Source organism: Salmo salar, chromosome ssa12, assembly GCF_905237065.1.
Source record: "Salmo salar chromosome ssa12, Ssal_v3.1, whole genome shotgun sequence".
NCBI classification, from domain to species: domain Eukaryota; kingdom Metazoa; phylum Chordata; class Actinopteri; order Salmoniformes; family Salmonidae; genus Salmo; species Salmo salar.
Window position 1 is genome coordinate 97422059 of NC_059453.1, and position 142541 is coordinate 97564599.

The window sequence follows — 142541 nt, forward strand, 5'->3', positions numbered from 1 at the left end:
CGTGCACCGGGGCCAGATCTTCCTGGAAGTCATCGAACGAAGTCTCCTGGACATTCGGTTTCCGTTTTATAAAATGTTCACATTTTGGTAATTTTTCTGCTGTCCCAGAAAATACCACCAGAGGGCGAATGGAATCATATTGCAAATGTACAAAACATCATCAATCACGATGTGGCCTTTTTCCTAAACGGAAAAGACTTCGAAGACGAAACTTGGTGAGCATAGGTTTGGCATAATGGGCAGTTGGCCCCGAACAAGATGGAGTCGAGGCCTCAACGCTTTTTTAGTTAAGGACATTTTTCGGGGATTAAAGGTCAGAAACGAAAATAGAGCTATAATTTGACCACTTCATGTCAAAGTACATGAACCTCTGGTGTCAGGAAAAAAAGAACCAGACATTTATCTACCGTAATTTAACCTGTTAGGGCTAGGCGGCAGGATTTACAAGGCCGGATAAAAAACGTACCCGATTTAATCTGGTTATTACTACTGCCCAGAAGCTAGAATATGCATATAATTATTGGCTTTGGATAGAAAACACCCTAAAGTTTCTAAAACTGTTTGAATGGTGTCTGTGAGTATAACAGAACTCATATGGCAGTTAAAAACCTGAGAAGATTCCAAACAGGAAGTACCCTCTCTGACCATTTCTTGGGCTTCTTGGCTCTGTTTATTAAACATGTAGGATCTTTGCTGTAACGTGACACTTCCTACGGCTCCCATAGGCTCTCAGAACCCGGGAAAAAGCTGAATGATGTAATTCCAGCCCCAGGCTGAAACACATTAGCGCCTTTGGTAAGTGCTCTATCAGAGGACCATCAGACTGAGGCTCGTGCACGAGGGGATCCCATGTTTTTATTTTCTCTCGCTTTGAACGTAAACACGCTTTCCCGGTCGGAATATTATCGCTTTTTTACGAGAAAAATGGCATAAAAATTGATTTTAAACAGCGGTTGACATGCTTCAAAGAACCGTAATGGAATATTTAGAATTTCTTTGTCACGTAATGCGTCGTGCGCGTCACCCTTCTTTACACTTCGGATAGTGTCTTGAACGCACGAACAAAACAGAGGATATTTGAACATAACTATGGATTATTTTGAACCAAACCAACATTTGTTATTGAAGTAGAAGTCCTGGGAGTGCATTCTGACGAAGAACAGCAAAGGTAATAACATTTTTGTTATAGTAAATCTGACTTTGGTCAGGGCTAAACTTGGTGGGTGTCTAAATAGCTAGCCCTGTGATGCAGGGCTATCTACTTAGAATATTGCAAAATGTGCTTTCACCGAAGAGCTATTTTAAAATCGGACATAGCGAGTGCATAGAGGAGTTCTGTATCTATAATTCTTAAAATAATTGTTATGTTTTTTGTGAATGTTTATCGTGAGTAATTTAGTAAATTCACCGGAAGTTTGCGGGGGTATGCTAGTTCTGAACGTCACATGCTAATGTAAAAAGCTGTTTTTTGATATAAATATGAACTTGATTGAACAAAACATGCATGTATTGTATAACATAATGTCCTAGGTGTGTCATCTGATGAAGATCATCAAAGGTTAGTGCATTTAGCTGTGGTTTGGGTTTATGTGACATTATATGCTAGCTTGAAAAATGGGTGTCTGATTATTTCTGGCTGGGTACTCTGCTGACATAATCTAATGTTTTGCTTTCGTTGTAAAGCCTTTTTGAAATCAGACAGTGTGGTTAGATTAACGAGAGTCTTGTCTTTAAAATGGTGTAAAATAGTCATATGTTTGAGAAATTGAAGTAATAGCATGTCTAAGGTATTTGAATAACGCGCCACAGGATTCCACTGGCTGTTACGTAGGTGGGACGATTTTGTCCCACTGGCCCTAGAGAAGCTCTAACTGGAGGTAATTAGAGGAAAATGCCAACCAGCCGTGGAGGCTAAATAAAAGGAGCATGGTGGCACATAGCGGGAGAGAATGGGGAGAGACCGACAGCAAGCCACAGCAGAGAAGAAGGACCGAGCCAAACCTCAGTGAATGTCTTTGTTACGTTTATTTTCTGGCTTAGTAAAGTTGTTTTTGCAGACTAAAGCATCCCGGTATCTGTGTCAATCTCTGTATTCTCAACCCAAGACCCCACGGTTTACCACAGGGCTTATAAATACGGTTGTCTCATCACTAGGGCCTATATAGACTGTTGTCCCCTCATTAGGGCAGGTAGTCTAGTGGTTAGAGCATTGGGCCAGGTACAGGAAGGTTGCGAGATCGAATCCCCGAGCTGACAAGGTAAAAATATTTTGTTCTGCCCCTGAACAAGGCAGTAAACTCTCTGTTCCTAGGCTATCATTGGAAATAACAATTTGTTCTTAACTGACTTGCATAGTTAAATAAAGATTTTTTTTTAAAAAGTCCCTAATGAGGAGACAACAGTCTATATGTATATATATATAAACTTTGTGTTTGATATGTATATTTTATTGCTCCTTTTTGGTTTATTGTTCTTAACCTTTCTTGATAATTGTTGCCTTGAGGTGTCTGTCAGAGAAGTAGGCAGCTCTATTGTCCCTGCCTGTGTCCCAAATGCTACCCTGTTCCATATGTAGTGCACTACTTTTGACCAGAGCCTTTGCCTTTAAAGTAGTGCACTATATAAGGAATAGGGTGCCATTTGGGACAAAGTCCCTGTGTTACGAAACAGGGCTGATGGTAGAGCTGGTTACCGTCCCTGGCTAGCAGAATTACTCATCATTTACTGTCATTTAGCTCACGTTGTTTTAGTGTGCAGCTTAGTCATTACTTCAGAAAGCAGAAAAATAACAATTAGAAGCTAGCAGAAGACTTTGACAAAGCTCTTTCAGTCTCTTGTTCTGGCCCTTTAATGATAGGAATTCATTAGTGAGATACACACAAATTCCATGCTTAATTATGCGACGTGAAATTGTATGTTTTGTTCATGGAATAAATTACCCTGCTTAGCAGGCGATTTTAAAGAACAAATGTTTGGTGGTTCTTTTTACTTTGTGTTTGTTTGTGTGTCTGTTGTGCGTGCGTGGTTGGCACTTAGCTGACATTGTGAACAGACAGGCATGTATCAACTGGAATTTCCAGGTGAACAAAAGTAGAGCCGTTGTAAATTATCAATTCAAAATCAAGCCGGTTTATTTACAAGTTTCAGCAGGGAGACTGTTTTCTATTTGACCGTTTAGAGTGGTTGTTTACAAGGTTTCCACTGAACATGTGACCTGATTTTAGTAGAAACACGTGACTTTAAAACAATAACAACACAGCAGCCTGAAACTCTCCTGATTTGGGTTTCATTCATCCATCAATTCATCAGATTTTTATGGTAAAACAACTGGACAGCCCACTCACTCATTAACACCTGACATTTCCATGGAGTCCTGGGATCCATATAAACTATAATAAACGTCATCCACAATATACAGGTATACCATATACTGTAAGATAAGTGAGTCATTAAAGGGTCATAGGAGAAGATCAACAACTTCTTCCACTGAACTGTGACTATTATCTAGAAGAGAAACTGCTTCCATTGAACTGATTCTGTACATAAACACTACAATAACCAGGCACGTACACAGAGAGGTGTCACACCCTGACCACAGAGAGCCTTTTTATTCTCTATGTTGGTTAGGTCTGGCTGTGACTAGGGTGGGTGATCTAGTGTGTTTATTTCTATGTTGGCCTGGTATGGTTTCCAATCAGAGGCAGCTGTTTATCGTTGTCTCTGATTGGGGATCATATTTAGGCAGCCATTTCCAAACTGTGTTTTGTGGGATCCTGTTTATGTGTAGTTACCTGTGATCACTCTGTAGCGTCACGTGCCGTGTATACTTTATTTGAGAGTTTCACTTAAAAAAATATGTGGGACTCTCCACACAACCGTGACAAGAGGGTTCTTCAATTCCACAGAGAGGGTTCTACAAGTCCACAGAGAGGGTTCTACAATTCCACAGAGAGGGTTCTACAATTCCACAGAGAGGGTTCTACAAGTCCACAGAGAGGGTTCTACAAGTCCACAGAGAGGATTCTACAAGTCCACAGAGAGGGTTCTAATAGTCCACAGAGAGGATTCTACAAGTCCACAGATAGGGTTCTACAAGTCCACAGAGAGGGTTCTACAAGTCCACAGAAAGGGTTCTACAAATGCTCCCCCCTCTCTAGTGAAAATTCCCCTACAAAGATTGATCCATCATAAACTGGACGTACACTGAGTGAACTAAATATTAGGAACACCTTTAGTACACTCAGTGTATGTGCCCATTGAAGACATAAACTCCTGCTCTGTAAATGTCAATAAACGACCCTGGCAATTCTCCTGAAGTGACCTACTATGCTATAGAAGTGTTTACCTCATTCCATGGAACTTTCCTGCCTCACCTGAGAGTAGAGGAGGTGAGAGACCGCCCTTTATGGGAAAATAACTGAATTTTGTTTCCTCCCCCAATGCTTAAAATAAGAGCACACACTCTTCTCTCTCACACACAAAGTTTTGTCGTTGGAAAGTTGGTCGCTGTGCTGAAAATCTTCCAGAACCTGTAAGTAAAATATTGCCTCTCATTGATAATGATAAAAGTGAAAAGGTTTTTTTATATTTGATAACTATGGATGTTATAAATGTGTGTGATATTTTTAAAGATATTTTAATCTTAATGTCTTTTCAGAAAAACATGAAATACTGTTGATTTAAGATATGTAATTACATTATATATGTTTACATAGTGCCAGTGATGAAGTCACTGAGTCTAATTTAATTTATTTTAACATCTTAATGTCTTTTGCAGATTCCTGACCTACGCTCCAAAGCACAGATCTAGGATCAGCTCATCCTCATCAAATCTAAACCATAACCTGAATAAACCACAAGGGGAACACTGACCTCAGACCAGCGTTTAAACCCCACGTCTTCCTGCCCAGACACTGACTCTCTGTCTAGAGTTCCTCTGTGCTCCATCCATCCAGCCATCCATCCATCCATCCAGCCATCCATCCATCCATCCATCCATCCATCCATCCATCCATCCATCCATCCACACCCCAGCCATCCAGCCATGGGTCTGATGATCGAGGACATGGAGTGCTGCGTCTGCCTCCAGCCCTACTCTCGTAGGGAGAAGATCCCTCGGATGCTCCACTGTAAGCACACATTCTGTGGGCTGTGCTTGCAGGCGATGTCCAGGCACCAGAGCGGCCTACTGACAGTATGCTGCCCCCTGTGCCGTTGGATCACCTGCACCGAGCCCAGCCTCACCCTGCCGGGGTCGCTGTGGGTTAACACTGAGATCTGGGACCAGATACCAGACACACAACAGGAAGAGGAGGAGGAGGAAGAGGAAGGACAGTGGAAGGAAGCTAACAGACAGACACAGACCACTACACCGTACACATGGTGAGTACCCCAGGCAAAGGTGGATGGATTGATAGACTGATTTAGAAACCTGGAGAAATCTTCCTCTGCTCTCTGCTCTTCCTCTCATTTTGTTCTGTCTCTTTTGCTATCACTCTGATATCACTCTCTGCTATCACTCTCTGCTATCACTCTCTGCTATCACTCTCTGATATCACTCTCTGCTATCACTCTGTGCTATCACTCTCTGATATCACTCTCTGCTATCACTCTCTGCTTTTTCTCTCTCTCTCTCTCTGTTTCTCTCGTATCTCTCCCTTTCTCTCTCTTTGCTCTCTCCCTTTCTGTATCACTACATCTATTGGTCTTGATTTCTCTCTTCATCAGTTGTATTATTGTACTGTGATGGTTTTACTTTAGGTGACAGTTTCTTTACTTTGATCGTATTATGATTGTATTATGCAGCTTGTACAGCTTCCTTTTTAGGTTCAGAAGTCTGTTCAATTACTAAACTGTAATTCTCTCTCTCTCTCTCTCTCTCTCTCTCTCTCTCTCTCTCTCTCTCTCTCTCTGCCTACTCTGTTTCTTTCCCCCTACTCTCCTGTCCTCCAGGTCTCCATCAAGGCATTGTGGCTTGAGGCTCAAACTACAGAATTTCCTGAGGAGGATGAAGCACAATGTACTATAAACCGAGAAGACGAAGAGCAGAGAAGAAGAAGACCGGATCATCCCATTTCAGAGTAGGAGATACTCATTGAGTAATGAAGCTAATTCACTAAACAGGACCGACCGGGGATTTTCCATAATGACGCAAGATTGAACCAATTACTCATGTGCTTTGGGTTTGATTGACTTTGGGTATGTGTAATGTTCTCAGTCAACTTACCTGGTAAAATAAGGGTTAAATAATATTAATAATAATGAAGGATGGATAGGGGGAGGAAATATAAAAGAAGATATTAAATGGATTGAGGATGAAAGAAAGATAAAGGAAGTTATGAATAGATGGACGGACGGACGGACGGATGGATGGGTGAAGGTTAGAGACTGTGTGCTGTGTACAATACAATATACTGTGAACATTGTTTATAATAGATGTTTAATCGTTTGATAAAAGGTGTATTACTGCGTGAAGGGAAGTGGATGTTTAGTATTTATTATTACATCATTTTATAACAGCTTTAATATTGCAGATTGATTGTTGCTTTTATCAATGTAATTGTCTGCATCATTTCCAATCCCCCATATAAGGGAAGGTGGATTTGTTTATCCTCATTTTACATGTTTTATTTATCTGTTCTGTTTGAAGAGCATGTTTATTTTATACTGGAATTATATTTATTGGTAAATAAATACATCTACTTTAAAATAACCCTGTCTTAGAGTTGTGAAATTGCTTATTATTATCACTACATTAGGAAAGTAACTGTCCGATATCCAACTATTTATGGACCCCAAATAGAGTTGGGGGTGTTAATTCACTACACATTCTACACTACTATTTCCTAAAACACAAAACAACCCAAAACATTCCACTGTCCTTGGTCTTGGTGTGTGCTGTACATGACTGAATTCACTCTCTGTTGTAATCATGTTTCAGAGAACCTTGTATGCATTCTTGCATATGAGATTCCCTAAAAGCACGTCGCTTTGATAAAGCTATAACCAAAATGTACTTTTCGTAGCAGGTTAGGATAATTTACACAGCAGGTTAGGATAGTTAAAATAGCAGCTTAGGAGAATGAGGTTAAGGTTAGGAAAAGGCTTAGGGTTAGGGTCCAGCTAGTGCAGTATATGATACTACTATTGACCAGGGTCCAGCTAGTGCAGTAAATAGTATACTACTTTTGACCAGGGCCTGGCTAGTACAGTATATAGTACAATCGTGGCCAAAAGTTTTGAGAATGACACAAATATTAATTTTCACAAATTCTGCTGCCTCAATTTGTATGAAGGCAATTTGCATATGCTCCAGAATGTTATGAAGAGTGATCAGATGAATTGCAAAGTCCCTCTTTGCCATGCAAATGAACTGAATCCCCCCAAAAACATTTCCACTGCATTTCAGCCCTGCCACAAAAGGACCAGCTGACGACATGTCAGTGATATTCTCGTTAACACAGGTGTGAGTATTGACGAGGACAATGCTGGAGATTGGTCTGTCATGCTGATTGAGTTTGAATAACAGACTGGAAGCTTCAAAAGGAGGGTTGTGCTTGGAATCATTTTTCTTCCTCTGTCAATCATGGTTACCTGCAAGGAAACACATGTCGTCATCATTGCTTTGCACAAAAAGGGCTTCACAGGCAAGGAAATTGCTGCCAGTAAGATTGCACCTAAATCAACCATTTATTGGATCATCAAGAACTTCAAGGAGAGCGGTTCAATTGTTGTGAAGAAGGCTTCAGGGCGCCCAAGAAAGTCCAGCAAGCGCCAGGACCGTCTCCTAAAGTTGATTCAGCTGTGGGATCGGGGCACCTCCAGTACAGCGCTTGCTCAGGAATGGCAGCAGGCAGGTGTGAGTGAATCTGCACGCACAGTGAGGTGAAGACTTTTGGAGGATGGCCTGGTGTCAAGAAGGGCAGCAAAGAAGCCACTTCTCTCCAGGAAAAACATCAGGGACAGACAGATATTCTGCAAAATGTACAGGGATTGGACTGCTGAGGACTGGAGTAAAGTCATTTTCTCTGATGAATCTCCTTTCCGATTGTTTGGGGCATCTGGAAAAAAGCTTGTCCGGAGAAGACAAGGTGAGCACTACCATCAGTCCTGTGTCATGCTAACAGTAAAGCATCCTGAGACCATTCATGTGTGGGGTAGCTGCTCAGCCAAGGGAGTGGGCTCACTCACAATTTTGTCTAACAACACAACCATGAATAAAGAATGGTACTGTCGTGTCTTTGGCATCAATAAAAGTGAAGACATATTTATCAAATTGTCACATACGTCGTAAGGGACAGACCAAGGCGCAGCGGGTATAGTGCTCATCTTCTTTCTTTATTTTGATTAAAGTGAACACTTAAACAAAAATACTAACAAACGACAAAACGACAGTTGCGGAAGGTACTACTGTCACGTCCTGACCAGCAGAGGGAGCAATTGTATTAGTTTTGGTCAGGACGTGGCAGAGATTTTGTGTGACGTGTTGATTGTTGGACTCCCAATTGAAGGCAGGTGTGTTGAGTTGCCTTTGGGTCCTATATAGTAGTGTGTGTTTTCCTTTGGGGTTGTGGGTAGTTGTTTTTGCACTGCGTTTTGTGTGCCTGCAAAACTGTTGCTGTCGTGTTTATTGTTTTTTTCCTGTGGATGCTTTACTTGAGTTTATTAAAAATATGAGTATCCACATTCCCGCTGCGCTTTTGTCCATTCCTGACGACAAACCTTACAACTACGACTATATGAAAAACAAAAACACAGGAATAACAGGCAGCCTAAGTATGGCTTCCAATCAGAGACAACGAAAGACACCTGCCTCTGATTGGAAGCCATACTTGGCCACACATAGAAAAAGAAACATAGAAATAGAAAACTAGAACCAAAATCCCCTAGAACCAAAAAACCCCAAAACACACAAAACAAACACCCCTTGCCACGCCCTGACCATACTATAATTACAAATGACCCCTTTACTGGTCAGGACGTGACACAAATAACTCTGTAATTATTATTACGCGATTAAACTGATTAATCGTGTAACTGTAATTAACTAGGAGGTCGGGGCACCAAGGAAAATATTCAGATTACAAAGTTATAATTGCATTTACCATTTATTAACTAATTGCTAATTATAGCTAATAAAATCAATTAAAATTAATAAAAGGCTAAGAATATATTCAGTGACTTAGTGTTAAGTTCTGTTCTGATACCAGATTCGATTGACACAACCTAACAACTAACTAAATAATTCACAGAAATGCATAACAAACAGATATGGTTACAAGGAAATGATAGGAGAATGTGCCCTAGTGGGCTAAACCGGCATGGCGGCTTGTTAGACAAAGAAAGGGGGTTGAGCTTGAATGAAAGAGCGGGAAGACTGAGGAACACAGAAAGCAGCTATGCCATCGTAAATACATTATCTTATGCATTCTAAATTACCGCCCATTTGGAAAAGGAAAATGCAATAAATATTTACTCTGAGCTGCACTTCGGTAGGTTGGTCGTAGATGCTGGCCGTGTTGGCCAACAGAGATCTTCCTGTCCTCGGAAGAATGTCACTGGTGGTAAAATGGATACGTTGTAGTATCTTCGTTGTGTGTCAGACTGGATCCGTCGTCCGTCCTTTCCTAGGCCACGTCTACAGTGGCCGCTGCTAACTCAACGGCTAGGAAGTATCACTTCTATAGTGAATAAGAGTTCAAAGTTCATACCATTCGCAACTGCAACTCGCTGTTGGCAGGGCTCCCTGCCTGTGCCATTAAACCCCTACAACTCATCCAGAACGCCGCAGCCCGTCTGGTGTTCAACCTTCCCAAGTTCTCTCACGTCACCCTGCTCCTCCGCACACTCCACTGGCTTCCAGTTGAAGCTCGCATCTGCTACAAGACCATGGTGCTTGCCTACGGAGCTGTGAGGGGAACGGCACCTCCGTACCTTCAGGCTCTGATCAGTCCCTACACCCAAAGAAGGGCACTGCGTTCATCCACCTCTGGCCTGCTCGCCTCCCTACCTCTGCGGAAGCACAGTTCCCGCTCAGCCCAGTCAAAACTCTTCGCTGCTCTGGCACCCCAATGGTGGAACAAGCTCCCTCACGACGCCAGGACAGCGGAGTCAATCACCACCTTCCGGAGACACCTGAAACCCCACCTCTTTAAGGAATACCTGGGATAGGATTAAGTAATCCTTCTAACCCACCCCCACACCCTCCCCCTCAAAAAGATATAGATGTACTATTGTAAAGTGGTTGTTCCACTGGATATCATAAGGTGAATGCACCAATTTGTAAGTCGCTCTGGATAAGAGCGTCTGCTAAATGACGTAAATGTAATGTAAATGCAACCAAAGCTCACGCTGAGGTTGGCTTAGTTCTGTACTTGACATGTGAGTCCTTGTAACGCAGAGGCTGCAGACCTCACGTACCCGGAACAGGCTGGTTACATTGTGTCATTGTCTTATATAGTGGCGAGGGGAGGAGGGTGTGTTTCATCGTTTATAACCCCTGTCTCTTCACAGGGGCGGGCCACTGATTGGACAGGGCTCTTTCCTTATGAAAACCCAATTCCCTCATTTGGAAGCTAAAATTACATTTAATCTCCTAACAAACAGTTTCAATATCAAACATCTAAATTGCACAACAATTCCATGTGAATCTGATAACTAGAATGTCTAGACTTTCCCAGGTACAGTTTATGTTGTCCTGTCATCAGTCATAATGTCTCAGATGACAACCAAACTGACATCCATACTCATTAAGAACCTGGGATATTTCCAACTGGTACTATTACCGAAATATGGTTCCTTTCCCCCCACTTGTTTGATGTTCCCAGACTCTCTATATTTAACAAAGGCTATTCAAAAGTCCTTCAGTAGGGTCAGAGAGAGAGGGGAAGGGAGAAAGGTATTTATGGGGGGTCATAAACCTTACCCACAGGCCAACATCATGACACCATTGTCTCCTCTTTAGGGTATATATACTTTTGTCTCCTCAATAGGGTCAATATAGACCATTGTCTACTCATTAGGGTCTATATAGACTGTTATCTCCTCATTAGGGTCTATATAGACCATTGCTTCCTCATTAGGGTCAATATAGACTGTTGTCTCCTCATTAGGGTCTATATAGACTGTTGTCTCCTCATTAGAGTCAATATAGACCATTGCTTCCTCATTAGGGTCTATACAGACTGTTGTCTCCTAACGAGGGTCTCTGTAGACTGGTGTCTCCTCTTTATGGCCTATATAGACTGTTGTCTCCTCATTAGGGTCTATATAGACTATTGTCTCCTCATTAGGGTCTTTATAGACTGTTGTATCCTCACTAGGGCCAATATAGACTGTTGTCTCCTCATTAGGGTCTATATAGACTGTTGTCCGCTCATTAGGGTCTATATAGACTGTTGTCTCCTCATTATGGTCTATATAGACTGTTGTCTCCTCATTAGGGTATATAGACTGTTGTCTCCTCATTAGGGCCTATATAGACTGTTGTCTCCTCATTAGGGTCTATATAGACTGTTGTCTCCTCATTAGAGTCAATATAGACCATTGCTTCCTCATTAGGGTCTATATAGACTGTTGTCTCCTCATTAGGGTCTATATAGACTGTTGTCTCCTCATTAGGGTCTATATAGACTGTTGTCTCCTCATTAGGGTCTATATAGACTGTAGTCTCCTCATTAGGGTCTATATAGACTGTTGTTTTTTCATCTTTATTTAACTTGACAAGTCAGTTAAGAACAAATTGTTATTTACAATGACGGCCTAGGAATAGTGGGTGCACAAAACATTAAGAACACCTGCTCTTTCCATGACAGACTGACCAGGTGAATCCAGGTGAAGGCTATGATCCCTTATTGATGTCACTTGTTAAAACCACTTCAATCTGTGTTGATGAAGGGGAGGAGACAGGTTAAAGAAGGATTTTTAAGCCTTGAGACAATTGAGACATGGATTGTATTCGTGTTCCATTCAGAGGCTGAATGGGCAAGACAACAGATTTAAGTGCCTTTGAATGGGATATGGTAGTAGGTGCCAGGCACACGGGTTTGGGTCAAGAACTGCAATGCTGCAGGATTTTTCACGCTCAACAGTTTCCCGTGTGTATCAAGAATGGTCCACCACCAGCCAAAGGACATCCAGCAAACTTGACAAAACCTTGGGAAGCATTGGCGTGAACATGGGCAAGGATCCTTGTGGTACGCTTTCGACACCTTGTAGAGTCCATGCCCTGACGGATTGAGGCTGTTCTGAGTGCAGAAGTGGGGGCAACTTAATATCAAGAAGGTGTTCCTAATGTGTGGTTCACTCAGCGTACGTCTAGTTTATGATGGATCAATCTTGTTTGTTGGGGAATTTTCATTGGAGAGGGGGAAACATTGGTAGGACCCTTTCTGTGGACTTGTAGAATCCTATCTGTGGACTTGTAGAACCCTCTCTGTGGACTTGTAGACTCCTATCCGTGGACATGTAGAACCCTCTCTGTGGACTTGTAGAATCCTATCTGTGGACTTGTAGAACCCTCTCTGTGGACTTGTAGAACCCTATCTGTGGACTTGTAGATTCCTATCTGTGGACCCGTAGAACCCTATTTGTGGACTTGTAGAATCCTATCTGTGGACTTGTAGAGCCCTATCTGTGGATTTGTAGAACCCTATCTGTGGACTTGTAGAACCATATCTGTGGACTTGTAGAGTCCTATCTGTGGACCTGTAGAACCCTATTTGTGAACTTGTAGAACCCAATCTGTGAACTTGTAGAGCCCTATCTGTGGATTTGTAGAACCCTATCAGTGGACTTGTTGAATCCTATCTGTACACGTGCCCTGTTATTGTAGTGGTTATGGACAGAATCAGTTTAATGGAAGCGTTATCTCTTCTAGATAAGAGACAGTGGCACAGTTCAAGTACTTTACACCACTGTTGTTGACAAATTACAACATGACATAGCAGTGCAGATTATTGTTAGATTTGATAAATGTGCTCTTCCCTTAACGCTTTAAACCATTTCACGTCACGGGCCATAGACCAGTGACCCGCGGTTTAGCATAATCCAATACACCCATTGGTGCACGAGCTCTTCCTATATTTACCTTACAGTAAATTCTGAGTTTAGCAGCTGATTATGCCAGAGAGGAAGAGGCGAAAGGAGAGGATTTACTCAACCCAAAACCTTTTTTGTACGGAGGTCTATGAGAGAGTGTCGAATCATTTGAGGCTTATTTGATCGAATAGCTGTTTCATAATGTTTAGGCTGTTACAAATGTGCTGACCAAAGTGCATGCACATGGCATTCCGGCAACTTTGAGTAAAACGATTTAGTTGTGCCTGTTGTTCACACGCTATCTGCCCTCTCATTGGCTAGAATGGTTTGACAACATCATTGGTCCGACTGGTTCCTTGTGAGAGTGGTTACACGAATAACTTGTCAATATAATTGATAATATTTTCCTATGCGGAGTAACCAGAAAACGCTAAAATACGGGTTTTCAGGGATACAGCAAAAACTTCTAACTACATCTCATTGTTCTATCAGTGTTATCAACCTAACGTCCGTTACCTCTGAAAAACGGAAGTAGGAACTCCGCTCATACTTTCTTTCATATTTGTATTTTTAGTAATAGTAACATGCAAAACATAAACATAACAGCCAGAGGGATTCCACAAAGAAATGAGAAAAATAATTAAATAAATAAAACTAATCCACATTAAATCAATTCAAATACAGACATGTTGCGAATACATTTTGTTGACATTTTGTTTTGTATACGTTTTAATGACTCTAAAAAGTTTTCCAAATCAGATAAAAAAAATAAGAAAAGGGGCTTTTAGTTCATACATTTTGATTTGTGTATGAAAAATGTTCCTAATAAAATGAAGAGATTTATGACATACTCACGTTCAATTGTGGAATCAGTGTAGTAAAATAATATGTCAAACTTCAATGGTTGTATGCAATTTGAGGCCAAGATATAGTTTTACATCAGTCCAGAACACTTCACTATATAAACAATGACAGAATAAGTGTTCAATAGATTCAGTTTCTAGTTCACAAGAACTGCATTCACTGGTAACATCAGGTAAATATTTACAAATCAAGCTATTACACGGATAGAATCTATGGATAATCTTAAAGGAGATCTCCTTTACTTTATTGGTCACCATACATTTGTGTGGAGTGAGCCAAGAACGGCGCCAGTTTACATCAAACGATGAAGCCCAACAAAATATCGCAGAGTGAATAGACTTCCTGTAGAAAATATCCCTTAATAAACGATTGTTGAATTTCATATCTAGTAGACCTATGCCATTCACCTGGATATCGCTTACAATCGGAGATATTCCAAAATATGCATTATTCTGAAGTAAAGTTTTTATCCCACTAGGTATAGCTTTAATAACAGTGTCATATTCTTTGCTTGAAACCTCAAAGTTGTATCTTTCCATAAATTCTCTCCGCGTAAATAGATTCCAACTAATATTAACTAATTGGCTGACAAGGACAATGTTTTTCGAGAACCATTTGTTCCATGACAGAGTTTGATACAGTCATTGCCACCATTATACAGAGTTCTAGTAGCATCAATAACAAAAACGACCAAGTTTCAAATGCATAAGACGATCGAAGAGGGTCGTTACACTAGAGAGAGACTGGCTCCTCTCCTCTCCAGACAATCAAAGATAACATTGTGACTTACTGTATCAAATGCTTTCTGAAAATCCCAAAATAGGATAACAGGGAAGTCATCCAATAGATCACGATACTCAACCAAGTCTAACACCAGCCTCAGATTATTAGATATATGGCGCCCTTTCATAAACTCTGATTGACATTCATCAATCAGCTCATTCAAGCAAGACTTTAATCTTTGCAAAAAGGTTAAGGCTATAATTTTGTAGTCGTTATTTAGGAGTGTGATTGGACGCCAATTATCAATATTTAAGAGATCCTTGTGTGGTTTAGGTATAAGAGTAATAACCCCTCGCTTCAGAGAGGCAGGTAGTTCTCCCTTCTTTAGAGCATCCTTGAAGGTTTCAAGTAAACTACATACTTTTTTGTGGGGGCATTTTAGCTAACCCTAGCCAAATCCTTAACTATTTTCCTAACCGTAACCTAATTATCATATCTGAGGTAAAAACAGATTCATGTGGATATTCGATGGATATTCGCGCATTTTAACCTCAATAGCTTTCAAACCACTTGAGCCACAGACTCCAAATAAGTGTCATGATATTGGAAAAATTGCGCACAACATTGCACAAGTCTTATTTTCATGATTTGGACATTATAATTTGCTTTCGTACATGACGGGAACATTTTGGCATTTGCTGTATGATTGATGAGAAACTCCATATTGCAAATGTACGGTCCCTTACTAGACGTCCGCGAATGTTTCTAAAATTCACGGACAGCGGCGGGCCGTGCACCGGGGCCAGATCTTCCTGGAAGTCATCGAACGAAGTCTCCTGGACATTCGGTTTCCGTTTTATAAAATGTTCACATTTTGGTAATTTTTCTGCTGTCCCAGAAAATACCACCAGAGGGCGAATGGAATCATATTGCAAATGTACAAAACATCATCAATCACGATGTGGCCTTTTTCCTAAACGGAAAAGACTTCGAAGACGAAACTTGGTGAGCATAGGTTTGGCATAATGGGCAGTTGGCCCCGAACAAGATGGAGTCGAGGCCTCAACGCTTTTTTAGTTAAGGACATTTTTCGGGGATTAAAGGTCAGAAACGAAAATAGAGCTATAATTTGACCACTTCATGTCAAAGTACATGAACCTCTGGTGTCAGGAAAAAAAGAACCAGACATTTATCTACCGTAATTTAACCTGTTAGGGCTAGGCGGCAGGATTTACAAGGCCGGATAAAAAACGTACCCGATTTAATCTGGTTATTACTACTGCCCAGAAGCTAGAATATGCATATAATTATTGGCTTTGGATAGAAAACACCCTAAAGTTTCTAAAACTGTTTGAATGGTGTCTGTGAGTATAACAGAACTCATATGGCAGTTAAAAACCTGAGAAGATTCCAAACAGGAAGTACCCTCTCTGACCATTTCTTGGGCTTCTTGGCTCTGTTTATTAAACATGTAGGATCTTTGCTGTAACGTGACACTTCCTACGGCTCCCATAGGCTCTCAGAACCCGGGAAAAAGCTGAATGATGTAATTCCAGCCCCAGGCTGAAACACATTAGCGCCTTTGGTAAGTGCTCTATCAGAGGACCATCAGACTGAGGCTCGTGCACGAGGGGATCCCATGTTTTTATTTTCTCTCGCTTTGAACGTAAACACGCTTTCCCGGTCGGAATATTATCGCTTTTTACGAGAAAAATGGCATAAAAATTGATTTTAAACAGCGGTTGACATGCTTCAAAGAACCGTAATGGAATATTTAGAATTTCTTTGTCACGTAATGCGTCGTGCGCGTCACCCTTCTTTACACTTCGGATAGTGTCTTGAACGCATCGAACAAAACAGAGGATATTTGAACATAACTATGGATTATTTTGAACCAAACCAACATTTGTTATTGAAGTAGAAGTCCTGGGAGTGCATTCTGACGAAGAACAGCAAAGGTAATAACATTTTTGTTATAGTAAATCTGACTTTGGTCAGGGCTAAACTTGGTGGGTGTCTAAATAGCTAGCCCTGTGATGCAGGGCTATCTACTTAGAATATTGCAAAATGTGCTTTCACCGAAGAGCTATTTTAAAATCGGACATAGCGAGTGCATAGAGGAGTTCTGTATCTATAATTCTTAAAATAATTGTTATGTTTTTTGTGAATGTTTATCGTGAGTAATTTAGTAAATTCACCGGAAGTTTGCGGGGGGTATGCTAGTTCTGAACGTCACATGCTAATGTAAAAAGCTGTTTTTTGATATAAATATGAACTTGATTGAACAAAACATGCATGTATTGTATAACATAATGTCCTAGGTGTGTCATCTGATGAAGATCATCAAAGGTTAGTGCATTTAGCTGTGGTTTGGGTTTATGTGACATTATATGCTAGCTTGAAAAATGGGTGTCTGATTATTTCTGGCTGGGTACTCTGCTGACATAATCTAATGTTTTGCTTTCGTTGTAAAGCCTTTTTGAAATCAGACAGTGTGGTTAGATTAACGAGAGTCTTGTCTTTAAAATGGTGTAAAATAGTCATATGTTTGAGAAATTGAAGTAATAGCATGTCTAAGGTATTTGAATAACGCGCCACAGGATTCCACTGGCTGTTACGTAGGTGGGACGATTTTGTCCCACTGGCCCTAGAGAAGCTCTAACTGGAGGTAATTAGAGGAAAATGCCAACCAGCCGTGGAGGCTAAATAAAAGGAGCATGGTGGCACATAGCGGGAGAGAATGGGGAGAGACCGACAGCAAGCCACAGCAGAGAAGAAGGACCGAGCCAAACCTCAGTGAATGTCTTTGTTACGTTTATTTTCTGGCTTAGTAAAGTTGTTTTTGCAGACTAAAGCATCCCGGTATCTGTGTCAATCTCTGTATTCTCAACCCAAGACCCCACGGTTTACCACAGGGCTTATAAATACGGTTGTCTCATCACTAGGGCCTATATAGACTGTTGTCCCCTCATTAGGGCAGGTAGTCTAGTGGTTAGAGCATTGGGCCAGGTACAGGAAGGTTGCGAGATCGAATCCCCGAGCTGACAAGGTAAAAATATTTTGTTCTGCCCCTGAACAAGGCAGTAAACTCTCTGTTCCTAGGCTATCATTGGAAATAACAATTTGTTCTTAACTGACTTGCATAGTTAAATAAAGATTTTTTTTTTAAAAGTCCCTAATGAGGAGACAACAGTCTATATGTATATATATATAAACTTTGTGTTTGATATGTATATTTTATTGCTCCTTTTTGGTTTATTGTTCTTAACCTTTCTTGATAATTGTTGCCTTGAGGTGTCTGTCAGAGAAGTAGGCAGCTCTATTGTCCCTGGCTGTGTCCCAAATGCTACCCTGTTCCATATGTAGTGCACTACTTTTGACCAGAGCCTTTGCCTTTAAAGTAGTGCACTATATAAGGAATAGGGTGCCATTTGGGACAAAGTCCCTGTGTTACCAAACAGGGCTGATGGTAGAGCTGGTTACCGTCCCTGGCTAGCAGAATTACTCATCATTTACTGTCATTTAGCTCACGTTGTTTTAGTGTGCAGCTTAGTCATTACTTCAGAAAGCAGAAAAATAACAATTAGAAGCTAGCAGAAGACTTTGACAAAGCTCTTTCAGTCTCTTGTTCTGGCCCTTTAATGATAGGAATTCATTAGTGAGATACACACAAATTCCATGCTTAATTATGCGACGTGAAATTGTATGTTTTGTTCATGGAATAAATTACCCTGCTTAGCAGGCGATTTTAAAGAACAAATGTTTGGTGGTTCTTTTTACTTTGTGTTTGTTTGTGTGTCTGTTGTGCGTGCGTGGTTGGCACTTAGCTGACATTGTGAACAGACAGGCATGTATCAACTGGAATTTCCAGGTGAACAAAAGTAGAGCCGTTGTAAATTATCAATTCAAAATCAAGCCGGTTTATTTACAAGTTTCAGCAGGGAGACTGTTTTCTATTTGACCGTTTAGAGTGGTTGTTTACAAGGTTTCCACTGAACATGTGACCTGATTTTAGTAGAAACACGTGACTTTAAAACAATAACAACACAGCAGCCTGAAACTCTCCTGAATTGGGTTTCATTCATCCATCAATTCATCAGATTTTTATGGTAAAACAACTGGACAGCCCACTCACTCATTAACACCTGACATTTCCATGGAGTCCTGGGATCCATATAAACTATAATAAACGTCATCCACAATATACAGGTATACCATATACTGTAAGATAAGTGAGTCATTAAAGGGTCATAGGAGAAGATCAACAACTTCTTCCACTGAACTGTGACTATTATCTAGAAGAGAAACTGCTTCCATTGAACTGATTCTGTACATAAACACTACAATAACCAGGCACGTACACAGAGAGGTGTCACACCCTGACCACAGAGAGCCTTTTTATTCTCTATGTTGGTTAGGTCTGGCTGTGACTAGGGTGGGTGATCTAGTGTGTTTATTTCTATGTTGGCCTGGTATGGTTTCCAATCAGAGGCAGCTGTTTATCGTTGTCTCTGATTGGGGATCATATTTAGGCAGCCATTTCCAAACTGTGTTTTGTGGGATCCTGTTTATGTGTAGTTACCTGTGATCACTCTGTAGCGTCACGTGCCGTGTATACTTTATTTGAGAGTTTCACTTAAAAAAATATGTGGGACTCTCCACACAACCGTGACAAGAGGGTTCTTCAATTCCACAGAGAGGGTTCTACAAGTCCGCAGAGAGGGTTCTACAATTCCACAGAGAGGGTTCTACAATTCCACAGAGAGGGTTCTACAAGTCCACAGAGAGGGTTCTACAAGTCCACAGAGAGGATTCTACAAGTCCACAGAGAGGGTTCTAATAGTCCACAGAGAGGATTCTACAAGTCCACAGATAGGGTTCTACAAGTCCACAGAGAGGGTTCTACAAGTCCACAGAAAGGGTTCTACAAATGCTCCCCCCTCTCTAGTGAAAATTCCCCTACAAAGATTGATCCATCATAAACTGGACGTACACTGAGTGAACTAAATATTAGGAACACCTTTAGTACACTCAGTGTATGTGCCCATTGAAGACATAAACTCCTGCTCTGTAAATGTCAATAAACGACCCTGGCAATTCTCCTGAAGTGACCTACTATGCTATAGAAGTGTTTACCTCATTCCATGGAACTTTCCTGCCTCACCTGAGAGTAGAGGAGGTGAGAGACCGCCCTTTATGGGAAAATAACTGAATTTTGTTTCCTCCCCCAATGCTTAAAATAAGAGCACACACTCTTCTCTCTCACACACAAAGTTTTGTCGTTGGAAAGTTGGTCGCTGTGCTGAAAATCTTCCAGAACCTGTAAGTAAAATATTGCCTCTCATTGATAATGATAAAAGTGAAAAGGTTTTTTTATATTTGATAACTATGGATGTTATAAATGTGTGTGATATTTTTAAAGATATTTTAATCTTAATGTCTTTTCAGAAAAACATGAAATACTGTTGATTTAAGATATGTAATTACATTATATATGTTTACATAGTGCCAGTGATGAAGTCACTGAGTCTAATTTAATTTATTTTAACATCTTAATGTCTTTTGCAGATTCCTGACCTACGCTCCAAAGCACAGATCTAGGATCAGCTCATCCTCATCAAATCTAAACCATAACCTGAATAAACCACAAGGGGAACACTGACCTCAGACCAGCGTTTAAACCCCACGTCTTCCTGCCCAGACACTGACTCTCTGTCTAGAGTTCCTCTGTGCTCCATCCATCCAGCCATCCATCCATCCATCCAGCCATCCATCAATCCATCCATCCATCCATCCATCCACACCCCAGCCATCCAGCCATGGGTCTGATGATCGAGGACATGGAGTGCTGCGTCTGCCTCCAGCCCTACTCTCGTAGGGAGAAGATCCCTCGGATGCTCCACTGTAAGCACACATTCTGTGGGCTGTGCTTGCAGGCGATGTCCAGGCACCAGAGCGGCCTACTGACAGTATGCTGCCCCCTGTGCCGTTGGATCACCTGCACCGAGCCCAGCCTCACCCTGCCGGGGTCGCTGTGGGTTAACACTGAGATCTGGGACCAGATACCAGACACACAACAGGAAGAGGAGGAGGAGGAAGAGGAGGAAGAGTGGAAGGAAGCTAACAGACAGACACAGACAACTACACAGTACACATGGTGAGTACCCCAGGCAAAGGTGGATGGATTGATAGACTGATTTAGAAACCTGGAGAAATCTTCCTCTGCTCTCTGCTCTTCCTCTCATTTTGTTCTGTCTCTTTTGCTATCACTCTGATATCACTCTCTGCTATCACTCTCTGCTATCACTCTCTGCTATCACTCTCTGATATCACTCTCTGCTATCACTCTGTGCTATCACTCTCTGATATCACTCTCTGCTATCACTCTCTGCTTTTTCTCTCTCTCTCTCTCTGTTTCTCTCGTATCTCTCCCTTTCTCTCTCTTTGCTCTCTCCCTTTCTGTATCACTACATCTATTGGTCTTGATTTCTCTCTTCATCAGTTGTATTATTGTACTGTGATGGTTTTACTTTAGGTGACAGTTTCTTTACTTTGATCGTATTATGATTGTATTATGCAGCTTGTACAGCTTCCTTTTTAGGTTCAGAAGTCTGTTCAATTACTAAACTGTAATTTCTCTCTCTCTCTCTCTCTCTCTCTCTCTCTCTCTCTCTCTCTCTCTCTCTCTCTGCCTACTCTGTTTCTTTCCCCCTACTCTCCTGTCCTCCAGGTCTCCATCAAGGCATTGTGGCTTGAGGCTCAAACTACAGAATTTCCTGAGGAGGATGAAGCACAATGTACTATAAACCGAGAAGACGAAGAGCAGAGAAGAAGAAGACCGGATCATCCCATTTCAGAGTAGGAGATACTCATTGAGTAATGAAGCTAATTCACTAAACAGGACCGACCGGGGATTTTCCATAATGACGCAAGATTGAACCAATTACTCATGTGCTTTGGGTTTGATTGACTTTGGGTATGTGTAATGTTCTCAGTCAACTTACCTGGTAAAATAAGGGTTAAATAATATTAATAATAATGAAGGATGGATAGGGGGAGGAAATATAAAAGAAGATATTAAATGGATTGAGGATGAAAGAAAGATAAAGGAAGTTATGAATAGATGGACGGACGGACGGACGGATGGATGGGTGAAGGTTAGAGACTGTGTGCTGTGTACAATACAATATACTGTGAACATTGTTTATAATAGATGTTTAATCGTTTGATAAAAGGTGTATTACTGCGTGAAGGGAAGTGGATGTTTAGTATTTATTATTACATCATTTTATAACAGCTTTAATATTGCAGATTGATTGTTGCTTTTATCAATGTAATTGTCTGCATCATTTCCAATCCCCCATATAAGGGAAGGTGGATTTGTTTATCCTCATTTTACATGTTTTATTTATCTGTTCTGTTTGAAGAGCATGTTTATTTTATACTGGAATTATATTTATTGGTAAATAAATACATCTACTTTAAAATAACCCTGTCTTAGAGTTGTGAAATTGCTTATTATTATCACTACATTAGGAAAGTAATTGTCCGATATCCAACTATTTATGGACCCCAAATAGAGTTGGGGGTGTTAATTCACTACACATTCTACACTACTATTTCCTAAAACACAAAACAACCCAAAACATTCCACTGTCCTTGGTCTTGGTGTGTGCTGTACATGACTGAATTCACTCTCTGTTGTAATCATGTTTCAGAGAACCTTGTATGCATTCTTGCATATGAGATTCCCTAAAAGCACGTCGCTTTGATAAAGCTATAACCAAAATGTACTTTTCGTAGCAGGTTAGGATAATTTACACAGCAGGTTAGGATAGTTAAAATAGCAGCTTAGGAGAATGAGGTTAAGGTTAGGAAAAGGCTTAGGGTTAGGGTCCAGCTAGTGCAGTATATGATACTACTATTGACCAGGGTCCAGCTAGTGCAGTAAATAGTATACTACTTTTGACCAGGGCCTGGCTAGTACAGTATATAGTACAATCGTGGCCAAAAGTTTTGAGAATGACACAAATATTAATTTTCACAAATTCTGCTGCCTCAATTTGTATGAAGGCAATTTGCATATGCTCCAGAATGTTATGAAGAGTGATCAGATGAATTGCAAAGTCCCTCTTTGCCATGCAAATGAACTGAATCCCCCCAAAAACATTTCCACTGCATTTCAGCCCCTGCCACAAAAGGACCAGCTGACGACATGTCAGTGATATTCTCGTTAACACAGGTGTGAGTATTGACGAGGACAATGCTGGAGATTGGTCTGTCATGCTGATTGAGTTTGAATAACAGACTGGAAGCTTCAAAAGGAGGGTTGTGCTTGGAATCATTTTTCTTCCTCTGTCAATCATGGTTACCTGCAAGGAAACACATGTCGTCATCATTGCTTTGCACAAAAAGGGCTTCACAGGCAAGGAAATTGCTGCCAGTAAGATTGCACCTAAATCAACCATTTATTGGATCATCAAGAACTTCAAGGAGAGCGGTTCAATTGTTGTGAAGAAGGCTTCAGGGCGCCCAAGAAAGTCCAGCAAGCGCCAGGACCGTCTCCTAAAGTTGATTCAGCTGTGGGATCGGGGCACCTCCAGTACAGCGCTTGCTCAGGAATGGCAGCAGGCAGGTGTGAGTGAATCTGCACGCACAGTGAGGTGAAGACTTTTGGAGGATGGCCTGGTGTCAAGAAGGGCAGCAAAGAAGCCACTTCTCTCCAGGAAAAACATCAGGGACAGACAGATATTCTGCAAAATGTACAGGGATTGGACTGCTGAGGACTGGAGTAAAGTCATTTTCTCTGATGAATCTCCTTTCCGATTGTTTGGGGCATCTGGAAAAAAGCTTGTCCGGAGAAGACAAGGTGAGCACTACCATCAGTCCTGTGTCATGCTAACAGTAAAGCATCCTGAGACCATTCATGTGTGGGGTAGCTGCTCAGCCAAGGGAGTGGGCTCACTCACAATTTTGTCTAACAACACAACCATGAATAAAGAATGGTACTGTCGTGTCTTTGGCATCAATAAAAGTGAAGACATATTTATCAAATTGTCACATACGTCGTAAGGGACAGACCAAGGCGCAGCGGGTATAGTGCTCATCTTCTTTCTTTATTTTGATTAAAGTGAACACTTAAACAAAAATACTAACAAACGACAAAACGACAGTTGCGGAAGGTACTACTGTCACGTCCTGACCAGCAGAGGGAGCAATTGTATTAGTTTTGGTCAGGACGTGGCAGAGATTTTGTGTGACGTGTTGATTGTTGGACTCCCAATTGAAGGCAGGTGTGTTGAGTTGCCTTTGGGTCCTATATAGTAGTGTGTGTTTTCCTTTGGGGTTGTGGGTAGTTGTTTTTGCACTGCGTTTTGTGTGCCTGCAAAACTGTTGCTGTCGTGTTTATTGTTTTTTTTCCTGTGGATGCTTTACTTGAGTTTATTAAAAATATGAGTATCCACATTCCCGCTGCGCTTTTGTCCATTCCTGACGACAAACCTTACAACTACGACTATATGAAAAACAAAAACACAGGAATAACAGGCAGCCTAAGTATGGCTTCCAATCAGAGACAACGAAAGACACCTGCCTCTGATTGGAAGCCATACTTGGCCACACATAGAAAAAGAAACATAGAAATAGAAAACTAGAACCAAAATCCCCTAGAACCAAAAAACCCCAAAACACACAAAACAAACACCCCTTGCCACGCCCTGACCATACTATAATTACAAATGACCCCTTTACTGGTCAGGACGTGACACAAATAACTCTGTAATTATTATTACGCGATTAAACTGATTAATCGTGTAACTGTAATTAACTAGGAGGTCGGGGCACCAAGGAAAATATTCAGATTACAAAGTTATAATTGCATTTACCATTTATTAACTAATTGCTAATTATAGCTAATAAAATCAATTAAAATTAATAAAAGGCTAAGAATATATTCAGTGACTTAGTGTTAAGTTCTGTTCTGATACCAGATTCGATTGACACAACCTAACAACTAACTAAATAATTCACAGAAATGCATAACAAACAGATATGGTTACAAGGAAATGATAGGAGAATGTGCCCTAGTGGGCTAAACCGGCATGGCGGCTTGTTAGACAAAGAAAGGGGGGTTGAGCTTGAATGAAAGAGCGGGAAGACTGAGGAACACAGAAAGCAGCTATGCCATCGTAAATACATTATCTTATGCATTCTAAATTACCGCCCATTTGGAAAAGGAAAATGCAATAAATATTTACTCTGAGCTGCACTTCGGTAGGTTGGTCGTAGATGCTGGCCGTGTTGGCCAACAGAGATCTTCCTGTCCTCGGAAGAATGTCACTGGTGGTAAAATGGATACGTTGTAGTATCTTCGTTGTGTGTCAGACTGGATCCGTCGTCCGTCCTTTCCTAGGCCACGTCTACAGTGGCCGCTGCTAACTCAACGGCTAGGAAGTATCACTTCTATAGTGAATAAGAGTTCAAAGTTCATACCATTCGCAACTGCAACTCGCTGTTGGCAGGGCTCCCTGCCTGTGCCATTAAACCCCTACAACTCATCCAGAACGCCGCAGCCCGTCTGGTGTTCAACCTTCCCAAGTTCTCTCACGTCACCCTGCTCCTCCGCACACTCCACTGGCTTCCAGTTGAAGCTCGCATCTGCTACAAGACCATGGTGCTTGCCTACGGAGCTGTGAGGGGAACGGCACCTCCGTACCTTCAGGCTCTGATCAGTCCCTACACCCAAAGAAGGGCACTGCGTTCATCCACCTCTGGCCTGCTCGCCTCCCTACCTCTGCGGAAGCACAGTTCCCGCTCAGCCCAGTCAAAACTCTTCGCTGCTCTGGCACCCCAATGGTGGAACAAGCTCCCTCACGACGCCAGGACAGCGGAGTCAATCACCACCTTCCGGAGACACCTGAAACCCCACCTCTTTAAGGAATACCTGGGATAGGATTAAGTAATCCTTCTAACCCACCCCCCACACCCTCCCCCTCAAAAAGATATAGATGTACTATTGTAAAGTGGTTGTTCCACTGGATATCATAAGGTGAATGCACCAATTTGTAAGTCGCTCTGGATAAGAGCGTCTGCTAAATGACGTAAATGTAATGTAAATGCAACCAAAGCTCACGCTGAGGTTGGCTTAGTTCTGTACTTGACATGTGAGTCCTTGTAACGCAGAGGCTGCAGACCTCACGTACCCGGAACAGGCTGGTTACATTGTGTCATTGTCTTATATAGTGGCGAGGGGAGGAGGGTGTGTTTCATCGTTTATAACCCCTGTCTCTTCACAGGGGCGGGCCACTGATTGGACAGGGCTCTTTCCTTATGAAAACCCAATTCCCTCATTTGGAAGCTAAAATTACATTTAATCTCCTAACAAACAGTTTCAATATCAAACATCTAAATTGCACAACAATTCCATGTGAATCTGATAACTAGAATGTCTAGACTTTCCCAGGTACAGTTTATGTTGTCCTGTCATCAGTCATAATGTCTCAGATGACAACCAAACTGACATCCATACTCATTAAGAACCTGGGATATTTCCAACTGGTACTATTACCGAAATATGGTTCCTTTCCCCCCACTTGTTTGATGTTCCCAGACTCTCTATATTTAACAAAGGCTATTCAAAAGTCCTTCAGTAGGGTCAGAGAGAGAGGGAAGGGAGAAAGGTATTTATGGGGGGGTCATAAACCTTACCCACAGGCCAACATCATGACACCATTGTCTCCTCTTTAGGGTATATATACTTTTGTCTCCTCAATAGGGTCAATATAGACCATTGTCTACTCATTAGGGTCTATATAGACTGTTATCTCCTCATTAGGGTCTATATAGACCATTGCTTCCTCATTAGGGTCAATATAGACTGTTGTCTCCTCATTAGGGTCTATATAGACTGTTGTCTCCTCATTAGAGTCAATATAGACCATTGCTTCCTCATTAGGGTCTATACAGACTGTTGTCTCCTAACGAGGGTCTCTGTAGACTGGTGTCTCCTCTTTATGGCCTATATAGACTGTTGTCTCCTCATTAGGGTCTATATAGACTATTGTCTCCTCATTAGGGTCTTTATAGACTGTTGTATCCTCACTAGGGCCAATATAGACTGTTGTCTCCTCATTAGGGTCTATATAGACTGTTGTCCGCTCATTAGGGTCTATATAGACTGTTGTCTCCTCATTATGGTCTATATAGACTGTTGTCTCCTCATTAGGGTATATAGACTGTTGTCTCCTCATTAGGGCCTATATAGACTGTTGTCTCCTCATTAGGGTCTATATAGACTGTTGTCTCCTCATTAGAGTCAATATAGACCATTGCTTCCTCATTAGGGTCTATATAGACTGTTGTCTCCTCATTAGGGTCTATATAGACTGTTGTCTCCTCATTAGGGTCTATATAGACTGTTGTCTCCTCATTAGGGTCTATATAGACTGTAGTCTCCTCATTAGGGTCTATATAGACTGTTGTTTTTTCATCTTTATTTAACTTGACAAGTCAGTTAAGAACAAATTGTTATTTACAATGACGGCCTAGGAATAGTGGGTGCACAAAACATTAAGAACACCTGCTCTTTCCATGACAGACTGACCAGGTGAATCCAGGTGAAGGCTATGATCCCTTATTGATGTCACTTGTTAAAACCACTTCAATCTGTGTTGATGAAGGGGAGGAGACAGGTTAAAGAAGGATTTTTAAGCCTTGAGACAATTGAGACATGGATTGTATTCGTGTTCCATTCAGAGGCTGAATGGGCAAGACAACAGATTTAAGTGCCTTTGAATGGGATATGGTAGTAGGTGCCAGGCACACGGGTTTGGGTCAAGAACTGCAATGCTGCAGGATTTTTCACGCTCAACAGTTTCCCGTGTGTATCAAGAATGGTCCACCACCAGCCAAAGGACATCCAGCAAACTTGACAAAACCTTGGGAAGCATTGGCGTGAACATGGGCAAGGATCCTTGTGGTACGCTTCGACACCTTGTAGAGTCCATGCCCTGACGGATTGAGGCTGTTCTGAGTGCAGAAGTGGGGGCAACTTAATATCAAGAAGGTGTTCCTAATGTGTGGTTCACTCAGCGTACGTCTAGTTTATGATGGATCAATCTTGTTTGTTGGGGGAATTTTCATTGGAGAGGGGGAAACATTGGTAGGACCCTTTCTGTGGACTTGTAGAATCCTATCTGTGGACTTGTAGAACCCTCTCTGTGGACTTGTAGACTCCTATCCGTGGACATGTAGAACCCTCTCTGTGGACTTGTAGAATCCTATCTGTGGACTTGTAGAACCCTCTCTGTGGACTTGTAGAACCCTATCTGTGGACTTGTAGATTCCTATCTGTGGACCCGTAGAACCCTATTTGTGGACTTGTAGAATCCTATCTGTGGACTTGTAGAGCCCTATCTGTGGATTTGTAGAACCCTATCTGTGGCCTTGTAGAACCATATCTGTGGACTTGTAGAGTCCTATCTGTGGACCTGTAGAACCCTATTTGTGAACTTGTAGAACCCAATCTGTGAACTTGTAGAGCCCTATCTGTGGATTTGTAGAACCCTATCAGTGGACTTGTTGAATCCTATCTGTACACGTGCCCTGTTATTGTAGTGGTTATGGACAGAATCAGTTTAATGGAAGCGTTATCTCTTCTAGATAAGAGACAGTGGCACAGTTCAAGTACTTTACACCACTGTTGTTGACAAATTACAACATGACATAGCAGTGCAGATTATTGTTAGATTTGATAAATGTGCTCTTCCCTTAACGCTTTAAACCATTTCACGTCACGGGCCATAGACCAGTGACCCGCGGTTTAGCATAATCCAATACACCCATTGGTGCACGAGCTCTTCCTATATTTACCTTACAGTAAATTCTGAGTTTAGCAGCTGATTATGCCAGAGAGGAAGAGGCGAAGGGAGAGGATTTACTCAACCCAAAACCTTTTTTGTACGGAGGCCTATGAGAGAGTGTCGAATCATTTGAGGCTTATTTGATCGAATAGCTGTTTCATAATGTTTAGGCTGTTACAAATGTGCTGACCAAAGTGCATGCACATGGCATTCCGGCAACTTTGAGTAAAACGATTTAGTTGTGCCTGTTGTTCACACGCTATCTGCCCTCTCATTGGCTAGAATGGTTTGACAACATCATTGGTCCGACTGGTTCCTTGTGAGAGTGGTTACACGAATAACTTGTCAATATAATTGATAATATTTTCCTATGCGGAGTAACCAGAAAACGCTAAAATACGGGTTTTCAGGGATACAGCAAAAACTTCTAACTACATCTCATTGTTCTATCAGTGTTATCAACCTAACGTCCGTTACCTCTGAAAAACGGAAGTAGGAACTCCGCTCATACTTTCTTTCATATTTGTATTTTTAGTAATAGTAACATGCAAAACATAAACATAACAGCCAGAGGGATTCCACAAAGAAATGAGAAAAATAATTAAATAAATAAAACTAATCCACATTAAATCAATTCAAATACAGACATGTTGCGAATACATTTTGTTGACATTTTGTTTTGTATACGTTTTAATGACTCTAAAAAAGTTTTCCAAATCAGATAAAAAAAATAAGAAAAGGGGCTTTTAGTTCATACATTTTGATTTGTGTATGAAAAATGTTCCTAATAAAATGAAGAGATTTATGACATACTCACGTTCAATTGTGGAATCAGTGTAGTAAAATAATATGTCAAACTTCAATGGTTGTATGCAATTTGAGGCCAAGATATAGTTTTACATCAGTCCAGAACACTTCACTATATAAACAATGACAGAATAAGTGTTCAATAGATTCAGTTTCTAGTTCACAAGAACTGCATTCACTGGTAACATCAGGTAAATATTTACAAATCAAGCTATTACACGGATAGAATCTATGGATAATCTTAAAGGAGATCTCCTTTACTTTATTGGTCACCATACATTTGTGTGGAGTGAGCCAAGAACGGCGCCAGTTTACATCAAACGATGAAGCCCAACAAAATATCGCAGAGTGAATAGACTTCCTGTAGAAAATATCCCTTAATAAACGATTGTTGAATTTCATATCTAGTAGACCTATGCCATTCACCTGGATATCGCTACAATCGGAGATATTCCAAAATATGCATTATTCTGAAGTAAAGTTTTTATCCCACTAGGTATAGCTTTAATAACAGTGTCATATTCTTTGCTTGAAACCTCAAAGTTGTATCTTTCCATAAATTCTCTCCGCGTAAATAGATTCCAACTAATATTAACTAATTGGCTGACAAGGACAATGTTTTTCGAGAACCATTTGTTCCATGACAGAGTTTGATACAGTCATTGCCACCATTATACAGAGTTCTAGTAGCATCAATAACAAAAACGACCAAGTTTCAAATGCATAAGACGATCGAAGAGGGTCGTTACACTAGAGAGAGACTGGCTCCTCTCCTCTCCAGACAATCAAAGATAACATTGTGACTTACAGTATCAAATGCTTTCTGAAAATCCCAAAATAGGATAACAAGGAAGTCATCCAATAGATCACGATACTCAACCAAGTCTAACACCAGCCTCAGATTATTAGATATATGGCGCCCTTTCATAAACCCTGATTGACATTCATCAATCAGATCATTCAAGCAAGACTTTAATCTTTGCAAAAAGGTTAAGGCTATAATTTTGTAGTCGTTATTTAGGAGTGTGATTGGACGCCAATTATCAATATTTAAGAGATCCTTGTGTGGTTTAGGTATAAGAGTAATAACCACTTGCTTCAGAAAGGCAGGTAGTTCTCCCTTCTTTATAGACTCCTTGAAGGTCAAAAACAGAAAATATAATTTGACCACTTCATGTCAAAGTACTAGCTCAACCCTAGCCAAACTCTTAACTATTTTCCTAACCGTAACCCAATTATCAAAGACTGAGTAAAAATAGATCCAGCGGATATTCATGGATATTCACATTTAACCTCAATAGCTTTCAAACCACTTGAGCCAGACTAAATATAATGATGATGGAAAAATTAAGAACAACATTGCACAAGTCTTATTTTCATGATTTGGACATTATAATTTGTTGCACATGACGGGAACATTTTGGCATTTGCTGTATGATTGATGAGAAACTCCATATTAGTAAATGTACGGTTTTTTTTACTGACGTCTGTAAATAATGTTTCTAAAATTAGGACAGCGGGGGCACCGCCAGATTTCTCAGTCGAACGGGTTCTGGACATTCAAGCCTTATAAAATGTTCACATTTTGGCAATTTTTCTGCTGTCCGCAAAAATACCACCGAGGGCGAATAATCATATTGCAATGTACAAAACATCATCAATCACGATGTGGCCTTTTCCTAAACGGAAAAGACTTCGAAGACTAAACTTGGTGGTTAGTCATATATCAGGCAGTATCTCGAATAAGATGGAGTCGAGGCCTCAACGCTTTTTAGTTAAGGACATTTTTCGGGGATTAAAGGTAGAAATCTAAAATAGAGCTTATAATTTGACCACTTGGTTGTATAAAATAGATATAATTGTGTCAGGAAAAGTTTGTGAAATTGTGTAATGTGATTTATGACATCGTAATTTAACCTGTTAGGGCTAGGCGTGCAGTATTTATAGCATGATAAAAAAGAAACCCGATTTAATCTGGTTCATTACTCCTGCCCAGTAAGTAGAATATGCATATAATTATTCGGATAGAAAACACTCCTAAGTTTCTAAAACTGTTTTAAGTGGTGTCTGTGAGTATAACAGAACTCAAATGGCAGGTCAAAACCTGAGAGATTCCTTTACAGGAAGTGGCCTGTCTGACCATACATTTCTTTTGAGCTCTTTCCATTAAACGTAGATCTCATGTAACGTGACACTTCCACGGCTCCAATAGCCGCTCTCAGAACCGCAAAAAGCTGAATGTCATCATTCCAGCCCAGCTGAAACACATTAGCCTTTTAGTGGCCGATCAAAGGACATCGGCTTAGGCGCGTGACCCTATTCTCGCTTTGAACGTAGCTTCCGAATGGAATATTATCGCCACGGAAAATGGCATAAAAACACTTAAACAGCGTTGACATGCTTCAAAGAACCGTAATGGAATATTTAGAATTTCTTTGTCACGTAATGTGCTGTGTATGCCACAATTCTTCTTTACACTTCGGATAGTGTCTTGAACGCATCTAACAAAACAGAGGATATTTGAACATAACTATGGATTATTTTGAACCAAACCAACATTTGTTATTGAAGTAGTCTGGGAGACTTATTAAGAACAGCAAAGGTAATAACATTTTTGTTATAAGTAAATCTGACTTTGGTCAGGCTAAATTTGTGGTGTTTCAATAGCTAATGTGTGATATGGTTATCACTAGAACATGTAAAATGCTTTAATCAAGAGCTATTTAAATTGATATAGGAGTATAGAGGAGTTTGTATCTAGTAATTCAAAATAATTTGTGATTGTGATGTGATAATTTAGTAATTCACCGGAAGTTTGCGGGGGTATGCTAGTTCTGAACGCCATAATTAAAAGCTGTTTTTGATATAAATATGAACTTGATTGAAATAAAACACATAATGAACATATACATGTCATAGGTGTGTATTTGATGAAGATCATAAAAAGGTTAGTGCATTATTGTGGTTTATTTGCGGAGCATATGTTAGTTTGAAAATGGGTGTTGATTATTTCTAGCTGGGTACTCTGTCGACATAATCTAATGTTTAAGCTTCGTTGTAAAGCCGTTTGAAATCAGACAGTGTGGTTAGATTAACGAGAGTCTTGTTTTGTAAATGGTGTAAAATAGTCATATGTTTGAGAAATTGAAGTAATAGTATGTCTAAGGTATTTGAATAACGCGCCACAGGATTCACATACAGTGGAGATTTTGTCCACTGGCCCTAGGAGTAGCTTCTGAACCAGAGGTAATTAGAGAAAATGCCAACCAGCTGTGGGAGGCTAATAAAAGGGAGCATGGTGGCACATATTCTTTATAGACTCCTTGAAGGTCAAAAACGAAAATATAATTTGACCACTTCATGTCAAAGTACATGAACCTATGGTGTCAGGAAAAAAAGAACCAGACATTTATCTATCGTAATTTAAGAGTATTCATACAATGTACAATTGGTGATGTTAAAAAAAAGGAGTTGCAGCGTGTTCAGATGAATCCGTTAAGGTGGGTTTCGGAGCTCTGCGAGATTTCTGTAATTTTCTGTGATTTTCTGAAATAACACACACTCATTCAACCCTCTGTAAATAAGTCAGTTCTTAACGTAAAGACTTAAAACTCAATATTCTATAAGAGCCTAACCCAAGGAGGATATGTGTTCACTTTAAGCTTCCTGTGTCAACCAGAAGTGCCTTACAACGGTGTCATAGGGGCTGTTTCGAAGGGTTAAAAAGGTCAGATCTTTTCACAACTTCATATGTGTGACTAGGTAACCCTCATCAACTGTAAATCAGTCATTTATCCCATCAGATTTCCAAGAAAAACTCACACACACACACACACACACACACACACACACACACACACACACACACACACACACACACACACACACACACACACACACACACACACACACACACACACACACACACACACACACACACACACACACACACACACACACACACACACACACACACAGCTAGGACAGAGTGACACAGTGTGGGGCTTAGAGACACACAGAGCCTGCAATAGTTACCTTTGTTCAAACTATCAAAGAACCGTCAGACCTAGAGCTCTGAAACTTTAGAAACCTGTTCTAGAGCTCAAGTCAATAGTGCACGGTGAGTTATGTGGCTCTAGAAGGTTCTCAGACCGAGAAACAGCCTCGTACATTTGCAATAACTTCAATTCATTTTGACCATTACGAAAATGACGACATTTAGACATTTCCCGGAGTCGCAAGACTAGGTGCATTTAAACCGCCTTGGCCCATAGAGACGTACCCCGACGTTTCTGTCCCATAGCTCATTCAAGGACCCGGTAGCAACTCCCGGAAAAAAGTGGATTTTCAGCACCAATTAAGGTCGTTGCTCCGGCACCGAATGACATATCGAGCCAAAACTCAGGATTCGGGGTTGCCTCACATAGGCCTACACATAAAGTCAGAGCTGGACCCGCAGCTAGAATGTAACTACATGTTTTACATTTTTATATGGTTTAATCTGAAGGCGCTGTAAATTATGGGCCTGCTCTGAAATATGTGATAGTTGGCTTATAATCGAGTTGGAAAAAGTGGGTGTGGGGTCAGTTTGGTGTCAGAATGATATCTAATTGACTGATGGACAGTGACTTTCTGGCTGACTTTTGTCCATTTGCAATATTTTTAAACAGTGATAGACCATCACCAAAATGACATTCTGAAATCAACACCAACGAGCGATGGAGAGGAACCACAGTCACTGAAAAACAAAAGGGAGGGTAGGGTGGGTAACTCCTGTCTATGGCGGCTCTAGTGCAGTCCCGCATAACCTTATACTCCAGTGGATCCTCCAGCAGAGGAGGTGGCTCCGGTTTGGGGCGTAATGCCCGCTCCACCCGCTGATCCATCTGCTTCAGTACCACCAGACCGTGGATTGTCGTCGGAGGAACCGGACTGTAGATCATCGCCGGAGGTTCTGGGCTGCAGGCCGTCTCAGGAGGTTCCGGGCTGGGGAGCGTCACTGGAGGTTCCAGACTGGGGAGCGTCGCTGGAAGCTCCGGACTGGGGAGCGTCGCTGGAGGCTCCGGACTGGGGAGCGTCGCTGGAGGCTCCTTGCCATGGATAATCACTACAGGTTCCGCGCCATGGATCATCACTGGAGGCTTTGTACCATGGATCATCACTGGAGGCTCCGGCAATGGATTATCACTGGAGGCGTCGTGCCATGGATCATCCCTACAGGCTCCGGGCCATGGATCATCACTGGAGGCTTTGTGCCATGGATCATCACTGGAGGCTTCGTGCCATGGATCATCACTGGAGGCTTCGTGCCGTAGATCATCACTGGAGGCTTCGGACCATAGATCATCACTGGAGGCTTCTTTCGTGGAGTTGGAACAGGACTCACCGGACTGGGGAGACGCACTGGAGACCGGGTGCGCAGAGCTGGCACAGGGTATACTGGGCCGTGGAGGCGCACTAGAGGGAGAGTGCGAGGAGCAGGCACAGGACGTACTGGGCTGTGGAGGCGCACTGGAGGGAGAGTGCGAGGAGCAGGTACATGCTCACCACGATAAGCACAGGGAGTTGGCTCAGGTCTCAACCCTGACTCCGCCAATCTACCCGTGTGCCCCCCCAAAGTTTTTTGGGGGTTGGCTCTAGCGCTTCCCCGGGCAGGCTTCTGTGTCTTTCCAATACTTGCCCCCAAGTCCAGTCTATCCTCTCTCGCCACTCCTCCAGAGACCAGGAATCCATCTCCTCCCGGGCACGCTGCTTGATCCAGTCGTGGTGGGTAGTTCTGTAACGGCTGTCGTAGAGAGGGGACCAAAGCGCAGCGTGTTGATTGCTCATGATGACTATTTATTTTAACTCGGAACACTAAAGAAAAAATAACAAAGAGAAAACGGAAGCGCACAGTTCTGTCAGGTACAGAAATCTAAACAGAAGACAACTACGCACAACCACAGGTGGAAAAAACCCTACTTAAGTATGATCTCCAATTAGAGACAACGAGGACCAGCTGCCTCTAATTGGAGATCATCCCCCAAAAAACATAGCAATACAAAACTAGAACCTAAACATAGAACTACAAAACATAGAAAAACACAAAACACCCCCTGTCACACCCTGACCTACTCTTTCATAGAAAAGAACATCTTACTATGGTCAGGACGTGACAGGGTTACCAGGATAACATTTTTATAATGGTTTTAAATGCCTTTCGGGGGTGCAACGGGTCCACGGTTGGGTAGGGTGCACCCCCCATCCGTGCCCATCCAGTAGGGGGCGCCCCTAGTCATTTTGGACTTCTCTCATGTCACCATCGAGCGATGGAGAGGAACCACTAACACTGCCCGGCCATCCCGAGTTCATCGGGCCAGTCAATTTAGCATTTCTTCAGTATTTTTGAGCATGTCAAATTCGTGATGGTAAATGACCATTGAAACATATTGCAAATGTACTGTACATTTGCAATATGATTCAACAGTGAAAAAACATCACCAAATGGACATGATGAAATCAACACAACGAGCCATGGAGAGGAACCACAGTCACTGCCCGGCCATCCCAAGTTCATCGGGCCAGTCAATTATGCATTTCTGCAGTATTTTTGAGCATGTCAAATTCGTGATGGTAAATGCCCATTGAAACATATTGCAAATGGACAGCCGTGCACCTGGTGATTGAAATGGGTTATCTGAAGCACATTTTTTAAATGGTTTTTAATGCCTTTAGGGGGGAGCAAGGGGTCTACGGTTGGGTAGGGAGCACCCCCCCATCCGTGCCCCTATTTTTTGGGACGTTTTTCAAAAAATCGTTAAAAAACAACAGAGTCCCACTTCTCCCTCATCATACATGACAAATAGACCATCTAGGTTGATTCATGGCTTAACATATGGCTATATATCATTTGGCCAGTATAAATGCCATTTGGACATGGTTCACTGACTTTTGGGTTTGGAAACCGACTTCCTATGATCGTACATGGCAAATGGACAAACATCCTGATTTGGCACATTCAATACTTTATTATTGCATTTGGACATTTCCTATGGCATTTGGCAAAAAAAAGTGACTTTTGACTTCGACTTTTGACTTCCTATGAAATCATATTGCAAATGGACAAAACATATGCCTTATGGACAAGTAAAAAAAAAGAAAATGATGTCAATAAAATATGACAAAAGTATGTTCACACAGTTCTTATACATGTGTAATTGACAAAGAAATCGAAAGAATTTCTAAAAACGGTCCAGAAAGCACTTTTTTAAGGGGTGATAAGTTTTCACATTTTTTTCATATTTTCAATATTTTACATCTTGGGTCTTCACTTGTGTTACATTTGCAATGGAGCGCGCTCGCCATCTATTGGATTTTTGCTGTGTGACACTTGACATTTGCCATATGACATTTGCAATATGTTTTGAATGAAAAGGCATCCAAATGAGTGGTATTGTACATCGTGTATATGTTTCGTACGGTGCCAATATGTTCCCATTCATTTTTGTCCATTTCATGGGGGTCTTCCCTTACCAAAGCTAATAAACATGTTGAAATGTGAGCAGCATTTTGTATTCCTAGTTGAATTAGTTAGGGAGCGTAAACAAAGCACACACCTTTTTACATTCAAATTTCAATAGCTCCTTAGTCATGTGACCAACTTGACTCAAACAAGGTTCAGAACATCCACTTCTATATTACACACCTTTTAGTTTGTTCATTTTCATCTCACACGCTTTTACATGAATTTTTCAAACATTCTAATTCCAATAGCTCCTTGGTCATGTGACCTACTGACTTCAATCAAGGTTCAGAATATCCATTAATTGGGCCTACACATTGCACACCCTTGAGTTTATCCATTCTATCCACTCACTCGATTTAACATGAATTTTTCAAACTTTCAAATAATATCAAATATCAGCGCAGTATGACAAATTGGGGGGGGCTCACTATTTGGGAGACAGAGATACTAACGAATATCCATCAACAAACTTTATTCTACAGCTGAATATGTTTTGACATATAACTATTTCAGGTTTGATGATGAATACTACCTCCAAACGAATGGAACATCGATGGGCTCCACATTTGCTCCGAGCTATGCTAACCTTTATGTGGGTCATTTATGAAGAACGTTTTGTTAATAATTGAAACGAAAATCCATTTTTTGAATAAAGGCCTGAAGTGGTATCGATATATTGAGAACATTTTTTTGCATATGGGAAAGAACGGAAAAAGATCTGTCAGACTGTATGGCACTACTCAACGACATTGACCCCAATCTCAAATTTACTATTGAATGTGACACTCAACGTGTTCATTACCTCGATATGTGGAATTGAGAAATCAAACGGAACCCTGTTTACAACTCTGTATAGAAAAGAAACGGACAGAAATACTCTATTACAGGGAGACAGCTTCCACCCTGAGCCATTAAAAAGAGGACTTCCTAGAAGCCAGTTCTTCAGACTGCGTCGTATATGCCACTCCACAGAGGATTATCTAGAAAAAGCAGCGGAGATGTGCACTAGGTTTCTAAGAAGAGGCTATTCGCGACAATGTGTGGATGAAGCTCTTAATTTGGCATTAGGGAAAAACACGAGATGAACTGCTACAAAAAAGACCCACTAAAGCTAAAGAACAGTCTGTAATGTCCACAATCACATATACTTTGAACCTGCGAAAAGTGGGAGATGCTGTCAAGAAACACTGACATATTTTATCATCGGACCCAGCTTTGCCGGCTGAATTGAAAAATCTACCACTTATTGTGTATAGGAGAGGTCGCAATTTACGCGATAAATTGGTTCATTCCAACTGCCAGCCACAAAAGACAATCAGCCAGGCTCTTTTACGGCCTCTTCCAAATGGAAGCTATAAATGCAGAGGATGCGCACAGTGCAACAATATGATGAAGTGTGAATATTTCTGCCACCCCCACATACAGGAAAACTGTTCCAAATAAATTACATTATTACGTGTTCCACCACCCATGTTATTCACATGATTAAATGTCCATGTGGGCGGTGCTATGTAGGTAAAACCTCTTGTTATCTCAAACAGAATCAGTGAACATTAAAGTTCAATCAGGAGAAACGAAAATTATATGGCCTATATAGACTGTTGTATCTTTATTAGGGACTATTTAAAAAAAAAATCTTTATTTAACTATGCAACTCAGTTAAGAACAAATTGTTATTTACAATGATAGCCTAGGAACAGAGAGTTTACTGCCTTGTTCAGGGGCAGAAAGAAAGATTTACCTTGTCAGCTCGGGGATTCAATCTCGCAACCTTTCTGTACCTGGCCCAACGCTCTAACCACTAGGTGACCTGCCCTAATGAGGGGACAACAGTCTATATAGGCCCTAGTGATGAGACAACCGTATTTATAAGCCCTGTGGTAAACCGTGGGGTCTTGGGTTGAGAATACAGAGATTGACACAGATACCGGGATGCTTTAGTATGCAAAAACAACTTTAATAAGCCAGAAAATAAACGTAACAATGAAAATCACTTAGGTTTAGCTCGGTCCTTCTTCTCTGCTGTGGCTTGCTGTCGGTCTCTCCCCATTCTCTCCCGCTATGTGCCACCATGATCCTTTTATTTAGCCTCCACGGCTGGTTGGCATTTTCCTCTAATTACCTCCAGTTAGAGCTGTCGGGGTGCACAGCTCCCGTATTCCCAGCAGAGGGAGTCAACGTTGCCTCACGTACCTCCCCTCTATTACCATCCCTCGGGGTAGACCTCCTGGGATAGCACAGCCCTAAAGAGGAGACAGAGACAGGCCGACAGAGAAACTGACAGACAATCAGACAGAGACAGACAGACAATCTGACAGACAGAGACAGAGAAAGAGAGACAGGCAGATAGAGAGAGAGAGACAGGCAGATATACAGAGAGAGAGACTGAGACTGGCTGATAGACAGGCATACAGAGAGACAGACAGACAATCTGACAGACAGAGACAGAGAAAGAGAGACAGGCAGATAGAGAGAGAGAGACAGGCAGATAGACAGGCATACAGAGAGACAGACAGACAATCTGAAAGAGACGGACAGAGATATATAGACAGGCAGATAGACATACAGAGAAACAGACAGAGAAACACACAGAGACAGACAGGTTGATAGACAGAGACAGGTATACAATCTGACAGACAGACAGACAGACAGACAGACAGACAGACAGACAGACAGACAGACAGACAGACAGACAGACAGACAGACAGACAGACAGACAGACAGACAGACAGACAGACAGACAGACAGACAGACAGACAGACAGACAGAGACAGACAGACAGCATGTCCTAAGGGTTAGTGTCTCAGTTCTTTGGGTCTTCCATTTGTATGCAACATTTCCTGTAATTGAATGAGTCATCATACAAACTGTCATACCAAAGCGTAATTTATTTGTTAACCTACAGCTCCCCTCCTCTTTTCCAACTATGCTGCAATACATTATTTTCCAACTAAGAGAGGAAATAAATACTTACCTAATGTAGTGATAATAATAAGCAATTTCACAACTCTAAGACAGGGTTATTTTAAAGTAGATGTATTTATTTACCAATAAATATAATTCCAGTATAAAAGAAACATGCTCTTCAAACAGAACAGAAAAATAAAACATGTAAAATGAGGATAAAATAATCCAACTTCCCTTATATGGGGGATTGGAAATGATGCAGACAATTACATTGATAAAAGCAACAATCAATCTGCAATATTAAAGCGGTTATAAAATGATGTAATAATAAATACTAAACATCCACTTCCCTTCACGCAGTAATACACCTTTTATCAAATGATTAAACATCTATTATAAACATTGTTCACAGTATATTGTATTGTACACAGCACACAGTCTCTAACCTTCACCCCTCTATCTATCTATCTATCTATCTATCTATCTATCTATCTATCTATCTATCTATCTATCTATCTTATCTATCTATCTATCTATCTATCTATCTATCTATTCAATGAGTATCTCCTACTCTGAAATGGTAACATCCAGTCTTCTTCTTCTCTGCTCTTTGTCTTCTCGGTTTACAGTACATTGTGCTTCATCCTCCTCAGGAAATTCTGTAGTTTGAGCATCAAGCCACAATGCCTTGATGGAGACCTGGAGGACAGGAGAGTAGGGGGAAAGAAACAGAGTAGGCAGAGCTACTAATGAATTCCTATCATTAAAGGGCCAGAACAAGAGACTGAAAGAGCTTTGTCAAAGTCTTCTGCTAGCTTCTAATTGTTATTTTTCTGCTTTCTGAAGTAATGACTAAGCTGCACACTAAAACAACGTGAGCTAAATGACAGTAAATGATGAGTAATTCTGCTAGCCAGGGACGGTAACCAGCTCTACCATCAGCCCTGTTTGGTAACACAGGGACTTTGTCCCAAATGGAACCCTATTCCCTATATAGTGCACTACTTTAAAGGCAAAGGCTCTGGTCAAAAGTAGTGCACTACATATGGAACAGGGTAGCATTTGGGACATACCCAGGGACAATAGAGCTGACTACTTCTCTGACAGACACCTCAAGGCTACAATTATCAAGAAAGGTTAAGAACAATGAACCAAAAAGGAGCCATAAAATATACATATCAAACACAAAGTTTATATATATACATATAGACTGTTGTCTCCTCATTATGGTCTATATAGACTGTTGTCCGCTCATTAGGGTCTATATAGACTGTTGTCCGCTCATTAGGGTCGAATTAACACCTCCAACTCTTTTAGGGGTCCATAAATAGTTGGATATCGGACAGTTACTTTCCTAATGTAATGATAATAATAAGCAATTTCACACTCTTAGACAGGGTTATTTTAAAGTAGATGTATTTATTTACCAATAAATATAATCCCAATATAAAAAAACATGCTCTTTAAACAGAACAGATAAATAAAACATGTAAAATGAGGATAAACAAATCCACCTTCCTTTATATGGGGATTGGAAATGATGCAGACAATTACATTGATAAAAGCAACAATCAATCTGCAATATTAAAGCTGTTATAAAACGATGTAATAATAAATACTAAACATCCACTTCCCTTCACGAAGTAATACACCTTTTATCAAATGATTAAACATCTATTATAATCATTGTTCACAGTATATTGTATTGTACACAGCACACAGTCTCTAACCTTCACCCCTTTTATCTATCTATCTATCTATCTATCTATCTATCTATCTATCTATCTATCTATCTATCTATCTATCTATCTATCTATCTATCTATCTATCTATCTATCTATCTATCTATCTATCTATCTATCTATCTATCTATCTATCTATCTATCTATCTATCTATCTATCTATCTATCTATCTATCTATCTATCTATCTATCTATCTATCTATCTATCTATCTATCTATCTATCTATCTATCTATCTATCTATCTATCTATATCCTTTATTATTATTTAACCCTTATTTTACCAGGTAAGTTGACTGAGAACATTACACATACCCAAAAGTCAATCAAACCCTAAGAATATTAATAATTTGTTCTATCTTGCGCATTATTGAAAATCCCCGGTCGGTCCTGTTTAGTGAATTAGCTTCATTACTCAATGAGTATCTCCTACTCTGAAATGGTAACATCCAGTGTTCTTTATCTCTGCTCTTCGTCTTCAAGGTTTACAGTACATTGTGCTTCATCCTCCTCAGGAAATTCTGTAGTTTGAGCCTCAGGCCACAATGCCTTGATGGAGACCTGGAGGACAGGAGAGTAGGGGGAAAGAAACAGAGTAGGCAGAGAGAGAAAGAGAGAGAGAGAGAGAGAGAGAGAGAGAGAGAATTACAGTTTAGTAATTGAACAGACTTCTGAACCTAAAAAGGAAGCTGTACAAGCTGCATAATACAATCATAATACGATCAAAGTAAAGAAACTGTCACCTAAAGTAAAACCATCACAGTACAACAATACAACTGATGAAGAGAGAAATCAAGACCAATAGATGTAGTGATACAGAAAGGGAGAGAGCAAAGAGAGAGAAAGGGAGAGATACGAGAGAGAGAGAGAGAGAGAGAGAGAGAGCGAGAGAGAGAGTACAAGAGATACGAGAGAAACAGCGAGAGAGAGAAAGAAAAAAGCAGAGCGCTGCAAAGTGGAGAGTGATATCAGAGAGTGATAGCAGAGAGTGATTGCAGAGAGTGATAGCAGAGAGTGATATCAGAGAGTGATAGCAGAGAGTGATAGCAGAGAGTGATATCAGAGAGTGATATCAGAGAGTGATAGCAGAGAGTGATAGCAGAGAGTGATAGCAGAGAGTGATAGCAGAGAGTGATATCAGAGAGTGATATCAGAGAGTGATAGCAGAGAGTGATAGCAGAGAGTGATAGCAGAGAGTGATAGCAGAGAGTGATAGCAGAGAGTGATAGCAGAGAGTGATAGCAGAGAGTGATATCAGAGAGTGATAGCAGAGAGTGATAGCAGAGAGTGATATCAGAGAGAGATCGCAAAAGAGACAGAACAAAATGAGAGGAAGAACAGAGAGCAGAGGAAGATTTCTCCAGGTTTCTAAATCAGTCTATCAATCCATCCACCTTTGCCTGGGGTACTCACCATGTGTACGGTGTAGTGGTTTGTGTCTGTCTGTTAGCTTCCTTCCACTGTTCTTCCTCTTCCTCCTCCTCCTCTTCCTGTTGTGTGTCTAGTATCTGGTCCCAGATCTCAGTGTTAACCCACAGCGACCCCGGCAGGGTGAGGCTGGGCTCGGTGCAGGTGATCCAACGGCACAGTGGGCAGCAGACTGTCAGTAGGCCGCTCTGGTGCCTGGACATCGCCTGCAAGCACAGCCCACAGACTGTGTGCTTACAGTGGAGCATCCGAGGGATCTTCTCCCCTACGAGAGTAGGATTGGAGGCAGACGCAGCACTCCATGTCCTCACTCATCAGACCCATGGCTGGATGGCTGGGGTGTGGATGGATGGATGGATGGATGGATATACGGCTGGAGCACAGAGGAACTCTAGACAGAGAGTCAGTGTCTGGGCAGGAAGACGTGGGGTTTAAACGCTGGTCTGAGGTCAGTGTTCCCCTTGTGGTTTATTAAGGTCCTGGTTTGGATTTGATGAGGATGAGCTGATCCTAAATCTGTGCTTTGGAGCGTAGGTCAGGAATCTGCAAAAGACATTAAGATGTTAAAATAAATTAAATTAGACTCAGTGACTTCATCACTGGCACTATGTTAACATATATAATGTAATAACATATCTTAAATCAACAGGCTGTCATGTTTTTCTGAAAAGACATGAAGAAAAAATATCTTTAAAAATATCACACACATTTATAACATCCATAGTTATCAGATATAGATAAACCTTTTCACTTTTATCATTATCAATGAGAGGCAATATTTTACTTACAGGTTCTGGAAGATTGTCAGCACAGCGAACCAACTATCTAACGACAAAACTTTGTGTGTGAGAGAGAAGAGTGTGTGCTCTTATTTTAAGCCTTGAGGGAGGAAACAAAATTCAGTTATTTTCCCAGAAAGGGCGGTTTCTCACCTCCTCTACTCTCAGGTGAGGCAGGAAAGTTCCATGGAAAGAGTTAAACACTTCCAGGTCACTTCTATACCATAGTAGGTCACGTCAGGAGAATTGCCAGGGCCGTGTATTGACATTTTGAGGGGGGAGCATTTGTAGAACACTTTCTGTGGACTTGTAGAACCCTCTCTGTGGACTTGAAGAACCCTCTCTGTGGACTTGTAGAACCCTCTCTGTGGACTTGTAGAACCCTCTCTGTGGACTTGTAGAACCATCTCTGTGTACGTGCCTGGTTATTGTAGTGTTTATGTACAGAATCAGTTCAATGGAAGCAGTTTCTCTTCTAGATAAGAGAAAATTGTTTTAAAGTCACGTGTTTCTAATAAAATCAAGTCACAAGTTCAGTGGAAACCTTGTAAACAACCACTCTAAACGGTCAATTAGAAATCAGTCTCCCTGTTGAAACTTGTAAATAAACAGGATTGATTTTGAATTGATCATTTACTACGGCTCTACTTTTTGTTCACCTGGAAATTCCACGTAGTAATACATGCCTGTCTGTTGACAATGTCTATGTGTCAACCACGCACGCACAACAGACACACAAACAAATACATTTATTCCATGAACAAAACATACAATTTCACGTCACATATTTAAGCATGGAATGTGGGTGTATCTCACTAATGAATTCCTATCATTAAAGGGCCAGAACAAGAGACTGAAAGAGCTTTGTCAAAGTCTTCTGCTAGCTTCTAATTGTTATTTTTCTGCTTTCTGAAGTAATGACTAAGCTGCACACTAAAACAACGTGAGCTAAATGACAGTAAATGATGAGTAATTCTGCTAGCCAGGGACGGTAACCAGCTCTACCATCAGCCCTGTTTCGTAACACAGGGACTTTGTCCCAAATGGAACCCTATTCCCTATATAGTGCACTACTTTAAAGGCAAAGGCTCTGGTCAAAAGTAGTGCACTACATATGGAACAGGGTAGCATTTGGGACACAGCCAGGGACAATAGAGCTGCCTACTTCTCTGACAGACACCTCAAGGCTACAATTATCAAGAAAGGTTAAGAACAATGAACCAAAAAGGAGCCATAAAATATACATATCAAACACAAAGTCTATATATATACATATAGACTGTTGTCTCCTCATTATGGTCTATATAGACTGTTGTCTCCTCATTAGGGTCTATATAGACTGTTGTCTCCTCATTAGGGTCTATATAGACTGTTGTCTCCTCATTAGGGTCTATATAGACTGTTGTCTCCTCATTAGGGTCTATATAGACTGTTGTCTCCTCATTAGGGTCTATATAGACTGTTGTCTCCTCATTAGGGTCTATATAGACTGTTGTCTCCTCATTAGGGTCTATATAGACTGTTGTCTCCTCATTATGGTCTATATAGACTGTTGTCTCCTCATTATGGTCTATATAGACTGTTGTCTCCCTCATTAGGGTCTATATAGACTGTTGTCTCCTCATTAGGGTCTATATAGACTGTTGTCTCCTCATTAGGGTCTATATAGACTGTTGTCTCCTCATTAGGGTCTATATAGACTGTTGTCTCCTCATTAGGGTCTATATAGACTGTTGTCTCCTCATTAGGGTCTATATAGACTGTTGTCTCCTCATTAGGGTCTATATAGACTGTTGTCTCCTCATTAGGGTCTATATAGACTGTTGTCTCCTCATTATGGTCTATATAGACTGTTGTCTCCTCATTATGGTCTATATAGACTGTTGTCTCCTCATTGGGGTCTATATAGACTGTTGTCCGCTCATTAGGGTCTATATAGACTGTTGTCTCCTCATTAGGGTCTATATAGACTGTTGTCTCCTCATTAGGGTCTATATAGACTGTTTTCTCCTCATTAGGGTCTATATAGACTGTTGTCTCCTCATTAGGGTCTATATAGACTGTTGTCTCCTCACTAGGGTCTATATAGACTGTTGTCTCCTCATTAGGGTCTATATAGACTGTTGTCTCCTCATTAGGGTCTATATAGACTGTTGTCCGCTCATTAGGGTCTATATAGACTGTTGTCTCCTCATTAGGGTCTATATAGACTGTTTTCTCCTCATTAGGGTCAAAATAGACTGTTGCGTTGTTGCTATACTAGTCAGCTAAGTCCATTGGAGATTTAAACATATTGGTCTCTAAATCCGTGTCTCAGCACAGTTAGGGAGACTCACGGAGCCGGCCTGAACTGCTTGGCTCATGGGTTGACTGACAACAAACACTACCCAAGACGCATCAACTCATATCGTCATCTGTCTGAAATGGCATTCTATTCCCTGTACAGTATTCTCTACTAGTCGGACCCTAGTCAAAAGTAGTATACTATATACTGTACTAGTCAGGCCCTGGTCAAAAGTAGTATACTATATACCGTACTAGCCGGTCCCTGGTCAAAAGTAGTATACTATATACTGTACTAGCTGGGCCCTGGTCAAAAGTAGTATACTATATACTGCACTAGCCGGTCCCTGGTCAAAAGTAGTATACAGTCGTGGCCAAAAGTTTTGAGAAAGACACAAATATTAATTTCTACAAAGTTTGCTGCTTCAGTGTTTTTAGATATTTTTGTCAGATGTTACTATGGAATGCTGAAGTATAATTACAAGCATTTCATAAGTGTCAAAGGCTTTTACTGACAATTACATGAAGTTGATGCAAAGAGTCAATATTTACAGTGTTGACCCTTCTTTTTCAAGACCTCTGCAATCCGCCCTGGCATGCTGTGAATTAACTTCTGGGCCACATCCTGACTGATGGCAGCCCATTCTTGCATAATCAATGCTTGGAGTTTGTCAGAGTTTGCGGGGTTTTGTTTGTCCACCTGCCTCTTGAGGATTGACCACAAATTCTCAATGGGATTAAGGTCTGGGGAGTTTCCTGGCCATGGACCCAAAATATCGATGTTTTGTTCCCGAGCCACTTAGTTATCACTTTTGCCTTATGGCTAGGTGCTCCATCATGCTGGAAAAGGCATTGTTCGTCACCAAACTGTTCCTGGATGGTTGGCAGAAGTTGCTCTCGGAGGATGTGTTGGTACTGTCATGACGTTGCCCTCTTTGGGTTTTCTATGCACCATTCCCCTACCTCTGTCTCCCACACCCAGGCTGCTGTGGTCAGAAGAGGTCGTAAATTCCTATGAGAAGATCCTGCCTCATAGCCCCAGTATAGAGAGAGAGTGAGTTTTCATAGACCAAACAAAGGAATTCTTCTACCTCACAGAACTTGACAACCAAACAATATTCAGGTTCTGGAGAATGTATAAAAGATCGGAGAAGAATCCAGCAACGGACTGGTCCGTTTGGTGCAATTTTGTAAAACTCATGAGAGACAATACGGCCACATTACCATAATCATGTTTATAGAAGTCTCAGGTATGAGTTTTACATCTAAATGGTTGTATAAAATGAATGAATAAGGATGGAACTGTTTGTGAAATTGTGTAATGTGATTTTGGACTGTTTAATGAAGGAAACTCCAATTCCCTTTGGAGTCTTAACCTGTTAGGGCTAGGGGGCAGTATTGACACGGCTGGATAAAAAAACATACCCGATTCAATCTGGTTACCACTCCTACCCAGTAACTAGAATATGCATATACTTATTACATATGGATAGAAAACACCCTAAATTTTCTAAAACTGTTTGAATGGTGTCTGTGAGTATAACAGAACTCATTTGGCAGGCAAAACCCTGAGACATTTTCTGACAGGAAGTGGATACCTGATGTGTTGTATTGCCTTTAAACCTATCCCATTGAAAAACACAGGGGCTGAGGAATATTTTGGCACTTCCTATTGCTTCCACTAGATGTCACCAGCCTTTACAAAGTGTTTTGAGTCTTCTGGAGGGAGATCTGACCGAACAAGAGCCATGGAACGATGATGTCCCATTAGACACCTGGCGCGCGAGTTCATGTTGGGTACCCTCGTTCCAATACGTTATAAGAGTATGCATTCGTCCACCTTGAATATTATTCATGTTCTGGTTAAAAAAGGCCCTAATGATTTATGCTATACAACGTTTGACATGTTTGAACGAACGTAAATATATTTTTTCCCCTCGTTCATGACGAGAAGTCCGGCTGGCTTAGATCATGTGCTAACAAGACAGAGATTTTTGGACATAAATGATGAGCTTTTTTGAACAAAACTACATTCGTTATGGACCTGTGATACCTGGAAGTGACATCTGATGAAGAGAATCAAAGGTAATGGATTATTTACATAGTATTTTCGATTTTAGATCTCCCCAACATGACGTCTAGTCTGTATCGCAACGCGTATTTTTCTGGGCGCAGTGCTCAGATTATTGCAAAGTGTGATTTCCCAGTAAGGTTATTTTTAAATCTGGCAAGTTGATTGCGTTCAAGAGATGTAAATCTATAATTCTTTAAATGACAATGTAATATTTTACCAATGTTTTCTAATTTTAATTATTTAATTTGTGACGCTGACTTGACTGCCGGGTTATTGGAGGGAAACGATTTCCTCAACATCAATGCCATAGTAAAACGCTGTTTTTGGATATAAATATGAACTTGATAGAACTAAAAATGCATGCATTGTCTAACATAATGTCCTAGGAGTGTCATCTGATGGAGATTGTAAAAGGTTAGTGCATCATTTTAGCTGGTTTTATGGTTTTGGTGACCCTGTCTTTCAATTGACAAAACATTACACACAACTCTTGTAAATGTACTGTCCTAACATACTCTAAATTTATGCTTTCGCCGTAAAACCTTTTTGAAATCGTAAAACGTGGTTAGATTAAGGAGATGTTTATCTTTCAAAGGGTGTAAAATAGTTGTATGTTTGAAAAATTTGAATTTTGACATTTATTTGGATTCAAATTTGCCGCTCTTGAAATGCACATGCTGTTGATGGAGTGCACCACGGGTGGCACGCTAGCGTCCCACCTAGCCCATAGAGGTTAACTAAATTCGAGGACCGCCCATGAGCACAGTTATGGTCTGGCGTCATGGGACAGGCCCTTCTCTGCTCTTCCGAATAAAAACCCCCACCTTGGTTTTCTATCCCCAGACCGAGCTTACCTCAATTACGAGATGGCTAAAGGTTGGAGACCAGCTTACCTCGATAACGAGAGGGCCAAGGTTTGACCATGCATTTCTCTGGCTGAACTTTTAACCATACCACGTGGTTAAACTCTTAGACTATCGATACCGACAGAATAAGGACAAGTCTTTGATATTAATTACTAGTCTGCAGCTAGGAATTCGTTATCATTGAACGCGAAGACCGACAACCGCCGAAAACAGCTATTCTATAATGACATGAATGTATGTCACTCTGAACTATCCATTCTAACCACGACAGAGAGAGAGAGAGAGAGGGCAGACAGACTCTCCAACAGAAACAAACTTTTCAACAGAGATCCAGACGACACACTGAGCATAAATATATATATTGATTGCAGTTTTTCCCGAATGAGTGAGCGTTCATGTGCAAAGATTTAGCATTTCAATTGTTATAATTATCAACTCTGTAGTGCCTTCTCAGTTGACCCCCCTTTTGCCTAACAAGCCGCCATGCCGGTTTAGCCCACTAGGGCACATTCCTCTATCATTTCTTGTAACGATATCTACTGTTTGTTATGCATTTCTGTGAATTACTTAGTTAGTAAATAAATGATTTTAAGACAAATGATGTATGGATGACTCATAGTGAAGACTGGGTTCATGCAGATAACCAACAATTTACGATGTTTGGAATGAGACTGATGTGAGGTAACTAATTCGTCATTAATCAGAAGACTAATAGATCAGATATTATAATATCTGAAAGTTATATTAGGAAAATTATAACTTTTTAATCTGAATATTTTCCTTGGTGTCCCTACCTCCTAGTTAATTACAGTTACACAATTAATCAGTTTAATCGAGGAATAATAATTACAGAGTTATTTGTGTGACGTCCTGACCAGTAAAGGGGTCATTTGTAATTATAGTATGGTCAGGGCGTGGCAGGGGGTGTTTGTTTTGTGTATTTTGGGGTATTTTGGTTCTAGGGGATTTTGGTTCTAGTTTTCTATTTCTATGTTTCTTTTTCTATATGTGGCCAAGTATGGCTTCCAATCAGAGGCAGGTGTCTTTCGTTGTCTCTGATTGGAAGCCATACTTAGGCAGCCTGTTTTTCCTGTGTTTTTGTGGGTGGTTGTTTTTCATATAGTCGTAGTACCTTACGCAACTGTCGTTTTGTCGTTTGTTAGTATTTTTGTTTAAGTGTTCACTTTAACCTCTATGGGCTAGGTGGGACGCCCACCTACTCAACAGCCAGTGTAATCCCGTGGCGCGTTATTCAAAAACCTCAAAAATGCAACAACTTCAATTTTTCAAACATATGACTATTTTACACCATTTTAAAGACAAGACTCTCGTTAATCTAACCACACTGTCCGATTTCAAAAAGGCTTTACAACGAAAGCAAAACATTAGATTATGTCAGCAGAGTACCCAGCCAGAAATAATCAGACACCCATTTTTCAAGCTAGCATATAATGTCACATAAACCCAAACCACAGCTAAATGCAGCACTAACCTTTGATGATCTTCATCAGATGACAACCCTAGGACATTGTTATACAATACATGCATGTTTTGTTCAATCAAGTTCATATTTATATCAAAAACCAGCTTTTTACATTAGCATGTGACTAGCATGTGACTAGCATACCCCCCGTAAACTTCCGGGGAATTTACTGAATTACTCACGATAAACGTTCACAAAAAGCATAACAATTATTTTAAGAATTATAGATACAGAACTCCTCTATGCACTCGATATGTCCGATTTTAAAATAGCTATATACTGCACTAGCTGGGCCCTGGTCAAAAGTAGAATTCTATTTACTGCACTAGCCGTTTCCTGGTCAAAAATAGCATACTATTTACTGCACTAGCCGGGTCCTGGTCAATAGTAGTTGTCACAGCTGTCTTCAGAAATGGACCAAAATGCAGCAGAGTTAGTATTCATCCTTCAATTTAATTAGAACGAACACTATACAAGAACAAAAACAAGGAAACTGACAGCCAACAGTCCTGTCAGGTGCAACCACACTAAACAAGAAACAATTACCCACAACCCCAAAGAAAAACACACACTCCTATATAGGACTCCCAATCAAAGGCAACTCAACACACCTGCCTTCAATTGGGAGTCCTAATCACCAACACAATCATTCACACACACAAAAACCCTGTCACATCCTGACCAAAACTAATCCAATTGCTCCCTCTGCTGGTCAGGATGTGACAGTAGTATAGTCAAAAGTAGTATACTATTTACTGTACTAGCCGGTCCCTGGTCAAAAGTAGTATACTATTTACTGCACTAGCCGGACCCTGGTCAATAGTAGTATACTATATATATATATATACTATACTGTGTGCTTACAGTGGAGCATCCGAGGGATCTTCTCCCTACAAGAGTAGGACTGGAGGCAGACGCAGCACTCCATGTCCTCACTCGTCAGACCCATGGCTGGATGGCTGGGGTGTGGATGGATGGATGGATGGATGGATGGATGGATGGATGGATGGATGAATGGATGGATGAATGGATGGATGGATGGATGGCTGGACGGATGGATGGACGGATGGATGGATGGAGCACAGAGGAATTCTGGACGGACAGTCAGTGTCTGGGCAGGAAGATGTGCGGTTTAAACGCTGGTCTGAGGTCAGTGTTCCCCTTGCGGTTTATTCAGGTCCTGGTTTGGATTTGATGAGGTTGAGCTGATCCTAGATCTGTGCTTTGGAGCGTAGGTCAGGAATCTGTAAAAGACATTAAGATGTTAAATTAAATTAAATTACTTCATCACTGGCACTATGTAAACATATATAATGTAGTAACATATCTTAAATCAACAGGCAATATTTTACTTACAAGCTCTGGAAGATTTTCAGCACAGCGACCAACTATCCAACGATAAAACTTTGTGTGTGAGAGAGAAGAGTGTGTGCTCTTATTTTAAGCCTTAAGGTAGGAAACAAAATTCAGTTATTTTCCCAGAAAGGGCGGTCTCTCACCTCCTCTACTCTCAGGTGAGGCAGGAAAGTTCCATGGAACGATGTAAACACTTCCAGGTCACTTCTATAGCATAGTAGGTCACTTCAGGAGAATTGCCAGGGCCGTGTATTGACATTTTGATAAGTTAATTATCTAATGAAGGTAAATGAATCAACAATCCATTATGAATTAGTAGTTATGTAGTATGGATAATAAACTGTAAGTCAATGTACTGAACATTAGTCCCATCAAGTCTAGACATGGGTGTGTGAGATACCGGGAGTAGCCTTCAAGGTCCTCCTAATCTATGGGGAAAGGAACAAGCAGTGCTGGAACAGTGGTGGGAGGTCAAGGAAGAGATACTGTTCACCTACTGTCTGTGCGTATGTGTGTGCATAGGTTATCTACGGTGGGTGTGGAGGTGTGTGCTTAAGGGGAGAGAGAGGATAAAATGAACATCTTTGTTATTTGGACCTCAGAACTTTCTCTGAATAAACTGTACAAGACCTTTTGCAGAAAGCTGAATCCTTGCCTAATTATTAACCCAGTGTCTTACAAACCCTGGGGATTAGTCAAGGATATATTGATTGTTAATTTATAGCATTAGGATAGAAAATTCCTTTGACACATTTACAGGGCAGGTGTTCATGTCTACAAAGGGCACATAGACTGAGTGTATAAAAGGTGTTTCTAATGTTTGGGTCAGTCAGTGTACGTCCAGTTTATGATGGATCAATCTTCTTTGGAGGAGAATTTTCACAAGAGAGGTGGGATCATTTGTAGAACCCTTTCTTTGGACTTGTAGAATCCTGTCTGCGGACTTGTAGAATCCTATCTGTGGAATTGCAGAACCCTCTCTGTGGACTTGAAGAACCCTCTCTGTGGACTTGTAGAACCCTCTCTGTGGACTTGTAGAACCCTCTCTGTGTACGTGCCTGGTTATTGTAGTGTTTATGTACAGAATCAGTTCAATGGAAGCAGTTTCTCTTCTAGATAATAGTCACAGTTCAGTGGAAGAAGTTGTTGATCTTCTCCTATGACCCTTTAATGACTCACTTATCTTACAGTATATGGTATACCTGTATATTGTGGATGACGTTTATTATAGTTTATATGGATCCCAGGACTCCATGGAAATGTCAGGTGTTTATGAGTGAGTGGGCTGTCCAGTTGTTTTACCATAAAAATCTGATGAATTGATGGATGAATGAAACCCAAATCAGGAGAGTTTCAGGCTGCTGTGTTGTTATTGTTTTAAAGTCACGTGTTTCTACTAAAATCAGGTCACATGTTCAGTGGAAACCTTGTAAACAACCACTCTAAACGGTCAAATAGAAAACAGTCTCCCTGCTGAAACTTGTAAATAAACAGGCTTGACTTGTAATTGACAAATGATGACGGCTCTTCTTTAGGTTCACCTGGAAATTCCAGGTGATTCACGCCTGTCTATTCACAATGTCAGCTAAGTGCCAACCACTAACGCATAACAGACACAAACAAACAAATGTATTCCATGGACAAAACATACAATTTCACGTCGCATATTTAAGCATGGAATGTGTGTGTATCTCACTAATGAATTCCTATCATTAAAGGGCCAGAACAAGAGACTGAAAGAGCTTTGTCAAAGTCTTCTGCTAGCTTCTAATTGTTATTTTTCTGCTTTCTGAAGTAATGACTAAGCTGCACACTAAAACAACGTGAGCTAAATGACAGTAAATGATGAGTAATTCTGCTAGCCAGGGACGGTAACCAGCTCTACCATCAGCCCTGTTTTGTAACACAGGGACTTTGTCCCAAATGGAACCATATTCCCTATATAGTGCACTACTTTAAAGGCAAAGGCTCTGGTCAAAAGTAGTGCACTACATATGGAACAGGGTAGCATTTGGGACACAGGCAGGGACAATAGAGCTGCCTACTTCTCTGACAGACACCTCAAGGCTACAATTATCAAGAAAGGTTAAGAACAATAAACCAAAAAGGAGCCATAAAATATACATATCAAACACAAAGTTTATATATATACATATAGACTGTTGTCTCCTCATTATGGTCTATATAGACTGTTGTCTCCTCATTAGGGTCTATATAGACTGTTGTCCGCTCATTAGGGTCTATATAGACTGTTGTCCGCTCATTAGGGTCTATATAGACTGTTGTCTCCTCATTATGGTCTATATAGACTGTTGTCTCCTCATTAGGGTCTATATAGACTGTTGTCCGCTCATTAGGGTCTATATAGACTGTTGTCTCCTCATTATGGTCTATATAGACTGTTGTCTCCTCATTAGGGTCTATATAGACTGTTGTCCCCTCATTAGGGTCTATATAGACTGTTGTCTCCTCATTAGGGTCTATATAGACTGTTGTCTCCTCATTAGGGTCTATATAGACTGTTGTCTCCTCATTAGGGTCTATATAGACTGTTGTCTCCTCATTAGGGTCAAAATAGACTGTTGCGTTGTTGCTATACTAGTCAGCTAAGTCCATTGGAGATTTAAACATATTGGTCTCTAAATCCGTGTCTCAGCACAGTTAGGGAGACTCACGGAGCCGGCCTGAACTGCTTGGCTCATGGGTTGACTGACAACAAACACTACCCAAGACGCATCAACTCATATCGTCATCTGTCTGAAATGGCATTCTATTCCCTGTACAGTATTCTCTACTAGCCAGACCCTAGTCAAAAGTAGTATACTATATACTGTACTAGTCAGGCCCTGGTCAAAAGTAGTATACTATATACCGTACTAGCCGGTCCCTGGTCAAAAGTAGTATACTATATACTGTACTAGCTGGGCCCTGGTCAAAAGTAGTATACTATATACTGCACTAGCCGGTCCCTGGTCAAAAGTAGTATACAGTCGTGGCCAAAAGTTTTGAGAAAGACACAAATATTAATTTCTACAAAGTTTGCTGCTTCAGTGTTTTTAGATATTTTTGTCAGATGTTACTATGGAATGCTGAAGTATAATTACAAGCATTTCATAAGTGTCAAAGGCTTTTACTGACAATTACATGAAGTTGATGCAAAGAGTCAATATTTACAGTGTTGACCCTTCTTTTTCAAGACCTCTGCAATCCGCCCTGGCATGCTGTGAATTAACTTCTGGGCCACATCCTGACTGATGGCAGCCCATTCTAGCATAATCAATGCTTGGAGTTTGTCAGAGTTTGCGGGGTTTTGTTTGTCCACCTGCCTCTTGAGGATTGACCACAAATTCTCAATGGGATTAAGGTCTGGGGAGTTTCCTGGCCATGGACCCAAAATATCGATGTTTTGTTCCCGAGCCACTTAGTTATCACTTTTGCCTTATGGCTAGGTGCTCCATCATGCTGGAAAAGGCATTGTTCGTCACCAAACTGTTCCTGGATGGTTGGCAGAAGTTGCTCTCGGAGGATGTGTTGGTACTGTCATGACGTTGCCCTCTTTGGGTTTTCTATGCACCATTCCCCTACCTCTGTCTCCCACACCCAGGCTGCTGTGGTCAGAAGAGGTCGTAAATTCCTATGAGAAGATCCTGCCTCATAGCCCCAGTATAGAGAGAGAGTGAGTTTTCATAGACCAAACAAAGGAATTCTTCTACCTCACAGAACTTGACAACCAAACAATATTCAGGTTCTGGAGAATGTATAAAAGATCGGAGAAGAATCCAGCAACGGACTGGTCCGTTTGGTGCAATTTTGTAAAACTCATGAGAGACAATACGGCCACATTACCATAATCATGTTTATAGAAGTCTCAGGTATGAGTTTTACATCTAAATGGTTGTATAAAATGAATGAATAAGGATGGAACTGTTTGTGAAATTGTGTAATGTGATTTTGGACTGTTTAATGAAGGAAACTCCAATTCCCTTTGGAGTCTTAAAACCTGTTAGGGCTAGGGGGCAGTATTGACACGGCTGGATAAAAAAACATACCCGATTCAATCTGGTTACCACTCCTACCCAGTAACTAGAATATGCATATACTTATTACATATGGATAGAAAACACCCTAAATTTTCTAAAACTGTTTGAATGGTGTCTGTGAGTATAACAGAACTCATTTGGCAGGCAAAACCCTGAGACATTTTCTGACAGGAAGTGGATACCTGATGTGTTGTATTGCCTTTAAACCTATCCCATTGAAAAACACAGGGGCTGAGGAATATTTTGGCACTTCCTATTGCTTCCACTAGATGTCACCAGCCTTTACAAAGTGTTTTGAGTCTTCTGGAGGGAGATCTGACCGAACAAGAGCCATGGAACGATGATGTCCCATTAGACACCTGGCGCGCGAGTTCATGTTGGGTACCCTCGTTCCAATACGTTATAAAAGAGTATGCATTCGTCCACCTTGAATATTATTCATGTTCTGGTTAAAAAGGCCCTAATGATTTATGCTATACAACGTTTGACATGTTTGAACGAACGTAAATATATTTTTTCCCCTCGTTCATGACGAGAAGTCCGGCTGGCTTAGATCATGTGCTAACAAGACAGAGATTTTTGGACATAAATGATGAGCTTTTTTGAACAAAACTACATTCGTTATGGACCTGTGATACCTGGAAGTGACATCTGATGAAGAGAATCAAAGGTAATGGATTATTTACATAGTATTTTCGATTTTAGATCTCCCCAACATGACGTCTAGTCTGTATCGCAACGCGTATTTTTCTGGGCGCAGTGCTCAGATTATTGCAAAGTGTGATTTCCCAGTAAGGTTATTTTTAAATCTGGCAAGTTGATTGCGTTCAAGAGATGTAAATCTATAATTCTTTAAATGACAATGTAATATTTTACCAATGTTTTCTAATTTTAATTATTTAATTTGTGACGCTGACTTGACTGCCGGTTATTGGAGGGAAACGATTTCCTCAACATCAATGCCATAGTAAAACGCTGTTTTTGGATATAAATATGAACTTGATAGAACTAAAAATGCATGCATTGTCTAACATAATGTCCTAGGAGTGTCATCTGATGGAGATTGTAAAAGGTTAGTGCATCATTTTAGCTGGTTTTATGGTTTTGGTGACCCTGTCTTTCAATTGACAAAACATTACACACAACTCTTGTAAATGTACTGTCCTAACATACTCTAAATTTATGCTTTCGCCGTAAAACCTTTTTGAAATCGTAAAACGTGGTTAGATTAAGGAGATGTTTATCTTTCAAAGGGTGTAAAATAGTTGTATGTTTGAAAAATTTGAATTTTGACATTTATTTGGATTCAAATTTGCCGCTCTTGAAATGCACATGCTGTTGATGGAGTGCACCACGGGTGGCACGCTAGCGTCCCACCTAGCCCATAGAGGTTAACTAAATTCGAGGACCGCCCATGAGCACAGTTATGGTCTGGCGTCATGGGACAGGCCCTTCTCTGCTCTTCCGAATAAAACCCCCACCTTGGTTTTCTATCCCCAGACCGAGCTTACCTCAATTACGAGATGGCTAAAGGTTGGAGACCAGCTTACCTCGATAACGAGAGGGCCAAGGTTTGACCATGCATTTCTCTGGCTGAACTTTTAACCATACCACGTGGTTAAACTCTTAGACTATCGATACCGACAGAATAAGGACAAGTCTTTGATATTAATTACTAGTCTGCAGCTAGGAATTCGTTATCATTGAACGCGAAGACCGACAACCGCCGAAAACAGCTATTCTATAATGACATGAATGTATGTCACTCTGAACTATCCATTCTAACCACGACGAGAGAGAGAGAGAGGGCAGACAGACTCTCCAACAGAAACAAACTTTTCAACAGAGATCCAGACGACACACTGAGCATAAATATATATATTGATTGCAGTTTTTCCCGAATGAGTGAGCGTTCATGTGCAAAGATTTAGCATTTCAATTGTTATAATTATCAACTCTGTAGTGCCTTCTCAGTTGACCCCCCTTTTGCCTAACAAGCCGCCATGCCGGTTTAGCCCACTAGGGCACATTCCTCTATCATTTCTTGTAACGATATCTACTGTTTGTTATGCATTTCTGTGAATTACTTAGTTAGTAAATAAATGATTTTAAGACAAATGATGTATGGATGACTCATAGTGAAGACTGGGTTCATGCAGATAACCAACAATTTACGATGTTTGGAATGAGACTGATGTGAGGTAACTAATTCGTCATTAATCAGAAGACTAATAGATCAGATATTATAATATCTGAAAGTTGTATTAGGAAAATTATAACTTTTTAATCTGAATATTTTCCTTGGTGTCCCTACCTCCTAGTTAATTACAGTTACACAATTAATCAGTTTAATCGAGGAATAATAATTACAGAGTTATTTGTGTGACGTCCTGACCAGTAAAGGGGTCATTTGTAATTATAGTATGGTCAGGGCGTGGCAGGGGGTGTTTGTTTTGTGTATTTTGGGGTATTTTGGTTCTAGGGGATTTTGGTTCTAGTTTTCTATTTCTATGTTTCTTTTTCTATGTGTGGCCAAGTATGGCTTCCAATCAGAGGCAGGTGTCTTTCGTTGTCTCTGATTGGAAGCCATACTTAGGCAGCCTGTTTTTCCTGTGTTTTTGTGGGTGGTTGTTTTTCATATAGTCGTAGTACCTTACGCAACTGTTGTTTTGTCGTTTGTTAGTATTTTTGTTTAAGTGTTCACTTTAATCAAAATAAAGAAAGAAGATGAGCACTATACCCACTGCGCCTTGGTCTGTCCCTTACGACGTATGTGACAATTTGATAAATATGTCTTCACTTTTATTGATGCCAAAGACACGACAGTACCATTCTTTATTCATGGATGTGTTGTTAGACAAAATTGTGAGTGAGCCCACTCCCTTGGCTGAGAAGCTACCCCACACATGAATGGTCTCAGGATGCTTTACTGTTAGCATGACACAGGACTGATGGTAGCGCTCACCTTGTCTTCTCCGGACAAGCTTTTTTCCAGATGCCCCAAACAATCGGAAAGGGGATTCATCAGAGAAAATGACTTTACTCCAGTCCTCAGCAGTCCAATCCCTGTACCTTTTGCAGAATATCTGTCTGTCCCTGATGTTTTTCCTGGAGAGAAGTGGCTTCTTTGCTGCCCTTCTTGACACCAGGCCATCCTCCAAAAGTCTTCACCTCACTGTGCGTGCAGATTCACTCACACCTGCCTGCTGCCATTCCTGAGCAAGCGCTGTACTGGAGGTGCGATCCCACAGCTGAATCAACTTTAGGAGACGGTCCGCACTTGCTGGACTTTCTTGGGCGCCTTGAAGCCTTCTTCACAACAATTGAACCGCTCTCCTTGAAGTTCTTGATGATCCAATAAATGGTTGATTTTGGTGCAATCTTGTTGGCAGCAATTTCCTTGCCTGTGAAGACTTTTTTGTGCAAAGCAATGATGACGACACGTGTTTCCTTGCAGGTAACCATGGTTGACAGAGGAAGAACAATGATTCCAAGCACCACCCTCCTTTTGATGCTTCCAGTCTGTTATTCAAACTCAATCAGCATGACAGACCGATCTCCAGCATCGTCCTCGTGGCAGGGCTGAAATGCAGTGGAAATGTTTTTTGGGGGATTCAGTTCATTTGAATGGCAAAGAGGGACTTTGCAATTCATCTGATCACTCTTCATAACATTCTGGAGTATATGGAAATTGCCATCATACAAATTGAAGCAGCAGAATTTGTGAAAATTAATATTTGTGTCATTCTCAAAGCTTTTGGCCACGATTGTACTATATACTGCACTAGCCGGGCCCTGGTCAAAAGTAGTATACTATTTACTGCACTAACCGGGCCCTGGTCAAAAGTAGTATACTATATACTGCACTAGCTGGACCCTGTTCAAAAGTAGTATACTATATACTGCACTAGCCGGGCCCTGGTCAAAAGTAGTATACTATATATTGCACTAGCCGGGCCCTGGTCAAAAGTAGTATACTATATACTGCACTAGCTGGGTCCTGGTCAAAAGTAGTATACTATATACTGCACTAGCCGGGTCCTGGTCAAAAGTAGTATACTATATACTGTACTAGACGGGAATTAACACCTCCAACTCTTTTAGGGGTCCATAAATAGTTGGATATCGGACAGTTACTTTCCTAATGTAATGATAATAATAAGCAATTTCACACTCTTAGACAGGGTTATTTTAAAGTAGATGTATTTATTTACCAATAAATATAATCCCAATATAAAAAAACATGCTCTTTAAACAGAACAGATAAATAAAACATGTAAAATGAGGATAAACAAATCCACCTTCCTTTATATGGGGGATTGGAAATGATGCAGACAATTACATTGATAAAAGCAACAATCAATCTGCAATATTAAAGCTGTTATAAAATGATGTAATAATAAATACTAAACATCCACTTCCCTTCACGCAGTAATACACCTTTTATCAAATGATTAAACATCTATTATAAACATTGTTCACAGTATATTGTATTGTACACAGCACACAGTCTCTAACCTTCACCCCTTTATCTATCTATCTATCTATCTATCTATCTATCTATCTATCTATCTATCTATCTATCTATCTATCTATCTATCTATCTATCTATCTATCTATCTATCTATCTATCTATCTATCTATCTATCTATCTATCTATCTATCTATCTATCTATCTATCTATCTATCTATCTATCTATCTATCTATCTATCTATCTATCTATCTATCTATCTATCTATCTATCCTTCATTATTATTTAACCCTTATTTTACCAGGTAAGTTGACTGAGAACATTACACATACGCAAAGTCAATCAAACCCAAAGAATATTTATAATTGGTTCAATCTTGCGTCATTATTGAAAATCCCCGGTCGGTCCTGTTTAGTGAATTAGCTTCATTACTCAATGAGTATCTCCTACTCTGAAATGGTAACATCCAGTCTTCTTTATCCCTGCTCTTCGTCTTCTCGGTTTACAGTACATTGTGCTTCATCCTCCTCAGGAAATTCTGTAGTTTGAGCCTCAGGCCACAATGCCTTGATGGAGACCTGGAGGACAGGAGAGTAGGGGGAAAGAAACAGAGTAGGCAGAGAGAGAAAGAAGGGAGAAAGAGGGGGAGAGAGAGAGAGAGAGAGAGAGAGAGAGAGAGAGAGAGAGAGAGAGAGAGAGAGAGAGAGAGAGAGAGAGAGAGAGAGAGAGAGAGAATTACAGTTTAGTAATTGAACAGACTTCTGAACCTAAAAAGGAAGCTGTACAAGCTGCATAATACAATCATAATACGATCAAAGTAAAGAAACTGTCACCTAAAGTAAAACCATCACAGTACAACAATACAACTGATGAAGAGAGAAATCAAGACCAATAGATGTAGTGATACAGAAAGGGAGAGAGCAAAGAGAGAGAAAGGGAGAGATACGAGAGAGAGACAGAGAGAACAAGAGAGATACAAGAGAGAGAGAGAGAGAGCGAGAGAGAGAGAGAACAAGAGATACGAGAGAAACAGCGAGAGAGAGAAAGAAAAAAAGCAGAGCGCTGCAAAGTGGAGAGTGATATCAGAGAGTGATAGCAGAGAGTGATAGCAGAGAGTGATAGCAGAGAGTGATAGCAGAGAGTGATATCAGAGAGTGATAGCAGAGAGTGATAGCAGAGAGTGATAGCAGAGAGTGATAGCAGAGTGATATCAGAGAGTGATATCAGAGAGTGATAGCAGAGAGTGATATCAGAGAGTGATATCAGAGAGTGATAGCAGAGAGTGATAGCAGAGAGTGATAGCAGAGAGTGATATCAGAGAGAGATAGCAGAGAGTGATAGCAGAGAGAGATATCAGAGAGTGATAGCAGAGAGAGATCGCAAAAGAGACAGAACAAAATGAGAGGAAGAACAGAGAGCAGAGGAAGATTTCTCCAGGTTTCTAAATCAGTCTATCAATCCATCCACCTTTGCCTGGGGTACTCACCATGTGTACGGTGTAGTGGTCTGTGTCTGTCTGTTAGCTTCCTTCCACTGTCCTTCCTCTTCCTCCTCCTCCTCTTCCTGTTGTGTGTCTAGTATCTGGTCCCAGATCTCAGTGTTAACCCACAGCGACCCCGGCAGGGTGAGGCTGGGCTCGGTGCAGGTGATCCAACGGCACAGTGGGCAGCAGACTGTCAGTAGGCCGCTCTGGTGCCTGGACATCGCCTGCAAGCACAGCCCACAGACTGTGTGCTTACAGTGGAGCATCCGAGGGATCTTCTCCCTACGAGAGTAGGATTGGAGGCAGACGCAGCACTCCATGTCCTCACTCATCAGACCCATGGCTGGATGGCTGGGGTGTGGATGGATGGATGGATGGATGGATATACGGCTGGAGCACAGAGGAACTCTAGACAGAGAGTCAGTGTCTGGGCAGGAAGACGTGGGGTTTAAACGCTGGTCTGAGGTCAGTGTTCCCCTTGTGGTTTATTAAGGTCCTGGTTTGGATTTGATGAGGATGAGCTGATCCTAAATCTGTGCTTTGGAGCGTAGGTCAGGAATCTGCAAAAGACATTAAGATGTTAAAATAAATTAAATTAGACTCAGTGACTTCATCACTGGCACTATGTTAACATATATAATGTAATAACATATCTTAAATCAACAGGCTGTCATGTTTTTCTGAAAAGACATGAAGAAAAAATATCTTTAAAAATATCACACATTTATAACATCCATAGTTATCAGATATAGATAAACCTTTTCACTTTTATCATTATCAATGAGAGGCAATATTTTACTTACAGGTTCTGGAAGATTGTCAGCACAGCGACCAACTATCTAACGACAAAACTGTGTGTGTGAGAGAGAAGAGTGTGTGCTCTTATTTTAAGCCTTGAGGGAGGAAACAAAATGCAGTTATTTTCCCAGAAAGGGCGGTTTCTCACCTCCTCTACTCTCAGGTGAGGCAGGAAAGTTCCATGGAACGAGGTAAACACTTCCAGGTCACTTCTATAGCATAGTAGGTCACGTCAGGAGAATTGCCAGGGCCGTGTATTGACATTTTGAGGGGGAGCATTTGTAGAACACTTTCTGTGGACTTGAAGAACACTCTCTGTGGACTTGAAGAACACTCTCTGTGGACTTGAAGAACCCTCTCTGTGGACTTGTAGAACCCTCTCTGTGGACTTGAAGAACCCTCTCTGTGGAATTGTAGAACCCTCTCTGTGGACTTGTAGAACCCTCTCTGTGGACTTGTAGAACCCTCTCTGTGTACTTGTAGAACCCTCTCTGTGTACGTGCCTGGTTATTGTAGTGTTTATGTACAGAATCAGTTCAATGGAAGCAGTTTCTCTTCTAGATAATAGTCACAGTTCAGTGGAAGAAGTTGTTGATCTTCTCCTATGACCCTTTAATGACTCACTTATCTTACAGTATATGGTATACCTGTATATTGTGGATGACGTTTATTATAGTTTATATGGATCCCAGGACTCCATGGAAATGTCAGGTGTTAATGAGTGAGTGGGCTGTCCAGTTGTTTTACCATAAAAATCTGATGAATTGATGGATGAATGAAACCCCAATCAGGAGAGTTTCAGGCTGCTGTGTTGTTATTGTTTTAAAGTCACGTGTTTCTACTAAAATCAGGTCACATGTTCAGTGGAAACCTTGTAAACAACCACTCTAAACGGTCAAATAGAAAACAGTCTCCCTGCTGAAACTTGTAAATAAACAGGCTTGACTTGTAATTGACAAATGATGACGGCTCTTCTTTAGGTTCACCTGGAAATTCCAGGTGATTCACGCCTGTCTATTCACAATGTCAGCTAAGTGCCAACCACTAACGCATAACAGACACAAACAAACAAATGTATTCCATGGACAAAACATACAATTTCACGTCGCATATTTAAGCATGGAATGTGTGTGTATCTCACTAATGAATTCCTATCATTAAAGGGCCAGAACAAGAGACTGAAAGAGCTTTGTCAAAGTCTTCTGCTAGCTTCTAATTGTTATTTTTCTGCTTTCTGAAGTAATGACTAAGCTGCACACTAAAACAACGTGAGCTAAATGACAGTAAATGATGAGTAATTCTGCTAGCCAGGGACGGTAACCAGCTCTACCATCAGCCCTGTTTTGTAACACAGGGACTTTGTCCCAAATGGAACCATATTCCCTATATAGTGCACTAATTTAAAGGCAAAGGCTCTGGTGAAAAGTAGTGCACTACATATGGAACAGGGTAGCATTTGGGACACAGGCAGGGACAATAGAGCTGCCTACTTCTCTGACAGACACCTCAAGGCTACAATTATCAAGAAAGGTTAAGAACAATAAACCAAAAAGGAGCCATAAAATATACATATCAAACACAAAGTTTATATATATACATATAGACTGTTGTCTCCTCATTATGGTCTATATAGACTGTTGTCTCCTCATTAGGGTCTATATAGACTGTTGTCCGCTCATTAGGGTCTATATAGACTGTTGTCCGCTCATTAGGGTCTATATAGACTGTTGTCTCCTCATTATGGTCTATATAGACTGTTGTCTCCTCATTATGGTCTATATAGACTGTTGTCTCCTCATTGGGGTCTATATAGACTGTTGTCCGCTCATTAGGGTCTATATAGACTGTTGTCTCCTCATTATGGTCTATATAGACTGTTGTCTCCTCATTGGGGTCTATATAGACTGTTGTCCGCTCATTAGGGTCTATATAGACTGTTTTCTCCTCATTAGGGTCTATATAGACTGTTGTCTCCTCATTAGGGTCTATATAGACTGTTGTCTCCTCATTAGGGTCTATATAGACTGTTGTCTCCTCATTAGGGTCAAAATAGACCATTACTTCCTCATTAGGGTCTATATAGACTGTTGTCTCCTCATTAGTGTCTATATAGACTGTTTTCTCCTCATTAGGGTCTATATAGACTGTTGTCTCCTCATTAGGGTCAAAATAGACCATTACTTCCTCATTAAGGTCTATACAGACTGTTGTCCGCTCATTAGGGTCTATATAGACTGTTGTCTCCTCATTAGGGTCAAAATAGACCATTACTTCCTCATTAAGGTCTATATAGACTGTTGTCTCCTCATTAGGGTCTATATAGACTGTTGTCTCCTCATTAGGGTCTATGTAGACTGTTGTCTCCTCATTAGGGTCTATATAGACTGTTTTCTCCTCATTAGGGTCAAAATAGACTGTTGCGTTGTTGCTACACTAGTCAGCTAAGTCCATTGGAGATTTAAACATATTGGTCTCTAAATCCGTGTCTCAGCACAGTTAGGGAGACTCACGGAGCCGGCCTGAACTGCTTGGCTCATGGGTTGACTGACAACAAACACTACCCAAGACGCATCAACTCATATCGTCATCTGTCTGAAATGGCATGCTATTCCCTGTACAGTATTCTCTACTAGCCGGACCCTAGTCAAAAGTAGTATACTATATACTGTACTAGTCAGGCCCTGGTCAAAAGTAGTATACTATATACCGTACTAGCCGGTCCCTGGTCAAAAGTAGTATACTATATACTGTACTAGCTGGGCCCTGGTCAAAAGTAGTATACTATATACTGCACTAGCCGGTCCCTGGTCAAAAGTAGTATACAGTCGTGGCCAAAAGTTTTGAGAAAGACACAAATATTAATTTCTACAAAGTTTGCTGCTTCAGTGTTTTTAGATATTTTTGTCAGATGTTACTATGGAATGCTGAAGTATAATTACAAGCATTTCATAAGTGTCAAAGGCTTTTACTGACAATTACATGAAGTTGATGCAAAGAGTCAATATTTACAGTGTTGACCCTTCTTTTTCAAGACCTCTGCAATCCGCCCTGGCATGCTGTGAATTAACTTCTGGGCCACATCCTGACTGATGGCAGCCCATTCTTGCATAATCAATGCTTGGAGTTTGTCAGAGTTTGCGGGTTTTTGTTTGTCCACCTGCCTCTTGAGGATTGACCACAAATTCTCAATGGGATTAAGGTCTGGGGAGTTTCCTGGCCATGGACCCAAAATATCGATGTTTTGTTCCCGAGCCACTTAGTTATCACTTTTGCCTTATGGCTAGGTGCTCCATCATGCTGGAAAAGGCATTGTTCGTCACCAAACTGTTCCTGGATGGTTGGCAGAAGTTGCTCTCGGAGGATGTGTTGGTACTGTCATGACGTTGCCCTCTTTGGGTTTTCTATGCACCATTCCCCTACCTCTGTCTCCCACACCCAGGCTGCTGTGGTCAGAAGAGGTCGTAAATTCCTATGAGAAGATCCTGTCTCATGGCCCCAGTATAGAGAGAGAGTGATTTTTCATAGACCAAACAAAGGAATTCTTCTACCTCACAGAACTTGACAACCAAACAATATTCAGGTTCTGGAGAATGTATAAAAGATCGGAGAAGAATCCAGCAACGGACTGGTCCGTTTGGTGCAATTTTGTAAAACTCATGAGAGACAATACGGCCACATTACCATAATCATGTTTATAGAAGTCTCAGGTATGAGTTTTACATCTAAATGGTTGTATAAAATGAATGAATAAGGATGGAACTGTTTGTGAAATTGTGTAATGTGATTTTGGACTGTTTAATGAAGGAAACTCCAATTCCCTTTGGAGTCTTAACTAAATTCGAGGACCGCCCATGAGCACAGTTATGGTCTGGCGTCATGGGACAGGCCCTTCTCTGCTCTTCCGAATAAAACCCCCACCTTGGTTTTCTATCCCCAGACCGAGCTTACCTCAATTACGAGATGGCTAAAGGTTGGAGACCAGCTTACCTCGATAACGAGAGGGCCAAGGTTTGACCATGCATTTCTCTGGCTGAACTTTTAACCATACCACGTGGTTAAACTCTTAGACTATCGATACCGACAGAATAAGGACAAGTCTTTGATATTAACCTGTTAGGGCTAGGGGGCAGCATTGACACGGCTGGATAAAAAACATACCCGATTTAATCTGGTTACCACTCCTACTCAGTAACTAGAATATGCATATACTTATTACATATGGATAGAAAACACCCTAAATTTTCTAAAACTGTTTGAATGGTGTCTGTGAGTATAACAGAACTCAAATGGCAGGTCAAAACCTGAGAGATTCCTTTACAGGAAGTGGCCTGTCTGACCATTTGTTGAACTTCTTTTCCATCTCTATCATTTACTAAGGATCTCTGCTCTAACGTGACACTTCCCACGTCGTCCATAGGCGCTCAGAGCCCGGGAAAAAACAGAATGTCGTCATTCCAGCCCCAGGCTGAAACACATTATCGCCTTTCTCAAGTGGCCGATCAAGAGACACTAGCTTATGCGCGTGACCCCGACCGCCCCCGCCTTTGGGATTTTTTCCTCTGTTTGCCGAAAAGGAGATTCCCTGTCGGAATATTATCGCTTTTCTACGAGAAAAATGTCGTAAAAATTGATTTTAAACAGCGGTTGACATGCTTCGAAGTACGGTAATGGAATACTTAGAATTTTATTGTCACGAATTGCGCAAGCGCATGACACTTATTTACTATTTCGGATAGTGTCTGGAACGCACGAACAAAACGCCGCTATTCGGATATAACGATGGATTATTTTGGACCAAACCAACATTTGTTATTGAAGTAGCTGTCCTGGGTGTGTATTCTGACGAAGACAACAAAAGGTAATGACATTTTTATAATAGTAAATATGATTATGGTGAGTGCTAAACTTGCCGGGTGTCTAAATAGCGAGCCCGTGATGCCTGGGCTATGTACTTAGAATATTGCAAAATGTGCTTTCACCAAAAAGCTATTTTAAAATCGGACATATCGAGTGCATAGAGGAGGTCTGTATCTATAATTCTTAAAATAATTGTTATGCTTTTTGTGAACGTTTATCGTGAGTAATTTAGTAAAATGTTAGCGAATTCCCCGGAAGTTTGCGGGGGGTATGCTAGTTCTGAACGTCACATGCTAATGTAAAAAGCTGGTTTTTGATATAAATATGAACTTGATTGAACAAAACATGCATGTATTGTATAACATAATGTCCTAGGGTTGTCATCTGATGAAGATCATCAAAGGTGAGTGCTGCATTTAGCTGTCTTCTGGGTTTTATATGCTGGCTTGAAAAATGTGTGTCTGATTATTTCTGGCTTGGTACTCTGCTGACATAATCTAATGTTTTGCTTTCGTTGTAAAGCCTTTTTGAAATCGGACAGTGTGGTTAGATTAAAGAGAGTCTTATCTTTAAATGGCTGTAAAATAGTCATATGTTTGAGAAATTGAAGTAATAGGATTTTTAAGGTTTTGAAAATCGCGCCACAGGATAGGCTGTTACGTAGGTGGGACGAATTCGTCCCACCTAGCCTAGAGAGGTTAATTACTAGTCTGCAGCTAGGAATACGTTATCATTGAACGCGAAGACCGACAACCGCCGAAAACAGCTATTCTATAATGACATGAATGTATGTCACTCTGAACTATCCATTCTAACCACGACAGAGAGAGAGAGAGGGCAGACAGACTCTCCAACAGAAACAAACTTTTCAACAGAGATCCAGACGACACACTGAGCATAAATATATATATTGATTGCAGTTTTTCCCGAATGAGTGAGCGTTCATGTGCAAAGATTTAGCATTTCAATTGTTATAATTATCAACTCTGTAGTGCCTTCTCAGTTGACCCCCCTTTTGCCTAACAAGCCGCCATGCCGGTTTAGCCCACTAGGGCACATTCCTCTATCATTTCTTGTAACGATATCTACTGTTTGTTATGCATTTCTGTGAATTACTTAGTTAGTAAATAAATGATTTTAAGACAAATGATGTATGGATGACTCATAGTGAAGACTGGGTTCATGCAGATAACCAACAATTTACGATGTTTGGAATGAGACTGATGTGAGGTAACTAATTCGTCATTAATCAGAAGACTAATAGATCAGATATTATAATATCTGAAAGTTGTATTAGGAAAATTATAACTTTTTAATCTGAATATTTTCCTTGGTGTCCCTACCTCCTAGTTAATTACAGTTACACAATTAATCAGTTTAATCGAGGAATAATAATTACAGAGTTATTTGTGTGACGTCCTGACCAGTAAAGGGGTCATTTGTAATTATAGTATGGTCAGGGCGTGGCAGGGGGTGTTTGTTTTGTGTATTTTGGGGTATTTTGGTTCTAGGGGATTTTGGTTCTAGTTTTCTATTTCTATGTTTCTTTTTCTATGTGTGGCCAAGTATGGCTTCCAATCAGAGGCAGGTGTCTTTCGTTGTCTCTGATTGGAAGCCATACTTAGGCAGCCTGTTTTTCCTGTGTTTTTGTGGGTGGTTGTTTTTCATATAGTCGTAGTACCTTACGCAACTGTCGTTTTGTCGTTTGTTAGTATTTTTGTTTAAGTGTTCACTTTAATCAAAATAAAGAAAGAAGATGAGCACTATACCCACTGCGCCTTGGTCTGTCCCTTACGACGTATGTGACAATTTGATAAATATGTCTTCACTTTTATTGATGCCAAAGACACGACAGTACCATTCTTTATTCATGGTTGTGTTGTTCGACAAAATTGTGAGTGAGCCCACTCCCTTGGCTGAGAAGCTACCCCACACATGAATGGTCTCAGGATGCTTTACTGTTAGCATGACACAGGACTGATGGTAGCGCTCACCTTGTCTTCTCCGGACAAGCTTTTTTCCAGATGCCCCAAACAATCGGAAAGGGGATTCATCAGAGAAAATGACTTTACTCCAGTCCTCAGCAGTCCAATCCCTGTACCTTTTGCAGAATATCTGTCTGTCCCTGATGTTTTTCCTGGAGAGAAGTGGCTTCTTTGCTGCCCTTCTTGACACCAGGCCATCCTCCAAAAGTCTTCACCTCACTGTGCGTGCAGATTCACTCACACCTGCCTGCTGCCATTCCTGAGCAAGCGCTGTACTGGAGGTGCCCCGATCCCACAGCTGAATCAACTTTAGGAGACGGTCCGCACTTGCTGGACTTTCTTGGGCGCCTTGAAGCCTTCTTCACAACAATTAAACCGCTCTCCTTGAAGTTCTTGATGATCTGATAAATGGTTGATTTAGGTGTAATCTTACTGGCAGCAATTTCCTTGCCTGTGAAGCCTTTTTTGTGCAAAGCAATGATGACGACACGTGTTTCCTTGCAGGTAACCATGATTGACAGAGGAAGAACAATGATTCCAAGCACCACCCTCCTTTTGATGCTTCCAGTCTGTTATTCAAACTCAATCAGCATGACAGACCGATCTCCAGCATCGTCCTCGTGGCAGCGCTGAAATGCAGTGGAAATGTTTTTTGGGGGATTCAGTTCATTTGAATGGCAAAGAGGGACTTTGCAATTCATCTGATCACTCTTCATAACATTCTGGAGTATATGGAAATTGCCATCATACAAATTGAGGCAGCAGAATTTGTGAAAATTAATATTTGTGTCATTCTCAAAACTTTTGGCCACGATTGTACTATATACTGCACTAGCCGGGCCCTGGTCAAAAGTAGTATACTATTTACTGCACTAGCCGGGCCCTGGTCAAAAGTAGTATACTATATACTTCACTAGCTAGACCCTGTTCAAAAGTAGTATACTATATACTGCACTAGCCGGGCCCTGGTCAAAAGTAGTATACTATATACTGCACTAGCCGGGCCCTGGTCAAAAGTAGTATACTATATACTGCACTAGCTGGGTCCTGGTCAAAAGTAGTATACTATATACTACACTAGCCGGGTCCTGGTCAAAAGTAGTATACTATATACTGCACTAGCCGGGTCCTGGTCAAAAGTAGTATACTATATACTGTACTAGACGGGAATTAACACCTCCAACTCTTTTAGGGGTCCATAAATAGTTGGATATCGGACAGTTACTTTCCTAATGTAATGATAATAATAAGCAATTTCACACTCTTAGACAGGGTTATTTTAAAGTAGATGTATTTATTTACCAATAAATATAATCCCAATATAAAAAAACATGCTCTTTAAACAGAACAGATAAATAAAACATGTAAAATGAGGATAAACAAATCCACCTTCCTTTATATGGGGGATTGGAAATGATGCAGACAATTACATTGATAAAAGCAACAATCAATCTGCAATATTAAAGCTGTTATAAAACGATGTAATAATAAATACTAAACATCCACTTCCCTTCACGAAGTAATACACCTTTTATCAAATGATTAAACATCTATTATAATCATTGTTCACAGTATATTGTATTGTACACAGCACACAGTCTCTAACCTTCACCCCTTTATCTATCTATCTATCTATCTATCTATCTATCTATCTATCTATCTATCTATCTATCTATCTATCTATCTATCTATCTATCTATCTATCTATCTATCTATCTATCTATCTATCTATCTATCTATCTATCTATCTATCTATCTATCTATCTATCTATCTATCTATCTATCTATCTATCTATCTATCTATCTATCTATCTATCTATCTATCTATCTATCTATCTATCTATCTATCTATCTATCTATCTATCTATCTATCTATCTATCTATCTATCTATCTATCTATCTATCTATCTATCTATCTATCTATCTATCTATCTATCTATCTATCTATCTATCTATCTATCCTTTATTATTATTTAACCCTTATTTTACCAGGTAAGTTGACTGAGAACATTACACATACCCAAAGTCAATCAAACCCTAAGAATATTAATAATTTGTTCTATCTTGCGTCATTATTGAAAATCCCCGGTCGGTCCTGTTTAGTGAATTAGCTTCATTACTCAATGAGTATCTCCTACTCTGAAATGGTAACATCCAGTGTTCTTTATCTCTGCTCTTCGTCTTCTCGGTTTACAGTACATTGTGCTTCATCCTCCTCAGGAAATTCTGTAGTTTGAGCCTCAGGCCACAATGCCTTGATGGAGACCTGGAGGACAGGAGAGTAGGGGGAAAGAAACAGAGTAGGCAGAGAGAGAAAGAGAGAGAGAGAGAGAGAGAGAGAGAGAGAATTACAGTTTAGTAATTGAACAGACTTCTGAACCTAAAAAGGAAGCTGTACAAGCTGCATAATACAATCATAATACGATCAAAGTAAAGAAACTGTCACCTAAAGTAAAACCATCACAGTACAACAATACAACTGATGAAGAGAGAAATCAAGACCAATAGATGTAGTGATACAGAAAGGGAGAGAGCAAAGAGAGAGAAAGGGAGAGATACGAGAGAGAGACAGAGAGAACAAGAGAGATACGAGAGAGAGAGAGAGAGAGCGAGAGAGAGAGAACAAGAGATACGAGAGAAACAGCGAGAGAGAGAAAGAAAAAAAGCAGAGCGCTGCAAAGTGGAGAGTGATATCAGAGAGTGATAGCAGAGAGTGATTGCAGAGAGTGATAGCAGAGAGTGATATCAGAGAGTGATAGCAGAGAGTGATAGCAGAGAGTGATATCAGAGAGTGATATCAGAGAGTGATAGCAGAGAGTGATAGCAGAGAGTGATAGCAGAGAGTGATAGCAGAGAGTGATATCAGAGAGTGATATCAGAGAGTGATAGCAGAGAGTGATAGCAGAGAGTGATAGCAGAGAGTGATAGCAGAGAGTGATAGCAGAGAGTGATAGCAGAGAGTGATATCAGAGAGTGATAGCAGAGAGTGATAGCAGAGAGTGATATCAGAGAGAGATCGCAAAAGAGACAGAACAAAATGAGAGGAAGAACAGAGAGCAGAGGAAGATTTCTCCAGGTTTCTAAATCAGTCTATCAATCCATCCACCTTTGCCTGGGGTACTCACCATGTGTACGGTGTAGTGGTTTGTGTCTGTCTGTTAGCTTCCTTCCACTGTTCTTCCTCTTCCTCCTCCTCCTCTTCCTGTTGTGTGTCTAGTATCTGGTCCCAGATCTCAGTGTTAACCCACAGCGACCCCGGCAGGGTGAGGCTGGGCTCGGTGCAGGTGATCCAACGGCACAGTGGGCAGCAGACTGTCAGTAGGCCGCTCTGGTGCCTGGACATCGCCTGCAAGCACAGCCCACAGACTGTGTGCTTACAGTGGAGCATCCGAGGGATCTTCTCCCTACGAGAGTAGGATTGGAGGCAGACGCAGCACTCCATGTCCTCACTCATCAGACCCATGGCTGGATGGCTGGGGTGTGGATGGATGGATGGATGGATGGATATACGGCTGGAGCACAGAGGAACTCTAGACAGAGAGTCAGTGTCTGGGCAGGAAGACGTGGGGTTTAAACGCTGGTCTGAGGTCAGTGTTCCCCTTGTGGTTTATTAAGGTCCTGGTTTGGATTTGATGAGGATGAGCTGATCCTAAATCTGTGCTTTGGAGCGTAGGTCAGGAATCTGCAAAAGACATTAAGATGTTAAAATAAATTAAATTAGACTCAGTGACTTCATCACTGGCACTATGTTAACATATATAATGTAATAACATATCTTAAATCAACAGGCTGTCATGTTTTTCTGAAAAGACATGAAGAAAAAATATCTTTAAAAATATCACACACATTTATAACATCCATAGTTATCAGATATAGATAAACCTTTTCACTTTTATCATTATCAATGAGAGGCAATATTTTACTTACAGGTTCTGGAAGATTGTCAGCACAGCGAACCAACTATCTAACGACAAAACTTTGTGTGTGAGAGAGAAGAGTGTGTGCTCTTATTTTAAGCCTTGAGGGAGGAAACAAAATTCAGTTATTTTCCCAGAAAGGGCGGTTTCTCACCTCCTCTACTCTCAGGTGAGGCAGGAAAGTTCCATGGAAAGAGTTAAACACTTCCAGGTCACTTCTATACCATAGTAGGTCACGTCAGGAGAATTGCCAGGGCCGTGTATTGACATTTTGAGGGGGAGCATTTGTAGAACACTTTCTGTGGACTTGTAGAACCCTCTCTGTGGACTTGAAGAACCCTCTCTGTGGACTTGTAGAACCCTCTCTGTGGACTTGTAGAACCCTCTCTGTGGACTTGTAGAACCATCTCTGTGTACGTGCCTGGTTATTGTAGTGTTTATGTACAGAATCAGTTCAATGGAAGCAGTTTCTCTTCTAGATAAGAGAAAATTGTTTTAAAGTCACGTGTTTCTAATAAAATCAAGTCACAAGTTCAGTGGAAACCTTGTAAACAACCACTCTAAACGGTCAATTAGAAATCAGTCTCCCTGTTGAAACTTGTAAATAAACAGGATTGATTTTGAATTGATCATTTACTACGGCTCTACTTTTTGTTCACCTGGAAATTCCACGTAGTAATACATGCCTGTCTGTTGACAATGTCTATGTGTCAACCACGCACGCACAACAGACACACAAACAAATACATTTATTCCATGAACAAAACATACAATTTCACGTCACATATTTAAGCATGGAATGTGGGTGTATCTCACTAATGAATTCCTATCATTAAAGGGCCAGAACAAGAGACTGAAAGAGCTTTGTCAAAGTCTTCTGCTAGCTTCTAATTGTTATTTTTCTGCTTTCTGAAGTAATGACTAAGCTGCACACTAAAACAACGTGAGCTAAATGACAGTAAATGATGAGTAATTCTGCTAGCCAGGGACGGTAACCAGCTCTACCATCAGCCCTGTTTCGTAACACAGGGACTTTGTCCCAAATGGAACCCTTTTCCCTATATAGTGCACTACTTTAAAGGCAAAGGCTCTGGTCAAAAGTAGTGCACTACATATGGAACAGGGTAGCATTTGGGACACAGCCAGGGACAATAGAGCTGCCTACTTCTCTGACAGACACCTCAAGGCTACAATTATCAAGAAAGGTTAAGAACAATGAACCAAAAAGGAGCCATAAAATATACATATCAAACACAAAGTCTATATATATACATATAGACTGTTGTCTCCTCATTATGGTCTATATAGACTGTTGTCTCCTCATTAGGGTCTATATAGACTGTTGTCTCCTCATTAGGGTCTATATAGACTGTTGTCTCCTCATTAGGGTCTATATAGACTGTTGTCTCCTCATTAGGGTCTATATAGACTGTTGTCTCCTCATTAGGGTCTATATAGACTGTTGTCTCCTCATTAGGGTCTATATAGACTGTTGTCTCCTCATTAGGGTCTATATAGACTGTTGTCTCCTCATTAGGGTCTATATAGACTGTTGTCTCCTCATTAGGGTCTATATAGACTGTTGTCTCCTCATTAGGGTCTATATAGACTGTTGTCTCCTCATTATGGTCTATATAGACTGTTGTCTCCTCATTATGGTCTATATAGACTGTTGTCTCCTCATTGGGGTCTATATAGACTGTTGTCCGCTCATTAGGGTCTATATAGACTGTTGTCTCCTCATTAGGGTCTATATAGACTGTTGTCTCCTCATTAGGGTCTATATAGACTGTTGTCTCCTCATTAGGGTCTATATAGACTGTTGTCTCCTCATTAGGGTCTATATAGACTGTTGTCTCCTCATTAGGGTCTATATAGACTGTTGTCTCCTCATTAGGGTCTATATAGACTGTTGTCCGCTCATTAGGGTCTATATAGACTGTTGTCTCCTCATTAGGGTCTATATAGACTGTTTTCTCCTCATTAGGGTCAAAATAGACTGTTGCGTTGTTGCTATACTAGTCAGCTAAGTCCATTGGAGATTTAAACATATTGGTCTCTAAATCCGTGTCTCAGCACAGTTAGGGAGACTCACGGAGCCGGCCTGAACTGCTTGGCTCATGGGTTGACTGACAACAAACACTACCCAAGACGCATCAACTCATATCGTCATCTGTCTGAAATGGCATTCTATTCCCTGTACAGTATTCTCTACTAGCCGGACCCTAGTCAAAAGTAGTATACTATATACTGTACTAGTCAGGCCCTGGTCAAAAGTAGTATACTATATACCGTACTAGCCGGTCCCTGGTCAAAAGTAGTATACTATATACTGTACTAGCTGGGCCCTGGTCAAAAGTAGTATACTATATACTGCACTAGCCGGTCCCTGGTCAAAAGTAGTATACAGTCGTGGCCAAAAGTTTTGAGAAAGACACAAATATTAATTTCTACAAAGTTTGCTGCTTCAGTGTTTTTAGATATTTTTGTCAGATGTTACTATGGAATGCTGAAGTATAATTACAAGCATTTCATAAGTGTCAAAGGCTTTTACTGACAATTACATGAAGTTGATGCAAAGAGTCAATATTTACAGTGTTGACCCTTCTTTTTCAAGACCTCTGCAATCCGCCCTGCCATGCTGTGAATTAACTTCTGGGCCACATCCTGACTGATGGCAGCCCATTCTTGCATAATCAATGCTTGGAGTTTGTCAGAGTTTGCGGGGTTTTGTTTGTCCACCTGCCTCTTGAGGATTGACCACAAATTCTCAATGGGATTAAGGTCTGGGGAGTTTCCTGGCCATGGACCCAAAATATCGATGTTTTGTTCCCGAGCCACTTAGTTATCACTTTTGCCTTATGGCTAGGTGCTCCATCATGCTGGAAAAGGCATTGTTCGTCACCAAACTGTTCCTGGATGGTTGGCAGAAGTTGCTCTCGGAGGATGTGTTGGTACTGTCATGACGTTGCCCTCTTTGGGTTTTCTATGCACCATTCCCCTACCTCTGTCTCCCACACCCAGGCTGCTGTGGTCAGAAGAGGTCGTAAATTCCTATGAGAAGATCCTGCCTCATAGCCCCAGTATAGAGAGAGAGTGAGTTTTCATAGACCAAACAAAGGAATTCTTCTACCTCACAGAACTTGACAACCAAACAATATTCAGGTTCTGGAGAATGTATAAAAGATCGGAGAAGAATCCAGCAACGGACTGGTCCGTTTGGTGCAATTTTGTAAAACTCATGAGAGACAATACGGCCACATTACCATAATCATGTTTATAGAAGTCTCAGGTATGAGTTTTACATCTAAATGGTTGTATAAAATGAATGAATAAGGATGGAACTGTTTGTGAAATTGTGTAATGTGATTTTGGACTGTTTAATGAAGGAAACTCCAATTCCCTTTGGAGTCTTAACCTGTTAGGGCTAGGGGGCAGTATTGACACGGCTGGATAAAAAAACATACCCGATTCAATCTGGTTACCACTCCTACCCAGTAACTAGAATATGCATATACTTATTACATATGGATAGAAAACACCCTACATTTTCTAAAACTGTTTGAATGGTGTCTGTGAGTATAACAGAACTCATTTGGCAGGCAAAACCCTGAGACATTTTCTGACAGGAAGTGGATACCTGATGTGTTGTATTGCCTTTAAACCTATCCCATTGAAAAACACAGGGGCTGAGGAATATTTTGGCACTTCCTATTGCTTCCACTAGATGTCACCAGCCTTTACAAAGTGTTTTGAGTCTTCTGGAGGGAGATCTGACCGAACAAGAGCCATGGAACGATGATGTCCCATTAGACACCTGGCGCGAGAGTTCATGTTGGGTACCCTCGTTCCAATACGTTATAAAAGAGTATGCATTCGTCCACCTTGAATATTATTCATGTTCTGGTTAAAAAGGCCCTAATGATTTATGCTATACAACGTTTGACATGTTTGAACGAACGTAAATATATTTTTTCCCCTCGTTCATGACGAGAAGTCCGGCTGGCTTAGATCATGTGCTAACAAGACAGAGATTTTTGGACATAAATGATGAGCTTTTTTGAACAAAACTACATTCGTTATGGACCTGTGATACCTGGAAGTGACATCTGATGAAGAGAATCAAAGGTAATGGATTATTTACATAGTATTTTCGATTTTAGATCTCCCCAACATGACGTCTAGTCTGTATCGCAACGCGTATTTTTCTGGGCGCAGTGCTCAGATTATTGCAAAGTGTGATTTCCCAGTAAGGTTATTTTTAAATCTGGCAAGTTGATTGCGTTCAAGAGATGTAAATCTATAATTCTTTAAATGACAATGTAATATTTTACCAATGTTTTCTAATTTTAATTATTTAATTTGTGACGCTGACTTGACTGCCGGTTATTGGAGGGAAACGATTTCCTCAACATCAATGCCATAGTAAAACGCTGTTTTTGGATATAAATATGAACTTGATAGAACTAAAAATGCATGCATTGTCTAACATAATGTCCTAGGAGTGTCATCTGATGGAGATTGTAAAAGGTTAGTGCATCATTTTAGCTGGTTTTATGGTTTTGGTGACCCTGTCTTTCAATTGACAAAACATTACACACAACTCTTGTAAATGTACTGTCCTAACATACTCTAAATTTATGCTTTCGCCGTAAAACCTTTTTGAAATCGTAAAACGTGGTTAGATTAAGGAGATGTTTATCTTTCAAAGGGTGTAAAATAGTTGTATGTTTGAAAAATTTGAATTTTGACATTTATTTGGATTCAAATTTGCCGCTCTTGAAATGCACATGCTGTTGATGGAGTGCACCACGGGTGGCACGCTAGCGTCCCACCTAGCCCATAGAGGTTAACTAAATTCGAGGACCGCCCATGAGCACAGTTATGGTCTGGCGTCATGGGACAGGCCCTTCTCTGCTCTTCCGAATAAAACCCCCACCTTGGTTTTCTATCCCCAGACCGAGCTTACCTCAATTACGAGATGGCTAAAGGTTGGAGACCAGCTTACCTCGATAACGAGAGGGCCAAGGTTTGACCATGCATTTCTCTGGCTGAACTTTTAACCATACCACGTGGTTAAACTCTTAGACTATCGATACCGACAGAATAAGGACAAGTCTTTGATATTAATTACTAGTCTGCAGCTAGGAATTCGTTATCATTGAACGCGAAGACCGACAACCGCCGAAAACAGCTATTCTATAATGACATGAATGTATGTCACTCTGAACTATCCATTCTAACCACGACAGAGAGAGAGAGAGAGGGCAGACAGACTCTCCAACAGAAACAAACTTTTCAACAGAGATCCAGACGACACACTGAGCATAAATATATATATTGATTGCAGTTTTTCCCGAATGAGTGAGCGTTCATGTGCAAAGATTTAGCATTTCAATTGTTATAATTATCAACTCTGTAGTGCCTTCTCAGTTGACCCCCCTTTTGCCTAACAAGCCGCCATGCCGGTTTAGCCCACTAGGGCACATTCCTCTATCATTTCTTGTAACGATATCTACTGTTTGTTATGCATTTCTGTGAATTACTTAGTTAGTAAATAAATGATTTTAAGACAAATGATGTATGGATGACTCATAGTGAAGACTGGGTTCATGCAGATAACCAACAATTTACGATGTTTGGAATGAGACTGATGTGAGGTAACTAATTCGTCATTAATCAGAAGACTAATAGATCAGATATTATAATATCTGAAAGTTATATTAGGAAAATTATAACTTTTTAATCTGAATATTTTCCTTGGTGTCCCTACCTCCTAGTTAATTACAGTTACACAATTAATCAGTTTAATCGAGGAATAATAATTACAGAGTTATTTGTGTGACGTCCTGACCAGTAAAGGGGTCATTTGTAATTATAGTATGGTCAGGGCGTGGCAGGGGGTGTTTGTTTTGTGTATTTTGGGGTATTTTGGTTCTAGGGGATTTTGGTTCTAGTTTTCTATTTCTATGTTTCTTTTTCTATGTGTGGCCAAGTATGGCTTCCAATCAGAGGCAGGTGTCTTTCGTTGTCTCTGATTGGAAGCCATACTTAGGCAGCCTGTTTTTCCTGTGTTTTTGTGGGTGGTTGTTTTTCATATAGTCGTAGTACCTTACGCAACTGTCGTTTTGTCGTTTGTTAGTATTTTTGTTTAAGTGTTCACTTTAATCAAAATAAATAAAGAAGATGAGCACTATACCCACTGCGCCTTGGTCTGTCCCTTACGACGTATGTGACAATTTGATAAATATGTCTTCACTTTTATTGATGCCAAAGACACGACAGTACCATTCTTTATTCATGGTTGTGTTGTTCGACAAAATTGTGAGTGAGCCCACTCCCTTGGCTGAGAAGCTACCCCACACATGAATGGTCTCAGGATGCTTTACTGTTAGCATGACACAGGACTGATGGTAGCGCTCACCTTGTCTTCTCCGGACAAGCTTTTTTCCAGATGCCCCAAACAATCGGAAAGGGGATTCATCAGAGAAAATGACTTTACTCCAGTCCTCAGCAGTCCAATCCCTGTACCTTTTGCAGAATATCTGTCTGTCCCTGATGTTTTTCCTGGAGAGAAGTGGCTTCTTTGCTGCCCTTCTTGACACCAGGCCATCCTCCAAAAGTCTTCACCTCACTGTGCGTGCAGATTCACTCACACCTGCCTGCTGCCATTCCTGAGCAAGCGCTGTACTGGAGGTGCCCCGATCCCACAGCTGAATCAACTTTAGGAGACGGTCCGCACTTGCTGGACTTTCTTGGGCGCCTTGAAGCCTTCTTCACAACAATTGAACCGCTCTCCTGAAGTTCTTGATGATCCAATAAATGGTTGATTTAGGTGCAATCTTACTGGCAGCAATTTCCTTGCCTGTGAAGCCTTTTTTTGTGCAAAGCAATGATGACGACACGTGTTTCCTTGCAGGTAACCATGGTTGACAGAGGAAGAACAATGATTCCAAGCACCACCCTCCTTTTGATGCTTCCAGTCTGTTATTCAAACTCAATCAGCATGACAGACCGATCTCCAGCATCGTCCTCGTGGCAGGGCTGAAATGCAGTGGAAATGTTTTTTGGGGGATTCAGTTCATTTGAATGGCAAAGAGGGACTTTGCAATTCATCTGATCACTCTTCATAACATTCTGGAGTATATGGAAATTGCCATCATACAAATTGAGGCAGCAGAATTTGTGAAAATTAATATTTGTGTCATTCTCAAAACTTTTGGCCACGATTGTACTATATACTGCACTAGCCGGGCCCTGGTCAAAAGTAGTATACTATATATTGCACTAGCCGGGCCCTGGTCAAAAGTAGTATACTATATACTGCACTAGCTGGGTCCTGGTCAAAAGTAGTATACTATATACTGCACTAGCCGGGTCCTGGTCAAAAGTAGTATACTATATACTGTACTAGACGGGAATTAACACCTCCAACTCTTTTAGGGGTCCATAAATAGTTGGATATCGGACAGTTACTTTCCTAATGTAATGATAATAATAAGCAATTTCACACTCTTAGACAGGGTTATTTTAAAGTAGATGTATTTATTTACCAATAAATATAATCCCAATATAAAAAAACATGGTCTTTAAACAGAACAGATAAATAAAACATGTAAAATGAGGATAAACAAATCCACCTTCCTTTATATGGGGGATTGGAAATGATGCAGACAATTACATTGATAAAAGCAACAATCAATCTGCAATATTAAAGCAGTTATAAAATGATGTAATAATAAATACTAAACATCCACTTCCCTTCACGCAGTAATACACCTTTTATCAAATGATTAAACATCTATTATAAACATTGTTCACAGTATATTGTATTGTACACAGCACACAGTCTCTAACCTTCACCCCTTTATCTATCTATCTATCTATCTATCTATCTATCTATCTATCTATCTATCTATCTATCTATCTATCTATCTATCTATCTATCTATCTATCTATCTATCTATCTATCTATCTATCTATCTATCTATCTATCTATCTATCTATCTATCTATCTATCTATCTATCTATCTATCTATCTATCTATCTATCTATCTATCTATCTATCTATCTATCTATCTATCTATCCCCTATCCATCCTTCATTATTATTTAACCCTTATTTTACCAGGTAAGTTGACTGAGAACATTACACATACCCAAAGTCAATCAAACCCAAAGAATATTAATAATTTGTTCAATCTTGCGTCATTATTGAAAATCCCCGGTCGGTCCTGTTTAGTGAATTAGCTTCATTACTCAATGAGTATCTCCTACTCTGAAATGGTAACATCCAGTCTTCTTTATCTCTGCTCTTCGTCTTCTCGGTTTACAGTACATTGTGCTTCATCCTCCTCAGGAAATTCTGTAGTTTGAGCCTCAGGCCACAATGCCTTGATGGAGAACTGGAGGACAGGAGAGTAGGGGGAAAGAAACAGAGTAGGCAGAGAGAGAAAGAGAGAGAGAGAGAGAGAGAGAGAGAGAGAGAATTACAGTTTAGTAATTGAACAGACTTCTGAACCTAAAAAGGAAGCTGTACAAGCTGCATAATACAATCATAATACGATCAAAGTAAAGAAACTGTCACCTAAAGTAAAACCATCACAGTACAACAATACAACTGATGAAGAGAGAAATCAAGACCAATAGATGTAGTGATACAGAAAGGGAGAGAGCAAAGAGAGAGAAAGGGAGAGATACGAGAGAGAGACAGAGAGAACAAGAGAGATACAAGAGAGAGAGAGAGAGAGAGCGAGAGAGAGAGAACAAGAGATACGAGAGAAACAGCGAGAGAGAGAAAGAAAAAAAGCAGAGCGCTGCAAAGTGGAGAGTGATATCAGAGAGTGATAGCAGAGAGTGATAGCAGAGAGTGATAGCAGAGAGTGATAGCAGAGAGTGATATCAGAGAGTGATAGCAGAGAGTGATAGCAGAGAGTGATAGCAGAGAGTGATAGCAGAGAGTGATATCAGAGAGTGATATCAGAGAGTGATAGCAGAGAGTGATAGCAGAGAGTGATATCAGAGAGTGATAGCAGAGAGTGATAGCAGAGAGTGATATCAGAGAGTGATATCAGAGAGTGATAGCAGAGAGTGATAGCAGAGAGTGATAGCAGAGAGTGATAGCAGAGAGAGATCGCAGAGAGAGATAGCAGAGAGTGATATCAGAGAGTGATATCAGAGAGTGATAGCAGAGAGATATCAGAGAGTGATAGCAGAGAGTGATAGCAGAGAGTGATAGCAGAGAGTGATAGCAGAGAGTGATAGCAGAGAGTGATATCAGAGAGTGATAGCAGAGAGTGATAGCAGAGAGTGATATCAGAGAGTGATAGCAGAGAGTGATAGCAGAGAGAGATCGCAAAAGAGACAGAACAAAATGAGAGGAAGAACAGAGAGCAGAGGAAGATTTCTCCAGGTTTCTAAATCAGTCTATCAATCCATCCACCTTTGCCTGGGGTACTCACCATGTGTACGGTGTAGTGGTCTGTGTCTGTCTGTTAGATTCCTTCCACTCTTCCTCCTCTTCCTCCTCCTCCTCTTCCTGTTGTGTGTCTAGTATCTGGTCCCAGATCTCAGTGTTAACCCACAGCGACCCCGGCAGGGTGAGGCTGGGCTCGGTGCAGGTGATCCAACGGCACAGTGGGCAGCAGACTGTCAGTAGGCCGCTCTGGTGCCTGCACATCGCCTGCAAGCACAGCCCACAGACTGTGTGCTTACAGTGGAGCATCCGAGGGATCTTCTCCCTACGAGAGTAGGATTGGAGGCAGACGCAGCACTCCATGTCCTCACTCATCAGACCCATGGCTGGATGGCTGGGGTGTGGATGGATGGATGGATGGATATACGGCTGGAGCACAGAGGAACTCTAGACAGAGAGTCAGTGTCTGGGCAGGAAGACGTGGGGTTTAAACGCTGGTCTGAGGTCAGTGTTCCCCTTGTGGTTTATTAAGGTCCTGGTTTGGATTTGATGAGGATGAGCTGATCCTAAATCTGTGCTTTGGAGCGTAGGTCAGGAATCTGCAAAAGACATTAAGATGTTAAAATAAATTAAATTAGACTCAGTGACTTCATCACTGGCACTATGTTAACATATATAATGTAATAACATATCTTAAATCAACAGGCTGTCATGTTTTTCTGAAAAGACATGAAGAAAAAATATCTTTAAAAATATCACACACATTTATAACATCCATAGTTATCAGATATAGATAAACCTTTTCACTTTTATCATTATCAATGAGAGGCAATATTTTACTTACAGGTTCTGGAAGATTGTCAGCACAGCGACCAACTATCTAACGACAAAACTTTGTGTGTGAGAGAGAATAGTGTGTGCTCTTATTTTAAGCCTTGAGGGAGGAAACAAAATGCAGTTATTTTCCCAGAAAGGGCGGTCTCTCACCTCCTCTACTCTCAGGTGAGGCAGGAAAGTTCCATGGAAAGAGTTAAACACTTCCAAGTCACTTCTATACCATAGTAGGTCACGTCAGGAGAATTGCCAGGGCCGTGTATTGACATTTTGAGGGGGAGCATTTGTAGAACCCTCTCTGTGGACTTGAAGAACCCTCTCTGTGGACTTGTAGAACCCTCTCTGTGGACTTGTAGAACCCTCTCTGTGGACTTGTAGAACCCTCTCTGTGGACTTGTAGAACCCTCTCTGTGTACGTGCCTGGTTATTGTAGTGTTTATGTACAGAATCAGTTCAATGGAAGCAGTTCCTCTTCTAGATAAGAGAAAATTGTTTTAAAGTCACGTGTTTCTAATAAAATCAAGTCACAAGTTCAGTGGAAACCTTGTAAACAACCACTCTAAACGGTCAATTAGAAATCAGTCTCCCTGTTGAAACTTGTAAATAAACAGGATTGATTTTGAATTGATCATTTACTACGGCTCTACTTTTTGTTCACATGGAAATTCCACGTAGTAATACATGCCTGTCTGTTGACAATGTCTATGTGTCAACCACGCACGCACAACAGACACACAAACAAATACATTTATTCCATGGACAAAACATACAATTTCACATCGCATAATTAAGCATGGAATGTGGGTGTATCTCACTAATGAATTCCTATCATTAAAGGGCCAGAACAAGAGACTGAAAGAGCTTTGTCAAAGTCTTCTGCTAGCTTCTAATTGCTATTTTTCTGCTTTGTGAAGTAATGACTAAGCTGCACACTAAAACAACGTGAGCTAAATGACAGTAAATGATGAGTAATTCTGCTAGCCAGGGACGGTAACCAGCTCTACCATCAGCCCTGTTTTGTAACACAGGGACTTTGTCCCAAATGGAACCATATTCCCTATATAGTGCACTACTTTAAAGGCAAAGGCTCTGGTCAAAAGTAGTGCACTACATATGGAACAGGGTAGCATTTGGGACACAGCCAGGGACAATAGAGCTGCCTACTTCTCTGACAGACACCTCAAGGCTACAATTATCAAGAAAGGTTAAGAACAATAAACCAAAAAGAAGCCATAAAATATACATATCAAACACAAAGTCTATATATATACATATAGACTGTTGTCTCCTCATTAGGGTCTATATAGACTGTTGTCCGCTCATTAGGGTCTATATAGACTGTTGTCTCCTCATTATGGTCTATATAGACTGTTGTCTCCTCATTATGGTCTATATAGACTGTTGTCTCCTCATTATGGTCTATATAGACTGTTGTCTCCTCATTATGGTCTATATAGACTGTTGTCTCCTCATTAGGGTCTATATAGACTGTTGTCTCCTCATTGGGGTCTATATAGACTGTTGTCCGCTCATTAGGGTCTATATAGACTGTTGTCTCCTCATTATGGTCTATATAGACTGTTGTCTCCTCATTGGGGTCTATATAGACTGTTGTCCGCTCATTAGGGTCTATATAGACTGTTTTCTCCTCATTAGGGTCTATATAGACTGTTGTCTCCTCATTAGGGTCTATATAGACTGTTGTCTCCTCATTAGGGTCTATATAGACTGTTGTCTCCTCATTAGGGTCAAAATAGACCATTACTTCCTCATTAGGGTCTATATAGACTGTTGTCTCCTCATTAGTGTCTATATAGACTGTTTTCTCCTCATTAGGGTCTATATAGACTGTTGTCTCCTCATTAGGGTCAAAATAGACCATTACTTCCTCATTAAGGTCTATACAGACTGTTGTCCGCTCATTAGGGTCTATATAGACTGTTGTCTCCTCATTAGGGTCAAAATAGACCATTACTTCCTCATTAAGGTCTATATAGACTGTTGTCTCCTCATTAGGGTCTATATAGACTGTTGTCTCCTCATTAGGGTCTATGTAGACTGTTGTCTCCTCATTAGGGTCTATATAGACTGTTTTCTCCTCATTAGGGTCAAAATAGACTGTTGCGTTGTTGCTACACTAGTCAGCTAAGTCCATTGGAGATTTAAACATATTGGTCTCTAAATCCGTGTCTCAGCACAGTTAGGGAGACTCACGGAGCCGGCCTGAACTGCTTGGCTCATGGGTTGACTGACAACAAACACTACCCAAGACGCATCAACTCATATCGTCATCTGTCTGAAATGGCATGCTATTCCCTGTACAGTATTCTCTACTAGCCGGACCCTAGTCAAAAGTAGTATACTATATACTGTACTAGTCAGGCCCTGGTCAAAAGTAGTATACTATATACCGTACTAGCCGGTCCCTGGTCAAAAGTAGTATACTATATACTGTACTAGCTGGGCCCTGGTCAAAAGTAGTATACTATATACTGCACTAGCCGGTCCCTGGTCAAAAGTAGTATACAGTCGTGGCCAAAAGTTTTGAGAAAGACACAAATATTAATTTCTACAAAGTTTGCTGCTTCAGTGTTTTTAGATATTTTTGTCAGATGTTACTATGGAATGCTGAAGTATAATTACAAGCATTTCATAAGTGTCAAAGGCTTTTACTGACAATTACATGAAGTTGATGCAAAGAGTCAATATTTACAGTGTTGACCCTTCTTTTTCAAGACCTCTGCAATCCGCCCTGGCATGCTGTGAATTAACTTCTGGGCCACATCCTGACTGATGGCAGCCCATTCTTGCATAATCAATGCTTGGAGTTTGTCAGAGTTTGCGGGTTTTTGTTTGTCCACCTGCCTCTTGAGGATTGACCACAAATTCTCAATGGGATTAAGGTCTGGGGAGTTTCCTGGCCATGGACCCAAAATATCGATGTTTTGTTCCCGAGCCACTTAGTTATCACTTTTGCCTTATGGCTAGGTGCTCCATCATGCTGGAAAAGGCATTGTTCGTCACCAAACTGTTCCTGGATGGTTGGCAGAAGTTGCTCTCGGAGGATGTGTTGGTACTGTCATGACGTTGCCCTCTTTGGGTTTTCTATGCACCATTCCCCTACCTCTGTCTCCCACACCCAGGCTGCTGTGGTCAGAAGAGGTCGTAAATTCCTATGAGAAGATCCTGTCTCATGGCCCCAGTATAGAGAGAGAGTGATTTTTCATAGACCAAACAAAGGAATTCTTCTACCTCACAGAACTTGACAACCAAACAATATTCAGGTTCTGGAGAATGTATAAAAGATCGGAGAAGAATCCAGCAACGGACTGGTCCGTTTGGTGCAATTTTGTAAAACTCATGAGAGACAATACGGCCACATTACCATAATCATGTTTATAGAAGTCTCAGGTATGAGTTTTACATCTAAATGGTTGTATAAAATGAATGAATAAGGATGGAACTGTTTGTGAAATTGTGTAATGTGATTTTGGACTGTTTAATGAAGGAAACTCCAATTCCCTTTGGAGTCTTAACTAAATTCGAGGACCGCCCATGAGCACAGTTATGGTCTGGCGTCATGGGACAGGCCCTTCTCTGCTCTTCCGAATAAAACCCCCACCTTGGTTTTCTATCCCCAGACCGAGCTTACCTCAATTACGAGATGGCTAAAGGTTGGAGACCAGCTTACCTCGATAACGAGAGGGCCAAGGTTTGACCATGCATTTCTCTGGCTGAACTTTTAACCATACCACGTGGTTAAACTCTTAGACTATCGATACCGACAGAATAAGGACAAGTCTTTGATATTAACCTGTTAGGGCTAGGGGGCAGCATTGACACGGCTGGATAAAAAACATACCCGATTTAATCTGGTTACCACTCCTACTCAGTAACTAGAATATGCATATACTTATTACATATGGATAGAAAACACCCTAAATTTTCTAAAACTGTTTGAATGGTGTCTGTGAGTATAACAGAACTCAAATGGCAGGTCAAAACCTGAGAGATTCCTTTACAGGAAGTGGCCTGTCTGACCATTTGTTGAACTTCTTTTCCATCTCTATCATTTACTAAGGATCTCTGCTCTAACGTGACACTTCCCACGTCGTCCATAGGCGCTCAGAGCCCGGGAAAAAACAGAATGTCGTCATTCCAGCCCCAGGCTGAAACACATTATCGCCTTTCTCAAGTGGCCGATCAAGAGACACTAGCTTATGCGCGTGACCCCGACCGCCCCCGCCTTTGGGATTTTTTCCTCTGTTTGCCGAAAAGGAGATTCCCTGTCGGAATATTATCGCTTTTCTACGAGAAAAATGTCGTAAAAATTGATTTTAAACAGCGGTTGACATGCTTCGAAGTACGGTAATGGAATACTTAGAATTTTATTGTCACGAATTGCGCCAAGCGCGTGACACTTCTTTACTATTTCGGATAGTGTCTGGAACGCATCGAACAAAACGCCGCTATTCGGATATAACGATGGATTATTTTGGACCAAACCAACATTTGTTATTGAAGTAGCTGTCCTGGGTGTGTATTCTGACGAAGACAACAAAAGGTAATGACATTTTTATAATAGTAAATATGATTATGGTGAGTGCTAAACTTGCCGGGTGTCTAAATAGCGAGCCCGTGATGCCTGGGCTATGTACTTAGAATATTGCAAAATGTGCTTTCACCAAAAAGCTATTTTAAAATCGGACATATCGAGTGCATAGAGGAGGTCTGTATCTATAATTCTTAAAATAATTGTTATGCTTTTTGTGAACGTTTATCGTGAGTAATTTAGTAAAATGTTAGCAAATTCCCCGGAAGTTTGCGGGGGTATGCTAGTTCTGAACGTCACATGCTAATGTAAAAAGCTGGTTTTTGATATAAATATGAACTTGATTGAACAAAACATGCATGTATTGTATAACATAATGTCCTAGGGTTGTCATCTGATGAAGATCATCAAAGGTGAGTGCTGCATTTAGCTGTCTTCTGGGTTTTATATGCTGGCTTGAAAAATGTGTGTCTGATTATTTCTGGCTTGGTACTCTGCTGACATAATCTAATGTTTTGCTTTCGTTGTAAAGCCTTTTTGAAATCGGACAGTGTGGTTAGATTAAAGAGAGTCTTATCTTTAAATGGCTGTAAAATAGTCATATGTTTGAGAAATTGAAGTAATAGGATTTTTAAGGTTTTGAAAATCGCGCCACAGGATAGGCTGTTACGTAGGTGGGACGAATTCGTCCCACCTAGCCTAGAGAGGTTAATTACTAGTCTGCAGCTAGGAATACGTTATCATTGAACGCGAAGACCGACAACCGCCGAAAACAGCTATTCTATAATGACATGAATGTATGTCACTCTGAACTATCCATTCTAACCACGACAGAGAGAGAGAGAGGGCAGACAGACTCTCCAACAGAAACAAACTTTTCAACAGAGATCCAGACGACACACTGAGCATAAATATATATATTGATTGCAGTTTTTCCCGAATGAGTGAGCGTTCATGTGCAAAGATTTAGCATTTCAATTGTTATAATTATCAACTCTGTAGTGCCTTCTCAGTTGACCCCCCTTTTGCCTAACAAGCCGCCATGCCGGTTTAGCCCACTAGGGCACATTCCTCTATCATTTCTTGTAACGATATCTACTGTTTGTTATGCATTTCTGTGAATTACTTAGTTAGTAAATAAATGATTTTAAGACAAATGATGTATGGATGACTCATAGTGAAGACTGGGTTCATGCAGATAACCAACAATTTACGATGTTTGGAATGAGACTGATGTGAGGTAACTAATTCGTCATTAATCAGAAGACTAATAGATCAGATATTATAATATCTGAAAGTTGTATTAGGAAAATTATAACTTTTTAATCTGAATATTTTCCTTGGTGTCCCTACCTCCTAGTTAATTACAGTTACACAATTAATCAGTTTAATCGAGGAATAATAATTACAGAGTTATTTGTGTGACGTCCTGACCAGTAAAGGGGTCATTTGTAATTATAGTATGGTCAGGGCGTGGCAGGGGGTGTTTGTTTTGTGTATTTTGGGGTATTTTGGTTCTAGGGGATTTTGGTTCTAGTTTTCTATTTCTATGTTTCTTTTTCTATGTGTGGCCAAGTATGGCTTCCAATCAGAGGCAGGTGTCTTTCGTTGTCTCTGATTGGAAGCCATACTTAGGCAGCCTGTTTTTCCTGTGTTTTTGTGGGTGGTTGTTTTTCATATAGTCGTAGTACCTTACGCAACTGTTGTTTTGTCGTTTGTTAGTATTTTTGTTTAAGTGTTCACTTTAATCAAAATAAAGAAAGAAGATGAGCACTATACCCACTGCGCCTTGGTCTGTCCCTTACGACGTATGTGACAATTTGATAAATATGTCTTCACTTTTATTGATGCCAAAGACACGACAGTACCATTCTTTATTCATGGATGTGTTGTTAGACAAAATTGTGAGTGAGCCCACTCCCTTGGCTGAGAAGCTACCCCACACATGAATGGTCTCAGGATGCTTTACTGTTAGCATGACACAGGACTGATGGTAGCGCTCACCTTGTCTTCTCCGGACAAGCTTTTTTCCAGATGCCCCAAACAATCGGAAAGGGGATTCATCAGAGAAAATGACTTTACTCCAGTCCTCAGCAGTCCAATCCCTGTACCTTTTGCAGAATATCTGTCTGTCCCTGATGTTTTTCCTGGAGAGAAGTGGCTTCTTTGCTGCCCTTCTTGACACCAGGCCATCCTCCAAAAGTCTTCACCTCACTGTGCGTGCAGATTCACTCACACCTGCCTGCTGCCATTCCTGAGCAAGCGCTGTACTGGAGGTGCGATCCCACAGCTGAATCAACTTTAGGAGACGGTCCGCACTTGCTGGACTTTCTTGGGCGCCTTGAAGCCTTCTTCACAACAATTGAACCGCTCTCCTTGAAGTTCTTGATGATCCAATAAATGGTTGATTTTGGTGCAATCTTGTTGGCAGCAATTTCCTTGCCTGTGAAGACTTTTTTGTGCAAAGCAATGATGACGACACGTGTTTCCTTGCAGGTAACCATGGTTGACAGAGGAAGAACAATGATTCCAAGCACCACCCTCCTTTTGATGCTTCCAGTCTGTTATTCAAACTCAATCAGCATGACAGACCGATCTCCAGCATCGTCCTCGTGGCAGGGCTGAAATGCAGTGGAAATGTTTTTTGGGGGATTCAGTTCATTTGAATGGCAAAGAGGGACTTTGCAATTCATCTGATCACTCTTCATAACATTCTGGAGTATATGGAAATTGCCATCATACAAATTGAAGCAGCAGAATTTGTGAAAATTAATATTTGTGTCATTCTCAAAGCTTTTGGCCACGATTGTACTATATACTGCACTAGCCGGGCCCTGGTCAAAAGTAGTATACTATTTACTGCACTAACCGGGCCCTGGTCAAAAGTAGTATACTATATACTGCACTAGCTGGACCCTGTTCAAAAGTAGTATACTATATACTGCACTAGCCGGGCCCTGGTCAAAAGTAGTATACTATATATTGCACTAGCCGGGCCCTGGTCAAAAGTAGTATACTATATACTGCACTAGCTGGGTCCTGGTCAAAAGTAGTATACTATATACTGCACTAGCCGGGTCCTGGTCAAAAGTAGTATACTATATACTGTACTAGACGGGAATTAACACCTCCAACTCTTTTAGGGGTCCATAAATAGTTGGATATCGGACAGTTACTTTCCTAATGTAATGATAATAATAAGCAATTTCACACTCTTAGACAGGGTTATTTTAAAGTAGATGTATTTATTTACCAATAAATATAATCCCAATATAAAAAAACATGCTCTTTAAACAGAACAGATAAATAAAACATGTAAAATGAGGATAAACAAATCCACCTTCCCTTATATGGGGGATTGGAAATGATGCAGACAATTACATTGATAAAAGCAACAATCAATCTGCAATATTAAAGCAGTTATAAAATGATGTAATAATAAATACTAAACATCCACTTCCCTTCACGCAGTAATACACCTTTTATCAAATGATTAAACATCTATTATAAACATTGTTCACAGTATATTGTATTGTACACAGCACACAGTCTCTAACCTTCACCCCTTTATCTATCTATCTATCTATCTATCTATCTATCTATCTATCTATCTATCTATCTATCTATCTATCTATCTATCTATCTATCTATCTATCTATCTATCTATCCTTCATTATTATTTAACCCTTATTTTACCAGGTAAGTTGACTGAGAACATTACACATACGCAAAGTCAATCAAACCCAAAGAATATTAATAATTGGTTCAATCTTGCGTCATTATTGAAAATCCCCGGTCGGTCCTGTTTAGTGAATTAGCTTCATTACTCAATGAGTATCTCCGACTCTGAAATGGTAACATCCAGTCTTCTTTATCCCTGCTCTTCGTCTTCTCGGTTTACAGTACATTGTGCTTCATCCTCCTCAGGAAATTCTGTAGTTTGAGCCTCAGGCCACAATGCCTTGATGGAGACCTGGAGGACAGGAGAGTAGGGGGAAAGAAACAGAGTAGGCAGAGAGAGAAAGAGAGAGAGAGAGAGAGAGAGAGAGAGAGAGAGAGAGAGAGAGAGAGAGAGAGAGAGAGAAAGAGAGAGAGAGAGAGAGAGAGAGAGAGAGAGAGAGAGAGAGAGAGAATTACAGTTTAGTAATTGAACAGACTTCTGAACCTAAAAAGGAAGCTGTACAAGCTGCATAATACAATCATAATACGATCAAAGTAAAGAAACTGTCACCTAAAGTAAAACCATCACAGTACAACAATACAGCTGATGAAGAGAGAAATCAAGACCAATAGATGTAGTGATACAGAAAGGGAGAGAGCAGAGAGAGAGAAAGGGAGAGATACGAGACAGAGAGAGAGAGAGAGAAAAAAAGCAGAGCGCTGCAAAGTGGAGAGTGATATCAGAGAGTGATAGCAGAGAGTGATTGCAGAGAGTGATAGCAGAGAGTGATAGCAGAGAGTGATAGCAGAGAGTGATAGCAGAGAGTGATATCAGAGAGTGATAGCAGAGAGTGATAGCAGAGAGTGATATCAGAGAGTGATATCAGAGAGTGATATCAGAGAGTGATAGCAGAGAGTGATAGCAGAGAGTGATATCAGAGAGTGATAGCAGAGAGTGATATCAGAGAGTGATAGCAGAGAGTGATAGCAGAGAGTGATAGCAGAGAGTGATAGCAGAGAGAGATATCAGAGAGTGATAGCAGAGAGAGATCGCAAAAGAGACAGAACAAAATGAGAGGAAGAACAGAGAGCAGAGGAAGATTTCTCCAGGTTTCTAAATCAGTCTATCAATGCATCCACCTTTGCCTGGGGTACTCACCATGTGTACGGTGTAGTGGTTTGTGTCTGTCTGTTAGCTTCCTTCCACTGTTCTTCCTCTTCCTCCTCCTCCTCTTCCTGTTGTGTGTCTAGTATCTGGTCCCAGATCTCAGTGTTAACCCACAGCGACCCCGGCAGGGTGAGGCTGGGCTCGGTGCAGGTGATCCAACGGCACAGTGGGCAGCAGACTGTCAGTAGGCCGCTCTGGTGCCTGGACATCGCCTGCAAGCACAGCCCACAGACTGTGTGCTTACAGTGGAGCATCCGAGGGATCTTCTCCCTACGAGAGTAGGATTGGAGGCAGACGCAGCACTCCATGTCCTCACTCATCAGACCCATGGCTGGATGGCTGGGGTGTGGATGGATGGATGGATGGATATACGGCTGGAGCACGGAGGAACTCTAGACAGAGTCAGTGTCTGGGCAGGAAGACGTGGGGTTTAAACGCTGGTCTGAGGTCAGTGTTCCCCTTGTGGTTTATTAAGGTCCTGGTTTGGATTTGATGAGGATGAGCTGATCCTAAATCTGTGCTTTGGAGCGTAGGTCAGGAATCTGCAAAAGACATTAAGATGTTAAAATAAATTAAATTAGACTCAGCGACTTCATCACTGGCACTATGTTAACATATATAATGTAATAACATATCTTAAATCAACAGGCTGTCATGTTTTTCTGAAAAGACATGAAGAAAAAATATCTTTAAAATTATCACACACATTTATAACATCCATAGTTATCAGATATAGATAAACCTTTTCACTTTTATCATTATCAATGAGAGGCAATATTTTACTTACAGGTTCTGGAAGATTGTCAGCACAGCGACCAACTATCTAACGACAAAACTTTGTGTGTGAGAGAGAAGAGTGTGTGCTCTTATTTTAAGCCTTGAGGGAGGAAACAAAATGCAGTTATTTTCCCAGAAAGGGCGGTCTCTCACCTCCTCTACTCTCAGGTGAGGCAGGAAAGTTCCATGGAAAGAGGTAAACACTTCCAGGTCACTTCTATAGCATAGTAGGTCACGTCAGGAGAATTGCCAGGGCCGTGTATTGACATTTTGAGGGGGAGCATTTGTAGAACACTTTCTGTGGACTTGAAGAACACTCTCTGTGGACTTGAAGAACACTCTCTGTGGACTTGAAGAACCCTCTCTGTGGACTTGAAGAACACTCTCTGTGGACTTGAAGAACACTCTCTGTGGACTTGAAGAACCCTCTCTGTGGACTTGAAGAACACTCTCTGTGGACTTGTAGAACCCTCTCTGTGGACTTGTAGAACCCTCTCTGTGGACTTGTAGAACCCTCTCTGTGGACTTGAAGAACCCTCTCTGTGGACTTGTAGAACCCTCTCTGTGGACTTGAAGAACCCTCTCTGTGGACTTGTAGAACCCTCTCTGTGGACTTGTAGAACCCTCTCTGTGGACTTGTAGAACCCTCTCTGTGTACGTGCCTGGTTATTGTAGTGTTTATGTACAGAATCAGTTCAATGGAAGCAGTTTCTCTTCTAGATAATAGTCACAGTTCAGTGGAAGAAGTTGTTGATCTTCTCCTATGACCCTTTAATGACTCACTTATCTTACAGTATATGGTATACCTGTATATTGTGGATGACGTTTATTATAGTTTATATGGATCCCAGGACTCCATGGAAATGTCAGGTGTTAATGAGTGAGTGGGCTGTCCAGTTGTTTTACCATAAAAATCTGATGAATTGATGGATGAATGAAACCCAAATCAGGAGAGTTTCAGGCTGCTGTGTTGTTATTGTTTTAAAGTCACGTGTTTCTACTAAAATCAGGTCACATGTTCAGTGGAAACCTTGTAAACAACCACTCTAAACGGTCAAATAGAAAACAGTCTCCCTGCTGAAATTTGTAAATAAACCGGCTTGACTTGTAATTGACAAATGATGACGGCTCTTCTTTAGGTTCACCTGGAAATTCCAGGTGATTCACGCCTGTCTATTCACAATGTCAGCTAAGTGCCAACCACTAACGCATAACAGACACAAACAAACAAATGTATTCCATGGACAAAACATACAATTTCACGTCGCATATTTAAGCATGGAATGTGTGTGTATCTCACTAATGAATTCCTATCATTAAAGGGCCAGAACAAGAGACTGAAAGAGCTTTGTCAAAGTCTTCTGCTAGCTTCTAATTGTTATTTTTCTGCTTTCTGAAGTAATGACTAAGCTGCACACTAAAACAACGTGAGCTAAATGACAGTAAATGATGAGTAATTCTGCTAGCCAGGGACGGTAACCAGCTCTACCGTCAGCCCTGTTTGGTAACACAGGGACTTTGTCCCAAATGCAACCATATTCCCTATATAGTGCACTACTTTAAAGGAAAAGGCTCTGGTCAAAAGTAGTGCACTACATATGGAACAGGGTAGCATTTGGGACACACCCAGGGACAATAGAGCTGCCTACTTCTCTGACAGACACCTCAAGGCTACAATTATCAAGAAAGGTTAAGAACAATAAACCAAAAAGGAGCCATAAAATATACATATCAAACACAAAGTTTATATATATACATATAGACTGTTGTCTCCTCATTATGGTCTATATAGACTGTTGTCTCCTCATTAGGGTCTATATAGACTGTTGTCTCCTCATTAGGGTCTATATAGACTGTTGTCTCCTCATTAGGGTCTATATAGACTGTTGTCTCCTCATTAGGGTCTATATAGACTGTTGTCTCCTCATTAGGGTCTATATAGACTGTTGTCTCCTCATTATGGTCTATATAGACTGTTGTCTCCTCATTAGGGTCTATATAGACTGTTGTCTCCTCATTAGGGCCTATATAGACTGTTGTCTCCTCATTAGGGTCTATATAGACTGTTGTCTCCTCATTAGGGTCTATATAGACTGTTGTCTCCTCATTAGGGTCTATATAGACTGTTGTCTCCTCATTAGGGTCTATATGATCCTCATTCACCAACCTACCCACTATGTCTACTAGGTCCATATTTCTCTATTTAAAATAATGTTTGAGTGGGTCAGTAGCGTTGTAATGACAGGCAGACAGAGACAGGCAGACAGAGACAGACAGACAGACAGACAGACAGACAGACAGACAGACAGACAGACAGACAGACAGACAGACAGACAGACAGACAGACAGACAGACAGAGAAACAGGCAGATAGACACGGAGACAGACAGACAGCATGTCCTAAGGGTTAGTGTCTCAGTTCTTTGGGTCTTCCATTTGTATGCAACATTTCCTGTAATTGAATGAGTCATCATACAAACGGTCATACCAAAGAGTAATTTATTTGTTAACCTACAGCTCCCCTCCTCTTTTCCAACTATGCTGCAATACATTATTTTCCAACTAAGAGAGGAAATAAACACTAGTTATTCATTAACGGGAGATATGTAGAAAGAGGAACTAAAACATTGTGAAACCGGTGTGTCAGGTGTGACTGGGGGTCAGGCTAGATAGGGTGGATGGCAGGGTGGATGGAGCACAGCCCTGATCAAATGTAGTATATACTGTAGTATACTATATAAGGAATGGTATGTATGGGGGTCAGGCTAGATAACAGGGTGGATGGAGCACAGCCCTGGTCAAATGTACTATATACTGCACTAGCCGGGCCCTGATAAAATGTACTATTTACTGTAGTATACTATATAAGGAATGGTATGTATGGGGGTTAGGCTAGATAGGGTGGATGGCAGGGTGGATGGAGCACAGCCCTGATCAAATGTACTATATACTGCACTAGCCGGGCCCTGATAAAATGTACTATTTACTGTAGTATACTATATAAGGAATGGTATGTATGGGGGTTAGGCTAGATAACAGGGTGGATGGAGCACAGCCCTGGTCAAATGTACTATATACTGCACTAGCCGGGCCCTGATAAAATGTACTATTTACTGTAGTATACTATATAAGGAATGGTATGTATGGGGGTTAGGCTAGATAGGGTGGATGGCAGGGTGGATGGAGCACAGCCCTGATCAAATGTACTATATACTGACAGCCGGGCCCTGATAAAATGTACTATTTACTGTAGTATACTATATAAGGAATGGTATGTATGGGGGTTAGGCTAGATAGGGTGGATGGCAGGGTGGATGGAGCACAGCCCTGGTCAAATGTACTATATACTGTAGTATACTATATAAGGAATGGTATGTATGGAGGTCAGGCTAGATAGGGTGGATGGAGCACAGCCCTGATCAAATGTACTATATACTGTAGTATACTATATAAGGAATGGTATGTATGGAGGTCAGGCTAGATAGGGTGGATGGCAGGGTGGATGGAGCACAGCCCTGATCAAATGTACTATATACTGCACTAGCCGGGCCCTGATAAAATGTACTATTTACTGTAGTATACTATATAAGGAATGGTATGTATGGGGGTTAGGCTAGATAACAGGGTTGATGGAGCACAGCCCTGATCAAATGTACTATATACTGTAGTATACTATATAAGGAATGGTATGTATGGGGGTTAGGCTAGATAACAGGGTTGATGGAGCACAGCCCTGATCAAATGTACTATTTACTGCACTAGCCGGGCCCTGATCAAATGTAGTATTTACTGCACTAGCCGGGCCCTGATAAAATGTAGTATACTATATACTGCACTAGCCAGGCCCTGGTCAAAAGTAGTATACTATATACTGCACTAGCCGGGCCCTGATAAAATGTAGTATACTATATACTGCACTAGCCGGGCCCTGGTCAAAAGTAGTATACTATATACTGCACTAGCCGGGCCCTGGTCAAAAGTAGTATACTATATACTGCACTAGCCAGGCCCTGGTCAAAAGTAGTATACTATATACTGCACTAGCCGGGCCCTGGTCAAAAGTAGTATACTATTACTGCACTAGCCGGGCCCTGGTCAAAAGTAGTATACTATTTACTGCACTAGCCGGGCCTGGTCAAAAGTACTATACTATATACTGCACTAGCCGGGCCCTGGTCAAAAGTAGTATACTATATACTGCACTAGCCGGGCCCTGGTCAAAAGTAGTATACTATATAAGGAATGGTATGTATGGGGGTTAGGCTAGATAACAGGGTGGATGGAGCACAGCCCTGATCAAATGTACTATTTACTGTAGTATACTATATAAGGAATGGTATGTATGGGGGTTAGGCTAGATAACAGGGTGGATGGAGCATGGCAATGCTATCCTAAATGTGTTCTGAAACAGAAGAAGACACCCGGAAAAGAGCCGTCAGCCATTTTGGTAAAGGCCCTGGGGGGGGGGGTGACTACAACAGGTTTTATCGTGTTGTTATTGATAATACTCATATTGATGAGCCTAATTAAAATAAATAAATACAAAATGCCATATGAGTTTCAGTTGAACATTGGTTTGAGACTCAGAACAGCCAGCTGTCCCTGGGGACAGCAGACCGTCCCTGGGGACAGCAGACCATCCCTGGCCGTCCCTGGGGACAGCAGACCGTCCCTGGCCGTCCCTGGGGACAGCAGACCGTCCCTGGGGACAGCAGACCGTTCCTGGGGACAGCAGACCGTCCCTGGGGACAGCAGACCGTCCCTGGGGACAGCAGACCATCCCTGGCCGTCCCTGGGGACAGCAGACCGTCCCTGGCCGTCCCTGGGGACAGCAGACCGTCCCTGGGGACAGCAGACCGTCCCTGGGGACAGCAGACCGTCCCTGGGGACAGCAGACCGTCCCTGGCCGTCCCTGGGGACAGCAGACCGTCCCTGGGGACAGCAGACCGTCCTTGGGGGACACCTGGAGAGAGGATATCTTGGGGGTGGAGTCTGTTTGTCTTACAGGTGACACAGAAGGGGAACACTTAATCTTGTTCTCCCCGGCAACAGAGAGCTATCCATCTCCTCCTACATAAAACTGGAACAGGCAGAACAGAAACATGGTTCCAAATTCCACATGATTCTTTACAGGGATCAACCAACATGGCGGCACAACAGATAGAATTGATCTAGCACACAGACACCACGGCGGATTCAGAGAAATGATGTGGAGAAGAACAATGAATTAAGCCTACGGTCAACATGGCTGTCAAGCCACATTGCTATACAATGTTAACGTTGCTTTTCACAGAGAATCACCAATCTACCTTAACTTAAATGTCTATGCTTCCCTATACGACCCACGAGTCAAGCACTTCCACCTGGTCTCTGGGTCATAAGCACAGAGAGGATCATAAACCAACCCCGTTCCATTCATCCCCCCCCCCGCATGTTTAAATCCTCTAATAGTCCTGTAACTGGCCCGAGGGTTAACTGTCCCCTTTTCTTCAGCTCTCTCCTCTCTCACTCCTGGGCGATGCTCCGCAGCACGTACTTCACCGTGTAGGCAAATGCAGCGAACCCCACAATCACAAACAGGTTAGCCAAGGCCCCGCCAAGCAGTCCGTGATTCCGATTGGGCTGCTGTAGGTCTGGGGCGAGCATTGCAGGGCCCAAGGGGGCATGGCCTCCGTTGAGGGCGGGGATTTCGTAGTTGCCGTGGTGAAAGTCGCCGTCGGGAACCACGTCTGGGAGGGGGAGGGGCTGTGGGCGGGTGCTCAACTCCTCCTGGGCCTTCTGCTTCTGCTTGATCTCCTGGAGAGAGGGAGTGAGGGGAGAGGGAGAGGGAGGGAAGAGAGAGAAGAGAGAGGGAGGGAGGGAAAAGAGAGGTGAGGGTTGGAAGAGAGAAATGGAGGGAGGGAGGGAAGAGAGGTAGGGAGGGAAGGAGGGAGGGAGGGAGGGAGGGAAGAGAGAGCGGAGAGGAGAAGAGAGAGAGGGAAGAGAGAGAGGGAGAGGGAGGGAAGAGAGAGAGGGAGAGGGAGGGAAGAGAGAGAGGGAGGGAAAATAGAGGTGAGGGTTGGAAGAGAGAAATGGAGGGAAGAGAGAGCGGAGAGGAGAAGGATAGGAGTCAGTCAGTAGATGAAGTAATGCTACTCACTAGTTTGTTTTGACATAGCATCTGTGTTTAGTAAATTATTTCAAGTCAGACTCACATCGACTGCATCAGGAAACAGTTCACAGAACACCTTGTCCTTCAGGTTGAAAGTCAAACTCTGGGCCGACAGCTGTCTTTTCTGGAGGAAATAAACAAAACAATAAAATAGCCAAAGGAGCAACAATCATTCAGAAAATAAGGCAAACAATGCCAACAACACAGTCATTCATCCTAACTACTATATGACTGACATTACATTCACATCTGCATTAGAACCTGATAAAATGTCAATAAACAGGATTCCAAGACCATGACCTTTGACCTTCCAACAAGACAACATCTCAGATCTCTCCAGAGACGTTCGATCAGGGTTCAGGTCCGGGCTCTGACTTGTCCCGAAGCCACTCTTGCGTTGTCTTGGCTGTCTGCTTAGGGTCGTTGTCGTTGTTTTGAAGGTGAACCGTCGCCCCCAGTCTGAGGTCCGGAGCAGGTTTTCATCAAGGATCTCTCTGTACTTTGCTCGGGTCATCATTCCTTTGATCCTGACTAGTCTCCCAGTCCCTGCTGCTGAAAACATCACCACAGCATGATGCTGCCACCACCATGCTTCACCGTAGGGATGGTGCCTGGTTTCCTCCAGACGTGACACTTGGTATTCAGGCCAAAGAGTTCAATCTTGATTTCATCAGACCAGAGAATCTTATTTCTCATGGTCTGAGAGTCCTTTAGGTGCCGTTTGGAAAACTCCAAGCGGGTTGTCATGTGCCTTTTACTGAGGAGTGGCTTCCTCCTGGCCACTCTACCATAAAGGCCTGATTGGTGGAGTGCTGCAGAGATGGTTGTCCTTCAGGAAGGTTCTTCCATCTCCACAGAGGAACTCTGGAGCTCTGTCAGAGTGACCATCAGGTTGTTGGTCACCTCCATGACCAAGGCCCTTCTCTCTCGACTGCTCAGTTTGGCTAGGAAGAGTCTTGGTGGTTCAATCCCATTTAACAATGATGGAGGCCACTGTGTTTTTGGGGACCTTCAATGCTGCAGACATTTTTTGGTACCCTTCCCCAAATCTGTGCCTTGACACAATCCTGTCTCAGAGATCTATGGACAATTCCTTAGACTTCATGGCTTGGTTTTTGCTCTGACATGCACTGTCATCTGTGGGACCTTTATATAGACAGGTGTGTGCCTTTCCAAATCATGTCCAATCAATTGAATTTACCACAGGTGGACTCCAATCAAGTTGTAGAAACATCTCAAGGATGATCAATGGAAACAGGATGCACCTGAGCTAAATTTAGATTCTCATAGCAATACGTATGTAAATACAGTATTTCATTTTTTGTTAATAAATGTCCAAAAATCTGTTTTCGCTTTGTCATGATGAGGTATTGTGTGTAGATTGATGAGGATGAGGATGAAGTCAATCATACTAAAGGTCAGTAATACCAACTCACAGTGTAGTCGGAGGTCTCGATACTGCCCAGAGTGGGGCCTTTCTCCACCATGAAGCTGAGCAGGCCTGTCAGGATGGTGGAGACGGACCAGGCTGGGTTCCACGTGTCCGGGTGGAAATCAGTGATGGACAGACATAACCTGGGGGAAGAGACAAATCGTCCTTTACACACTCAGCCAGGAGGGGGAAGGAAGAGACAGACCGTCCTTTACACACTCAGCCAGGAGGGGAAAGGAAGAGACAGACCGTCCTTTACACACTCAGCCAGGAGGGGGAAGAGACAAATCGTCCTTTACACACTCAGCCAGGAGGGGAAAGGAAGAGACAGACCGTCCTTTACACACTCAGCCAGGAGGGGGAAGAGACAAATCGTCCTTTACACACTCAGCCAGGAGGGGGAAGAGACAGACCGTCCTTTACACACTCAGCCAGGAGGGGGAAGAGACAAATCGTCCTTTACACACTCAGCCAGGAGGGGGAAGGAAGAGACAGATCGTCCTTTACACACTCAGCCAGGAGGGGAAAGGAAGAGACAGATCGTCCTTTACACACTCAGCCAGGAGGGGGAAGGAAGAGACAGACCGTCCTTTACACACTCAGCCAGGAGGGGAAAGGAAGAGACAGACCGTCCTTTACACACTCAGCCAGGAGGGGGAAGGAAGAGACAGACCGTCCTTTACACACTCAGCCAGGAGGGGGAAGGAAGAGACAGACCGTCCTTTACACACTCAGCCAGGAGGGGGAAGGAAGAGACAGACCGTCCTTTACACACTCAGCCAGGAGGGGGAAGGAAGAGACAGATCGTCCTTTACACACTCAGCCAGGAGGGGGAAGGAAGAGACAGACCGTCCTTTACACACTCAGCCAGGAGGGGGAAGGAAGAGACAGATCGTCCTTTACACACTCAGCCAGGAGGGGGGAAGAGACAGACCGTCCTTTACACACTCAGCCAGGAGGGGGAAGAGACAGATCGTCCTTTACACACTCAGCCAGGAGGGGGAAGAGACAGACCGTCCTTTACACACTCAGCCAGGAGGGGGAAGAGACAGATCGTCCTTTACACACTCAGCCAGGAGGGGGAAGAGACAGACCGTCCTTTACACACTCAGCCAGGAGGGGGAAGGGACAGACCGTCCTTTACACACTCAGCCAGGAGGGGGAAGGAAGAGACAGACCGTCCTTTACACACTCAGCCAGGAGGGGGAAGGAAGAGACAGACCGTCCTTTACACACTCAGCCAGGAGGGGGAAGAGACAGATCGTCCTTTACACACTCAGCCAGGAGGGGAAAGGAAGAGACAGATCGTCCTTTACACACTCAGCCAGGAGGGGGAAGGAAGAGACAGACCGTCCTTTACACACTCAGCCAGGAGGGGGAAGAGACAGATCGTCCTTTACACACTCAGCCAGGAGGGGGAAGAGACAGACCGTCCTTTACACACTCAGCCAGGAGGGGGAAGGAAGAGACAGACCGTCCTTTACACACTCAGCCAGGAGGGGGAAGAGACAGACCGTCCTTTACACACTCAGCCAGGAGGGGGAAGGAAGAGACAGATCGTCCTTTACACACTCAGCCAGGAGGGGGAAGGAAGAGACAGATCGTCCTTTACACACTCAGCCAGGAGGGGGCAGGAAGAGACAGACCGTCCTTTACACACTCAGCCAGGAGGGGGAAGGAAGAGACAGACCGTCCTTTACACACTCCGTCAGGAGGGGGAAGAGACAGACCGTGACACACTCCGTCAGGAGGGGGAAGAGACATATCGTGACACACTCAGGAAAAGACAGCAGGAAATGGATGAAATGATTTAACAGAAGACAGTTCCATAGTTTGAACCCTGAGACTAAAATACACCCATTTATGATATGTACTTAGATCCATGGTGAAGTTTTAACGTCACGAGCACAAGTACAGTGAAATGCCTTTCTTTCAGCTCAAAACCCAACAATGGAGTAATGATTTAGAACTAAAAACAACAAGGTAGAAAAAAAAGTTTAAAAAAAGAAAAGAAGAACACAATAGAGTAATTAAGTTACACTATATATACACACACAAAAGTATGTGGACACGACTTCAAATTAGTGGATTTGGCTACTTCAGTCACACCCGTTACTGACAGGTGTATAAAATTAAGCAAATTTCTGCCCTGCTAGAGTTGCCACCGGTCAACTGTAAGTGCTGTTAACGCCAAGGAGCAACAACGGCTCAGCAACGAAGTGGTAGGCCACACAAGCTCACAGAACGGGACCGCAGAGTGCTGAAGCTCGTAAAAAATGGTCTGTCCTCTGTTTCAACACTCCACTACCGAAGTTCCAAACTGCCTCTGGAAGCAACGTCAGCACAATAACTTTTCCTCGGGAGCTTCAAGAAATGTGTTTCCATGGCTGAGCAGCCGCACACAAGCCTAAGAACACCATGCTCAATGCCAAGCGTCTCCTGGAGTGGTGTAAAGCTCGGTGGCATTGGACTTTGGAGCAGTGGAAACGGGTTCTCTGGAGTGATGAATCAAGCTTCACCATCTGGTAGTCCGACGGACGAATCTGGGTTTGGCGGATGCCAGGAGAACGCTACCTGCCCCAATGAATAGTGCCAACTGTAAAGTTTGGTGGAGGAGGAATAATGGTCTAGGGCTGACATTCTAGACTATTCTGTGCTTCCAACTTTGTGGCAACAGTTTGGGGGAGGCCCTTTCCTGTTTCAGCATGACAAGGCCCCCCGTGGACAAAGCGACGTCCATACAGAAATTGTTTGTCGAGATCGGTGTGGAAGAACTTGACTGGCCTGCACAGAGCCCTGATCTCAACCCCATCTAGCATTCCTTTGGGTTGAATTGAAACGCCGACTGCGAGCCAGGCCTAATCGCCCAACATCAGTGCCCGGCCTCACTAATGCTCGTGGCTGAATGGAAGCAAGTCCCCCGCAGCAATGATCCAACATCTAGTGGAAAGCTTTCCCAGAAGAGTGGGGGCTGTTATAGCAGCAATGTTCCAACATCTAGTGGAAAGCCTTCCCAGAAGAGTGGAGGCTGTTATAGCAGCAAAGGGGGGTGGGACCAACACCATAGGAATGCCCATGATTTTGGAATGAGATGTTCGACGAGCAGGTGTCCACATACATTTGGTCACGTAGTGTATATAAAGGGTCAGTTCCAATACCATATTTACAAATGTGCAGGGATACTGGAGAGTTGGAGGTAGAGAGACTGCTTTCAAAAAGTATTCATATCCCTTGACATTTTTATGTGTTACAGTCTGAATTCCAAATTGATTCAATATAGTTTCTCACTCATCTACACACAATACCCCATAACAACAATGTGAAAACATGTTGTTTTTTTTATACATTTTTGAAAATGTATTGAAAATGAAATACAGAAATATCTCATTTACCTATGTATTCACATCCCTGAGTCAATACTTTGTAGAGGCACCTTCGGAAGGCGATTACAGCTTTGAGTCGTCTTGGGCATCGATCAGCTCTGTACATCTGGATTTGGGATTTTTCTCCCATTCTTACTTGCAGATTTTCTCAAACCCGAAAATAATAATTACAATTACCTTGTCCCGACTGTCAATCGCCGTGCTCCAAAGCACCTCTCACTCACAGCAGGGTCCTCTTAGATATCTTAATTGTTATTAGCTAATGTCCGTCACGTGATTCGGTCCCTTTCACAGGCATCACAACTCCAACGTAGGCTACGAGAGACATCGGGAATGCAACGGCTCGCGTCCTTATTGAACTGTCCACATTGACTTTTCGTCAATAATCAGTAACGAACAGCATTAGCCTGTCAATCTACTCTCCTCCATAGTACAAAAGATGACCTCTGTGCTGTGTGTGTGTACATACATACATACATACATACACACACACACAACCGGTCAAAAGTTTTCGAACACCTACTCATATCTTCTGTATACCACCCCTACCTTGTCACAACACAACTGATTGGCTCAAACACATTAAGAAGGAAAGAAATTCCACAAATTAACTTTTAACGAGGCACACCTGTTAATTGAAATGCATTCCAGGTGACTACCTCATGAAGCTGGTTGAGAGAATGCCAAGAGTGTGCAAAGCTGTTATCAAGGCAAAGGGTGGCTACTTTGAAGAATCTCAAATATAAAATATATTTAGATTTGTTTAACACTTTTTTGGTTACTACATGATTCCATATGTGTTATTTCATAGTTTTGATGTCTTCACTATTATTCTACAATGTAGAAAATAGTAAAAAATAAAGAAAAACCCTCAAATGAGTAGGTGTGTCCAAACTTTTGACTGGTACTGTATATGTAATTCAAAGTCTCATTAAAAAGTTTATTTTACATTTTCAGGCGCCTCTCTCATGTCAACATCTGCAGCCAATACAAATAGGCTATATCACGTACAGTTTGACATGTACACTAGACTAATTATTTACTTACATTGACGGGTTCTGACTTATAAAATATCCTTATTCGTGTTACTGAGGGGAATGCAGAACGTTTACATTCTGTCAGTAACATGTTACTGTTAGACTTCCTATGGAAAGGAGAAGTTTCAGCTGTTGGGTTGTAATTTGAAAACACTTGTTACACCAGAAGATAATGGTTATCTGTAGGAGGAATGTATATGGTGGGGGGTGAATTAAGGTTGGATATGAGCCAGGGGCTTGGAACATTACTAAGTAAGGGAAAGGCAATCACATGGTTGTAGTCACTGATTAGGGAGGAATGGGGCCATAGGTCACATAAAGGGCACAGTTTATTAACTTAACTTCCTGCCTAGCATTAAATATCAAATCAAGCTTTATTTGTCACATGCGCCGAATACATCAAGTGTAGACTTTACTGTGAAATTCTGACTTTACAAGCCCTTAACCAACAGTGCAGTTCAACAAGAAGAAAATATTCACCAAGTAGACTAAAATAAAAAGTAATAATAAAAAGTAACACAATAAGAATAACAATAACGAGGCTAAATACAGGGGGCACCGGTACAGAGTCAATGTGGAGGCTATATACAGGGGGTACCGGTACAGAGTCAATGTGGAGGCTATATACAGGGGGTACCGGTACAGAGTCAATGTGGAGGCTATATACAGGGGGTACCGGTACAGAGTCAATGTGGAGGCTATATACAGGGGGTACCGGTACAGAGTCAATGTGGAGGCTATATACAGGGGGTACCGGTACAGAGTCAATGTGGAGGCTATATACAGGGGGCACCGGTACAGAGTCAATGTGGAGGCTATATACAGGGGGGTACCGGTACAGAGTCAATGTGGAGGCTATATACAGGGGGTACCGGTACAGAGTCAATGTGGAGGCTATATACAGGGGGTACCGGTACAGAGTCAATGTGGAGGCTATATACAGGGGGTACCGGTACAGAGTCAATGTGGAGGCTATATACAGGGGGTACTGGTACAGAGTCAATGTGGAGGCTATATACAGGGGGTACCGGTACAGAGTCAATGTGGAGGCTATATACAGGGGGTACCGGTACAGAGTCAATGTGGAGGCTATATACAGGGGGTACCGGTACAGAGTCAATGTGGAGGCTATATACAGGGGGTACCGGTACAGAGTCAATGTGGAGGCTATATACAGGGGGTACCGGTACAGAGTCAATGTGGAGGCTATATACAGGGGGTACCGGTACAGAGTCAATGTGGAGGCTATATACAGGGGTACCGGTACAGAGTCAATGTGGAGGCTATATACAGGGGTACCGGTACAGAGTCAATGTGGAGGCTATATACAGGGGGTACCGGTACAGAGTCAATGTGGAGGCTATATACAGGGGGTACCGGTACAGAGTCAATGTGGAGGCTATATACAGGGGGTACCGGTACAGAGTCAGTGTGGAGGCTATATACAGGGGGTACCGGTACAGAGTCAATGTGGAGGCTAAATACAGGGGGCACCGGTACAGAGTCAATGTGGAGGCTATATACAGGGGTACCGGTACAGAGTCAATGTGGAGGCTATATACAGGGGGTACCGGTACAGAGTCAATGTGGAGGCTATATACAGGGGGGTACCGGTACAGAGTCAGTGTGGAGGCTATATACAGGGGGTACCAGTACAGAGTCAATGTGGAGGCTATATACAGGGGGTACCGGTACAGAGTCAATGTGGAGGCTATATACAGGGGGTACCGGTACAGAGTCAATGTGGAGGCTATATACAGGGGGTACCGGTACAGAGTCAATGTGGAGGCTATATACAGGGGGTACCGGTACAGAGTCAATGTGGAGGCTATATACAGGGGGTACCGGTACAGAGTCAATGTGGAGGCTATATACAGGGGGTACCGGTACAGAGTCAGTGTGGAGGCTATATACAGGGGGTACCGGTACAGAGTCAATGTGGAGGCTATATACAGGGGGTACCGGTACAGAGTCAATGTGGAGGCTATATACAGGGGGTACCGGTACAGAGTCAGTGTGGAGGCTATATACAGGGGGTACCGGTACAGAGTCAATGTGGAGGCTATATACAGGGGGTACCGGTACAGAGTCAATGTGGAGGCTATATACAGGGGGTACCGGTACAGAGTCAATGTGGAGGCTATATACAGGGGGGTACCGGTACAGAGTCAATGTGGAGGCTATATACAGGGGGTACCGGTACAGAGTCAATGTGGAGGCTATATACAGGGGGTACCGGTACAGAGTCAATGTGGAGGCTATATACAGGGGGTACCGGTACAGAGTCAATGTGGAGGCTATATACAGGGGGGTACCGGTACAGAGTCAATGTGGAGGCTATATACAGGGGGTACCGGTACAGAGTCAATGTGGAGGCTATATACAGGGTGTTACGGTACAGAGTCAATGTGGAGGCTATATACAGGGGGTTACGGTACAGAGTCAATGTGGAGGCTATATACAGGGGGTACCGGTACAGAGTCAATGTGGAGGCTATATACAGGGGGTACCGGTACAGAGTCAATGTGGAGGCTATATACAGGGGGTACCGGTACAGAGTCAATGTGGAGGCTATATACAGGGGGTACCGGTACAGAGTCAATGTGGAGGCTATATACAGGGGGTACCGGTACAGAGTCAATGTGGAGGCTATATACAGGGGGTACCGGTACAGAGTCAATGTGGAGGCTATATACAGGGGTACCGGTACAGAGTCAATGTGGAGGCTATATACAGGGGGTACCGGTACAGAGTCAATGTGGAGGCTATATACAGGGGGTACCGGTACAGAGTCAATGTGGAGGCTATATACAGGGGGTACCGGTACAGAGTCAATGTGGAGGCTATATACAGGGGCTACCGATACAGAGTCAATGTGGAGGCTGTATACAGGGGGTACCGGTACAGAGTCAATGTGGAGGCTATATACAGGGGGGTACCGGTACAGAGTCAATGTGGAGGCTATATACAGGGGGTACCGGTACAGAGTCAATGTGGAGGCTATATACAGGGGGCACCGGTACAGAGTCAATGTGGAGGCTATATACAGGGGGTACCGGTACAGAGTCAATGTGGAGGCTATATACAGGGGGTACCGGTACAGAGTCAATGTGGAGGCTATATACAGGGGGTACCGGTACAGAGTCAATGTGGAGGCTAAATACAGGGGGTACCGGTACAGAGTCAATGTGGAGGCTATATACAGGGGGGTACCGGTACAGAGTCAATGTGGAGGCTATATACAGGGGGTACCGGTACAGAGTCAATGTGGAGGCTATATACAGGGGGGTACCGGTACAGAGTCAATGTGGAGGCTATATACAGGGGGCTACCGGTACAGAGTCAATGTGGAGGCTATATACAGGGGGTACCGGTACAGAGTCAATGTGGAGGCTATATACAGGGGGGTACCGGTACAGAGTCAATGTGGAGGCTATATACAGGGGGGTACCGGTACAGAGTCAATGTGGAGGCTATATACAGGGGGTACCGGTACAGAGTCAATGTGGAGGCTATATACAGGGGGTACCGGTACAGAGTCAATGTGGAGGCTATATACAGGGGGTACCGGTACAGAGTCAATGTGGAGGCTATATACAGGGGGCACCGGTACAGAGTCAATGTGGAGGCTATATACAGGGGGTACCGGTACAGAGTCAATGTGGAGGCTATATACAGGGGGTACCGGTACAGAGTCAATGTGGAGGCTATATACAGGGGGTACCGGTACAGAGTCAATGTGGAGGCTAAATACAGGGGGTACCGGTACAGAGTCAATGTGGAGGCTATATACAGGGGGTACCGGTACAGAGTCAATGTGGAGGCTATATACAGGGGGTACCGGTACAGAGTCAATGTGGAGGCTATATACAGGGGGGTACCGGTACAGAGTCAATGTGGAGGCTATATACAGGGGGCTACCGGTACAGAGTCAATGTGGAGGCTATATACAGGGGGTACCGGTACAGAGTCAATGTGGAGGCTATATACAGGGGGTACCGGTACAGAGTCAATGTGGAGGCTATATACAGGGGGTACCGGTACAGAGTCAATGTGGAGGCTATATACAGGGGGTACCGGTACAGAGTCAATGTGGAGGCTATATACAGTGGGGTACCGGTACAGAGTCAATGTGGAGGCTATATACAGGGGTGTTACGGTACAGAGTCAATGTGGAGGCTATATACAGGGGGCTACCGGTACAGAGTCAATGTGGAGGCTATATACAGGGGGTACCGGTACAGAGTCAATGTGGAGGCTATATACAGGGGGTACCGGTACAGAGTCAATGTGGAGGCTAAATACAGGGGGTACCGGTACAGAGTCAATGTGGAGGCTATATACAGGGGGTACCGGTACAGAGTCAATGTGGAGGCTATATACAGGGGGTACCGGTACAGAGTCAATGTGGAGGCTATATACAGGGGGTACCGGTACAGAGTCAATGTGGAGGCTATATACAGGGGGTACCGGTACAGAGTCAATGTGGAGGCTATATACAGGGTGTTCCGGTACAGAGTCAATGTGGAGGCTATATACAGGGTGTTACGGTACAGAGTCAATGTGGAGGCTATATACAGGGGGGTACCGGTACAGAGTCAATGTGGAGGCTATATACAGGGGGTACCGGTACAGAGTCAATGTGGAGGCTATATACAGGGGGTACCGGTACAGAGTCAATGTGGAGGCTATATACAGGGGGTACCGGTACAGAGTCAATGTGGAGGCTATATACAGGGGGTACCGGTACAGAGTCAATGTGGAGGCTATATACAGGGGGGTACCGGTACAGAGTCAATGTGGAGGCTATATACAGGGGGTACCGGTACAGAGTCAATGTGGAGGCTATATACAGGGGGGTACCGGTACAGAGTCAATGTGGAGGCTATATACAGGGGGTACCGGTACAGAGTCAATGTGGAGGCTATATACAGGGGGTACCGGTACAGAGTCAATGTGGAGGCTATATACAGGGGCTACCGATACAGAGTCAATGTGGAGGCTGTATACAGGGGGTACCGGTACAGAGTCAATGTGGAGGCTATATACAGGGGGTACCGGTACAGAGTCAATGTGGAGGCTATATACAGGGGGTACCGGTACAGAGTCAATGTGGAGGCTATATACAGGGGGCACCGGTACAGAGTCAATGTGGAGGCTATATACAGGGGGTACCGGTACAGAGTCAATGTGGAGGCTATATACAGGGGGTACCGGTACAGAGTCAATGTGGAGGCTATATACAGGGGGTACCGGTACAGAGTCAATGTGGAGGCTATATACAGGGGGTACCGGTACAGAGTCAATGTGGAGGCTATATACAGGGGGTACCGGTACAGAGTCAATGTGGAGGCTATATACAGGGGGGTACCGGTACAGAGTCAATGTGGAGGCTATATACAGGGGGTACCGGTACAGAGTCAATGTGGAGGCTATATACAGGGGCTACCGATACAGAGTCAATGTGGAGGCTATATACAGGGGGTACCGGTACAGAGTCAATGTGGAGGCTATATACAGGGGGGTACCGGTACAGAGTCAATGTGGAGGCTATATACAGGGGGTACCGGTACAGAGTCAATGTGGAGGCTATATACAGGGGGTACCGGTACAGAGTCAATGTGGAGGCTATATACAGGGGGTACCGGTACAGAGTCAATGTGGAGGCTATATACAGGGGGTACCGGTACAGAGTCAATGTGGAGGCTATATACAGGGGGCACCGGTACAGAGTCAATGTGGAGGCTATATACAGGGGGGTACCGGTACAGAGTCAATGTGGAGGCTATATACAGGGGGTACCGGTACAGAGTCAATGTGGAGGCTATATACAGGGGGGTACCGGTACAGAGTCAATGTGGAGGCTAAATACAGGGGGTACCGGTACAGAGTCAATGTGGAGGCTATATACAGGGGGTACCGGTACAGAGTCAATGTGGAGGCTATATACAGGGGGGTACCGGTACAGAGTCAATGTGGAGGCTATATACAGGGGGTACCGGTACAGAGTCAATGTGGAGGCTATATACAGGGGCTACCGATACAGAGTCAATGTGGAGGCTATATACAGGGGGTACCGGTACAGAGTCAATGTGGAGGCTATATACAGGGGGGTACCGGTACAGAGTCAATGTGGAGGCTATATACAGGGGGGTACCGGTACAGAGTCAATGTGGAGGCTATATACAGGGGGTACCGGTACAGAGTCAATGTGGAGGCTATATACAGGGGGTACCGGTACAGAGTCAATGTGGAGGCTATATACAGGGGTGTTACGGTACAGAGTCAATGTGGAGGCTATATACAGGGGGCTACCGGTACAGAGTCAATGTGGAGGCTATATACAGGGGGTACCGGTACAGAGTCAATGTGGAGGCTATATACAGGGGGGTACCGGTACAGAGTCAATGTGGAGGCTATATACAGGGGGTACCGGTACAGAGTCAATGTGGAGGCTATATACAGGGGGTACCGGTACAGAGTCAATGTGGAGGCTATATACAGGGGGGTACCGGTACAGAGTCAATGTGGAGGCTATATACAGGGGGGTTACCGGTACAGAGTCAATGTGGAGGCTATATACAGGGTGTTACGGTACAGAGTCAATGTGGAGGCTATATACAGGGGGTACCGGTACAGAGTCAATGTGGAGGCTATATACAGGGGGTACCGGTACAGAGTCAATGTGGAGGCTATATACAGGGGGGTACCGGTACAGAGTCAATGTGGAGGCTATATACAGGGGGTACCGGTACAGAGTCAATGTGGAGGCTATATACAGGGGGGTACCGGTACAGAGTCAATGTGGAGGCTATATACAGGGGGGTACCGGTACAGAGTCAATGTGGAGGCTATATACAGGGGGTACCGGTACAGAGTCAATGTGGAGGCTATGTACAGGGGGTACCGGTACAGAGTCAATGTGGAGGCTATATACAGGGTGTTACGGTACAGAGTCAATGTGGAGGCTATATACAGGGGGTACCGGTACAGAGTCAATGTGGAGACTATATACAGGGGGTACCGGTACAGAGTCAATGTGGAGGCTATATACAGGGGGGTACCGGTACAGAGTCAATGTGGAGGCTATATACAGGGGGTACCGGTACAGAGTCAATGTGGAGGCTATATACAGGGGGGTACCGGTACAGAGTCAATGTGGAGGCTATATACAGGGGGTACCGGTACAGAGTCAATGTGGAGGCTATATACAGGGGGTACCGGTACAGAGTCAATGTGGAGGCTATATACAGGGGGGTACCGATACAGAGTCAATGTGGAGGCTATATACAGGGGGGTACCGATACAGAGTCAATGTGGAGGCTATATACAGGGGGTACCGATACAGAGTCAATGTGGAGGCTATATACAGGGGGTACCGGTACAGAGTCAATGTGGAGGCTATATACAGGGGGGTACCGATACAGAGTCAATGTGGAGGCTATATACAGGGGGCTACCGATACAGAGTCAATGTGGAGGCTATATACAGGGGGGTACCGATACAGAGTCAATGTGGAGGCTATATACAGGGGGGTACCGGTACAGAGTCAATGTGGAGGCTATATACAGGGGCTACCGATACAGAGTCAATGTGGAGGCTATATACAGGGGGGTACCGGTACAGAGTCAATGTGGAGGCTATATACAGGGGGTTCCGGTACAGAGTCAGTGTGGAGGCTATATACAGGGGGTACCGGTCCCGAGTCAATGTGGAGGCTATATACAGGGGGTACCGGTACAGAGTCAATGTGGAGGCTATATACAGGGGGTACCGGTACAGAGTCAATGTGGAGGCTATATACAGGGGGTACCGGTACCGAGTCAATGTGGAGGCTATATACAGGGGGTACCGGTACAGAGTCAATGTGGAGGCTATATACAGGGGGTACCGGTACAGAGTCAATGTGGAGGCTATATACAGGGGGTACCGGTACAGAGTCAATGTGGAGGCTATATACAGGGGGTACCGGTACAGAGTCAATGTGGAGGCTATATACAGGGGGTACCAGTACTGAGTCAGTGTGCAGGGGTACAGGCTAGTTGTACATGTAGGTGGGGGTGAAGTGACTATGTATAGATAACAAACAGCGAGTAGCAGCAGCGTACGGGGGGGGGAGGGGGGGGGCAGCTGTAGAACCTTTTGAGGATCAGGGGGCCCATGCCAAATCTTTTCAGTCTCCTGAGGGAGAATAGGTTTTCTCGTGCCCTCTTTACGACTGTCTTGGTGTGCTTGGACCATGATAGTTTGTTGGTGATGTGGACACCAAGGAACTTAAAACTCTCGACCCGCTCCACTACAGCCCCGTCGATGTTAATAGGGGCGTGTTCGGCCCGCCTTATCCTGTAGTCCACGATCAGCTCCTTTGTCTTGCTCACATTGAGGGAGAGGTTCTTGTCCTGGCACCACACTGCCTGTTCTCTGACCACCTCCCTATAGGCCGTCTCATCGTTGTCGGTGCTCAGGCCTACCACTGTTGTGTCGTCAGCAAACTTAATGATGGTGTTGGAGTCGTGTTTGGCCATGCAGTCGTGGGTGAACAGGGAATACAACAGGGGACTAAGTACACACCCGAGGGCCCCAGTGTTAAGGATCAGGGTGGCAGACGTATGGTTGCCTACTCTTACCATCTGGGGGCAGCCCGTAAGGAAGTCCATGAATCCAGTTGCAGAGGGAGATGTTCACTCCCAGGATCCTTAGCTTAGTGATAAGCTTCGTGGGCACTATGGTGTTGAACGCTGAGCTGTAGTCGATGAACAGCATTCTCACATAGATGTTCCTTTTGTCCAGGTGAGAAGGGCGGTGTGGAGTGCGATTGAGATTGCGTCATCTGTGTATCTGTTGGGGCGGTATGCGAATTGGAATGGTCTAGGGTGTCCGGGAGGATGCTGTTGATGTGAGCCATGACCAGCCTTTCAAAGCACTTCATGGCTACCGACGTGAGTGCCACGAGGCGGTAATCATTTAGGCAGGTTACCTTCGCTTCCTTGGGCACAGAGACTATGGTGGTCTGCTTGAAACATGTAGGTATTACAGACTCGGTCAGGGAGAGGTTGAAAATGTCAGTGAAGACACTTGACAGTTGGTCTGCGCATGCTTTGAGTACACGTCCTGGTAATCCATCTGGCCGAGCCGCTTTGTGAATGTTGACCTGTTTAACCTGTTGGGGCTAGGGGGCAGTATTTTCACGGCTGGATAAAAAAACGTACCCGATTTAATCTGGTTACTAATCCTACCCAGTAACTAGAATATGCATATACTTATTATATATGGATAGAAAACACCCTAAAGATTCTAAAACTGTTTGAATGGTGTCTGTGAGTATAACAGAACTCATTTGGCAGGCAAAACCCTGAGACATTTTCTGACAGGAAGTGGATACCTGATGTGTTGAATTACCTTTAAGCCTATGCCATTGAAACACACAGGGGCTGATTAATGTTTTGGCACTTCCTATTGCTTCCACTAGATGTCACCAGCCTTTACAAAGTGTTTTGAATCTTCTACTATGAGATCTGACCGAACAAGAGCCTTGGAACGGTGATGGCCGATTAGACTCTGGCGCGCGAGGTCATGTTGGGTACCCTCGTTCCAAAACGTTTTAAAAAGAGAATGCATTCGTCCACCTTGAATATTATTCATGTTCTGGTTAAAAAAGGCCCTAATGATTTATGCTATACAACGTTTGACATGTTTGAACGAACGTAAATTTATTTTTTCCCCTCGTTCATGACGAGAAGTCCGGCTGGCTTAGATCATGTGCTAACAACACGGATCTTTTTGGATATAAATGATGAGCTTTTTTGAACAAAACTACATTCGTTATGGACCTGTGATACCTGGAAGTGACATCTGATGAAGAGAATCAAAGGTAATGGATTATTTACATAGTATTTTCGATCTCTCCAACATGGCCGTTTGTCTGTATAGCAAAGCATATTTTTCTGGGCGCAGTGCTCAGATTATTGCAAAGTGTGATTTCCCAGTAAGGTTATTTTTAAATCTGGCAAGTTGATTGCATTCAAGAGATGTAAATCTATAATTCTTTAAATGACAATATAATATTTACCAATGTTTTCTAATTTTAATTATTTAATTTGTGGTGCTGACTTGACTGCCGGTTATCGGATGGAAACGATTTCCTCAACATCAATGCCATAGTAAAACGCTGTTTTTGGATATAAATATGAACTTGATAGAACTAAAAATGCATGCATTGTCTAACATAATGTCCTAGGAGTGTCATCTGATGGAGATTGTAAAAGGTTAGTGCATAATTTTAGCTGGTTTTATGGTTTTGGTGACCCTGTCTTTGAATTGACAAAACATTACACACAGCTATTGTCAATGTACTCTCCTAACATAATCTAACTTTATGCTTTCGCCGTAAAACCTTTTTGAAATCGGACAACGTGGTTAGATTAAGGAGATGTTTATCTTTCAAAGGGTGTAAGATAGTTGTATGTTTGAAAAATTTGAATTTTGACATTTATTTGGTTTCAAATTTGCCGCTCTTGAAATGCACCTGCTGTTGATAGGGTGCACCACGGGTGGCACGCTAGCGTCCCACCTAGCCCCAAGAGGTTAAAGTTCTTGTTCACATTGGCTACCGAGAGCATTATCACACAGTCATCCAGAACAGCTGGTGCTCTTGTGCATGCTTCAGTGTTGCTTGCCTTGAAGCGAGCATAAAAGGCATTTAGCTTGTCTGGTAGGCTCACGTCACTGAGCAGCTCGCTTCTGGGTTTCCCTTTCTAGTGCGTAATAGTTTTCAAGCCCTGCCACATCCGATAAGCGTCAGAGCAGGTGTAGTAGGATTCAATCTTAGTCCTGTATTGACGCTTTGCTTGTTTGATGGTTCATCTGAGGGCATAGCGGGATTTCTTATAAGCATCCGGATTACTCTCCCGCTCCTTGAAAGCGGCAGCTCTACCCTTTAGCTCGATGCGGATGATGCCTGTAATCCATGGCTTCTGGTTGGGATATGTACGTACAGTCACTGTGGTGATGACGTCATCAATGCACTTATTGATGAAGCTGATGACTGATGTGGTGTATTCCTCAATGTCAGTGGATGAATCCCGGAACATATTCCAGTCTGTGCTAGCAAAACAGTCCTGTAGCGTAGCATCCGCGTTACCTGACCAGTTCCGTATTGAGCGAGTCACTGGTACTTCCTGCTTTAGTTTTTGCTTGTAAGCAGGAATCAGGAGGATAGAATTGTGGTCAGATTTGCCAAATTGAGGGCGAGGGAGAGCTTTGTATTCATCTCTGTGTGTGGAGTAAAGGTGGTCTAGGATTTTTATTCCCCTGGTTGCACATATGATATGCTGGTAAAAATTTGGTAAAACTGATTTAAGTTTGCCTGCATTAAAGCCCCCGGCCACTAGGAGTGCTGCTTCTGGGTGAGCATATTCTTCTTTGCTTATTACATTATAGAGTTGGTTGAGAGCGGGCTTAGTGCCAGCTTCGCTTTGTGGTGGTAAATAGATGGCTATGAATAATACAGATGAGAACTCTCTTGGTAGATAGTGTGGTCTACAGCTTATCATAAGGTATTCTACCTCAGGCGAGCAATACCTCGAGACTTCTTTAAAATTATACATCGCGCACCAGCTGTTATTGACAAATAGAAACATACCCCCACCCCTAGTCTTACCAGAGGTAGAGTCTCTGTTCTGCCGGTGCATGGAAAATCCCGCCAGCTCTATATTGTCAGTTTCTTCGTTCTGCCACGTCTCGGTGAAACATAAGATGTTACAGTTTTTAATGTCCCGTTGGTAGGATAATCTTAATAGTAGGTCATCAATCTTATTTTCTAACGATTGCATGTCAGCAAGGAGAATGGAAGGCATTGGGAGTTTACTCGCTTGCCTCCGGCTTCTCAGAAGGATCCCCGATCTGCGTCCCCTTTTCTGGCGTCTTTTCTTCACGCAAAAGGCGTGGATCTGGGCCTGTTCCAATGAAAGCAGGATATCCTTCTCGTTGGACTCGTTAAAGGAAAAAGTTTCTTCCAGTCCACAGTGAGTAATCGCTTTTCTGATGTCCACACGTTCTTTTCGGTCATAAGAGATGGTAGCAGCAACATTATGTACACAATAAGTAAAAAAAATAAGTTACACAAAACGCAATTATTATTATTTTTTTTAAATAGCACAATTGGTTGGGAGAATGTAAAATGTCAGCCATGTTCTTCGGGCGCCATCTTGTCTTTCTAAAGATATTTTTGAGAAAAGGAGTGATGAGGAATTAAAATGGGTAGAGTAACAGTGGTCTAGGACTTTATCGCCCCCTAGTGGTGAAGGAAGTTGGGCATCACGTTTCTTAATGATGTGGAATTAAAATAGCCGGCAAACAGAACAGCAGACTCCGGGTGTAAGTTTTCCTGCTTGTTTATAGCCTCGTACAGTTGGTTAAATGCCATCTTGTTATTTTTTGTGTCCTGAGGTGGAATCACAGTCATGATAACAGATGTAAACTCCCACAGGAAGTAGAAGGGTCGGCATTAGACCATCAGGTATTCCCGAGACGGGTGAGCAATAGGTCGAGACTTCCACCCGCAGACACCATTTGTTGTTTGTTGATGAAGAGGGAAACCACTTCCCCCTCTCGATTTCACTGACTCCACTCAGTCCTGTCCGCTCGGTGAATGGAGAAAATCCATTGAGTTGCATAGCCATTGAGGGTATCTTGTCCAAAAACCATGTTTCAGAAAAGCAGAGAATATTCCAGTTACGAGTGTCACGTTGGTAGCCAATCAAAAGTCGGAGGTCATGCATCTTATTATCAAGTGACTGGCCAATAGAATGGAAGGTAGAGGTGGCTCTCCCTTCGCCTTAACCAGAACTCCTCCTCTCTTGTCTACGCAACGCCGGCGTTTCCTCTTGGATGCTCCGAAAATTGAGGAATTACATAAAGATCACTCGAAGCCGAAAGTGAGGTAAGTAACCGCCGATCTTGACATTCAAAAGTTATTGTCGGTTATAAATTATAGCGGATACATTTCATGAAAATAAAACACCAAAAGAATCAGAAAAAAAACTAAGTTGGGTTGGCGCTCATAAAACGGTGGCTATACAGTACGGCGCCATCTTCATAGTATCTTCTAGTACTGTACGTTCACATGCATTCTGGGTAATTTGATTCTTACCTTGTGTTACACTTAAATCTCCCGTTTGGTGTGATCATGTAGATGCTGGGTGGTTTAAAAGGGAAATCCCGAGGGAATATTAATTTGCCGTGATAATATCCCCCTGTGGAACAAAGGACCAAGACATTCAATCACTTAAAACGGACAATCTAGTATAAAACACAATATTGTCGAAAATGAATCCATCATTCTGAAAATCTAAGCAAATCAAAAAAGGAACATTCTGAACAATTTAGTCAGACACAGAATTAAAGGACAATAGTTAGTACGGGATAATTTAAAAGTGATATTATTCAGAGAACTGAGAACTTACGTAAAGTGAAATTATTTACCTTCGTATGGGGTCTTCTCAGGACCTCGAACAACATAGTGCCTGGAGATAAGAGGGAAGAAAAAGCACTTATTGCAAAACACAATTGAGTACTACCACTTTAAGAACACAACCATTACTGATTTAGTTAACAAATGTCTACTATTCATTCACACTATAAAGATCCTGTTAGAATTCAATACATGTTTTTCCACAGAGACCTCGGGTGCATCTCAATAGTCTAATGAAGTAGCTTCCTTGCATCCTCCTCCTTCTGGTCTCCTTTCCTTCATTTACACTGACTCAGAAGAACTGGGACAGGTAAAAAGTACATTCACAGCATGAAATCACCATCATCCAGTTTTCACCTTCTGTTTTCAGATCAGTGCAGATGAAGGAGAAAGGAGACAAGGTGAGGATTGAGGAAGCCACTCATCACTCCAAATGGCCCGTATTCAAAAATGGCCCGTACCCTTTAAGATCATAATGAATAAGATTACATGGACAGGAGGACCTGAACCTAGATCAGCGATCAGCACTCCTACTCTAATACCCTTTCAATATATATATATATATATATATATATGAGAGAGAGAGAGAGAGAGAGAGAGAGAGAGAGAGAGAGAGAGAGAGAGAGAGGAGCAAGTGAGTGGAGAGAGAGAGAGGAGCAAGTGAGTGGAGGGAGAGAGAAAGTGAGAGTGGAGTGAGTGGAGAGAGAGAGAGAGAGAGAGAGAGAGAGAGAGAGAGAGAGAGAGAGAGAGAGAGAGAATCCTTACCATTCGAGGAATTTAAGGAATACCTAGGATAGGATAAAGTAATCCTTCTAACCCCCCCCCTTAAAAGATTTAGATGCACTATTGTAAAGTGGTTGTTCCACTGGATATCATAAGGTGAATCCACCAATTTGTAAGTCGCTCTGGATAAGAGCGTCTGCTAAATGACTTAAATGTAAATGTAGAGAGAGAGAGAGAGAGAGAGAGAGAGAGAGAATCCTTACCATTCGAGGATATTAGATGGTAGGGGTTCAGCACAGATGTAAGGCACAGGGTCTTTCTTTATCCTGAGGTAGTCCTGTTTCAGTCTCTGGGTGGCTGTAGACGGTGCCCTTTTATTCCCGTTGCTGTTCATCTGAGATGACAGACAGACAGACAGACAGTTCGTTAGATAACAGGCACCACACATATTGTTAACTAGAAACTACAGTATATCACCCAATTATCTTTACAATCATAAGCCAGCAGTAATGTTTTTCTTTGTGTCAAGGACATAAAGATACTAACTCACACCCAATTAAGAGCGTGTGGTTTGACACCCAACCGATTATAACAAGCAGGTGTCAAAGTTCATGTTACGGATAATAAAATAAGCTAAACAAATGTCACTTATCAAATGTTGACACACACACACAGAGAGAGAGAGAGAGAGCTAGGCTGTCACATAGTTAACAGCATGACAGATGGGAGTTAAGAGGATTTATTTGGGAGCTACTGTAGCTTGGCATCATCAGTAGATGAATTTCATGTTACATGATATCAATCAGATAGTTAACGAAATTTAAGATCAATTGGCTAACGTTACTTAGCTAGCTACCAAGGAAAGTAAACAAACCAGGGGCTATCTAGCTGTATCTAATGTTAACTAGCTAGCTACACACACACGTCTCCATGGCTTGGTGGCTAACGTTAGCTCCGACGTGCTGTTCAAAACATAACAAAACCAGCTAACTTAGCTAGCAAGCTTGCCAGGATAGCTCGTTACGTGTTGGGTAACCGTAAAATAAACACCATTTCCAGTGTCTTTCAAATGACTCACGGGGGAAAAAAACCTTGATTATGGCCACCTATTAGTTAGTATACTTTGTGATACCTACACAGACGTATGCCAATGTACACAAGACTGTTATTTAGCTACGTATCTAGCTAGATATGTAACATTAGACAGCTAATAATGTTACCATTGCATCGACAAAATGAACAGCTAGCCTCTTCTCAACAAAAAAAACAACAATGATATATGTATAAACACCATAGAGAAAGCTTCCTCTTTAGAGAACCCGGTGAAGGTATTTCTTTTGTTGAAAGAAGTGGCGTTTCTGTTGACAAAATCCTAAATAAGTTGGTGGTAAAACAGTGAGGTTTCGGACGCTCCGCCCGTTTCGCGACGGTCTCCTAACTCTATGGTATTACAAGCGGTCCGCAAACAGACGCTAGAGGGGCATGACGCCACCTACTGTTTGGGGGGGAAACTGAGGTACTTTAATAAAAACCATGGAAACCATACCCATATTACCCCCCCAAAAAACTACAAAAAATAAAATAAATGTAGTCCTTTATTCTAATTCGAATGTCTACTCTGATCCCTACAGGCTCAATCAATATTCATACAATATTACAATATTCCCTGCAATTTGCCACAATAGCCTTTTGGCCTCTGTCTAAAACTGTAATGGGACAGTCTCAGTGTTCACGCCGGAAATTTGCAAAAATTCCCACAACGTTAAATTTTACGCTCACAAGACCTAAAATTTGCTCAATGCTCCCAAATATTTGAGGGAAACATTACTTACAGGGCATTCCTGGAATTGTCATATACCCCAGCTTTACATGTTGTCGAAGGAGACTCTTCATCAAATAGCGATAGCACCGAAAGGCTTTCCTCTTTCCATTCATTCATTATTCAGTTCAATCGAAGTGCATCCACTACTCCTGGTACCTGTTGCTTTAGATTGTCAACCTCATGACACCCTTTTAATCATTACCCTGTTCAGAAAATCAAAGCTTTTCTACTTTATTCTACAAATAATTCCCTGAGACACAATGCACTTTTATTTTGTTCTTCTGACATACTATAAATCAACACCATACCACTCCTGGTCACTTTAATGGACTCCACCTTTCCCCCGTGCGTCCTCTCCCGAAAACACATCCTTATCCATGAAATGTACTCCAACAAGCAAATCAAATCAAAAGTTGATTTGTCACGTGCGCCGAATACAACAGGTGTAGACCTTACAGTGAAATGCTTACTTACAAGCTCCTAACCAACAGTGCAAAAAAAGGTATTAGGTGAACAATAGGTAGGTAAAGAAATAAAACAACAGTAAAAAGACAGGCTATATGCAGTAGAGAGGCTACAAAAGTAGCGAGGCTACATACAGACAACGGTTAGTCAGGCTGATTGAGGTAGTATGTACATGTAGACATGGTTAAAGTAACTAGTGACTATTCATATCTGATAAACAGAGAGTAGCAGTAGCGTAAAAGAAGGGTTGGGGGGTGGCGGGACACAATGCAGATAGCCCGGTTAGCCATTTGGTTACCTGTTCAGGAGTCTTATGGCTTGGGGGTAAAAACTGTTGAGAAGCCTTTTTGTCCAAGACTTGGCGCTCCGGTACCGCTTGCCATGCGGTAGTAGAGAGATCAGTAACGAGGCATTATTAGACCGAGGCCTATCTTCATTAATCAACTTCATCCTGTTCTGCTCCATTTTTCAATGATACAGTTTTCCCTTTATTTCCATGAACTTTACTCATACTACTCACATAGATCAGCCGGTAAGGATGATCTCGAGCGGCTAGATGTTCTTTACCATTCGGCCATCAGATTTGCCACCAATGCTCCTTATAGGACACATCACTGCACTCTATACTCCTCTGTAAACTGGTCATCTCTGTATACCCGTCGCAAGACCCACTGGTTGATGCTTATTTATTAAACCCTCTTAGGCCTCACTCCCTCCTATCTGAGATATCTACTGCAGCCCTCATCCTCCACATACAACACCCGTTCTGCCAGTCACATTCTGTTAAAGGTCCCCAAAGCACACACATCCCTGGGTCGCTCCTCTTTTCAGTTCGCTGCAGCTAGCGACTGGAACAAGCTGCAACAAACTACTCAAACTGGACAGTTTTATCTCAATCTCTTCATTCAGACTCAATTATGGACACTCTTACTGACAGTTGTGGCTGTTTTGTGTGATGTATTGATGTCTCTACCTTCTTACCCTTTGTGATGTTGTTTGTACCCAATAATGTTTTACCATGTTTTGTGCTGCTACCATGTTGCGTTGCTACCATGTTGCGTTGCTACCATGTTGCGTTGCTACCATGTTGCGTTGCTACCATGTTGCGCTGCTACCATGTTGCGTTGCTACCATGTTGCGTTGCTACCATGTTGCGTTGCTACCATGTTGCGTTGCTACCATGTTGCGTTGCCATGTGTTGCTGCCATGCTTCGTTGTGGTCTTAGGTCTCTCTTTATGTAGTGTTGTGTTGTCTCTCTTGTCGTGATGTATGTTTTGTCCTATTGTATGTTTTGTCCTATTTTGTCCTACACTACTGTTCAAAAGTTTGGGGCCACTTAGAAATGTCTTTGTTTTTTAAAGAAAAGCACATTTTTTGGTCCATTTAAATAACATAAAATTGATCAGAAATACAGTGTAGACATTGTTAATGTTGTAAATGACTATTGTAGCTGGAAACGGCAGATTTTTTTATGGAGTATCTACATAGGCGTACAGAGGCCCATTATCAGCAAACATCACTCCTGTGTTCCAATGGCACGTTGTGTTAGCTAATCCAAGTTGATCATTTTAAAAGGCTAATTGATCATTAGAAAACCCTTTTACAATTATGTTAGCACAGCTGAAAACTGTTGTTCTGATTAAAGAAGCAATAAAACTGGCCTTCTTTAGACTAGTTGAGTATCTGGAGCATCAGCATTTGTGTGTTCGATTACAGGCTCAAAATGGCGAGAAACAAATAACTTTCTTCTGAAACTCATCAGTCTATTCTTGTTCTGAGAAATGAAGGCTATTCCATGCGAGAAATTGCCAAGAAACTGTGTACAACGCTGTGTACTACTCCCTTCACAGAACAGCTCAAACTGGCTCTAACCAGAATAGAAAGAGGAGTGGGAGGCCCCGGTGCACAACTGAGCAAGAGGACAAGTACATTAGACTGTCTAGTTTGAGAAACAGACGCCTCACAAGTCCTCAACTTGCAGCTTCATTAAATAGTACCCGCAAAACACCAGTCTCAACGTCAACAGTGAAGAGGCGACTTCGAGATGCTGGCCTTCTAGGTAGGGTTCCTCTGTCCAGTGTCTGTGTTCTTTTGCCCATCTTAATCTTTTCTTTTTATTGCCCAGTCTGAGATATGGCTTTTTCTTTGCAACTCTGCCTAGAAGTCCAGCATCCCGGAGTCGCCTCTTCACCGTTGACAACTACTGAATTTAAAACGTGGGAAAGCCAAATAAAAAAATGGATAAGAAACTTTGATGAAGTTTTTCAAGTTCAAAAATCCTGGAAAAGATCGAACCTGAAAGGAGCCAGAGAACTGTCCGGAGGAGAGAAGTCAGGGGCAAACTGCTCCTGATGTCCATGCCTTAGCTAGCAGCGCTGCTAACCCCACCAGTTCAGCATCATCACCGGCGCCTCCACTAGCTAGTAGGTCTAGTAGGGCTAGTAGGGCTAGCGAGTTAGACTTGGCGGGAGATTACGTTCACAAGTCTGATTGGTCTTCAGTCATGTCTTTATGTTCACAAGTCTAATTGGTCTTCATGTTCACTAGTCTGATTGGTCTTCAGCCATGTTCACTAGTCTGATTGGTCTTTAGCCATGTTCACTAGTCTGATTGGTCTTTATGTTCACTAGTCTGATTGGTCTTCATGTTCACTAGTCTGATTGGTCTTTAGCCATGTTCACTAGTCTGATTGGTCTTTATACAACAACCTGCCCACTTGACCCTATCCCCTCCTCTCTTCTCCAGACCATTTCCGGAGACCTTCTCCCCTTCCTCACCTCGCTCATCAACTCATCCTTGACCGCTGGCTACGTCCCTTCCGTCTTCAAGAGAGCGAGAGTTGCACCCCTTCTGAAAAAACCTACACTTGATCCCTCCGATGTCAACAACTACAGACCAGTATCCCTTCTTTCTTTTCTCTCCAAAACTCTTGAACGTGCCGTCCTTGGCCAGCTCTCCTGCTATCTCTCTCAGAATGACCTTCTTGATCCCAATCAGTCAGGTTTCAAGACTGGGCATTCAACTGAGACTGCTCTTCTCTGTGTCACGGAGGCTCTCTGCACTGCTAAAGCTAACTCTCTCTCCTCTGCTCTCATCCTTCTAGACCTATCTGCTGCCTTTGATACTGTGAACCATCAGATCCTCCTCTCCACCCTCTCCGAGTTGGGCATCTCCGGCGCGGCCCACGCTTGGATTGCGTCCTACCTGACAGGTCGCTCCTACCAGGTGGCGTGGCGAGAATCTGTCTCCGCACCATGCGCTCTCACCATTGGTGACCCCAGGGCTCTGTTCTAGGCCCTCTCCTATTCTCGCTATACACCAAGTCACTTGGCTCTGTCATATCCTCACATGGTCTCTCCTATCATTGCTATGCAGACGACACACAATTAATCTTCTCCTTTCCCCCTTCTGATAACCAGGCGGCAAATCGCATCTCTGCATGTCTGTCAGACATATCAGTGTGGATGACGGATCACCAGCTCAAGCTGAACCTCGGCAAGACGGAGCTGCTCTTCCTCCCGGGGAAGGACTGCCCGTTCCATGATCTCGCCATCACGGTTGACAACTCCCTTGTGTCCTCCTCCCAGAGTGCTAAGAACCTTGGCGTGATCCTGGACAACACCCTGTCGTTCTCCACTAACATCAAGGCGGTGACCCGATCCTGTAGGTTCATGCTCTACAACATTCGCAGAGTACGACCCTGCCTCACACAGGAAGCGGCGCAGGTCCTAATCCAGGCACTTGTCATCTCCCGTCTGGATTACTGCAACTCGCTGTTGGCTGGGCTCCCTGCCTGTGCCATTAAACCCCTACAACTCATCCAGAACGCCGCAGCCCGTCTGGTGTTCAACCTTCCCAAGTTCTCTCACGTCACCCCGCTCCTCCGCTCTCTCCACTGGCTTCCAGTTGAAGCTCGCATCCGCTACAAGACCATGGTGATTGCCTACGGAGCTGTGAAGGGAATGGCACCTCCATACCTTCAGGCTCTGATCAGGCCCTACACCCAAACAAGGGCACTGCGTTCATCCACCTCTGGCCTGCTCGCCTCCCTACCTCTGAGGAAGCACAGTTCCCACTCAGCCCAGTCAAAACTGTTCGCTGCTCTGGCACCCCAATGGTGGAACAAGCTCCCTCACGACGCCAGGACAGCGGAGTCAATCACCACCTTCCGGAGACACCTGAAACCCCACCTCTTTAAGGAATACCTAGGATAGGATAAAGTAATCCTTCTAATCCCCCCCCTTAAAAGATTTAGATGCACTATTGTAAAGTGGTTGTTCCACTGGATATCATAAGGTGAATGCACCAATTTGTAAGTCGCTCTGGATAAGAGCGTCTGCTAAATGACGTAAATGTAAATGTAATGTTTATGTTCACTAGTCTGATTGGTCTTTAGCCATGTTCACTAGTCTGATTGGTCTTCATGTTCACTAGTCTGATTGGTCTTTAGCCATGTTCACTAGTCTGATTGGTCTTCATGTTCACTAGTCTGATTGGTCTTTAGCCATGTTCACTAGTCTGATTGGTCTTTAGCCATGTTCACTAGTCTGATTGGTCTTTATGTTCACTAGTCTGATTGGTCTTTAGCCATGTTCACTAGTCTGATTGGTCTTCATGTTCACTAGTCTGATTGGTCTTTAGCCATGTTCACTAGTCTGATTGGTCTTCATGTTCACTAGTCTGATTGGTCTTCATGTTCACTAGTCTGATTGGTCTTTATGTTCACTAGTCTGATTGGTCTTCATGTTCACTAGTCTGATTGGTCTTCATGTTCACTAGTCTGATTGGTCTTTAGCCATGTTCACTAGTCTGATTGGTCTTTATGTTCACTAGTCTGATTGGTCTTCATGTTCACTAGTCTGATTGGTCTTCATGTTCACTAGTCTGATTGGTCTTCATGTTCACTAGTCTGATTGGTCTTCATGTTCACTAGTCTGATTGGTCTTCATGTTCACTAGTCTGATTGGTCTTTATGTTCACTAGTCTGATTGGTCTTCATGTTCACTAGTCTGATTGGTCTTCAGTCATGTCTTTATGTTATTTGTGAAAGTGTGCTATGTGGTGCAGTTGTGTGTGTCTGATGGCAGTGTATTCCAGACATGGGAAGCTGTCACAGAGAAAGCAGATTGACTAAAGGTGCTTTTCCTTAAGGGAACTATACTGTCACCTCTCATAGCGGACCTTGTGGATCTGCTGCCGTGGGTTTGGGTTTTCTGTTTAACTAAAGTGCTAAGTGTAGGGGGAGGAGCCAGGCCATTTAGGATCTGGAATACAAGACATGCGTCGGTGTATTGCACAAGATTTTCCCAACTCAGGAGCTCATGCTTTCTGAGTATGTAATAGTGATGATGGCTATTGGGCTGTTTGTAGACAGACTGAATGGGTTTTAATGTTGTCCAGCAAGCTTGGGTCCAACTAGACAAGCAGTATGTTAAGTGGGGGAGTATCATAGCGTCGAAGTATAGTTTTTCTACCTATGTAGTCAAACAATCTTATGAATTGGAAATTAGCTAGTTTGAATTAGGTTATTTGAGTTACCTTTTTTCACCTGCTTTTTAAAAGAGAGATTGGAATCAAGTATGATGCCAAGGTAGTTAAAATCGGATACCACCTGGATGGAGGCTCAGTTCAAGAACAAGCAAACATATAACCCCTGGCTTGTCATGCGAAATTCAAAGCTGGGCTGTACAATACGCAAAAAAAAGTCGGGAGCTTGGGCCCGGGAAAAGACTGGAGGGATGAAACTAGAAAAAAAGAGTGGGTGGAATGTACAGTAACTTCTTCTGCCTCCCAATGTAAAAACAAAAAGCAACAAACCAAGACCCATTTAGCAGCAGCAAGCTAAAGAGGATACCTTAACACAGGTTGAAGTTATCGCTCAAAACAAAATATATGGACAATACAGCCAGAGTCTTCCGAACAGCTTATATAGAGGCCAAACAGCTTCAGGCACGGGTTTTGAGCAAGAAATTGACTGTCAGGATTTAAATGGACTTGACATGGTGGAGAATTCTCCATTCCAATGTTGCTTGCTCCAACATACAGCAACATATTTCAGTCCGAAATGAAGCAAAAACTATTTGAAAGAATAGTACAGTAATCTCCCAGAATCAGGATAATGTTTGATGAGGCTACTACTGTGAATAAAAAGAGGGCCTTGATTGTGTACACCAGGCTGGCAGACATGGACTTACCAACAAACATGTTTTTTTGTTGATCTTGTGTATCTGGAGGATTTATCTGATGGGGGGGGGGGACTGTATGTAAATCTGTTATCTGCAAATAGAGGGTGTGAAGTTCATTGAGGACTTGCTCTCCAAAACCCTCATTGTAATTACGTGTGGTGGTGCGTGCTGGGTGGTGCGTGCTGGGTCATGCTGGGACAGCGGAGGAGTAGCAACAAGGCTCGAGGCCCTCTTCCCTAATGTTACTGTTCGGCACACAGGCTAGCGCTCGCAGTAGGCCATGTGGTAAAAACGATGGGAGTTATCAATCATTTAAAAAAAATACTTAAAGTAGGTACATATATATATTTTTTTCCTTTACAAACTTCTGTACTGTGAAGTTAATCATGAATATGTGCTTCATATTATCACATAAGCAGGAGGCCTATATATTCTAATGTGTTCTGCTATAGCCTATAATGGAATGATTTAATTTGAAGTATATTCCGATATCAAATTACTATGATTGTTCTACTGCTATAATGATATCTGGAAAAGTATATGAAATGTGAGTCTTGTAAGCCCCACAGCTGAGGATGTGTGTATTCAAATGCATATGACCGGTGATCTGCAGTGACACACAATAAATGTTGCTGTATATTGATGTCTCGAAAATTACCTACTTGTAGAGCGCTGTCCATTTCAGCACCATAGGTAGAATGCTACTTGTAGAGCGCTGTCCATTTCAGCACCATAGGTAGAATGCTACTTGTAGAGCGCTGTCCATTTCAGCACCATAGGTAGAATGCTACTTGTAGAGCGCTGTCCATTTCAGCACCATAGGTAGAATGCTACTTGTAGAGCGCTGTCCATTTCAGCACCATAGGTAGAATGCTACTTGTAGAGCGCTGTCCATTTCAGCACCATAGGTAGAATGCTACTTGTAGAGCGCTGTCCATTTCAGCACCATAGGTAAAATTCTACTTGTAGAGCGCTGTCCATTTCAGCACAATAGGTAAAATTCTACTTGTAGAGCGCTGTCCATTTCAGCACCATAGGTAGAATGCTACTTGTAGAGCGCTGTCCATTTCAGCACCATAGGTAGAATGCTACTTGTAGAGCGCTGTCCATTTCAGCCTCATAGATGACCCCCCCCAACCCACCCTCTCACGCTTACTATACATTCCGTTACCTCAGAGCCCCCCAGAGTCTCACTATGTGTTCCGGGACCTCCCAAGTCCCGGTCGGGGCTACCCCCCCCCCCCCCCGATTCACAAAAGTATTTTGTTTTCATGTTTTTTACTCCTTGTGTTTTGAGAATGTCAGATAGAGGTCCAAGCAGTGCAGTGGATCACACCGGGTAGTGATTTTAATTTCTATAAATATTCACATCATATTTAATGTTTGTGTGAATGACCATGGAGGACTGGGACCAGAAATCATCCCATTAATTTCCTCATAGAGGCATCATAGTGTATCCGTATAGGGAAATAGAAGCTCGCGAGATCAGGATGGTTGGTACGAGGCTACAACTGTATTGGGCTCTATGGCCCAGTCCACCGCATGCAGTGGGCTAACTCCCCTTCTTGTTTTCATTTAATTCGGTACTTTGTGTTGTCAGTATTTCTGGACTTGGCCACTAGGCTACTAAAGTTTGTAAAGCACTGTAGTACTGCAGGGAAGTGATAGAGCCATTCAGTTAAAGTAACTGAGCCATTTGTGTCAATGTGTTTTACTCTGAACCTGTTTCCGTATGTGCAAACCTAAACATTGTAGCTTGTCCTATATAAGCACTGCTTGTTTTTTTTGTTTTATACCTGCCTCACAGTGTTTTCCTATATATTGGGCCTAGAACCTGTGGTAGAATCATGTTACAGTATTCTCCTCCTCCTCGTCCTCCTCCTCCTCGGTCTCCACCTCCTCCTCGGTCTCCTCGTCCTCCTCCTCCTCCTCCTCCTCCTCGGCCTCCAAACATCATATATCATTCCCTGGGTATGATCCTAGATATCATATATCCTTCACTGGGTATGATCCTAGACACCCTAAATGTGGAGTATGAAATCATTTTTACATAACTCATTTTTGCTATCGTTCTAAGGTAACTGGCCCCTCTAACAGTACAACTGGCCCCAGCTTGGCCCTCCCAGTTGAAATGGTCTAGAACCGCCACTGATGACATGGTTTGATTAGAAGTTCAGACTACAGCAGCAGATAGCCCACTCTGTTAAATTAACCCATTAAGGTTCCCAGAGTCCAGTGTTAGTAAAGTAAAGCTCAGTATTAGGATAGACAAAGAGACAGGTCTCAGGATATACAGTTGAAGTCTGAAGTTTACATACACTTAGGTTGAAGTCATTAAAACTCGTGTTTCAACCACTCCACAAATTGCTTGTTATTAACAAACTATAGTTTTGGCAAGTCGGTTAGGACATCTACTTTGTGCATGACACAAGTCATTTTCCCAACAATTGTTTACAGACAGATTATTTCACTTATAATTCACTGTATCACAATTCCAGTGGGTCAGAAGTTTACATACACTAAGTTGACTGTGCCTTTAAACAGCTTGGAAAATTCCAGAAAATTATGTCATGGCTTTAGAAGCTTCTGTTAGGTTAATTGACATAATTTGAGTCAATTGGAGGTGTACCTGTGGATGTATTTCAAGGCCTACCTTCAAACTGAGTGCCTCTTTACTTGACATCATGTGAAAATCAAAAGAAATCAGCCAAGACCTAAGAAAAAAAATTGTAGACCTCCACAAGTCTGGTTCATCCTTGTGAGCAATTTCCAAACACCTGAAGGTACCACGTTCATCTGTACAAACAATAGTACGCAAGTATAAACACCATGGGACCACGCAGCCGTCATACCGCTCAGGAATGAGACGCGTTCTGTCTCCTAGAGATGAACGTACTTTGGTGTGAAAAGTGCAAATCAATCCCAGAACAACAGCAAAGGACCTTGTGAAAATGCTGGAGGGAACATGTACAAAAGTATCTATATCCACAGTAAAACGAGTCCTATATTGACATAACCTGAAAGACTGCTCAGCAAGGAAGAAGCCACTGCTCCAAAACCGCAATAAAAAAGCCAGACTACGGTTTGCAACTACCCATGGGGACAAAGATCGTACTTTTTGGAGAAATGTCCTCTGGTCTGATGAAATAAAAATATAACTGTTTGGCCATAATGACCATTGTTATGTTTGGAGGAAAAAGGGGGAGGCTTGCAAGCCGAAGAACACCATCCCAACCGTGAAGCACGGGGGTGGCAGCATCATGTTGTGGGGGTGCTTTGCTGCAGGAGGGACTGGTGCACTTCACAAAATAGATGGTGTCATGAGATGGGAAAATTATGTGGATATATTGAAGCAACATCTCAAGACATCATTCAGGAAGTTAAAGCTTGGTCGCAAATGGGTCTTCCAAATGGACAATGACCCCAAGCATACTTCCAAAGTTGTGGCAAAATGGCTTAAGGACAACAAAGTCAAGGTATTGGAGTGGCCATCACAAAGCCCTGACCTCAATCCTATAGAACATTTGTGGGCAGAATTGAAAAGCGTGTGCGAGCAAGGAGGCCTACAAACCTGACTCAGTTACACCAGCTCTGTCAGGAGGAATGGGCCAAAATTCCCCCAACTTGTTGTGGGAAGCTTGTTGGAAGGCTACCCAAAACGCTTGACCCAAGTTAAACAATTTAAAGGCAATGCTACCAAATACTAATTGAGTGTATGTAAACTTCTAACCCACTGGGAATGTGATGAAAGAAATAAAAGCTGAAATAAATCATTCTCTCTACTATTATTCTGACATTTCACATTCTTAAAATAAAGTGGTGATACTAACTGACCTAAGAAAGGGAATTTTTATTTTGATTAAATGTCAGGAATTGTGAAAAACTGAGTTTAAATGTATTTGACTAAGGTGTATGTAAACTTCCGACTTCAACTGTAGTTGAATGTTGGCCAATTTCTACACTGGTCTGACTTTCATTTCAAATCTATTATAGAACCCAACTTTATCTTGCAGCTTTTGCAATTTTGATCACTCATCCAGCACTGTCAAACTGTCATGGAACGGAGAAATTACCTTTTTTATTACTTTTTGGACAAATCCCCAAGTCAACTTGCTGGACCAATCAATGCCTATCACTGAAGCTGGAGTGAGGAACGCTGGGATAGATAGAGTGGTGAACATCTTGGCCAAGTGGCCTGAGGGTTGATCCCAATCTGCCCTGTCTGGTGTGCATCCCCTCTGCCCACCAGGAATACAGGCTTCCCATTAGCTCAGAAGCATCCTATTGGCTCAGAAGCATTCTATTGGCTCAGAAGCATCCTATTGGCTCAGAAGCATTCTATTGGCTCAGAAGCATCCTATTGGCTCAGAAGCTGACATAAATAGGCTACAATGACCACCTATGTTCCGGAGCTCGAAGTGGTTCTCAGAATTCGATTCCAAGTTACTTACAATAGAGTCAACAATGTGTCAAACCATTCATCTCCCCTATGGCCACAGAAGGAGAGTTGTATGGCATTGAAGCTCGTCTGGAGGGTTGTTAACACACTGTCCAAAGAAGGGCCAGAAGTATACAGAATGGTGTCGTCTGCGTAGAGGTGGATCAGAGACTCACCAGCAGCAAGAGCAACATCATTGATGTAAACAGAGAAAAGAGTTGGCCCAAGAATTGAACCCTGTGGCACCCCCATAGAGACTACCAGAGGCCCAGACAACAGGCCATCCTGTTGTGTTGTGTTGAGAGTATTTTGTGAAGTATAACTATATACTAAGTGTAGAAACTACACCTGTTTGTTCTTATTGAGTTTTGGAGATAAACCTTTTATTTCATAGTGATCCATTGGAGGCAATGGGTCTCCTTTTTAGATATTTACTTATCGTTCTCTGGTAGCCAGGTGGGTAAAGTGTTACTGGTGGTCTATAGAGGGAATTTAGAAAATGTATAATAAAACCCAATGGCACGTTTCTCTGCCCTGAAGAGAGAAAGACTGACAAAGTGATTAGAAATATATCCAATCTTTGTAGTAAATATTGACAAGCAGGATATTGAATGATGGTGAAATTCCAAGATGTTAAAAGCTGGGATAGAATGGGTGATTGCAATCCTTATTAAGTTTCTGTAGCTTTACTGGCTTCAGAGCTGTTTGGGAAAACATGGTCCGTTGATAAACACTATAATATTATCATACAGTCAGAAGCCCGATCTAAGGTAGAATCAGAATACCAGTGTACCCGACAAAATATACTACCGAAGCAAATGTGTGAGTGTGTTTGTGAAATGAATGACCAATGTACACCAGACACTTGTCGGGTTCAACTAGGGGTCATGAAAAGGGTTGTACCAAAATGTTTGATGTATTAGAATAATTTATTATGCTTATGTTTTATTAATAGAAGGGGAGGGGTTATAAGACCCCTCCCTCCTTACATTTATAGGGTCCTAGACTACAGATTAACGATATATATATATTCATTATATAGTTTTAGAATTGTTCCACAGTTGTGTTCTGTCTCTCTCTCTGTCTCTCTCTCTCTCTCTCTCTGTCTCTGTCTCTCTCTCTCTCTGTGTCTCTCTCTCTCTGTCTCTCTCTCTCTCTGTGTCTCTGTTTCTCTCTGTCTCTCTGTCTCTCTCTCTGTCTCTCTCTGTCTCTCTGAGACAGAACTCTGCAGGGGAGTGTGGGAGATAAGAGACTACTCAGACATTCCACAATAAATAAACTTCGGGGAGGGGACATGTATTGCCTAGCTTTTAGATAAACACTGAAACTCTCTGTTTGTACAGCTGTGGATGCAGGGTTTTGGTCTCAGGAGTAAAAAGGTAATGACGTAGTCAGTGACATCACTAAGGCAGGAATTCGGTTTAATAAAACAACTTGAGACCTTTTGTTTGATGCAGAACTTACTCAGCAACATGCGTGCTATGTTCCTGATTGTCAACTTCTGTCTGTAATTGCATTAATAAAGGTTTTTGAATGATTTAATTAAAGATATTGTCATAATGCTAATTTCACCAATGAACCAATGATTGACAAGGATGAAGAAGAAACGAACCCTAACACACTCCTCCACACACCCCAAAGTGAGATAGACCATGATGCATCACTCACTCTATCCCGAACACTATCCTTGCATTTTATCCTCCGCGTCCCCGTGGCAACGCCTGTAGCAACGACAGTCATCATCAGTTTATACATTTTCTCAGATAGCAGTCAACAACAGAATACAAACCTACTTTGTCTGCTTCCTATTCCTTATACAGTGCACTAACTTTTGACAAGGGCCCATAGGGCATAGGGAAACCCATAGGGCTCTGGTCAAAAGTAGTGCGTTATGTAAGCAATAGGGTGTGATTTGGGACACAGACAGACCTGTCAATCAGTGTATTTTTCTCAGCGAAAGAAAGGAGAGTTGGGTGTTAGAAAGAAAAATAATAATTTTAGGGGGGGGTGCTTACATTTGTCCTGTTATGAAAATGTTTTTTTTTTTTGTATATCCCAACTCCCCCTGAGACACCCGCCAGGGAGTGGGGTCAAGACCAGGGTCACCATACAGAGCCCCTGGAGAAATTAGGGTTAAGTGTCTTGCTCAAGGGAACAGCGGCAGATTTATTCGCTTTTCACGCTCTAGGTATTCGAACCAGCAACCTTTCCGTTACTGGCCCAACTCTCTAACCTCGAGGTTAACCTTGAAGCTACCTGCTGGCCATCTCTGAAATGAGAAGGATCAGATTGTATCTGGCTCGACTGTACTGTACGTTATTGACTGCTTCAGGTGAGGTTGTGTTGCGAGTTGACGCAGTGGTAGACAAGGGAATGAACTCGCAATCAATGTGTAACGTTCTCTCAACGTTCCAGTAACATTCAACCACAACGTTACAGTAACATAGGGAGAAGGTGGTTTACAAGGAGAGAAGACAACAGGAGTCAGAAATGAGGAAGAGGCAGTCAAGCAAGGTCAGGAGTTCAATCATGTATTGGTTTTATTCTCTTTGTGCATTTTTTTTTTTTAAATCAGTGTTTCTAAAGACAAGGAACAAAGAAAGTATTCCAAAGATATGCAAATGTAGAGACACTGTATTAATACAAGGATGGAAATTGCAAAATAGGTTTTTATTTCCAGCATGTTTGTTTGTTTAGAAGCATCTCTTAACTCCCATGTGAAAACACACTAAGAGACTTCAGCTGGGCTACTTTAACCCAATACTGTTTGTTCCTATTACATTTAACACTTCAGTTGGGCTACTTTAACCCAACACTGTTTGTTCCTATTACATTTAACACTTCAGTTGGGCTACTTTAACCCAATACTGTTTGTTCCCATTCCATTTAACACTTCAGCTGGGCTACTTTAACCCAACACTGTTTGTTCCCATTCCATTTAACACTTCAGCTGGGCTACTTTAACCCAATACTGTTTGTTCCCATTCCATTTAACACTTCAGCTGGGCTACTTTAACCCAATACTGTTTGTTCCCATTCCATCGTAGCTAGTCTGCAAGCTATTCTATCCCACCCATTGTTTCACTTTGAAAATACTTTTACAGTTATTGCAGAATATCACCTGCTGTCACATTCTGAAAATAGAAAACAATTTGATGAAAAGAATAATTGTTAAGTGTAATTCTATCTTCCCTTACGAAAAAAGATTGCAGTCAGAGTGCAGTATAACTGCAGTATGCTGCAAATACTGCGTCTGTCACGTCCTGACCAGTAAAGGGGTTATTTGTTATTGTAGTTTGGTCAGGACGTGGCAGGGGGTGTTTGTTTTATGTGTTTCGGGGTTTTTTAGTTAATGTTCTAGGTAAGTATATTTTTATGTTCGTTCTAGTTTTTCTATTTCTATGTTTAGTTTATTGGGTTGACCTTCAATTGGAGGCAGCTGTTCCTCATTGCCTCTAATTGAAGGTCCTATTTAGTAGGGGTGTTTTTCCTATGGGTTTTTGTGGGTAGGTGTGCCGTGTGTAGCTGTGTGCCTCACAGGACTGTTTCTCGTCGTTGTTTTTGATTAAGTGTTTATTTTGGTTTTCTTCACAATAAAGAAGATGAGTATTCACATTCCCGCTGCGCCTTGGTCCCATCTTTACGACGAACGTGACCGAACTACCCACCACCAACGGACCAAGCAGCGGAGGAAGGAGCAGCAGAGGAGCTCTTTGGATTCAAGGACATGGGAGGAGATATTGGACGGAAAGGGATCCTACACATGGGAGGAGTTCCAGGCTGGAAGGGATCGCATCCCATGGGAACAGGTGGAGGCAGCAGGATATTGGAGAAAATGCTATGCTGGGACACGGCTGGCAAGGAAACCCGAGAGGCACCCCCAATACATATTTTTTTGGGGGGGGGGCACACGGGAAGATTGGCTAGGGCAGGCAGTAGACCTGAGCCAACTTTGTTTATTTTGGTTTTCTTCAAAATAAAGAAGATGGGTATTCACATTCCCACTGCGCCTTGGTCCCATCTTTACGACGAACGTGACAGCCAGCGTCCAAAAGAACACTTTGTTTTACTGCAGTAACTGCACTTAGAGTGCAGCAATTACTGCTTCCAAAATACGACAGTCGACTGCAAATACTGCAGTTTCAAATACTGCCATCTTTTTTGTTGTTGTAAGAGTTCTTTTGAAAATGTTGTATGACACTTACAGACACTGTTCCCACCACTGTTCCCACCACTGTTCCCACCAGTGTTCCCACCACTGTTCCACTGTTCCCACCACTGTTCCACTGTTCCACTGTTCCCACCACTGTTCCCACCACTGTTCCCACCACTGTTCCACTGTTCCCACCACTGTTCCACTGTTCCCACCACTGTTCCACTGTTCCCACCACTGTTCCCACCACTGTTCCACTGTTCCCACCACTGTTCCACTGTTCCCACCACTGTTCCACTGTTCTCACCACTGTTCCACTGTTCCCACCACTGTTCCACTGTTCCCACCACTGTTCCCACCACTGTTCCACTGTTCCCACCACTGTTCCACTGTTCTCACCACTGTTCCACTGTTCCCACCACTGTTCCACTGTTCCCACCACTGTTCCCACCACTGTTCCACTGTTCCCACCACTGTTCCACTGTTCCCACCACTGTTCCACTGTTCCCACCACTGTTCCACTGTTCCCACCACTGTTCCACTGTTCCCACCACTGTTCCACTGTTCCCACCACTGTTCCCACCCCTGTTCCACTGTTCCCACCACTGTTCCTACCACTGATGTCACATTGTACCAACACTTATCAGACATTAATTCAACGCTGTTTTTATTTATTCGTGCTGAAGTTAACAGACCGTGACACCTAACAACACTGTCACACATTTCCTTTTCCAAAGTCTTTGGCAGAAGACAACAAAAAATAAATAAACAGACTGGTACCCAGACTAGAGGACTGGTACCCAGACTAGAGGACTGGTACCCAGACTAGAGGACTGGTACCCAGACTAGAGGACTGGTACACAGACTAGAGGACTGGTACCCAGACTAGAGGAATGTTATCTAAACAGACTGGTACCCAGACTAGAGGACTGGTACCCAGACTAGAGGACTGGTACCCAGACTAGAGGAATGTTACCCAGACTAGAGAACTGGTACCCAGACTAGAGGAATGTTATCTAAACAGACTGGTACCCAGACTAGAGGACTGGTACCCAGACTAGAGGACTGGTACCCAGACTAGAGGATTGGTACCCAGACAGAGGACTGGTACCCAGACTAGAAGAATGTTATCTAAACAGACTGGTACCCAGACTAGAGGACTGGTACCCAGACTAGAGGACTGGTACCCAGACAGAGGACTGGTACCCAGACTAGAGGAATGTTATCTAAACAGACTGGTACCCAGACTAGAGGACTGGTACCCAGACTAGAGGACTGGTACCCAGACTAGAGGACTGGTACCCAGACTAGAGGACTGGTACCCAGACTAGAGGACTGGTACCCAGACTGAGGACTGGTACCCAGACTAGAGGAATGTTATCTAAACAGACTGGTACCCAGACTAGAGGACTGGTACCCAGACTAGCGGACTGGTACCCAGACTAGAGGACTGGTACCCAGACAGAGGACTGGTACCCAGACTAGAGGAATGTTATCTAAACAGACTGGTACCCAGACTAGAGGACTGGTACCCAGACTAGAGGACTGGTACCCAGACTAGAGGACTGGTACCCAGACTAGAGGACTGGTACACAGACTAGAGGACTGGTACCCAGACTAGAGGAATGTTATCTAAACAGACTGGTACCCAGACTAGAGGACTGGTACCCAGACTAGAGGACTGGTACCCAGACTAGAGGAATGTTACCCAGACTAGAGAACTGGTACCCAGACTAGAGGAATGTTATCTAAACAGACTGGTACCCAGACTAGAGGACTGGTACCCAGACTAGAGGACTGGTACCCAGACTAGAGGACTGGTACCCAGACTAGAGGACTGGTACCCAGACAGAGGACTGGTACCCAGACTAGAGGAATGTTATCTAAACAGACTGGTACCCAGACTAGAGGACTGGTACCCAGACTAGAGGACTGGTACCCAGACTAGAGGACTGGTACCCAGACTAGAGGACTGGTACCCAGACTGAGGACTGGTACCCAGACTAGAGGAATGTTATCTAAACAGACTGGTACCCAGACTAGAGGACTGGTACCCAGACTAGAGGACTGGTACCCAGACTAGAGGAATGGTACCCAGACTAGAGGACTGGTACCCAGACTAGAGGACTGGTACCCAGACAGAGGACTGGTACCCAGACTAGAGGAATGTTATCTAAACAGACTGGTACCCAGACTAGAGGACTGGTACCCAGACTAGAGGACTGGTACCCAGACTAGAGGACTGGTACCCAGACAGAGGACTGGTACCCAGACTAGAGGACTGGTACCCAGACTAGAGGACTGGTACCCAGACTAGAGGACTGGTACCCAGACAGAGGACTGGTACCCAGACTAGAGGAATGTTATCTAAACAGACTGGTACCCAGACTAGAGGACTGGTACCCAGACTAGAGGACTGGTACCCAGACAGAGGACTGGTACCCAGACTAGAGGAATGTTATCTAAACAGACTGGTACCCAGACTAGAGGACTGGTACCCAGACTAGAGGACTGGTACCCAGACTAGAGGAATGTTACCCAGACTAGAGGACTGGTACCCAGACTAGAGGAATGTTATCTAAACAGACTGGTACCCAGACTAGAGGACTGGTACCCAGACTAGAGGACTGGTACCCAGACTAGAGGACTGGTACCCAGACTAGAGGACTGGTACCCAGACTAGAGGACTGGTACCCAGACTAGAGGACTGGTACACAGACTAGAGGACTGGTACCCAGACTAGAGGAATGTTATCTAAACAGACTGGTACCCAGACTAGAGGACTGGTACCCAGACTAGAGGACTGGTACCCAGACTAGAGGACTGGTACCCAGACTAGAGGACTGGTACCCAGACTAGAAGAATGTTATCTAAACAGACTGGTACCCAGACTAGAGGACTGGTACCCAGACTAGAGGACTGGTACCCAGACTAGAGGACTGGTACCCAGACAGAGGACTGGTACCCAGACTAGAGGAATGGTACCCAGACTAGAGGAATGTTATCTAAACAGACTGGTACCCAGACTAGAGGACTGGTACCCAGACTAGAGGACTGGTACCCAGACTAGAGGACTGGTACCCAGACAGAGGACTGGTACCCAGACTAGAGGAATGTTACCCAGACTAGAGGACTGGTACCCAGACTAGAGGACTGGTACCCAGACTAGAGGAATGTTACCCAGACTAGAGGACTGGTACCCAGACTAGAGGACTGGTACCCAGACTAGAGGAATGTTATCTAAACAGACTGGTACCCAGACTAGAGGACTGGTACCCAGACTAGAGGACTGGTACCCAGACTAGAGGACTGGTACCCAGACTAGAGGAATGGTACCCAGACTAGAGGAATGTTATCTAAACAGACTGGTACCCAGACTAGAGGACTGGTACACAGACTAGAGGACTGGTACCCAGACTAGAGGACTGGTACCCAGACTAGAGGACTGGTACCCAGACTAGAGGACTGGTACCCAGACTAGAGGAATGTTATCTAAACAGACTGGTACCCAGACTAGAGGACTGGTACCCAGACTAGAGGACTGGTACCCAGACTAGAGGACTGGTACCCAGACTAGAGGACTGGTACCCAGACTAGAGGACTGGTACCCAGACAGAGGACTGGTACCCAGACTAGAGGAATGTTATCTAAACAGATTGGTACGCAGACTAGAGGACTGGTGCCCAGACTAGAGGACTGGTACGCAGACTAGAGGACTGGTACCCAGACTAGAGGACTGGTACCCAGACAGAGAACTGGTACCCAGACTAGAGGAATGTTATCTAAACAGACTGGTACCCAGACTAGAGGACTGGTACCCAGACTAGAGGACTGGTACCCAGACTAGAGGAATGTTATCTAAACAGACTGGTACCCAGACTAGAGGACTGGTACCCAGACTAGAGGACTGGTACCCAGACAGAGGACTGGTACCCAGACTAGAGGAATGTTATCTAAACAGACTGGTACCCAGACTAGAGGACTGGTACCCAGACTAGAGGACTGGTACCCAGACTAGAGGACTGGTACCCAGACTAGAGGACTGGTACCCAGACAGAGGACTGGTACCCAGACTAGAGGAATGTTATCTAAACAGACTGGTACCCAGACTAGAGGACTGGTACCCAGACTAGAGGACTGGTACCCAGACTAGAGGAATGTTACCCAGACTAGAGGACTGGTACCCAGACTAGAGGACTGGTACCCAGACTAGAGGAATGTTATCTAAACAGACTGGTACCCAGACTAGAGGACTGGTACCCAGACTAGAGGACTGGTACCCAGACTAGAGGACTGGTACCCAGACTAGAGGACTGGTACCCAGACTAGAGGAATGGTACCCAGACTAGAGGAATGTTATCTAAACAGACTGGTACCCAGACTAGAGGACTGGTACACAGACTAGAGGACTGGTACCCAGACTAGAGGACTGGTACCCAGACTAGAGGACTGGTACCCAGACTAGAGGACTGGTACCCAGACTAGAGGAATGTTATCTAAACAGACTGGTACCCAGACTAGAGGACTGGTACCCAGACTAGAGGACTGGTACCCAGACTAGAGGACTGGTACCCAGACTAGAGGACTGGTACCCAGACTAGAGGACTGGTACCCAGACAGAGGACTGGTACCCAGACTAGAGGACTGTTATCTAAACAGATTGGTACGCAGACTAGAGGACTGGTGCCCAGACTAGAGGACTGGTACGCAGACTAGAGGACTGGTACCCAGACTAGAGGACTGGTACCCAGACAGAGGACTGGTACCCAGACTAGAGGAATGTTATCTAAACAGACTGGTACCCAGACTAGAGGACTGGTACCCAGACTAGAGGACTGGTACCCAGACTAGAGGAATGTTATCTAAACAGACTGGTACCCAGACTAGAGGACTGGTACCCAGACTAGAGGACTGGTACCCAGACTAGCTGTGATTGTAATCGACGTCAACTTTATAAAGAAAAGTTACTATTATTAGTAAACATTGGTAATTGAACAAATAAATGGCGCAATAAAAGAGGTTTAAAATACAGATAGAAACGTTGTATAAAAAGCCTAGTAATGAAATATATGTCTTGTTCAGCGGGTATGTTGAAGGGAAAGGATCAGTGAAACCCTTGTCTAGAACTGTGGCTAGAATTTGTGTGTGGCAAACAGTGATGTAAGATCAAACCAAAACCTTTGAAAAGTTTGAATGATTGACAATAAAAAACGATTTACAGATAATCCTCATTGCACTAGTCTTCTTGGTTCGAAATAAATGAATAAACAAACTCAACGAGCCAATGAGAGACCATGGCGCAACAAAACAACAACGTTGAACAAAAATCTAAACAAATCCTAATACTGTAGGAAAAACAGATGCATTTCTTTATTAACATAAATGAATAATAATTATAATACAGCTTTTCATTCTGAGACATCCTCACTCACTCACTCACTCACTCAGTCACTCAGTCACTCACTCAGTCAGTCAGTCAGTCAGTCAGTCAGTCAGTCACTCAGTCACTCAGTCAGTCAGTCAGTCAGTCAGTCAGTCACTCACTCACTCACTCAGTCAGTCAGTCACTCACTCAGTCACTCAGTCAGTAACTCACTCAGTCACTCTCAGTCA

The 142541-nt window shown here is 42.5% G+C and overlaps 5 protein-coding genes across 9 annotated transcripts in view; all 5 read right to left on the reverse strand.

Annotated features, from left to right (window-relative positions):
• Positions 1 to 60454: 60454 nt before the first annotated feature.
• LOC123725640 (E3 ubiquitin-protein ligase RNF186-like) lies at positions 60455 to 63268 on the reverse strand. Its single transcript, XM_045692105.1, has 3 exons — positions 62510 to 63268; positions 61710 to 62266; positions 60455 to 60801 (listed from the first exon to the last, which is right to left on the reverse strand). The coding sequence occupies exons 2-3, from the start codon at positions 62045 to 62047 to the stop codon at positions 60726 to 60728; spliced, it is 414 nt and encodes a 137-aa protein (XP_045548061.1). The 5' UTR covers positions 62048 to 62266; positions 62510 to 63268; the 3' UTR covers positions 60455 to 60725.
• Positions 63269 to 70620: 7352 nt separating this feature from the next.
• LOC123723975 (E3 ubiquitin-protein ligase RNF186) lies at positions 70621 to 73316 on the reverse strand. Of its 2 annotated transcripts, XM_045692107.1 has the most exons (3): positions 73274 to 73316; positions 72472 to 73028; positions 70621 to 71612 (listed from the first exon to the last, which is right to left on the reverse strand). In XM_045692107.1, the coding sequence occupies exons 2-3, from the start codon at positions 72807 to 72809 to the stop codon at positions 71537 to 71539; spliced, it is 414 nt and encodes a 137-aa protein (XP_045548063.1). In that variant the 5' UTR covers positions 72810 to 73028; positions 73274 to 73316; the 3' UTR covers positions 70621 to 71536. The 2 variants fall into 2 exon arrangements, with proteins under 2 accessions (XP_045548063.1, XP_045548062.1); XM_045692106.1 differs by lacking the exon at positions 73274 to 73316 and having other exon boundaries at positions 72472 to 73163.
• A 17972-nt stretch (positions 73317 to 91288) lies between these two features.
• Positions 91289 to 93837, reverse strand: LOC106601492 (E3 ubiquitin-protein ligase RNF186). The gene is made up of 3 exons (XM_045691968.1): positions 93679 to 93837; positions 92883 to 93433; positions 91289 to 92036 (listed from the first exon to the last, which is right to left on the reverse strand). Exons 2-3 carry the CDS (start codon positions 93218 to 93220, stop codon positions 91961 to 91963), a joined length of 414 nt encoding a protein of 137 aa, XP_045547924.1. The 5' UTR covers positions 93221 to 93433; positions 93679 to 93837; the 3' UTR covers positions 91289 to 91960.
• Positions 93838 to 98773: 4936 nt separating this feature from the next.
• Positions 98774 to 121317, reverse strand: LOC106566228 (ubiquitin-conjugating enzyme E2 J2). Of its 4 annotated transcripts, none has more exons than XM_014134104.2 (7): positions 121156 to 121317; positions 120128 to 120258; positions 119153 to 119193; positions 118821 to 118923; positions 101255 to 101393; positions 99862 to 99942; positions 98774 to 99463 (listed from the first exon to the last, which is right to left on the reverse strand). In XM_014134104.2, the coding sequence occupies exons 1-7, from the start codon at positions 121156 to 121158 to the stop codon at positions 99173 to 99175; spliced, it is 789 nt and encodes a 262-aa protein (XP_013989579.2). In that variant the 5' UTR covers positions 121159 to 121317; the 3' UTR covers positions 98774 to 99172. The 4 variants fall into 4 exon arrangements, with proteins under 4 accessions (XP_013989579.2, XP_045547923.1, XP_013989580.2 ...); XM_045691967.1 differs by having other exon boundaries at positions 119134 to 119193; XM_014134105.2 differs by having other exon boundaries at positions 121085 to 121315.
• A 20954-nt stretch (positions 121318 to 142271) lies between these two features.
• The window catches only part of LOC106594380 (arf-GAP with coiled-coil, ANK repeat and PH domain-containing protein 3), a 117647-nt gene continuing 117377 nt past the window's right edge, over positions 142272 to 142541 (reverse strand). Inside the window, exon 24 of the mRNA XM_045691969.1 lies at positions 142272 to 142541. This exon is cut by the window's right edge and continues 1198 nt beyond it. The gene's annotated coding sequence lies outside the window, so the exon portion shown is untranslated.

Excerpts from the sequence above, each read along its gene's own strand:
- LOC123723975 (XM_045692107.1), bottom strand. The coding sequence starts at position 72,809 with ATGGGTCTGATGAGTGAGGACATGGAGTGCTGCGTCTGCCTCCAATCC. Across the intron at positions 71,613-72,471 it reads ACCACTACACCGTACACATG|GTCTCCATCAAGGCATTGTG; the intron begins GTGAGTACCCCA and ends CCTGTCCTCCAG.
- LOC123725640 (XM_045692105.1), bottom strand. The coding sequence starts at position 62,047 with ATGGGTCTGATGAGTGAGGACATGGAGTGCTGCGTCTGCCTCCAATCC. Across the intron at positions 60,802-61,709 it reads ACCACTACACCGTACACATG|GTCTCCATCAAGGCATTGTG; the intron begins GTGAGTACCCCA and ends CCTGTCCTCCAG.
- LOC106601492 (XM_045691968.1), bottom strand. The coding sequence starts at position 93,220 with ATGGGTCTGATGAGTGAGGACATGGAGTGCTGCGTCTGCCTCCAATCC. Across the intron at positions 92,037-92,882 it reads ACCACTACACCGTACACATG|GTCTCCATCAAGGCATTGTG; the intron begins GTGAGTACCCCA and ends CCTGTCCTCCAG.
- LOC106566228 (XM_014134104.2), bottom strand. Across the intron at positions 119,194-120,127 it reads CCATCTAATATCCTCGAATG|GCACTATGTTGTTCGAGGTC; the intron begins GTAAGGATTCTC and ends TCTTATCTCCAG. Across the intron at positions 99,464-99,861 it reads TGTTTCCTGATGCAGTCGAT|GAGATCAAGCAGAAGCAGAA; the intron begins GTGAGTCTGACT and ends CCCTCTCTCCAG.